Consider the following 144,179-nt stretch of genomic DNA (forward strand, 5'->3'; position numbering starts at 1 on the left):
TTCTTGAAGAGGTATTTTTCTTGAAAAATACTTATTTTCTTCCATTAACAATAGTTTTAGGGTTTCCTGTTGTTTTGTACATTTTGTAGTTTCTGTAAGTCCTTGTAAATATCCCTGTGCAGTTTAGTTGTTTGTTTTTGTGTGTTGTTTTGTGCTCTCTGAAGAAGTTGTCATTTTTGCACCAAGTATGTGGTCTGCTCTCCCATAGATTCTGAATTCTTGCATAGACTCAAGTAATTGATAAGTAGGAGATAATTTCCACAGCAAGTCAAATTGTGATGTGAATATCAGGATTTAACTGTGTGATTTTAAGTCAAACTCATTGACCCATGTTTCATGAGTAGTAATTCAACATGAATCCATCTCTCATGAAAATAAATGGAACACTTAGCACTCATTGGATCTAGGTGATGCTCGTAGGGGTGAAGCACCGGGACTTCCTGGGAGGTCACCCATCCCAGTACTACTCCAGCCTGAGCGCGCTTAAATATAGAGTTTCCTCCATAGTTAAACCCAAAGCTTGCAACCCCATTTGCAAAACCTTCACCAAGTGTTGTGCCTTATGAAACATTCATTAGAAAGCCCCTTAAGCTCATCAATTGATAAGTAGGAGATAATTTCCATAGCAAGTCAAATTGTGATGTGAATATCAGGATTTAACTGTGTGATTTTGAGTCAAACTCATTGACCCATGTTTTATGAGTAGTGATTCAACATGAATCCATCTCTCATGAGAATAAATGGAACACTTAGCACTCATTGGATCTAGGTGATGCTCACAGGGGTGAAGCATCAGGACTTCCTAGGAGGTCACCCATTCTAGTACTACTCCAGCCTGAGCGTGCTTAACTAAAAAGTTTCCTCCATAGTTAAAAGCTTGCAACCCCATTTGCAAAACCTTCACCAAGTGTTGTGCCTTATGAACCTTCACTCAAGTAGTCTATCATCCCTAGACAAAGCCACTATTGGTCTAACTTTTTGTGTGATAGAAGTCTTTTGTCCAATTGTAGAAAAGTCAAATTTTTCATTCTAAGTGAAACATAGGGTTTCTAGATAATCCATCTGTTTGCTAGCCTTTGAATGAAAAAAAATTGTGAAAACCCTACGTTCTTTCTATTCATAAGTTGTCAAGCATGAAACATTTTAATTTTCAAAGAAGGCGAATATTATGTCATCTTTTATCTTCTATGCCCCCAAGATACCTTTCCTCTCGTATTCCCCAGCTGTCCGATCTAAGTAGATGCACCATTGTCGTTACCTCGCTATGCAAACATGGACACTTTTTATGTATGGCGAGTAGCAAGTGCTGAATAGTTTATAAAATGGGATAGCAAAATGAAGATCGATGGTCGAAGCTTTGTTTTTTGGCTGATTTATTAAAGTACACATTGCAATTACTGTCAAAATAGGAAAGGGGACCCAGTAGAATCAGTTTGAAGTTAGAGTTAGAATGATGATTTTTTCGATGCTTCGCTACCTCACTGTCAAAAAAAATTGACATCTCGCCGTTAGCGAAGTAGTGAGGCTCGTGAAATTGAAGAGCCGGTGAGACCTTTGGTGATGTGGGATGATGATTAAGACTAAAGTAAGATCTTAAAGGGTGCCAACTGTGAAAAATTCCATACTTCATCAATGCCCTTCTTATCAAATGTGCAAAGAGATCCTGAGTGTCAGATTATAACAAAATCAATAGTCCTCGCTACCTCACTTTGAAAAGTTATATGTTTTTTAAGCTATGTGATGTAGCAAAAATGAATCAAAAGACTGCGTGCAGTTTCCTCACCTTTGATTAGACCTATGATCAACATCCATCATCTTCTCTCTATGAAGAGTTGCGAGGGAGATATGTATAGCGACATAGCGAATAGGGCCCACCACCTTCTTTTTGAGCAAGCCCAATAACATATCATCTGCCAATTTCAAATCAGATCAATGGTTGTTGCTGCTTCACTATGGTAAGGTGCTCATTCTTTATGCATAATGAAGTAGCGACTTGCTGACACATGTTCTCACTTGCCAGTGCATCTAGATATAAGCCCCATCAAGGAAAGAGTTATGTACGTGGTAAGTTTTCATTGGATGAATTGACCAACATGTCAAGTGCAACGCCTAGTTGTTCTCTCTGTATCACATGATCATAGGATTTTTGAAGATCAATGACGTAGCTTTAAACATAGAATGTGGTGCCACTCTCTGTATTAATTAGACATGAAAGCATCACGCATGAAAAAATAGAGTATAACATAGAAGATTTCATCAGTTCATCTTACGCGAGCTAAGATTTTGAGCCATTCTTGTGCAGAAGCAATTATTGAAGGAAAGTGTGCTAAAGTCTGGCAGAATTTGTAAAATTGTCTATTCGCAGAAAGATTGCAGAAATACAGAGGAAAACAAAGACAGAATTCAAGTAAGTAGTACTACCATAATCTTTGTAGGTTTTTCTAGTTCTAAAAAAATAGTCCAAGATGCCTCTGAAGAAGGGATTTTTAGGTCAAATAAACTATTTGGATAGAAATGTGCATGATGATTTGCTTGAGTTGCTCCCTGAGTCTATTGTAGAGACAGTGCAAGTTAAAAGGTTAACCTTTTTGAACCCTAGGCTAAGGATAGCTGATGGATTGTATGATAAGGGTAATTGGGTCCGGGATGCTCAAACTTATCAAACTGGTTTGAGTTTGTTCAAGAAATAGTTTGCAGAAAGGAAATTATATGCCCCTCATGCCAATATATGGAATTTTGATTTGGGAAAGCTAGTTGTTCCCAGTGTGTTTATGGATTATGACCTTCTTGAGGCCGTGGCAAAAAGTTATGATCAAGCCACTAAGGTAGTGAGAAGAATGGATGGTGAGGTTTTAATTACCTTCAGTCCAGAAGAAATTAGGGAAGTTTTCAGTCTAGGACCTCTCACTAGGTATCATGTGCCCATTGATTTGATAGAGTTAGAAAAAGAATATATGTCCAAAAGGGATGTAGTTAGACAAGGTGCACTAAAGGCCCACATAGGCAGAATTGGAAACCTACTAGCAATAACATCATCTTCTAAAGAACCTTTAAACAAATCATGCTTTAATGCCAAGGAAGTAGAGATATACAAGACCCTGTGCAGAGTCTTCAGAGAGGGTGAAGAAGATTTTATTCCTGTGAGCTTCATGTATATGATCACCCAAATCTCCTCTTTCAGTGTAGAAATAATTTTTGATTTTGCATCTTACTTGGCTAATGAGATTCACAGTGGATTGGTGGGGATTGAAAAGGGCAAGGTGGAAAAGGTTTGGGGTCAGTACTCCCTATTAATGCATACGATTCTATTTAAAGGGGTTACATATTTTGGTAAAGAAATGGTTTTAAATAGGGAACAAGAGTGGGAAGCACTACCAATTTAATTATGGAGTGAAGACATGATTGGGGAAGCAGAAAATGCTAGTTTTGTTAGATTTTATAGGCACTTTGCTTCTAAACTAAGATGCCTCATATTGAGTGACAATCCAAAAATTCCTAAGGCACTAATGCACCTTGTTAGGCCTATGGACAGACCTCATAGTCTAAAAGTTTCACATAATTGGGGAGATATCATCCCATATCCGGTCTCAACTATCATTAGGGTTTATGGATTCAAAGAAACACCCCATGTACTACCTTATTAGGTGCCTTTAAAGGTAGGAGTAGCCAAATTTTTATGGCAGTTGGGAGGAGTGGAGGAGACCTTTTTGCATAAAATGGGAACATGATCAATCTTTCCTACTTGCACTATAGCTCACTAGTTTATAATAACTAAAGAGGGGTGGATCTTCCTCTACAAATTTTTGGATCAGTATAAGATGGCAGTATCTCATTCTCATTTTTGTGACATAGAAGATTTCTTTAATTCTGCTCTTAGACATAGGATCAAGCTTCGTCCAAGTCAGCATGAATTCTATTTCCTTGAAGATATAATAAGGAATGCATATTCTCTCCAGGAGCAAGAAAAAAAGAAGAGAAATGGAGAGTCTATTCAAAAGTTTTGGAGTTATTACTTGTTTTGACAAGGATTACAGTCCTCTTAGTAATGTTGTAACTAATGCAGATAGAATAAATAAGCTCATGAATACATTCCCCAAAATAATGGAGGTAATGAATGAGAAGAAACAACATTTTATTGATTCTTTTCCAGATAAAGCCAGGGAAGTTATGAGAAAATTGGGTTTCACCCCTAACATAGGGGTAGGTCCACTGGTTGTGTGAAAGAGGACAGGATATACTATTATTCGGGATCAGATGCCCGTTGTAAACAAAGGAAAGCAAATAATTGAATCTACTAGTACTATTTTTTAAGAAAGACCCCCTGAACCTTCTCCCAAAAGAAGGAAAATAATAAGGGAAGAGGAATCCCATGATGAGGGTTACTCACCTTCCCAAACTCCAATGAGAATTGAGGAGTAGCTCACCAATGAGCAAATTGAACAAATAGGGTCACAAGGAGGAGGTTTTCTTACTCAAGCAGAAATTGATGAAGGGAACCCCCAAGAGCCTCCTATGCCAAGTATTGAATTAACTGTAGTAGATTTTAGGGGAAGGGAATTAGACCCTATTTTGGAACAAGCCAGTCACCAATTTTTGTCTGATAACAGTTTTGTAAAATCTAGGGCTTTCCATTAGTTTGCATGGAGGGTAAACATGCACATTTTTGAGAAAAGATGTAGGAGTATGAGAACAGAGCATCCAGAAATGGATGAAACCTCTATTAAGAATCAAATGAAGGAAAAAATGATACAAGAGTTCCAGAATATAACCCCTGAGGAGGGTAGACAGATGGTGAAAGATGCAAATATTTTATCATTACCCAATTGGGATATTGCTGATGCCTGCATTTTTAATTCTGTGTCAATTAATTCTTGGGAACAACATTCAGTACTGACCAAGCTACTATTGTTATGTGGTCATTAAGAAGAGGATCTAGGACTACTCCATTATAGCCTGAGGATTCAGGACTAACAGGGAGTATCATTGTGAGGAGGGTCACTGATACTTCACATATACAGGCAACCCACATGAATGTGGACTATTCTAAATTTGCCTTGGCCACTGCAGAAAAAGAAGAAAAGGAAATAACTGATCTATAGAGTAAGTATGAAATAGTGGTGGATGCCTACAATAAAGAAGTAAAAAAGAGAATTGAGCTTGAAAACAAGATGACTCAAACGGAGAAGATACTTGGGAAAAGAAAGGTGGGAGAATCCAATACACTTTGATTTGCATACCCTTCATAGTCATTTGTTGGATCAACCCCTATTATTGAAATACCTGACACCCCTTAAAGGACCCAATTCTATACTATAGAGGACTTTGAAGAAGAAAAAATCAAATTACATGAGTTGCAGATAGAATTAAGAAATCAATATGAAGAAAAATTAAAGTAGGGTGTGATATATTTGAGGGATAATATACAATGGTCAACCTTTTTTGATCAGTTGATAAGAATTGCAACCCTCATGGATGAGTTGAACAGAGATAAGGATAAACTAACTCCTCTTGCACATAAATGGAGGGACAGGAATAATGATGTTACAATCATATGTATATCTGCAGTTCAAATGCCTTATCATCAAGTTGAGAAAATATTTGATTTATTAAATAAGTTTGAAAATTTATATGATAAAAGGGATTCTTTATAGAAAAGATTAACACTCTATTTTTCCCGATATATTGCTGAAAAATTCACTTTATTTCCTTGTGCTTTAGAATCTGTTGATACAATAAAGGAAAAGGAAAAGTGGAAAAGGGAGTTGGATGAGTTATTTAATGAAAGAATAATAAACATCATGAGTGAAACTAGCCACTGGTTCTGGGCAAAGACAAATGAAGAGCTAGTAAAAATACAGTTATTTTATATTGCCATGAGAAAATAATTTGATGATTTAGAAGAAAGTGAAAATTCTTTAATAGTGATACAAAGAGAAGCTCTAAGTTTTGATTGGCTAGATGATGATGCTTATAATAAATGGAAAAACCAGTTTCTAGAACAAATGTCAGAAGATGATGAGGAGGAAAATGTAAAAGTAAAAGTTACCCTCATAGTTAGTAATGAGGACATGAAAAATCCCCAGGTTGAAATAAATTTGCAGGTTACTGAAGATGATACATCAATTTCAAAGCTCATGGCTATTTACTTTGAGGATGAAGAATAATTGAAGAATCAGATCTTATCTTCTTGTTTCAACAACTGAGAAGCATAACAGAAAGGGACCCACCAAGGAATGTTTGATGTAATAAGCCTTTCTGTTATTTGTTTTTGTCTTTTTGATAGAAGTGTATATAAGTGCCTTTTAAAGGATACCTATCATTTGTCTTTAGCCTGAAGCTTGTTGCATCTCATACTATTTAACTGAGATCCCAAGGCTAAAGAAGGGTCCGAATTCTATTGTTCTAAGTATTATGCTTAGTCTATTTTTTAGTCCAAATTTTGAAAGCAAGTTTGAGATGTATTTTCTCTGTCAATTCTCTGAGAGTACATGAATATAGAATGAGTTGTGCTTCTTTTTGAAGGTCATTCTGAGTCTATTGTAAATGATATACCATTTTCAAAGAAGATGAATACAAATTATGAACTGTCCCCATATTATTCTTTCTGAATCTTGTCTCCTTTCAATTATTTGGTTGTCTTGATATTGTATAAGTAAAGGCTTGTGCAATTGAATGCAATCTAGTTAGGTTGTATATCCATTTATCACTGCTGTTAATTCAATGGATTAAATAAAAGCTTTGATGAATGAGATAATGTTTCTTTAGTAGTGGAAAGGATTTTTGAATGATGAATTCTGATAAGAATTACTGATAGAATTTGTTGTAGGGAAACAAACTAGATCTGAGAATTTGTTGTACACTCTCAACTCTAATGGATTAGGCACTGATCAAATTGATTCAGCTGAAGGAGAGATATATCATAAATGGTTATCAAAATGCAACATTAAATCAAACTTTACTTTTGTTTCCTATAGATCTTCAAAGTTGGCCAACACTTGTCTGCATGGAATATTTTAGCTTCAGTTAGCCACTATTGTTAAAAACATCTACAGATCTATAGAAGAATTCTTGGCCATATATGTTTTATGGGATGTGTTTACCAAGTTAGTAAGAATTATGTACATGTTTGAGGATCTTGAAATGAGAATCAGAATGAAACTAAGAATAATCCTCATGCAATTGTTCTAGTTTTGAATCATCCCTGGGTATACCCACCCTGGTTTTGTAGAGGCAAAAGAGTAGAAAACCATCTGTGGTTTTGTTGAAGTTGGGTCCAAATAATTTACATATGCAATTGTTAATAAGAATTGGCTAGTGTTTAGATTTTGAATGTAGTGTCATTTTGGTATTAAGCATTTTGTCGCTTAGTAGTTTTAGTAAATTTTAAAACACCAACAGATCTTTGTAAGGTATATGACAAAGTTGACTAGGGTTTTTTGGACCAAATTGTTGATGCTTTTGGCTTCAATGTTAAGGTGACAAAGCTTTTCTATCAATTGGTTAGCACTCCATCCTTTGCTGTCCTAGTGAATGGTGCTCCCCCTAAATTTTTTAAACCATCCAAGGATCTCAAATAGGGAGATCCTTTATCCCCCATCCTATTTGTCATTCTGATAGAAGGCTTATCCATTCTAGTAGAAGGAGAGGGGATCTAGTGAGGCTAAAACCATCCTCTGGCCCCTTAGTGTTCACTCACCAGCAATTTTTTGATGACACGATTATGAGGGGTAAATCATCGATCAAGGAGGCTAAATCTAATAAAAATATTCTGAACACCTACTCCAAATCCTTTGGTCGACTGATCAACTAGGATAAAAGTTTTATTTTCTTCTTTAACACCCCAACCAAAAGGGAGAAGAAGATTGTTTATATTTTATGTCACAAAGTTGGCTTTCTCCCCTCTACATACTTAGGGCTCCCCTTGGGAGTTAGGCCTCCTGACTCTTTCTAGGATAATCTAGTGGATTGTTTCGATAGGAAACAACCTAGTTGGAAAGGGATTACTTTGAGTCAAGTAGGTAAGGTCATCCTAATCAAGTCTAGTCTTCAAAACCTCCCCATTTATGCCCTTAGCCTATTCTCCATCCCTTCCAAGGTGCTTGCCCACTTGGAAAGCATTCAAAGGAACTTTATGTGGTCTAGGCCTGATGATAGCAAGAAGTACCCTCTAGTGGCTTGGGACTCTATTTATAAACCCAAGAAGTGTGGAGGGCTAGGCATAAGAAAGTTGAAACATTTTAACTCTACCATCTAAGCTAAATAGATTTGGAGAATTGTCATTAATGTTGGTGAATGGAGAGACATTATGTTATCCAATTATGTTAACAACCTCAACCTTAAAAGAATTCATTAACAAAGAGGCTCTCCCTTGTGGCTCTTTCATGTAGAATGGGTTGGTGCTTTCCAAGGACTTGGCTTTTGGAAAAGCAAAATGGTCTATGGGCAATGGAGAAGATATCAATTTTTGGAGGGATGACTAGCTCAACTAGGGCCCTCTCTAGGAGATTGAGGATTTCAATGTTTGGGCTAATGTCTGCATTAAGAGATATGGCAATAGGTTGAGGAACTACAGAGTCAACAATAGGTGGATTGACCTTATTGAGGTTTTTGAGGATCTAAAACTACTCATGGACCTGTTAAGATTCATTCCTTTATCCAAAAATAAGGATGTTATTGTTTGGGGTGACATTTCTACTGGCCTCTATTCAGTGGCTTCTGGCTATGTGTATCTCCTACCTTGGGTTTAGGCCTTAGAGTGGGTGAAAGCCTAGCTCCCTAGTCTTACCCCAAAGATCAACTTTTTCTTCTGGACCCTTCTACAAAATCCCCAGACTATCAAGTTGGAAAAGAAGTGGGAGTTAAATGTCTCTTGCTGGAATGAGATTTCAAAAACATTATAGATTGCCTTAAGGGTAAAAATAAACCTACTTAGACCATAGTGAATATAATTGGGGAAAGCATTGAAGACCTCTAGTCTTTTAAAAAAAAAATTGGCACATGAGTACCACAAAGCCAATATGGTGGCAGACAAGTTAGTGAATTGAGGGATAAAACATGGTGAGGTGTCCAAGTGGATGAATGGATTTGACATTCTGTTAAAAGTTAATGAAGCCATTGAAAAGGATCGTATCCTAGGAAGATTAGGAATTATTAATGTTCATAATGAAAATTAGTTTTTTGCAAACTAGGTGCAGTACAAACATGTGTGTTCTTAATAAGGCAATTATTATTTTATTGGGAAGGCATAGAAATATGGAGTAGAAGTATTTTATCTCCAATACTTTCCATATCAACAATATCTTCCATTACAAGTTGAGAAACCAAATTCACAAGGATATTGCCAGTGACAAGAAAAATAGGGGAGCCAAAAACTTGAAGGCTTTGAAGGATTCAGGTTTCAGAGGGAAAGGTGAGGAGAATGTCATGGTGGGAGAATGACACAAATAGGAGCTAGAGGAAAAGGCACTAAAATGGAAGAGGAGAACCAAAATCTAGGAAATCCTGAAGAAAGGTGAGATTACCAGCTACATTGAGCACCTTCATGGTTGGAAACCCTTGGTTACTAAATTAATGGTCAAAATTTGGAATGAGGCACATTGGAGATTTATGGGGTGGAGTGCTCAGTCACAAAAGAAATTATTTCACATGTTACTAATATCCCCATCATTGGTCAAAATTCTACAGAGATCATAAAATCTCTAGGCAAGTGGTCATGAAGTTCACCAAAAACTAGGATGAGAAAAAATGGCTAGTGAAGAAGGGCACCCACTACCTCCCAAGGTCTATCAAGCTTCTTTGGAAATTTGTGCTAAGGGCTATCATCAAATTTATCATGCTTGGCACTAGGTTCGACCACATTTGCACTTACCATTTCATGCTGCTCAACCATTTTAGGTATGAGGTTAAAATCTCCATCCCCTTTTACCTCTATTCTTCTATGAATGAGAATATTAATGAGTTCCAAGATAAGAAAACTAAGAACCCTGCTCTCCACTAGGGACTGCTCCTATTGATTTATGAATATTTTAAGGCTAGAACTATTAGGAAGCACATCAAAGATAGGAAAGAGGGCAAGAAGGTGAAATGAGACTTTGAGGACTCTAATAAAATTTACTACCCTTTAGAAATGGAGGAAGGTATGGACTTGTATATAATCTCTGAAGACTCCAAAATCCCATAATGCAATTCGAGAAAAATATCCCATAATAGCAAGGAGTTGGTTGCACCCCCCGAGCTAGGGAAAGATACCTCTTCAGACAAGGGGTACAATGAGAAAGATGAGGGTATGGATACAAGAAGTGATGGCATCGAGGGTCATGAGAATATCAGGGCTGATGAAGGTAAAGAAAAAAGGAAGAGAAAAAGAAACATAATAATAAAAGTGCCTTCTACAAGAGATAAAAATGCCATGGGGTTTGTCAAGAGAAAGAGGATAACTTTGGAAGACAACAAGGATAAACAGGGGGAGGGAAGCAAGAAGATGGAGGCGAACCCTATGGACAAGCCAGAGTAGGATCTTGACCATGGGTATGAAGAGGTTGGTACTGGCACCTACAAGTGCTTGATCATTGGGAAGGATAGGAGGGTGGTTTGGAGAAACTTTGACAACTCCAAGGCCAATTCAGGGATCAAAAGAGAGATTATTCACACCTAGGTCAGAGAGAATGAAGAAGGTAGGATCTAGTTGGAAAAACTTATTGATCCTGCCTTGGTCATCCTCAGTGACATTTCCAAGGAGAATATGAAGATGAATATCCTAAATAATGCTAAGAATAGCATCATGGATAGCTATAAGACCACTAAATGGCTCTACCATGAAATTATTGAGGTCAAACATAGACTCAGTGTCCTCGAAAGGGAAACCGATAGCCTCAAGAATAGGATTAATGAAGATGAGCTTAGCATGAAGAAGAAAATGGATGCCTTCAATATTTGTTCCCTTCAGATCGTGAATACCTTGCAAGGTATTGCTAAGAAAAATATTAACATTCTCAAGGGAAATAAGAGCATCAAAAGGTTCATCCACTTTGGGAATGATCCAAATATTGGCAAGGAATAGGAACAAGACATCATCCCAAAAGACAAGCCTCTGGATGAAGGTGCAAGGAAAAGAACTAGGTCTAGCACTAGGAAGAAAGATACATTGGCCCCTGAGTAGGAGCCTTTGGAGATGAAGGAGGAGGTGGGAAAGCTATTTGAGCTCAAAATCAATGCTACTGAGATGCTTAGAGACATTATCTGATGTCCCATGGCCTTTGGTAGCCTGTCCTAGTTTTTTGGTGCTACTCCTTGGCTTTTTCTTGTTAGTTGTTTTAGGGAGTTGTTGTTTTGCTTTTAGGAACTCAGTTAACTTTTTTGTTTAAATTGTTGACTATTTTTTCTATGTATGTGGTTTTAGGGCCCTTTGAAAGCCTATTTTTCTTAATCAAAAACATTAAATTATTCAAATGCATAATGATCTTTTTTTTAATGAAGATTTATACTATTAAAATTTCATAATAAATACCTCCCTCATCGACCTCCTAAGCTAGTCAAGAGTCCTCTTGTATGCCCTCAACAATGCTTGTACCTCACTGATTGTGGCCTGTGTATGTTCAAATATGTTTGTCAGATGAATCTATAACTTAAACTATAACATTATAATCCATAGAATAATAAATTTATAACATATTTAATCATGAATTCAAACCACAACTTACTAGTGTGGGCTCCTCCTTAGGATATTGTGGCTACATCATCAAATCTACAAAACTGTACTATCAAACCTCATGTGCACTAGGAGTCTCCTATGAGATACAAAATAGTAGTTGTTAATATCATGGAAATTAGTTTTGAATTTATTTATGATGATAAGGAAAATAAAAAATAAATGATACTTATACATGCAATGGGGCTCTTGGTGCAAATGGAAATGCCTGAGCGTCTACGACATAGAATCTGTATGGGCTCATCACCAGTAGCCATGCCCTATATACAATAAAGCATATAATTGAATTTCATTATCAAAAATATTTTACAAGAATGCATTGATATTTAATCAAATATAAAGCACCTAATTACCTTTCCTTTGTCAATGGGTGCTGGCTCATCCCCCATACTTTGTCCCCCTTGGATAGGTGGTACCTGCAAGATAAAAGAAAGATTAGCAACCATATATGCTACAATATCAAATAGAAAAAACAATGAGAACAAAAAATAATATACCATAGATGTCTCAAGGCCAAATTAAATGACCGAGAGTGTGGCATCATCAACTTGTCTGAGCTCCTCCTTGGTCATCAACTCAACATAAATGAAGATCACATACATGTATAAGTTAGTATGGCTTAAAAATTAAAATTACTCTATTATAAAAATAACTTTAAATCACATATGTCATAACAAAAAAATGTATACATATACCAACACAGAAAGAGTCCATGCTCTGCATTCCTCTCCTCTCTCGCATCAGGGTCTATAGCCTCTACATGTGTCTTTGGTGTATCATCATCTAATAAAAAATGATACTCAAGAAGATCACCTATAGGACCTAGGAAAATATTCTTGCATGTAATGCAAGGGTAAGGAACATAAACGTGTGATGAGCTAGCTAATGATGAACTAGTGCTAGCATCATCAACATAGGGAGGTAGGACTGACCTAGTATAAGACATCAATAGGCTACTTAGTCTATGAATAGCTCTAATGGTTTGAGAGCTAGCCTTTGCCATAATATCACAATGCTACACTCAAGCAAGGGGGGCGACATCAATAGGGGGGAAAAAGTTCCATCTTTCTTCTATTGGGAAGAGGGTCTATCCTAAGTAGCTCCTAGTCCTACACTCATGTTGGGCTTCATGCTCCAATAGTTCACTTTGAGTTTTAACACAAATTTTGCATATAATTTTCTAAGGAAATAAAATGCAACCTCTAAATTGCTATGTGGAGGGATATCAAAAACCATCCATGAATGATCCCAAAATTTTTTACGTATGACATCATTTGTGCACCATTCAATCAATAGTTTGGGTTTTTTGTGGTCGACTGGTATATCAATTTTTGGGTTTACAAAAAGGCCAACCAAATCATCTTTGGTTATATTGAGGGCCACAACTTCATCATAGTCCAAGCCATCATCAAACATCTCATGTATTTTGTCACACCAATGAAGATCAACATTTTGTTGGTTGGTAAGGGTTTTAATGTTATCCACTATGGTGTTTAATATGGATAACATAGGAGCCAATGTGAGTGCATTATTATATGTTCTTCGCAAAGCCCTCGATTGGGTGAGATTTTCAATTATCAAATCCTTTATTCAAGGAGAGTTTTGAGGGGGTAAAGGATCATTTGGCAAATAGTTTTGTGAGGGAATTGGATCATTTGGTGGCGGGTTACCAAGAATAGTATTCCTTGCCTCATGGTCATCATTTTGATTAGCCATTCCTATTAATTTGCAAAACATAATTTATATTTTTAAAAAACCTAAATTTTAAAAATTCCTATCAAAAAAACCCTAAATTCTAACAAATTCAACTAAAACTAAAAAATTTATGATAACATTTATTAAATTTATATTAAAATTGATAGAATAGAAAAAACCACCTTATATCATGTATCTGATATAAAACTCGATATCTGAGCCATTGGGCACAAAATAAGCCTATGAAAATAACCCATGGGTTGTCTCTTTTTTTATTAACACTGACAAATATCTAGTACCTGCTATTATATAGGATATCTAATATTATATCAAATATCTGATATTATACAAGATATTTGATATCTACTGTTATTAAAAAAACAAAAAGACAACCCACAGGTTGTTCATGAAATAAGATTGTGAAAACAAACCACGGGTTGTCTTTTGTTTTTTTCATAATAACAGTGATAGATATCAAGTATCCAATATCAAATCAGATACTTGATAAGGGTTGGGCCTTACTTTCTAGGTTTGGTACCTAGATGGGTGAAACAAAGTTATAGCGGTTTTGAAATGCTTTTAGATGTTTTCAAACTCTATTTTTTTCACATCGCCACTTTTTGGCACACCATAATCTTGCATATACCCAGCTAGTCCTCTGTATACCTTGCTTACCAAAGAGGCTAAATTTACCTAGACAAAGGAATGTGATAACTCCTTTCAAAAGCTTAAATCATTTTTAACCACTACACCAATACATAGGGGTCTTGATTGGACTTTGCCTTTTCACATACATACAAATGCTTCTGACTATTCCATAGGTGCAGTTCTAGGACAAAAATCTCAACATCTTGAAAATGTAATCTACTATATTAGCAAGAGCCTTCATGGACCAAAGTTAAACTACATAGTGACTGAAAAAGAACTATTAGTAGTAGTTTATGCTCTAAACAAATACTAGCATTACATAACTAGCTATCGCATATTTGTTCATACTGATTATGCAACAATTAAATACTTCATGAACAAACCTTCTATTATAGGCATGTTAGCAAGATGGCTATTGTTGTTGTAGGAATTTGATATCACCATCATTGATAAGCCTGGGAGAACCAATGTGGTAGCTGATTATCTATCAAGTATCCACCATGATGAGAATCACACTACTCTGATAGATGAAGTGTTTCTAGATGAGCCTTTATTTCATATTGATGTCCAAACTCCATGGTATGTAGACATTGCTAAGTACATTTTAGCTAATAAAATGCGAACACATTTCTCTTACAAGGAAAAGAAGCTACTTGTAGAGAAGAGTTTCCAATTAATTCTCTTGGATTGATAATATCTTATTTTACACTAGACCTGATCAAGTTATGATGAGATGTGTGAGAGAGGATGAGACATATGACATTCTACATGCATGTCATAATGAACCATGTGGAGGACACTTTGCAACAAAAAGAATAAAATTGAAGATTATAACAACTGGTTACTATTGTCCTACGCTTCACAAAGATGCAACCAACTATACACGGAAGTGTGATAAATATCAAAGGATGGGTAGACCAACAAGAAAAAATGAAATTCCTCTCAATCCACAATTGGCATTAACACCATTTGATAAATGGAGCATAGACTTCATTGGTCCAATTGCTCCTACATCTAATGGGAAATCATATATCCTTGTGTGCACTAACTACTTGAAAAAATGGGTTAAAGTCAAAGCCATGAAGCATGCTCATGATCACAAAGTTACAAAATTTCTATATGAAGAAATCCTTACTTGCTATGATGTACCCAAAGAACTTGTCACTAACCAAGGTGCTCAATTCACTTCTAATATGATCATAGAACTTATGAAACAATATAATATTAGACATTGGAAATCAAGCCCCTATCACCCTCAAGATAATGTACATGCAGAAGTCACAAATTGGGAGATAGAGGCCATCTTAACAAAAATAGTTCATTTGCATCGAAGTTATTTGGGCCTACAAAACAACATGGAAGACTAATATAGAGTTCACACCATTTGAGCTACAGTATGGAAAAGTAGTAATGATCCCCATTGAATTTCAACATAAAACTTTAAGAACAACATTAGAGTTGAACATTGAACATCATGTAGCATAGAGAGAATGCCTTTTGCATCTTAATTCTTTGGATGAAATGCACAAGGCTGCTCTAGAATGCACTAAAATCATACAAAAGCAAAGGGAATAATGGCATGAATCCCACATTAAGAATAAACAATTTCAAATTGGTGACTAGGCATTGATGTATGATTCCATATTTAAAATATGCCAAGTAAGTTGCAGACATGATGGCTAGGTCCCTATGAAATAAACCATGTATTTGCAAATGGAGTCATCCAGTTAACTACCATTGATCCAGTGTATTTTAAGTTCTTAGTCAATGGCCATAGACTCAAGTTATATAAATGGCCCCAAAAAAAAGAGGACTTCTTGTAGAAATTTCAACGGCCAGCTTCAAATGAACAATAGGTAACCCTTCCTATAGCAAAAGGTGCTAACCTCCTGCCTGTAGCTCTTCAATACTAATTTCTTCAAGCATGCACATAATAAAAAATTTATGTCCACATAAAGTTAAAAAAATTCTCCATTCACTTTCTAATTTCTTTTTTTCCAACTCATCTCATTTCTTTACTTACCACCCACCCACCTTCCACATCATCATTTTACAATGCTCTCAATAAACATCACCAATTTGGTGACATATGCTATCACTGCTGATGTATTTTCTACCATCTTTTGGTACATGCAATGATTAACAGATAGGTATAATCTTTTCAATTCTTTATTCATTTATAGTACATAGATTTTTTTGCTTATATCTAGTACTACATTATTTATATTATTGTGGTGTTATGCTAGTTCCATACCCTATGTTAAGTATGAAAAGTGTAGACACCTGTCAATGTTTCATATGAGGTAGGGAAGGTCACTAATTCCCAATGACATTCCTATTTATTCATTAAGATTTTTCAAATCTTTATACTTCCTTTTATTGATTAAAACTCAACTGCTATAAGTGTGCAAGTGTTGTTGTACCCTTATTCTTGAATGATTCCTTACTGTCAAGCTATGATGTGACCCAAATTAAATTTTTAAGTGATCTGAATTCAATTCTCAGATGATTTTCACTCTTATTAAACTACATTATTACTACTCATGATGAATTATTATGACATTAATTAGTTGAAAAGAGTGTGAAATGTGAAAATGGGTTTGTAAAAAAAAAAAAAAAAAAAAAACTGAATTCATAGGAGGGAAGAGGGAAATATTGCAAGTAGAGCAGAGAGTGAAATTGTCAAGAAGAAATGGTTGGATAATTGCAGTGACAAGAACTAGTGGAGCATACTATTTTACTCTTAGATGTAGAGGTAGTGAGAAGATTTAATGCATGTGGCTGGTTAGGGTATTTCTTAAGTCTAACAACATTTGATGAAGAAGTAGCCATGGAGTTTATAAGAACATTTAATGAGGGAGAAGCTATTGTATGGGGACTAACAATTTTTTCTACAAAAGAGCAAATAATAGAACTAACTAGGTTGCCAGTAGTAGGATAACATTACCCTAATACACATGATGCAAGATCGGTAGGGCTCAGTTTATCACACCAACTAATCCTCAGCTAGATATAACCAAGCAGGGTTGAAAAAGGACATCTCTTTTACCTCCATACAATGAGCTAGTTATGCACATTATCAGGTACCTCACCTATCAAGGAAGATTTTCATATTTGCATGCACATCATTTTAAATTGCTTAGTTACATAAGGCACACTTATCCAATAAATGTTCCCAATTTCTTGTATAATATGTTATGCGTTAGTGTTGAAGAAACCCAAAAGGGGAAGGAAAACTCTGTCACCCATCATGCCCTAATTAAATTTCTCATAGGGAGATTAGTTAGGGATGTCTCTCCCATGTCATGGGTAGAATTGTCCAAGCTAAAACCCTACAACCCCAAGCTATCCTTAATAAATAGCTTACTGAAGAGAATGTAGCTCCCATTGATGAACATACTAAGAAAAACACTCAAGATGCTGAAGCTAGCAATGTGCAAGAAAATATGCCCTTACCTATTCAAGAGACTAAAACACCTACCTTTTCCCAAGCAAAGAGAAAACACAAATTACAAGAAGAGACATTGGCTCTAGTAGTAGAAAAACCAAACCCTATAGTCCCAAACCAAAAGAAAACTAAGCTGGGTCCTACAGTAGTTACTCCTATAGCAGAGACACTGAAAGGAAGTAGTAGGAAGAAGGCTATGATACCTAAGGAGACCCCTATGAGAAGAAGTCCTAGAATGACAAGACAAACTTCCAAAGTGTCAGTAGAAGCTCAGTATACTTCATCTAAACCATCCACTAAAGAATCCCTAGTGCAAATAGTTCTAGATAACTCTCCTCCTCACCCTAAAACTTTAAACATTCCTAAAAAGCCTAATGAGGAATGTAGGATTGAAGGAAATAAAAATCAAAATGATTCCCCAATAGGCCAACAAGGTACTCTAAGTTGTAAAGACACTAGCCTAGTTCCCTACAAGCCAACATGACTTATAAATTTCTTATAAAAGACATGGAGGGAATAGAGGAAAAGGAAAAATAACTATGAAGAGGAAAATGGTTCCATTACCCTGCAAAAACTTCTTTTCTAGTTGTATGGAAAATATATGCTTGTTGCAGCACTATGGGAAGAGGAGAGGAAGAAGATGAAGAAAGTAATAGTGTCCCAAGGTGAGAAAATTACAGATTTGAAAGAGCAATTGGCAAACCAAAAACAAATGATGAATCATGCACTTAAATTGGCTGATTAAGCACTTGATTGAAAACTACCACCTCAAATTTATGCTATGTTTTTTAAGGAAAAATTCCTTTTATTCCAACTCATGCTAACCCTCAAGAACATAAATGCAGAATTTAAATCAGCTCAAGAATTTTATGGTTTATACCAAACTCTACCATCTTGGCAGTAGAACTTACTTTGTGAGTTATATGTGCACAATTTTATCATCCTAGCAAAAACCCAATGGAATCATTTACTCTACATAGGGGATATACATATGAGGCTTTAATGTCCTAGATGTGTAATGAATCTAATTATGATAGATAATTGAATAATGATAGAGATAAGGAAAGAATAGAGCCCCTGTTATTGAGAGCTAAGAGTAGTAAACTAGAGGAAATTCTTAGGGAGTGGTTTAGATTGACTTATGGGGATAAGCACAAGGAGATAAGGGATAGAATCTTCACTGCTAGAACCAAGGTCTATGCAAAATATGATAACCTACCTTACTTTACCTTTCAAAGAGTCATGGTTGGTGTTAAAATTAGGTGGGGTACATTACCTGAGACACTCAAAAGATCAGAACCACACAATCCTATCAATTTAGAGGCTGCCCTCCACTGAGTTCTAAAGTATACATAGTTGGGGAAATAGGATAGGATAGAACTATGGTACCCACTCACAATGCAACCTCTATAGCTCATGTGGCTCCTATATGATATTAATGCTAATAGACTTGATAAGCTACAAGAGGAAAATAGAAGGGAAGTTTGGGAGAGAACATGAGAATTCTACTACACCTTCAAAAGTAGTAGGAGAGGAAGGACTAAAGTTGGAGAATTTAAATCACTGACCAGAAAATGCCATGCTTGAGGACAAGTATTAGTTTACAAAGGGGTAGATGATGAGGCTAATTATTGCCTCTATTTATGATAATTTTAATACTCTATTTTAATAACACTAGAGATTTGTGAACTTATGTTTACCTGAATTGATGATTAAAATCCAAAATAGAACCATTAACTTATGGGTAGATAGTATGTCATATTTTTCCAATATTATATATAATGCAATATTTCATATAGCCATCAGAATGTGTGTTCTAATATTTGGAATTAATTTGATTATTCTTATTTGCAAATATTTCTACATTATAACTAACTTGTTAACAAATGAAGTTGAAGATGGTTGGAAGTATTCAAGGGGAACATTGAAGATGGCCAATGGCATTCAAGGAAAAAATTTTAAGGTTTAGTTGCAATGGAGTGAAATAAATCATAATGGTACCAAGAGACATAGCCACTACCAAGGAGGAGCTATGAAGAATTGCTATATTTTCTTTGCATTTACTATAGTGTCAAATCAGTTGTCCAAACCTTATTACTCATATTGTGAACTATTATCTTTCCTTCTTTTTCTTTGATAGATTTGTAGTCAATTTGTTTGCTTTCCTATTTTAGAATTGGTGTTGATCCTCTATTTATAGGGATTAGATCAATAGTATTAGGAGGTTAGAAGAAAGTTTATGGAAAGAAATTGTTAGCTCTTGCAGTGAGTTTTTTTTACAATTTTATGTGTCATTCTCATGTTAGGAATTTTTGGAACATAATGAAATAGCTCTTGGTTTACACTATGTGTTAGTAGATTAGTAGAACCCTACCCACTTGGGAGGTGGATTCGATTAGAGTAGTATAGATTTGTTTTTAGTATTTCTAGTATTGCAGGTAGAAGTTATAAGTTCCTTCATGTAGCATCATACTTTGTGAGTGTTCCTGCAACATTTGTAAGAATAATAATACTAGATGAATTGAGTTGGAATATAAATTAATATTTAATTGTATTTCTAGCATTCATTTCAATGAAGATTTAAGTGTGATAGTATCTTGTAGAACTAGTGTAGGTTCTTTCCTTGCATTTTACTTTCTTGCAACATAAGCATAATGACTCATTAAGAAACCTAGTTCACATACCGTGTTAACCATTTCAAGTATACATCCCTAGGTTGACAAATTAAATGCACCTCATGGTGGAAAGAATAGTCCTTAGATTGAATATACTATTCCTAAGTATAGCCTTGGGCATGATTATTATACACCTATTGTGAGGCTAATCACATATAAAAATTATGACAATCGTTGAAATTGTTAATTAAATGCCTCAGTAAAAAATTGGTTCATAAAGGCATAGGCTTGGTGGGACCAAGCCTATGCCATGCCTTTCCCCAAGGTAAAACTCCATGCAAATTCATGCCCATGCCAAATTCTTGGCCATTCCTCTAGAATTACGCACCCAATATGCAATTCAAAAATTGGGTACCCGATTTAGATTTACCCATTAATCAAATTGAGCACTTGATATTTAAACAATTGGGTACCCGATTGTTTAAAAATTGGTGCCCAATTTATAATCTATATGTGATGCCACACATAGTAAAGAAATGTTGTAGGAATGTGATATAAAAAATACCACCTCAAACTATAAATGATTTCATATTAGGTTTTTTTTGTAATCCACCTAATGATCAATACTTTCTTTTCAATGCATGTCTTTCTAGTACATGTGATATGTGTGGCAATCTTTTTTGTTAAATAAATGTTTGCATGAGAATGCTTTGACTACTTTTGGACAACAATTAGTTGATGTAAAAAGATTCAAAACTATTGAATATCCATTGAAGGATGGGAAGATTGGAAGAAGGTGCGATCTAGTTATAGATAAAGTTAGTTGTCATGCATTTATGGATGAGTTTAAGAGTGTGATCATACCAAAATATGTTAAACATTCTCAATATGCTAGATGGCTTGATGGACAATTTTGCATATGTAAGAACACATTTCCAATTGGTACTATAATTTTAGTTGCTGACTTCGCGGAGAACTATACACTTGCACAATAAGATGAGGTACAACCACAATATTACAATTTAGTGCAAGTAACAATTTATGTCCATATAGTTTATAGGCATGCACCTAATAGTACAGAGGAGGATTGAAAAATATTGAGAGAATAACATTTTTATATGAGTGATAATAAACTTCTGTCATCTAAGTTTTTTCAATAATTTTTCAAGGTCATTTTTGATAATTTAAAAGAGAGACAAATTCAAATGACACAACATTGGATATGGCCAAATAATGAAGTACAAGACAATTCAAGAATTCTAGAATGTTCTATAGATTGAGTAGGACACATAAGAAAACTAATATCCAACATGTGTGGAGTTTTTTGAGGCTAGACATGGTAAAGGAGAACATGATAGTGCTGGTGCATGTGTGAAGATAGCCCTTAGTAAGAGCAATTAAAATTTGAGAAAAAAGACAAATTCAAATATGCACATGAGATTGTTGAATGGTGTAACAAATATTTATACATAGGATCAAGTCAAAACTCTACAATGAAATGTTTCTTCTATCTAGTTGAAGAGAGGAATATCCTTTCAAGATGTGATTGTGATACAATTAATGGGTCAGCTAAATGGCATTCATTTAGGAGTTCAGATTCTAACAGTTGGACTGTAAGGACTAGGGAGCTTGCTTGTTTTTGTCAATTTTGTCTTGTAGATGAATGAGAAGAATTTGAGAATAGAGAATGGGTTGAAGATTGGAAACAAAAATCATTAGCACCTACTGACACACATTTTAAAGATGATATAGTAAATGAAGGCCAGAATGTTACTTTTGCATAATTAAATTAAATTTTTTTGTGATCATGCTTCAATTTATATTATTTATTTATGTACATGTCATTAATATAATTCAAGTACATGTCTTTAATATATTATTTATATATGTACACATGTGATTAGATTTTTTATGTACTATATCTTATCTTGTAGGACATGATTATGTTATTATTGCACCTAATGATAATAATGAAAAGACTAAGTATTGGCTAGCTAGATGGTGGAACCTAAGAAAAAATTGATATGTCATTAGTAGATGATGATGGTTTTGAGTATCTAATTGAGTTTGTTGTTGTAGCTAGCACCTAGCTACGTACATACCTAACAAGAAGAAATGGTTTACCAGCATTTGAAGACTACCAATCCAAAAAGAAGATTTTACAAGTATTCTCATTTTGTTGTGGCAACAAAGATCTAATTAGAAAGATACAAAGGGAGACTTGCCAATAAGGTATTATGGACAATTTCAATGGACAAGCATGAGAAAATCATAGATACATTGCAAAAGAGAGAGGATGTAGATGGTACAGTGGGATGACTACATTCAAATCAAACACATGTATGTTTTTTCTTTATTGTGCTATTTTTATATATGTAATTATATAGTTTAATTACATGTATGTATGCATTGTCAATAGAAAAATAGAGAACTTATATATACCTCTTATTTGTGTCTCAATTACAATTTATACAAATTTAAATGTTAAGGTGGATTGAACACCAACATCTTGTGCAATTGCACATAGTGAGTACATATAAATTACACATATTTACATGGTTTAGATCTTAGCTAATATTAATTTATGTTTTTATTAACATGTGCTTTTGTTTTACAATTTTATTTTGCAGGACCTCATTTGAAGCAATGTGTTGAACCAATTTTATATTTTGAGTTCACTTCTATTTATGTCATTGACATTGTCTTACATATATGTGTAACATGTTGTAAACATTTGAAACTGGAAGTTTACTTCTATTTGAAAGTTAAAGGTGTGCACTTGATATTATAAATTAATTTTCAATTCAAGTAATGACCTCCTATGTTTTTCCATTACTTTTACATTCAAATATGTTTAAATTAATGTTTCTATATAAATAATTAAAATTATTATTCATGTACCATATTCTTACAAAATGTGTCATATCATGAGTGAAATATGTCGCAATAAAGAAAATAGTTCATACTTACAACATGATAACATAATAATCTATACTACATACACTAGCATGATAAGAAGTTGTAAAAAAATAGTACATGGTCTAACATGTCATAACATGATCTATGAAGTCGAAAAACACATATAATATAGTTAACTATCCTAATACAATGTGTATCAAAATAAACAATATGTATCATAAAAATGCAATATAAAGGTCCCAAAAAGAGCTAATCTGTCTAATCTGTAGTCTTCTTTAGTCCATATAAAGAGGACTCTAATGGATCATCCTACGACATGAGTTGTCTCATCATGTGGGACACCCCGTGAGGTAGATGGATCATCCTATGTAACATGAGGTGCCTCATCATGTACATTCTTAATTGAAATAGGTTTAAAAATATAGCTTGCAAATAAATTAATATTCACTAAATAATAAAAATAATACCACATGAGATGGGTGTCCCTATGTAATGGGAGGAGGTACACTATGAAAGCTACCAAATGCGGCAGTGGTGAGGTCTTGCAATTTACAATACATACATTTTAAAAATTCAATAACTTAGATCATAATGAACTATGTATGTACATAAATCACTTGATACTGACCTCAAAGGATGATATAGGTACCTCCATCTAGCTTAGTCCCATACTCTTAGCAACACTAATGGAAAAATAGTCCTAAAATTATGGATACATAAATGTTGAGTCAAAATTATTTGTACATGAATTACAAAGTACATAAACTAAAAAGTACATAATTTACACTACATTTTTTGTAAACTATAAAAATATGTATATATATCATACATGAGTAGTAGCTAAAGTCACAGATGTGTCTAAAGATATGCTACCATGATGATCATCAACATGTCTCACATGGTCAAAAGATGGAGTAAAAAATAAACTATACTGAGGCCTATATGGATAAGCATGATCCATCTCCTATTTGTAAAACCAAAACACATAAAATTATATATGAACCAAAGTTGAAGATTATAAGTTAATAACAATGCTTACATAAAAATAGTACAAATTATTTGTCTTGAGTCAAAAGTTCATACCATAGGTATTTCAAGATGTGCCTGAGTGGTCAATGGATTATGACCTATACAAAATTAAACTGTGTAGTAGACAAAAATCCCTACAAAATTAGATAAAAAGAACATATAAGAACATGTTAATGAATTCAAGTTTGAATGTACATTATTTATAGTGTAATTTGAAGTGCATACCATATGAGGGATGCCAATGTTTATAGGTCTCAAAAAAAGGCTATACTACCCCCAAGGAGGAACAATATCATCCATCCTCTATTATTTTAAAATCAACATACATTGATATGGTTAATACAATTACACATGTAGAAAGTAAATAATTATATACTTTATTTAAATTTTAATTAAAATTTTACCTATTGGTCCTGACTATCTCTAGGCTCTCCCTATAGAAGGTCAATAAATGATGACACATAAATATCATCACTACCATCACCATGGGCAGCATATGTGTCATCATCAAAATCAGCACCCTCAGCATAATGGTCATCATGTGTCACATCAACATTTCTTTGGGGGCGTCTGCATATATCTCCACAACTAGTACAAATGTGTCCAAGTGGACAAATATCTCTTTCCTACATCCATTGGTCTACTAAATTTCCCAAAAGGGCACTCAATGAGGTAAGAGAAGATGACACTGCTCGATGATGGTGTGGCACTTAGACAACTAGTGCATGAAGAGGTACAAGAGGCTGATACCATATGCGATTCCTCGTATTATCCCTCAGCTTTACCCCAAGCCTATCCTGAGGCATCCCTCCACCAAACCCCTAAAATGATCTAATATCAAAATAATTGGGTTTCAAATCCAATTCAAATTTATCCCATAGCTTCCTAAGGAAGTACATGGGAACCTCTTGATTTGCATGTGGTGGATGGTCAAATACCATCCACTACCACTCCCAAAAGTGTACTGATATATGTAGATGCATGCACCATCTAATAGAAATGTGAGGCTTCTTCTCACTAATCTTATTTGAGGGTTTATACAATATCTTGTAAAATTTCATTTATTTATTTTGAGCTTATGAACCTCTCTATAGGATAGGTCATTAGAATAAAAGGCACAAATGTTTTTCCTCCATAATCTAAAACTATCAATATCACAATCCAAATGCTCGATAGAGTGAATAACACCTTGCATACTATTTGCAATGCAGGGGGGGTGTTGTTAGGCCTAGCGCCTAATGGACTTAATATTGTGCATGAGGTTGCAAAGGTTACACCTCATGCTCTCCCTCAGATCCTCTGTAGAAACTACTAGAGGAGGACTAGATGGTAGTGGATGTGGGGATGGAGCTAGAGGTGGAGATGGGGGGGGCAGAGGCAAAGGCAAGGGTGGGGGAGGGGCAAGGGGTGGTGGTGGGTCTATCAAATATAATTTGCATATATGTTTAAACAACATAAAAAATCTCAAAATTACTATTTAATAAAATAAATCTAAAATATCAATTATATAAATGCACAAATCTTTAAAACCATATCAATTAAATAAATAAAGTTAAACACTTATATAAATTTTAATTTTAATGCTAATTGAACATTATACCAAATTTAAGGCTAATCATAAAATAATACTCCAAAAAAAATATTAATAAATCAACTTAAATGTGAATTCTAAAAGTATCTTATATAAATATGTTTATAATTATGTCTTACCAAATTTGTACAATTAAGGTTCAATATTAAAACAATTAGGATTGAATGTATATAAATAAGATTGTGGTTTGGGTTACGATTTAGGGTTATCCATTTACAATTAGGGTCTGAGTAATTACCATTATGAATGAGGCATAAAATATAAGATTTAGGATTAGGATTATGATTGGGGCAACTCTTTTGGGGTTAAAATGCAGGGTTTTCCTTAATGCTAAGTGTATGCATATTGAATGAGATTCCCTTATCACTACTAATTCTATGTAATTTATAAATCACACATAATTATTGTTTTAGAAAATGTTTAATACCAATCACATAGATAATAATAAAATGTAAAGATATTTGCATTTTCCATAAATATGATAATGGGGGTTGAAATGTCCTAGAAAAAGGGTTGCAAAAAGAGTCATAAGAAACAACATGGACTAAGAAAGCATGGCATACCATCTTAGAAATCTAGATGGTGATCAATATTGTGACTCAAAAGTGGAGTTAATATGGTGATACCTTAGTGGCCATATCCAAAAGTGGAAGGGCGGTATGCATTGGTAATGTAAAGATGGAAATGTCAATTTCATTTTGTTCATTGCTATGGAAAGCATGGCTCTATAAAAATTAAAATTAATTTTTTAAAAATATATATATATATATATATATATATATATATCCTTTCCATTCTAGTAGTGACACTCTAGACTTAAGATGCCATCATATGGAAATGTTGATTAGGATTACTCATATCAAACAAAAAAAAACTTTTCTCAGGGGTAATTTTGGAGAATAGTATATTAAAAAGGTTTCTTTTTAGACATGTTAGGCAGTAATACATACAATCCATGTGAACACTATCATTGCCACATTTTTTGTACTCCTATTGGATCTTAGTAAACCAAATGAAATGACATGTGCTCTATGAATTAAACTATTCAAAAAGGTTTCTCAAGAGTTTTAGATGTTAAAGAACTACCAAGTGATATGTAGAAAACAAAAGGAGGTGAAATTTTTTCCCCTTCTTTACCAAGTGATGTTTCAAGAATTGAATAGAGGTATCCATGGTGGTAAGATTTAGTGTTCATGAAAAACTTAATATGGGAGGAACATGCACATCAAAAACTCAACATGTAAAGCACACGTACAACCTACACTTTTAATAGAGCCTTTCTACATTTTACCACATCATTGAATTAATTCTTAATATCAACTAACGAGGTCCACAAAACACCATTAATCAAATGCACATAAATAATTGTACATAAGAAGATAAATAAACAATCATAACAAGAATAATCAAAGATTGAGATAGTTATTTCTAAGAATCTCTCACTCATTGAATATCTTTTAAGAGTCAACTAAAATAACAAGATATCAATTATTAGGGTCAATGAGGCCTATCAACTCTAAATGCCACCTAAACTTGTGTATGCTCAAAGGTTTTTTCAAGGTAGTTGTACAATATTCACCTAAGTGTCATCTTTCTCCAATTTTACATTTCTATCTCTACCATGTCTCATATGAGAAAATGGGATTGGATGTCCATGTATCTTTCTTTCTTATGGAAGATTGGATTCTTTGTCAAGTTTATGACACTCTAACTATTACAATGGATAGTTATATGTTTTCAAACCTAGGATTAAGATTACTTTCCATTATGGAACTAAGTAGGGTAAAAGCACAAAATTGTGTCACCCTCTAAGATATCGTAGAGGGTTTTAGCCATAACACTTTCAGTTGTAACAGCATCGACCGTATGTGTGTGACACCTTCCCATGCCTACATGGCTACCATGGTTATGGCCGAAACCCTTTTAGCTAAAAGTGTTATGGCCAAAATGTCTAGGATGTTATAAATAAGTGAAAATTACTTTTGGAGGTCATTTGCACTGTTGTAGATTATGAATTTTGAGGAGTGGATTAGGGTGTTTCAGCCGTAAGGGGTAGGGTTTTTTTTTTTGTGAAGTTGTTTAATAGTTATTACATGTTAGTATTAGTTAAATTAATTGTATTTTAAGTTTTTTAGTAGTTGATTATTTAGATTAGTCAATTTTTTTATATAGTTAGATCATATGTTAGTTGAAGAACTATATAGTATTTTGTAATTAAATATCTATTTAATCATAAATGTAGATTTTAGATCAAATAAAGATAATTCATGTTGAGACCTAGATAACTAAATTAATTACATTTGAGAAAACATTAGCATAGTAAAAACCTATATAGATAACTAACATGTAACTTGAAACATTAGGTAGAACTAAACTAAAATAAGTTCTAGTTGTTCAAACTTGATAACTTAAAATTTAACCAATTTCAAACTTAGAAAACTTGGAAACTATAATAACATGCATGTACATGAAACTTAGCAAACTTGTTTAGACCTCAATATAGTTAAAAATTAGTTACATTTTAGAAAATATTAACATAGTAAACCTATGTACTTTAACATGTGCATATTTTTTGTTCACATACATGAGCTAGATACATCAAGTTAATATATGGGTAAGTGCACCAAATTGTGGTGCCAAAAGGGGGGTATGAGTGGACAACTTTTTTTTGAAATCAACAATTTCTAAACTTTAACAAGAATTTGAAGATAGTTACGCTCAAAATTTTAAGAAATGACAAAAAAAAAAGTAGTAGTCCTTTAAATCTAGTTTCTAAACTACTAAATTTTTTTCAAAATGGTTTAGTTTTAGGTCCTCAACAATGGGGGCCACATAAAGTAGTACTATTTATTCCAAAAAAACATAATACAATAAAAAGTGTGGCCCCCCTAAAATTTTAACTATCTTTTTGAAATTCTTTAATCGCTCTAGTCAAAAGTTACTTAACACTATGTAGTTTATCCTAGATTTTTCAAGTAATTTTGTAAAGTGTATTTTATTTTTTATGAATTTTTTAACTAGACATATCCCAAAAAATATGAAATATCTATGTACTCCCCCTAAAAATGATTGAAAACTAGTCTAAAATCAAAACTTCTTTTTTTCAAAATGTGTAGAATGGAGTTTAGTTTCTATAAAACTAAGTTGTTACAAAATTTGATGAACAAGCTAACATCTACAACCCAGTTAGTACATGTTGATTTTTGACAAAAGATGGACATACATTCAAAAGAAATTATTGATGAAAGGCTTGAAATAGTTCAAATAAAATATATATATATATGGTTATATAGCTAACAAAGAGACCTAAAATTTCATGTAACCTAATCTTATCAATGCTCAACCACGAGAAATCTTGAAGGAGAGCACACTAGAAAAATCAATCATTTTTGGTATCTTTGCAGTAAAACATGCCTCAGACCAGTTTAAAGACTCCAAACCTTTGGGGTGGATCCCCAAGGCAAAACCAAGCCTTAGGTTTGGTAAAATGCAAAGGTTTGAATATCATGTACACCCTATAGCATGTGTGCACTATAGTGTGCATGTGTTATTTAAAGATTTTTAAATTTGGGTCTCAATAGCACGTGCACACTATAGGGCGCACACACTATTGAGACCCAAATAGTGCATAGAGAGGGAAGAAGAGAGGCAAAAGCAAGAGAGAGATAGAGAGGGGGGATGGGTGTGTGTGTGAGAGAGATAGAGAGAGAATGTAGGGGATGGGATAGGGGAGAGAGAGAGAAGGGGATGGGGGAGAGAGAGTAGAGAGGGAGAGAATGAGAGAGAGAGAGAGAAACAATAGGTAGTGAGAGAGGGAGATAGGGGGTATGGGAGTGTGTTTGATATATCTAGAGAGTAGGGGATGGGAGAGGAGAGAGAGGGGGGATGGGAGTGTGTGGGTGTATGAAAGAGAAAGAGTAGGGGATGGAAGAGGGGAGGGAGGGAGTAGGGGATGGGAGAGAGAAAGAGAGTAGGTGGGAGAGGGAGTGGAAGAGGGAGAGAGAGAGGGAAATGGGAATGTGTGTAAGAGAGAGAGAGAGAGTAGGGGATGGGAGAGAGGAGAATTGTAAGAGAGAGTAGGGGTGGCAGAGAAAGAGTACATGATAGAAGAGAGAGAGAGATTGAGAGTAGGGGATGGGGGGAGAGAGAGTAGGTAGTGGGAGATAGAGTGGGAGAGGGAGAGCGAGAGAGAGAGAGGAAGAAAAGATTGCATGTTTGTGAAAGAGAGAGAGTAGGAAATGGGAGAGGGAGGAGAGAGAGTATAGAATGGGAGAGAGAGTGTAGGTGTTGGGAGAGGGAGTGGGAGAGGGAAAGAGGGGGGATGGAAATGTGTGTAAGAGAGAGAGAGTAGGGGATGGGAGAGAGTGTGAAAATGTGACAGAGAGTAGGGGGTGCCAAAGAGAGAGTAGAGAGGGAGAGAGGGTGAGAGAGAGTGTGAGAGTGAGAGAGAGAGAGAGAGAGCATATGTGGTGGGAGAGCGAGTGGGAGAGGGAGAGCAATTGAGAGATAGAGTAGGGGATGGGAGAGGAGAGAGAGAGAGAGAGGGGTGAGATGGGTGTGTGTGTGTGTGAAAGAGAGAAAGGGATGGAGAGAGAGAGAGAGAGAGAGAGAGAGAGAGAGAGAGAGAGAGAGAAGGGGATGGGAGAGAGAGAGTAGGTGGTGGGAGAGAGAGTGGGAGAGGGAGAGAGAGAGGGCAGATGAGAGTGTGTGTAAGAGAGAGAGTACGGGATGACAGAGAGAGAAAGAGTAGGGGATGGGAGAGAGAGAGTATAGAGGGAGATAGTGAGAGAGAGATAGTAGGTGGTGGAAGAGGGAGTGGGAGAGGGGGAGAGGGGGGGATGGGAGCATGCATGAGAGACCTAGAGAGTAGAGGGTGGAAGAGGACCGAAAGGGGGGGTGAGATTGTGTGGGTGTGTGAAAGAGAGAGAGTAGGGGATGAGGAGAGAGAGTAGGTAGGAGAGGGAGTGGGAGAGGGAGAGAGAGAGGGAATGGGAATGTGTGTAAGAGAGAGAGTAGGGGATGGGAGAGAGTGTGAGAGTGTGAGAGAGAGTAGGGGTGGCAAAGAGAGTATGAGATGGAAGAGAGAGAGTGAGAGTAGGGGATGGGAGAGAGTGTGAGAGAGAGTAGGGGATGGGAGAGAGAGTGTGAGAGTAGGGGATGGGAGAGAGACTAGAGTAGAGAGGGAGAGTGAGAGAGTGAGAGAGATAGTAGGTGGTAGGAGAGGGAGTGGGAGAGGGAGAGAGAAAGAGGAGATGGGAGTATGTGTGAGAGATCTAGAGAGTAGGCTATGGGAGAGGAGAGAGAGGGGGGATTGGAGAGGGGAGAGAAAGAGAGTAGGGGATGGGGGAGAGAGAGTAGGTGGTGGGAGAGGGAGTGGGAGAGGGAGAGAGAGGGGTAATGAGAATGTGTATAAGATAGAGAGAGAGTGTAGGGGATGGGAGAGAGTGTGAGAGTGTGAGAGAGAGTAGGGGGTGGTAGAGAGAGAGTATGGGATGGGATATAGAGAGAGTGTGTGTGAGATTAGAGGATGGGAGAGAGTGTGAGAGACAGTAGGGGATGGGAGAGAGAGAGTGAGAGTAGGGGATGGGGGGGGAGAGAGAGAGAGGGAGAGAGGGAGAGAGAGAGAGAGAGAGAGAGAGAGAGAGAGAGAGAGAGAGAGAGGGAGAGGGGGGGGATGGGAGTGTGTGTGAGAGATCTAGAGATTAGGGGATGGGAGAGGAGAGATAGGGGGGATGGGAGTGTGTGTGAAAGATAGAGTAGGGGATGGGAGAGGAGAGAGAGTAGCAGATGGGAGAGAGAGTAGGTGGTGGGAGAGGGAGTGGGAGAGGGAGAGAAATGGGGGATGGGAGTGTGTGTAAGAGAGAGAGAGTAGGGGATGGGAGAGAGTGTGAAAGAGTAAGAAAGTAGGGGATGGCATAGAGAGAGAATGGGATGGGTGAGAGAGTGAGAGTAGAGGATGGGATAGAGTTTGAGAGAGTTTAGGGGTATGGGAGAGAGAGAGTGAGAGTAGGGGATGGGGGAGAGAGAGTAGAGAGGGAGAGAGAGAGAGAGAGAGAGAGAGAGAGAGAGAGAGAGAGAGAGGGGGGGGGGATGGGAGTGTGTGTGAGAGATCTAGAGAGTAGGGGATGGGAGAGGAGAGTGAGTGAGAGAGTAGGGGATGGGAGACCTAAGAGAGAGAGAGAGAGAAGGGGATGAGAGAGAGAGAGAGAGAGTAGGTGGTAGGAGAGGGAGTAGGAGAGGGAGAGAAAGAGAGATTAGGGAATGAGAGAGAGAGAGAGAGAGTAGGGGATGGGAGAGAGAGAGAGTAGGTGGTGGGAGAGGGAGAGAGGGGGGGGATGGGATTGAGAGAGAGAGAGAGTTGGGGATGGGAGAGGAGAGATGGTGAGAGAGAGTAGGGGATGGGAGGGAGAGTAGGTGGTGGGAGAGGGAGAGCAAGAGAGAGAGAGAGAGAGAAGGGGATGGGACTGTGTGAGATAGAGAGAGTAAGTACCCAAATGCAAAAAGCTTGACTCATGAGAAAGAAAAGAAAAAAATTGAAAATTGGTAGAGCTACTCTAAGGAGAGCCATGCTAAGGTGTGAGAGATTGGAAGATCCAACAAAAAAGGAGTTATGAACATTTAGTAGTAGACTACCATGAATGGATAAAGAAATTAATGAAGCTTTGAAATCATTGATGGAAGAGTTTTGGAAAAATAATACATGTGTTTCCCTTAATAAAAGACATGTTATAAGAAGGAGGATTGGTAGTTAAAATTGCAACCCACACATGAAACATTTTTTGGACTCAACTCAAACACAATTTTTTGCAAAATTTATTAGTATGTATCATCAATTTTGAATAAGTCAAAGATTTTTTAATATGGGTAAACCTTTTTATGTGAAGATAGATCACACATGCGCAACTTGTTTTTGTAGGATACATATTGAATTTTCTAACCATTTTGATTTTTTTAGGCATGCATGTGTGTTTTTGCATTCTAAGTTTGTTTTGCAAGATTGTGACATAAATGAGCCACCATGATCTTTAAGGGAATTCATATCCAACATATTATATGAAATAGGGGATGGCCAACAATTTTACAAGACATCATGCTTGGATGATACATGTCTATTTTGTGGTTCTTTGCAACTTTTATCAACTTGTGAACGTATGGATAGTACACATGTAATTGGAAATGAAATAATAGATTATGGAAAATTTAAGACAATTACATATGCTCTAAAAGATGAGAAATGAGGTAAAAGATGTGATTTAGTCATTGAAAAGATTCTAGTGTATGAGTTCATGAAGATTTTTTGTGAAAAGATTATTTACGAGTATGCAAGGCATACACATAAAGCTTGATGGCTTGATTTGCGATTCAAGTTGTGCAAGGATACATTTCCACTAGATACCATTGTTTCAATTGTAGACTTTGCAAAGAACTACGCATTACAACCACAAAATGAGGTGTAAGCAAAGTATTACACTTCTCAACAAGTTTCTATATTTGTTCAAATAACATTCATGCATTCACCTACAAGTACAGAGGATGACAGGAAGATTTTGAGGGAGTACAATTTTTACATCAATGATGATCAATCACATTTTATAAAGTTTGTACATGGTTGTTTTCAACTATTTTATGGAGATTTGGCTAACATGGGCATAACATATTGTCAGCACATTATTTGGTCAGATAATTGTGCATCTCCATTCAAGAATGCACAGATGTTCTATTGGTTAAGTAGGATGCATAGGTCATGTAGAATTTAATATATGTAGAATTACACAGAGGCTACTCATAGAAAGAGAGAGCACGATGGTGCATGCACATGCATCAAAAGAGCCTTAGCTCATGAAGAATTAAAGTACAAAGATGGAGCAATATTGATAGATGCTAAATCTATTGTCCAATGGTATAACACTACAATGGGTCCAGGTAAGGAAGGTGAGTCTATGGTTTAGAGATTTTTTTGGTTGATAGATAGTACTAACATTGCACCATATGAGGATTTTTGCACACTAATAGGATCTAGTGAATTGTACTCTTTTAGAAGCTTTGATGCAGGGTCATGGAGTATACACACATGAAAAAATGACATGTCATTGTCCATCATGTGCAAAGGAAAATTGGGATGACTATGAGTCAACTGAATGGGTGGATAATGGGATATATGGGTTTTAGACCCAATCGACACCTATTGTCCCCCACAAGCACTAGAAATGATAGAGATGGATTCGTCTATCGACTTTGACCACTTGTCTGATCTAGTGCAACCTAGATATATATATATATATATATATATATATATATATTTGTAATTTTAATATGTAACTTTATAACTTTTACCGAAGTATTTTATGAATTAATGACCACATTTTGTACATTTGTCACTGTAGGCCATGTTTTTGTTGTTATTGTACCTAAAGAAAATGATGAAGGGACAAATTATTATTTGTGTCATTGTGTCAAAGCCAATAAAAAATTGGATTACTCAGTTATAGATGGTGAAGGTTTAGAGTACCATATTAATGTGGTGGTTGTAACTAGCAAATGGCTTAGATGATATTCTATGAAGAACCCTAACTTGTTATTTGAGGATTGGCAAACACAGAGGAAGATTATTCATAGTTCAAACTTTATTGTCCCATCAAATGTCCACTTGATAAAATATGGTAGAAAACCACATAATAAGATTCTTTGGAAATTTTGTGAGTCAGACCACAAGGAAATACTTGAGACATTAAAATGTAGAGCAAATCTAGTTGGTTCATTAGATTGAATAGGGAGAGAGGGAGAGAAAGAGTGATCAACTAAATCCAAATACAATGTTGCAACCTCTCTCCTAAGAATTTCCACATGACAAGGTGGGTATTGTTATTATGTATAAGTGATGAGATAAGTTTAAATCACATATTTTATATTTTGATTTGTTTAGAATCTAGATACATTATTTGAATTTATATTATATTCTTTAATAGGACCCATTTTTAGATTGGTCATTTAAATAAGTGAAAGTTTCAAATTTTTTTTTTAGACCAAAATGTAATGAAAGAACATGCAAATTGTTAGAATGGAAATGCTTTGTGATGTAAAGTCATGATTGTGTGCATGTAACCAGAAACTTCAAACTAGCAAAAGCAAGGATACAATGGGAGAAGTTGCTAAGATTCATCAAGCCATTCAGTAAGCCTCTTGATCATTGCTAAAAGCTCAAACAAATAATTCTTTGCATTTGAAATATTGTTACCAATAATGATATTATGACTAACATTCTTTTATCTTTTATTTCTTTTCTCATCTGTAATTATTTTAGATAAACTCCAAAACAAATCTATATCCAAATCATAAACTTATAAAACCCATCTTATAATTTTTTTAGATGTTATCTATTTGGAAGCGTAAAGAACAAAGTGTATGATCTTTAGTTCACTCCTAGTCACAAGATTCAAGTTTTTAGCATATGTATGGGTTCAGGGGTCAAATCCTTTAAGGATGACCATAGGATGTTATGTTTTTTTGTTCTTAGCCTCAAGATTGCAAGGTTGTGATTGTGTGGAAGAATCCACACCGTTAAGGATAATCATAGGTGGTTGATCAATGTTTAGGTTTTAGGTATAGGACATGGTGGTTGTGCAATTTATGTTCATGTAAAATTCAATATTCACAATTCTAACCTCTTGAAAAAACTTATTTTTGTGGATGGAGCTATGTTATGTGCACAATTACCTAAAATGCTTATTTGTGATTATATCTTTGAGGATCTAGCTAGAGATGGGAAATTGATGCAAGGATGGTGGTGATCGTACTTGTTTCATAACACAAAAGCTCTAAAACTAGGCTAGGCTTCTTCCAAGCCCATCTAAGCATAACATATGCTATCCCTTTCAATTTTCTAAGGTTAGATACAATGTGAATGGCCTATTCCTTGCGCCACTTTCACCTATTCTAGTTCTCTCTATCTACACCTTCACAAAATCACACAACAACCCCCTTGCACCTCACCACACAACACCTCGATCACCTTGCACCTCTAGGATCTTTATCAACACCATCTCCCTATAAGCTTCCAAAGGAATTAAGTCACTACCAAATATAGTACCTTCACTATTCATACAATTCTAGACACCTTAGAATCTTTAAAACACCAATACAAACTACTCTATCTCATATCCTACCTTGGAATATAGGTAAAAAATCAAATCCCTTGAATCATCTACCAATACTAAAAGTAGATTCTAATACCTTTTACTGCACTTTTTTTTTCAATTCCAAAATTTGAGATTCTGACTTGCTTATTCAAGCATATAATTCAAAGACTTAGGCCTATGCTATTAGGAATACAATCCTCACTCAAACTATGACTCTTAACAACCTCAATCAACTCTACTAAATGAACTTATATACTTCATTACCACATTAAAGTCTTTCAAATTGTTGATGTTTGGCTCCCAATTATTGAGGAGATCTTTAAACTGTCAAGCCCTTGTATTGATGAGAATTTTATTGCTGATTACTATGGTTGGCTTCTAAGCTCCAATATCCTACCTTTCCTTCTCTTTCGAATGATTCTTTGGTGGCTTATGAACAAAATCAATCTCTCAATGAGAATGCAAACCACACACCAACTTCTACCACATTTTCTTTATTTTCAAATTGTTGATTCACTATTAATATATGTAGCAGCAAGTAACCTATGGATTTATCGACATCTCCCTTACAAGGAACAAGTTAAGGTGTAAACTTAGTAAGAGGACAAACTAGAACAACCATGGGAACCATTAACACCTTCTGCTATCTCCATGATTGAGAATATGCAATAATTATTACACCATATTCTAAAAAATTACAGAATTTATTGTCCAAATAGCAAGTAATGTATTCCTAATAATAATATTTAATGATAACATACAAATCTTATATCAACCATAGAAGTATTATGCTCTTCACCATAAATAGGAAACTGTAAAGATCATCATAACCACAAATTCCTAAGAGATGAAAGGACTGTAATCTAAATGCCAATATAGCAGCAATATTACACCAAAATACTGATTTTCATTTCACAACTATATACAAAACACTTCGTTTCTCTTCCCCAAAAATTCTCCCCTTCACTCTATATCTTTGTCGATATGAGATTACATTTATTTATAGCATAACATGACTCTTTACCTTCTTAAGAAGTTCTAACAATATGAATGACTATTCATCTTCTATACTTTCTCAATTTTACACAATTTGCAGATTGCACATTTTAGCAATTTTACACATTTTCCATAGTTTGCATTCTAAGTTCTAATATACTTTCCTAGGTACCTTAAAAGGTTTATCATCATCTTATAATATCTTAATACTATCATATATTCCATTTATGCCTTTGCATGGAATTTTTCCACTTTTTATTCACTATGACTCATAACACTTAAAACATGAAATTGGTCAACATGACCTTAATTTGAACACCTAATAACATGATATGAAACAACTAACTCATAATCTATCAAGACTCAAACCATAATAAATAAGATTCAAAATTCCATGGGAGATGGTTAGAGTGCCCTACACCAGAAGTTCTTGTTGAAGACATGGAATTTAAACAAAAATATTAGGTTGATGGATGTCTTCAATTACCAAGGTGTAGGATGGTGCAAAGTTGCCAAGGTGTAGGATGGTGCAAAGTTGCCAAGGTATAAGATGGTGGCATTTATTCATCAAACCTTGTATACAATAATTTTTAAAGATATCATTACAACCAACTAACTATAAAATAGTCAAAGGGAAGAGTAGACATGATTGTAGTCAGTGAATTTCACATTTGGCATTTGAATTTTTGAGGAGTTTGAAGGAATTTTTAGAATAACAATAAACAAAAATCAAATTTTGGACAAAACTCATAAATTCAAGCCTAAAGAGGTGTAAACTTGTAGATCTAGGAAATAAAATTAGAATATAAGGAAATATTAAAAAAGTATTAAAGTGGTTAACTAAAATTCTATTTCTACTCTTAGCATTTCATTTCATGCTGTAGAGAATTTTTAAGCACATACTTGATGATAAGAATAGATGACCATTAGTCCATCCTACTCTCCCACTACATGAATATTGAGTTGTGGAGAGAGATAGAACCAAACCTTTTAGTTAGACAAATAAGTTGTTCCAAGACATTATTTTTATTTAAGTTGTTTTATTGTTATGAAATCGGTAGATATTCACTATCATTTGTCAAGATTCAGATTTTGATCTTTAATTGCTAGTAATTTGGTGGATGAATTCTCTATTCAACTAGGTAGTATGTGAAGATGCTACTAAAATAATAAATTTTCTCACAAGTTGAAATCAACTTGAAAGAAGAGGGAAACCAAGATTGTGGATTCCAACAAGAGAGTTTCCTTGGTCTTGGTAGTCAAGATTTAGGAGCATGCAGATGGTCTAGATTCTAGTGAGAGGCATTTCAATGAGCTTGGCTAAAAGTAAGAGATTTTAAGAGAAATGAATTTGTTCAAGACTAAATCATGACCTTTGATTTCCATAGGAGTACATAAATACTAAATAATTACTAACTAGATAGTAGTATTTGGATGTTTTTGATTGAATTTTTCCATTATGCCTATAAAAACTTCAAACCACTGCCAAAACCCTTCAGACACTTATCATCAACTTTCAAATTAGAAAGGTCATCATCCACCCCTTATTCTTCTATACTGTACTTGCAAAATGTCAAGAAATTGCACTGAAATAGATATATTTTATTGATTTGAAAGTAAGTTTACTATTGGAACTTCCCTCTTTGTCCATTTTCAAATGTCTCAAGCCTAAATAGGCTATTTCCAACCATTCCACACAACCATAAAATGGTTTGTGTTGTTGGGACTCCTAAACCAAAAACTTGCTTAGCAAATTGTAAAAGTTGCTAACAACTTTTAAGCAACTTTTGCTACTATAGCAAGAAATGTTGCATCTAAACTTGATTAACACTTGGAAACCTTGTTAGGCTTCCAAAGCCCTAAGACACATCTAGAAAAACATGAAATGACTAACATATCATCCATTAGAACCAAATGATGCCTAAGGTTTATAAACACACCAAGGGGTCTTGTGTCCTTAACAAAATGGATGGGTGATAGGGAGATCATGAGATCTATCCCCTGACCTTATTACAAACATATTGATGAATGAAGGTTAGGTGCTCTACACCATAATTCCTAGTCTAGTGACCCTTATTCCTATCATAGATGCAATAGTGATTGTCATTCCAAAATTTAGGCTTAACCTTGGGTTCATAAGGTTTATAGTTGTATGGTAGTGTAATGATCTTATTAAATATCAAAATATTCAACACCAGTTCAAGTGAGTCTCCTAGAGGTGTATAGGTGTGCTTAGATTTGGAAACCCATGATGGTTTACATCTACGAGAGTCATTAGATTTGTTTGAGTCAATATTCAAGTGGAGAAGCATATTGTTTTGTAGTTTGAATGTCATTGGTCATTGGTCAAGTTGATGTCATTGCTCAAGTTGATCACATTAGGATCCTTCCTCATTTCTTCCATTTGTTTCATAACAACTTATAAAGGTGAAGGTTCCTCCTTTTGAATCAACATTAAGGTTGGGTGGAAATTTTACTCCTTGAGAGAATAATTGCATAAAGCATTTATCTTTTTCTTGGTCCAAGTTTAATTTCATGAGCTTTTGTTAATATTTATCTTGTTGAAATTGTAAGATCTCTTCCTTAATGATTTCTAGATCTAGATTATTATCTTGTGAACCATGTCTAGTGTGTTTTGTCCTTTAGGGTGAAAGTAAACAATGTCTAGAAATTTAATTGATAAATCCTTAAGAAAATTATCATGCTTCTTCCATATAGCCTTAGGTCACTTTTCTTAGTGAATCTTATATCTAGTTGTAATTGGCATGAAAGAAGATGCAATAATTCAATAGAATAACTAGAATAGACTTGATTTTTAAACTAGGTTAGTAATATTCTCACTTTTCCAAAGTGATGATTTAAAAAAGAAAAAATGCATAAAATGTTGTCCTCTTGCATTTTTCTCCACATTTTTCTATAACATCAAGGAAATAAATTCAATATTAGGATACCTATTTCACTTCTCTATAACATATCAAAAGATGAGGTATAGTTGTTTTAGACCAAGTCTCTACTGTTACACTATGGGCCACTTTTTAGGCATAAAAACCCTTCCATTTATAAAGGAACTATATGGAATAGTTATCCCCCAACCATACAACTTGGTAAGGTATCTTAATATGATCCTAAAGTGAGGATTATTCAATTTTATTGAACCCATCAACTCTCTATATGTGTTTTTTATGAAAACCTAACCAAACAAGGTAAAAACCTAAAGCCTCTTCAACTTTAACCAAGAAATCACTTCCAAGACCTGTTAGTTAATCCTACACCATGTTTATGATGATTAATTTGATTGTTTTACATAAAAACATGGCCTCCTTGAGGTAGATATCCTACTGCTATACTTATGGCATCAAATTTGATACAAAGTCTATAACCACAATCTACCACCACTTCCTGCAGTGCCTAGCAACACCCAACCCATTGCAAGATGCCAAGAAAAGTTACCAACCTCTTCCCAATGCTGACTTCTATCTTTCCAAGTGGAATCCACTTCTCCAAGTTCTTACCCTCTCCCTAGGGTTCACAGTAAACTTGGGTCTCAATTAGGCTTTAGGGACACTAGCCCTCAACTAGGCCAAATAGGGAAAATTAGAGAAAATGTTTTCAAGGGTTCAAAAAAAGACTTATTTAATCATACTTAGACATATACAACTAGGATTCATCCACTTTCAAGGTTCAAACACCACCAATACACCTAGTTTCCAAATCTAGGCCTAGGAATCCTAGTAGGTCTATTTCTAGTTTTCAAGGGTTAACTCCCAAACTCCCCCAAACAAAGTGACAATAAAATATACATTTCTAGATACCATTTTCCAAAATCTTAAAGATTCCAGAGTCTTATGGGCTGATCCTCCTCTATCATACCCAAAAACCAACTAGGTTTGCAGTCCTAATAGGCCTAATTAGGTTGGCTTTCTAAAGAAAGTGCCAAGATATGGGGTCATAGAATCAACACAACCAATTGGGACTCTTCTTCACCATGCCAAAAATTAATTCCACCCTTCCCCTAGGTCACAATGATAAGCTTGGGAGTTCTAGACCACTTCTTCTTTAAAATAGGGTTGAATACATGGTGATATTCAGCCTAGGGCCTCCAAGAAAAAATAGAAAACTAAATTATCTACACTTGAAACTCTTCCATATGTAAAAATACTCCCCTGACTTGCTTCCCACTAAAAATCAGCCTAGTCCCACCATTGGGTTGCAAGTTAGAGGTCCATGAATGCAAACTAGTCATGTTATAACACTAACCAGGCAGCCCTTAGTAAAATAGCAATAACTTGGACAAATGAATAGATAAAAACCTAAAACAAAATGTAGAAAAAAAGTGATTCAAATACCTATCCAACTATATCACTCTTTCACATGTTACAGTCTTTACACATCCATACAATAGGAAAAAATGGCAAAGAATCAAGTTTTATTGCTCCAAAACACTTCAAATCTATACAACCAACACCACTTCAGGTCTGTACAATCATTTCATATATATATATATATATCCCAATAGTTATAATGACATTTCAAATGATGGTTGCAACTTTTACATGTTTAAGCAACAAAATTGCAAAGTTATCAGCATTTTTGAAATTTTCCTTGACAATTTTTTCAATTTTTTGTAGTTTTTCACATTTGACTTCTTAAACACTTAAAACTTGACCAAATGATTCTAAGGACCTCTAAAATCATCTAGGAAACATGAAAATCCCTTTTTCCTTCACAAATCAACTATTTTTCACATTTTGATCCCTTGGTTCAATTTGGCACTTAGGTTTATAATTGACACCTAAAGTCCAATTGACCTTACATCTTGGATCTTATTACAAAATTTTGAAATCTTCTACTTAATTTCCAACTAGGGTCTCTACCAATTTTCTTTGGTGCCTTGTGCCAAAATTTAATTCATTTTCATGCACCCAAGCACTCCAAACTTATCCAATTGGATGATCATTGGTGCAAGGCACTGAGGCAAATAGATAGGTGTTATCCTAGTTTTGAATTAGGAACAAGGTTGAAAAATGATGTAATAAGACCCAAGATGTAAGGTTAATTGGACTCTAGGTGCCATTATAAGGCAAAGTGCCAAATTGAACCAAAGGGTAAAAAATGAGTAATATAGATGATTTTTCAAGGAAAAAAGGATTTTTATGTTTGTTAGAAGGTTATAAAGGTCTTTAGGGTCATTATGTTAAGTTTTAGGCATTTAAGAGTTAAGATATCACAAATTGCAAAAAATTGCAAAAGTTGTTAAAGCAAAATTGCAAAAATACTAACAACTTTACAGGAGTTTGGGAATTGGTGAAGTGATGAGCATTTGGAAATAATTTATTTTAGTGTTGTAAAACCTTTTTCAAGTTGAAGAAGTGGAATCAAGTGAAAAATGTAAAAATTGCACTTCTTATGCAAAGTTGCATTGTTGAAGTTGTAAAAGTTGCTCAAATTTGCAACTTATTAGAAAAAGGATCATGAGATCAAACTATCTATTTTGTTAGCTTTGAGTAGCTAGGTAAACTCTAGCCCCAAGCTTTTCCCATCCCATTGAGTAGTTAAACATTCTTGGGCACACCAAACTAAAACGTCCCTAAGGGTCTCTAAATGCTAGAGGGCAGTAATCTTTGATGGGGCATATCTTAGAGCTTGTATGAGGTATGGATGCAATTCTAGTTTCTATAGGACCATGTTGTAGAGAAATACAATAACCTCTCTCACTTTTTGGAGATATTGCTCCATTTTGATTTTGCAATTCCATCTTGAGTGATGTTGAAACTTGTAGTGTTAGCCAGTACAAAGTTGCTAACTACCAAATCTCTCTCACCTTTCATCATGGGATCAAACTCTCTATTCTATTAGCTCCCGATGGCTAGGTAAACCCTATCCCCAAGCTCATCCCATCCCATTGAGCACTCAAACATTCTCAGGCAAGCCAGACCGAAACATCCATAAAGGTCACTAAATGCCATAGGACAACGATCTTTGATCGGGCATATCTCGGAGCTCATGTGTGGTATGGATGCAATTCCAATTCTTATAAGACCATGTTATAGAGACGTACAATAACCTCTCTCACTTTTTGGAGATCTTACTTCATTTTGATTTTGCAACACCATCTTGGGTGATGTTGAAACTTGCAGTGTTGGCTAGTACAAAGTTGCCAACTGCCAAATCTCTCTCACCTTTCATCGTGGGATCAAACTATCTATTCTGTTAGCTTCAGGCGGCTAGGTAAACCCTATCCCTAACTTTTTCCTATCCTATTGAGTGCTCAAATATTCTCAGACATGCTGAATCAAAATGTCCCTAAGGGTCACCAAATACCATAAGGCAACAATCTTTGGTGGGGAATATCTCGGAGCTCATACAAGATATGGATGTGATTCTAGTTCCTATAGGACCATGTTGTGGAGACTTACAATAACCTCTCTCAATTTTTGGAGATATTACCCTATTTTAATTTTGTGATGCCATCTCAAGTGATGCTAAAACTTATAGTGTTGGCCAATACAAAGTTGCCAACTGCCAAATCTCTCTCACCATTCATCATGAGATTTAACTGTCTATTTTATTAGCTCTAGCTGGCCAAGTAAACGCTATCCCCAACCTTGTCCTATCTCATTGAGCACTGAAATTTTCTCGAACATGCTGAACCAAAATGTCCCTAAGGGTCACTAAATTTCATAGGGTAGTAATCTTTGATGAGACATATCTTAGAGCTCATGCGAGGTATGGATGCTATTCCAATTCCTATAGGACCATGTTACAAAGACCTACAATAAATTCTCCCACTTTTTTGAGATCTTACTCCATTTTGATTTTGCAATGCCATCTCAAGTGATGCTAAAACTTGTAGTGTTAGCTAGTACAAAATTTCCCACTACCAAATCTCTGTAAGATTTCATTGTGGGATCGAACTATTTATTCCATTAGCTCTAGGTGGTCGGGTAAACCATATTCCCAACCTTGTCCCATCCCATTGAGCACTTGAATGTTCTTGTGCATGCCAAACCAAAATGTCTCTAAGGGTCACTAAATGCCATAGGGTAGTGATATTTGACAGGGCATATCTCAGAGCTCGTGCAAGGTATGGATGCGATTCTAGTTCCTATAGGACCATGTTGCAGAGACCTACAATAAAATCTCTCACTTTTTGGAGATCTTACTCTATTTTGATTTTGTGATGCCATCTCAAGTGATGCTAAAACTTGTAGTGTTGGCTAGTACAAAGTTTCAACTACCAAATCTCTCTCACCTTTCATCATGGGATTGATATGTCTATTCTATTAGCTCTACGTGGCTAGGTAAACATTAGCCCCAACCTTGTCTCATCCCGTTGAGTGCTCAAATGTTCTCAAGTATGCTGAACTGAAACATCCCTAAGAAAGACTATGGAAAGTGTTACATTACAAGTTATAATTGGTTGGGATGTACGCCATAAACTAAGGAGATGATATTCATGAAGGGTTTCAGATTAAAGGCTACTATAATTGTTAAAACAATGTTAATGATAATCAATGCATAAGATAAAGGCATTATGAAGGAATGAGATCAAAGGAAAATATTTAAGGCAACAATAGTTAGTGTGATGAACAAATTTTTAAACCTTTTTAGTATTGTAACTATCAATATCTCTAAAAAAGTCTTAAAACTTTATCAAAATGCTAATTTCTATGAAAAAAATGACATGGTATTAAACTTGATACACATGTTCATTTCTAGGGCTTTGTGGTAGGGTTTAAGAAAGTAGAATAAGTAAAAGAATGTCAAGTGGAAAAGTATGATCATGAAAATCTTTAAAATCATTCTAACTTTTCTTTCAACTAAGCACAACAATAATGCCTGGTCCAAACAAGTGAAAGAGTACATGTGAGAAGCCTATGTAGTAGTTATGTGCAAATGGAATAGAGGTGTCCAATTGAGATCATTGATTGATTAAAGTATAATGAAAAACTTCTTAAAAGATAGTTTACTACTATATCACATAGATTATAGTCATATGGTAAAAAGTATGGAGAACCTTTATGGTAGAGGTACATAAGAACTAATTTAATGGATCATATGACAGTGAATTTAAAAAATAATAAGACATAGTGAGACAACAATCTTAATAAATCTAGTAATCTTGTGTAATAGAATAGAAGACATTTAGTACTATTTATAGTAAGAGTAATAAATTAAAATGTTTCAAGGATCTTTCAACAAAATACCTAGCTCTATGCATGCAAGATGACTCACAATCAAATAATACAATGAGTTGTAAAGTTGAGAGTTAGTCCATAAAGGGATAACCACAAAGGAACAATAACAGTTCTAAAGCTATTAAGAGGAGATCCAAATGCCATTTAGGTGGTGGTAGGTTGGTAGTTTGAGGAAACTTATTATCTACTCCTATTTTTTCAATGTTGAACCCTATTAGAATAAATTTACAAGTTTAACATAGCATGAACTAAGAATTCAACAAAGGCTTTCAAATATTTTTGCACACATGTTAGCGCATTAGTGAAATATGGTGATTTTGAGGCTACACTATATCAATATATTATTATATTTTTATGATGAATGGTGATCTAATGAATAAGACCCTAACAAATCTAGAGGTTCAAAGTTGTGCATTTGTCATAGCATTAAGGATAAGACATCGAAATAGTGAGGTTTTCCCTTTGGAGAATGTGATAGTTATAGCATTATGACTATAGTAGTGTTAAAGAAGATGACAATAGGCACTCCAAAATTTATGGCCTAAATGAGCATATGGATTCCAAAAGATGTCAAAATAATGAAGTTTATGGTTGTCTTGTTGGTGATGTGAAAGATGATTTGTATAGTAGACAAAGCATCAAATTTAAGAAGTTAAAGAACAATTTTTTTTAGGAGAGTAGTTTGTCATAGATGAACATGGAACATGCATCCCATTATCTTAAAGCATTGGCATAATACACTTTTAAGGATATTAATACCATGAAAGTAGAGCCTTAAGCCAGGAGACATGGATTGAATGAGGTCAAGTAATAGATATATGAAAGTTCTCTATAATAGCTTAAAATCATTAGATACTTGTAGCCTCAATATTCACCATACATTAGTTATAGTTTATGACCAATTTTGAAAGGTTTTGTAAATTTCTTCAAAGATACCTGTCTACTGCTAGTTTTGGAGTTGCTTATCATGAGAGGGTTGTAAGTCTTGTCTCCATCGTGGAAATTATATGGTCTTCTAGATTTCAAGGCTATAGACCCTAATGTATTATATTATTCAAGAAAAGGCCCAAAAAGTGAGTGCAAAGAATTCTTTGACCAAGCCCTAGGCAAGCTACACAATGCCTGGCTAGGGACTGTCAACAAAGAAGGAGCTCTTAAGAGAATAGATTAAAGAATGAAGACTTTCCCTTCTGATGGATTGAAGAGGGATATGAGGAGATTCTAAATTGTGGAGGAGGAGTCTTGATAAAGTGTGGAAGGTGTCTTGAAAATGGGTACAATAGGAAGCCAAGAAAACTATAAAAAACCCTCAATTTTGCTACTTTTGTTGTATGTCCTGTACTCACCCTGAGACCATCCTATGTATCAATTTTTCTTAAGGCTAGAGGTGTTGAAACTCTAAGACAAAGGAGCTATTGGCCCTAGAAATCTAGGTGGAGGCCTAATTAGGGGCTCTCCTCATAGCCCTTTTGTGAAGAAATGTTGAAATCTAGCACAAACCCATTGTTGTTATCCATTCAAGCATAGTACAATAGTTCCAATAACACCTTAGGACATCATGGAAAACTTGATTGGAATAAAAAGTGCTATGGTACCCTAGTAGACCTATAAAACCTTTAGAGGGATATTGTTCCTAAGAGAGTGAGGGAGTGGTGCTGCAAATTTGAATAAGTTAACTTGGTAAGGATGTTGGGCAAGGTTAGGGGATGTTCTAAGTAGCAAGAGATCCTATAGACTACATAGGTGTATAGAAAACACCAAGATCCACATATAATATACAAGGTTGTACGAAGATGGGGGTACTTGGGGTACTTAGGGTACAGGTATGGGTACGGGTATGGGTATAGCTATTTTTTATAATAGGGGATGAGGGTACTTGGGTATGTCAAACTTTATTTTTAATTATAATTTTACATTTATAGAAAACCTAAATTTATGAGTCATGACAATGAATTTTCAAATCAAGAACAGTGATAAAGTTTGCAAATGTAATGTATTGTTTTTAGTTTTAGATTTGTTATATGTTTGTAATAATAATTTATTATAAATGTTTAGATGCATAAGATAGAAGGCAAGTTTAAACATGAACAAGAAGATCATAAATCATATGACAATGACCTATTGCAAATGATAAATTTATAGCTTTAACATTGATAAAGTTTATTGTTGATCAATATTGTATCAAAGTTTCAAATTGATTAGGTATTCAATTGAGCTTGATAAACAAATAATAGAGAAGGAATACTTTAAACATGAAAAAGATCATAAGTCATATGATGATGACATATTGGAAATGATAAAATTATTCTTAAACAATGATAAAGTTTATTGTTAATCAATATTCTATCAAAGTTTCGAAATGATTAGGTATTGAATCAAGCTTGATAAACAATGAGCTGATACACAAACAAAAATCCAAAAAAGAAAAATCTAAAATCTCAATCAAGGTCCTTGCTATGATGTTCTCCATCGAGTACCCGGTACTTGGGATATGTGTACCCGATACTTGGGTACGTGGGTACAAGTACCAAGGGTGTCATACATGAAGTAACATATAATATATTATGATAACCAATAATTTCATACACGAACAAACATATAATATAAAATGATAACCAATAATGTCATACATGAAGTAACATATAATATATTATGATAACCAATAATGTCGTACATGAACAAACATATCATATATTAACCAATAATTTCATAAGTCTAATAATGTCATGCATCAAATATATATACACACAAAATTAATTATTTTCTTACTATCATCATATAGTCACTCTGCAAGTCCACCTCGAAGGCTCTTGGATGATTAGGTGTAACAAGACCCTACAACAATTAAATCAATATAATCACTTATAAATAACATTAGAAATTTTGATACTATCTATTATGAACAACAACTAAAACCAAGAAAATTTCTTCATACCTTAGTCAATGGTTTTGAACTAGCCATAGCTGCAGCCACTCCATGGTTGATGAACTGTTGAAGATGAGGAGTCTCAGATGTCAAGAGTTGCATGTCATACAATAAATGTTACATGTAACATGAAACATGAAACAAATATAATCAAATGAATTAAATTAACATGAAACAAATTTACCTCTATGAAGCTCGTATCACATCTAGGCTCAGAATTCATAGTGAATGTCAATAGTACTATAGAGAAATGATGCACATGCATAATTTTTTTTTTCAATCCTTCATATGATTACTTAATAAATATATGTAGTAATTTAAATGATTAAATTGATACATACCTCTAGACTCATCAATGGGATAAAAAATGGGGCTAGGGGATCGCTACTAGGGCTACCAACACTTTGACCCGAAATTTAGAACAATGTCAATACATGCTAATTAATTAGTCATTCACTATACATATGAAATGTGATCAAACTAATTTATTATAATTTTAATTTACCTATGTGTTAATGCTAAATGTCTCATTCAAGAACTAATCAGTCACTAGTCCATCATCTACACCATCTCCAACATGAGTACCAAATGTGCATAAGGATTTGCATGATGTGCTCATGTCACCATGATGTGTAGAAGGCTCCTCCTCAACTAATGGACTCATGAGATGATTGAGGGTTTGTGTCAAAGCACTAATAGTCCCTAGAGTGTTGGCCTCTACATGTTCCTTTACAACTAAAGGAATTTTCACATGCTCACCCTATAGGTCATGACGTGCCCCTAACCTCTCAAATGATGACCCCCCACCTCTAACCTAAGAGTCTAATATATAAAAATAATTGGGAATCTCCCCAAGGACAAACTCACAATACAATTTCTTTAAGAAATACATTGAGACCTTGTGATTATTGCAAGGAGGGGTATCAAAAACCATCCACCATCTATCCTAAAAATTATTTCTAATACCATCATGTATGCACCAATGGATGAGGAATCATTTAGTTATCTCTCTAACAATATCTTGTTCACTAGAATTTCTAAATAATGCACAAATCCTCCCTTTTGGTATATATTTTTTCTTAACATCTTGATATGATAATTTATTTGCATAATATCTTTTTTGTTCATCCCTCTTAACCTACTAAATATCTAATTGACCACTAATAGAAGCTATGTGGGTGTTAATGGACTCAAGGGAGGATGCCAATTGAACTCTCATTGGATTGGTTTGTCTACAAGCTTTCAACCTACCAATGAGTGCTTCTAATTCAGTTTTGTCTCTTTCTATTTTATTTATTATGTTTTCTTGTGTGTCAGGAGAAGGTTTTCCAATTGGTGCAGGTTGCAAAATTTATTGTTGAGGGTTTTGGTTTTGATCTTCTTGGGGATTTTTCAGTTCATTAGTCACATTTCCTGATAATAAATCAATTCAAATCTAAATAATAAATAAATTTAAGGAAAAACTAAAAAACTTACAAAACAATTAAAAAAAAAACATATAAAATATTGCAAAAAGAAGGTCAGACAACATACAACATGCTTGTGAACTCAAACTTCAACATCGAGGAGGCATATTGACAAGGCGGGTGGTGAAAACCTTCAATTTGTTAAAATTGTGTATGCACTATGAGGAAGGGAAGTTGAAAAATGATGATAAAATGAATGGGCTGCAAGTTTGTATCCAGTTTATAATAATTAGGGTTTTTTATAAGCACATATGCTCTATAGTGCATATGCACTATAACGTGTATTTGTTATGGCTTGGAATACCCAAGCCATAGTGCGTGCATGCTATAACACGTATATACTATTGAAAGTTAGATTAAAAAATGGTGTCATCTTTTTGGCACCGCAGATTGGTGCACTTACCCATATATTTAACATGTGTGTTAAATAAAATGATCTATATTTTTTAGTTAAATTCAAATTTGTACATATACATACATACATGTTTTAAATTAAATTTAACTTTTAGTTTTATATGTACTTACATATATCTTAACTCTACATTTATAGACATAGATCTTCTTTGCATATCAGTAAGGCATCTGGTACTGGTGGTGTACCTATGTCCTCAAGGGAGGCTAGTGTTTAGGGAAGGAGTTATATTGTTGAGTCAAGCACAACACATAGATTGATATCATCCTCTAAGGAGAGACAACATTTATTTAGAGATATAGTTGCTAGGTAATCTCATGCTATAGAGTTTCTTGATTCCACACTTTTAGTTTCTACCACTCTCCCTAATAGGGAGAAGATTGTTTCTATGAGAGATGAGTTTTTCCATATGATTTAGATGATAGAGACATTCAACCCATATGATGATATTAGTATTGAGACTTTTTACTCTTCTCTTTATTGTAGTGTCACTGGCACTATGAACTATACATAGATTGATAGACAGGTCTCGACCACTATGGTGAAGAGTATGTTTCCCTTTTATATAGATAGTTCTAGGGTTAAAGGTTACTTGGTTATGAAGTGTACAGATCATCTTGTTGCACCATTTATATATCCTCGTTAGTTAGTCAAGCATCACACCACAGAAGGATGAGTTTCCTCTTTATTTTTGCAAACCATTGTTTGTAGAATTTCATTTACAAAATGATGTAGATTATACAAATTTTGTAGGTAATGTTGGACAGGGCCTCAGTAGATTATCAAAGTGATTTAGACCTATAGACACCCTTGCACCCATAAATAAATGGGAAATGATGGGTCCAAACCTTTTGGTCATGCTAAGCGCTCCATAGATGGCTATTTCAGGTATGACTATTCCAAATGATACAAATAGGACTTAGATCTATTCTAGCATTGCCATAGTTGCTACATAGTTATAGGAGATGTCTTTAGATCTATGTGGTAGATATATGTTACAATCTCATGCTACCATTTCGATAGCTACATCCTCTAGCATAGGAGTTGATGATGTGTATGGTATAGTAGATATACCATCTCCACTAGAGGTTTTTGCTACATCAGATGTGGATGCATTGCATCATATGGCATCCTATTTAGCATCTAATCTTCTTGGTTCATATAAGGCATTATTGATAGTCGTGAGGATTCCTCTTAGTGACATTGGTGAAAACATTAGCCATATTCTCTCATGCATAGTAGGATAACAGGGTTCATAAAGACAAGAGGATATCCCTGCACCTTCTACAACACCTGCTCCTACACATGGCCCTACAACACCCACCCCCACACCTACTAAGAATATTATAGCACTTGCTCCTACATAGTGCCCTACAACACCTACCCCCACACCTACTAAGGATCTTATATGACCTCCTATAGTACCCCCCCATACTCAAGACCCCATAGTATGAAAGCATCTATTTACCACTATGCTTTCAAATGAGATGATCAACTTAGACTAGGCTACTTTATCACTACATAATTCAAATATCAGTGAGATCGATAGAGCATTACATGATGCTATGATAAATATAAATTTATATGTTTAAATTTATTTGTTACTATAATTTACACAAGTATGATTTTAGCATACTTGAGCTTTTATATGTGTACTTAGAGACATACATATATTCAAGTGATTCGATCTAACTTGTATATATGCATGTTTTCTATAGGGTCTTAGTGATAGTATGTTACATTTTGGAGATTTTAAGACCCCAACAGATCCTACACAACATGAGTCATGGGTATGTTACATTTTTAATAGATATATAATATATGCATGTACATAATTTTATAATAACAAATTTCTTTCATTTGACACAAGGTTCAGACCTAGATCGTAGAGCCTTTTGGGGTCATAGATCAAGAGGGGGATGTGGTTGATCTTATTTTACATGTTTGTTTCATTGATATTGGGACATTTTATATATATACATGTTATTTTAGATATGTTGATATGAAGATGTGTTATTTTAGATACAATTTGTTTCAAATACTTTTAAATGGATACTATATTACCTAATCTAATAGTGTATATTGAATACTAACTATTAATGAAAGCATGTACAAAACTAAAGTAGTTAACACTTATGATAGGATGAGGTTATCACCAAAAGGAAGGTAAAATAAGAATAGTAAGTTCCTTGGGTGTAACCAATGATGAGATAGATATGTCAATGATGGATAGGGGATGTATGCTCATAGTGTACTCAAGCTTCCAATGGGTAGTTGTTTTTACCAAGTGTGTATATGGGTGAGGGTTTCACCAGTGGAGGTGTGGATGTATTTCAACATGGTGATAGTATAAAGTGGTTGTGATCTAGTGTTTAGTAGGGCATTATAAGTTTGCATGAAAGTTGATGATGGATTGTAAGAGGGAAGGGCTTTATTTATAGGCTAAGGGGTAGTGAAATGGAGGCTTAGGATGCAAGGATGGAAGAATGGTGAGGAAGGGATAAGATGCTTTGAAAGGAGAGCACATGGATTATGCTTTTTTAGGGTTCTAGCCTTGTGAAAAGTATCACAAGGGGACTGGGTGGTCAAAATAGAGGGTCAAGGGGGGTAATGAAGAAGGATGAGTGTGTAAGAGGGATGCATGAGGCATTAAGAGGGATGTAAGAGGCATTAATGACATGTAAGAGTCATTAAAGCTCTTAGATAGGAATGGAAGAGGATAAGGGAGACATGTTGTCTTTCGCTTGGGTTAGCAACTCTTAACCCTTGCTTAAACTTGTGCACATGTTTAGAAGGGGGATTAGCCTTAGCTTAGAAAGGGGTTAGGAGGCAAGTGGCTTAGTTTTGATGGGATGAGTTTATTAGGTGGCTAAGTGAGGTTAGTATAGGTGAATGGGTTGGATTAGGGGTAAATATAGGGTTTAGGGAACATTTTAGGGGTTTGAATAATTTATTAAATGATTTCTTTAATAAATAAGGGATGTGGGATTAAATTAAATAGATTTGAGGATTTATTGAATTTAATAGAGGAATAGGGATTTAATTGATAAATTGATATTGGGTTATCGTTTGATTTTATAAATTGGACTATAGTTAATTAAATTAATTAATTAAATAGGGGATAATGATTAATTAATTGAATAATACATATTTAATCAGTAATGTCCTAGGAGATGACTAAATATGATTACCTATTGGTGTAATTAGATTTAGAATACATGCTATTTCAGATACATTTGATGTGGTGTTTTAGACACATTTGATGTGATATTTTGGAGAAATTTTATATGGTATTTTGGATACATTTTACATAGGTACATTATTTCATAGATGTGTTATTTTGTAGATGTACATATTATATTCATGTTGAATGTATGTATGTTTTCAATATTCATATTTTTATTTCATAGGTCATGTGTTATTTTGTACATGTGTTACAACATTTAATCAATAAATTTAATAGAAATTTAAGAACATAAAGAGTACTAGTAAAGAATACATGTGTTACAACATTTAATCTATAAATTTAATACATATTTAAGAACATAAAGAGTGCTAGTAAAAAATACATCTATTACAATATTTAATCACTAAATTTAATACATATAAGAACACAGAGTACATATGAACATAAAGAATGTAATACATGGTATAGAATCTAGTAAGAGTGTATTTAATTAGTAAAGGGGTTGTCCTAATAGGATTTCTTAAGGGGTTTTCTTAAGGGTAGGTCCTAAGGGGAAGTCTTAAGGGAAGGTTGTAAGGGGAAATCCTAGAATGGGATGTCTTAAGGGGTTGTCTTAAGGGGAGGTCATAAGGGGAAGTCTTAATGGGAGGTCATAAGTGGAACTCCTAGAATGGTATGTCTTAAGGGGAAATCTTATGGGGAGGTCACAAGGGGGAGTCCTAATGGGATGCCTTAAGGGGTTGTCTTAAGGGGAGGTCCTAAGGGGAAGTCCTAATGGGATGTCTTAAGGGGAGGTCCTAAGAGGAAGTCCTAATGGGATGTCTTAAGGGATTGTCTTAAAGGGAGGTTCTAAGTATTGAAAATCTGATTGAAAAGATTAGTGTGAAGAAGATTGATTGAAAGAGGGAGATTGTTGTTAAAATAATGTTTTCAATGATTATTTTATCATTGATGTCAAACTTGCTATTTGTAGGAATGAAAATTGCTTATAAGATCCAAGTACTACCACTTAGTTAATTGATGAAGAGGATTTAATCAACAAGATGTAACAAGAGCACCTAAGGGAAAGGTTGAGTTATCGTTTTGCAATGAAGTGCAAGGATTAGCTAAGAAAATGGTTAAATGATGTGCTGATAACATATTTGAAGATACAGAGGTTGGGCATGTTGGTGTTTAAAAACGTTACCCATTTCCAATTATCCCAATGAGAAACTAATGCATCTAGGGGTAGCTAACTCTCATTATCAACACATCCATTTCGACGCTAGGCCAACTATAAGGCATGACCCTTCTTCTTATTCAGGCTCTGCAAAACCTAGGCAGGTGGACCTATAGATTCTTTATATGGTACTAGTTATCAAAGCATACACTGAATCTATTCAAAGCAGATAAAAACCCTTATTTCTCCTAAGAACTCATGAAATAACATAGACCTACGATAGCTAGGTGTAGATCTATGAACCTCATAAGCTGAGTGAGGGTATTCTATGATAGCTCTTCAACATAAAAAGTAATGATAGTTTGATTAATGATGTTGATTCAACAAAACCCCTAAAATGTAGCAACATGAACAAGTGATCCTATAAACAACCAGTGTCTTATCTATTGGGCAAATCCATGAATCAAATGCATACAAATGAATATCTGAGACATATGTGTATCTTAAAATATCTTATCTATCCATCTAACTTGTAAATGGACATCTATGCTCAATCTAAAACTCATTCTTCCATGATATCCCCATCAGCAAACCTGTAATCCTGTTGATTCTCTGAAGCATTTACATAACCTCTTGGGTTATAAGCAACAATGAACTAACATGCAACCTTAAGGAGCTGCAATTACAACCTAAACTCTTTGTTCAGAGATTGTAAAAAATTGAAGATCACTAATAAGGGAGACGAGAATAAAAAAGAAACTAATGAAATTCCTATTTCTCTGTATTAATTTCCTTGAAACAATACATTTAAAAGCATGCAATAAAAATATGAAAACACCTAACATGTCTGAACCATCTATATTATCTGCACTACTGCTGTTCATACAAGAAGAATTTGCTGAAGAATATGGTGTCTTAGTATTGGAAATGCATCAAGAACTGGATCCAAAATCTGGTATCACAGTCATGAGCAGATTTTTTCCAAGGAACTGGAACCCTTACAATGTATCAGAGAAAGAAAGATATAGACAAGAAAGAAATCCCGGATCTATTCTAAAAATGACAAGTGTCCACTTGAAATTCAATCCTGTGCAACTAAAAAATTCTTCCTTCCTTCTCCCATTGTGATCTGATTTGATTTCATCATTTTTTGTAACTAATTTGCAAATGCCTGCTTTTGAATGATGAAAACTTGCCGAGTCACCAAAATATCTAATTTTCCTCATGAAAAATTGGTGAACTCCCCCAATAATTGACTTAAACGTGACCCCAACTACATTCTCACTATATGCTACTGATATTCAAGTCATTACCATGTCAGAAAACAATTCTGGACTTCGATATTTGAAAATGGTTGAAATTCAAGAATTTTGAAAGAAAACCTCTTGTAGCTTGAACTGACTAATACATGTGTAAAAACTAATCTCAGAATCAAAAAATTCAGACTTTCATGATTTCGACGGTATATGATAAAGCATACTTTGCCTTCCAGAAATGCCCAGAATCTTGATTTGAAAAACACTCCTCTGGTTAAGAGTGTTCAGGTCTGTATTTAAAATAATTTCAAAAAGTTTAAAGTTTAAAGTTTAGGAAATAAAAATTTCAATTTAAAAGACCCTGCTTGTCACGTCAGTTTGTTGGCAAAATAATTTTAAAATGAAAATTTTAAAATCATTTTATTTTTCCTAGCCCTTCTAAATTTGAGTCAACTCTAGGTTTGACCAATGCCACATGGCACACTCTAATTGGACACCTGATATGCATCATTCACCACATGTCATCTCCTTGCTATCTAGCTATGCTTAACTGATGAGCAACTTCAGTTAGCAAGGTAATGTAAACCGTTAGATCTGTCACGTGGCACAATCTGGTGTGCTCCTGACAGTTGCTCGCCACATCATAATCCAATCACTCTGTCGCCACCACTTGTCACCATCCGATTAGTTGTTGTCTCTAGGCGAGACACACTTGGTATTCTAACTCTTGCCAAATTTTGAAGATTTTCCGGTGACCTCGCTATCTCGCTAGCCGGAGTTGCCAAGATTTTTCGGCTGGTGAAGTAGCGAGGTGCCAGATTCTTGGATTTTTTGATTGTGTTGATGTCATCGATTTTAATTGTGTTTGCCTTCAAAATTGTGCTTTTTTTGAATCTATCTGACATCAGCACCCTTTGGGTTAGATTGGGGGTCAACGACATGTGGTTGCCTTCACAAAAGGCCTTTTGTCTCAAGACAAGTTAAAAAGGAGGTGTCGAAGTATTTGAACAACTGAACACTCCCCACCATAGTACATGTGGGACAAAATTTTTATAACCCTTTCTCTGCTCAATACAACTTCTGCCCCTTGTCTCTGATTTCATGGCATAAAGCTGGGACTGCTATGAAGGCATGTTTGATCTTCTTTTTACTCGTTGACCCCTCTATAGACTGTAGACGTCCTTTATACTTTGACTTTTGGTTTCATCTCAATACGTGAGGTACACGTTTTCCTTCGCTGGTTCTTCCTTTCTTTAATCAGCGTGGTTAATGAAACTGCCATCTTCACCTTAGCATGATCTCAACTGATGTGTGGGTGATCTCTTTTATTGGAGTAGATTTCTCTGGACTGTCACAAGGTTCTTCTTGCTATTTGAGTATGTGGTCATTTGATACGTTGACTACAATTTTTTTATGTGTGAGTACTTTGTGCCATGGATGGCTCTCCATTTTTGTGTTAGCCGCTCCCTTGCTCTTCAAACGTAGAGTACTAAACCTCTTATGTGCAGCCAACGGGAGAAGCAGTTCTACTTTGTTTTGTTTCAAAGCTTGCAACTTCTTTGCCTTACGTGGTCAGATCTGCTAAAACGACATCCCTTCATTTCCTTGCGTGAGGTGTCTCTTAAAAACATGATTCCTACTGAATGCTGCGTGAGATTTGGTTTTTAATGTGGGTGGTTTTATTTGTCTTTGTCTGATGGCATCCTCTTTGGCACATTGCCTGCCTCCTCTACAAAGTCAATGCCCTACCTCCTGTGGCTTTAAAACAAAATGTGAGGATCTCGGCGAAAAGTGTGCTCCCTCTTATGTGCTGTGCCTAGTTGATTCTTCATATGTGGATACCTGTTCAACATGAGCTCCTCTATTATTAAAAAATGTTGCCTCTCCTAACGTGATGATTCTCCCTTTTCATCCTTGATTGGTGTTTCCTTTAAACATGGGCATGCTTTGCTTCATTTACATGGTCGCTGTCTCTGATATTGGCGTGGGGGCTTCAATACTAGCATGTTCTGTTGATTTGGCATTGGTTCTTCAGTGATGGCATGGAGCTTTTTCAAAGTCCCCTACTTCCTTCATTATAGCTGCCTCCTTTGTGAAAAATGTGGCTCGCTGTTTTAGAGTGAAGTGCCTTTATAAAGCCAACATTCTTTGCATGCAGCTTCTAATTAATGCATTGATTTGTTGTCTCTTAGACCTGCGCAAGGTTTGCTCATTGTACATGAGTTTACTTTTGGAAATGTGTGACTGCTCCTTCAATGCGTGGGCCTCCTTTTTTTGACTCAGAGGCTTTCTTTGTCTGACGCCTTTGACTAGCTTTTTAATTGGTGTGGTCCTTCCTTCTATCTATCATGTCTTGGACATGGGTGCTCGGGTGTCGTGAACCACTCAAGCCATTTCATTCTTGTAGACACTTCCCAGCTCTTGAAAGCTGTGGGTATCCATGTATACTTAGTAACTTCATGTATAGAAATTGCCTTGGACCTGAATGTCCCCTCATTTGACATCTCAATAACTCAAGAAAATGCTCTCCTTTACAAATTTTTATGCACATGACAATGGAAATTAACAATATAAAGTCCTTTCTATGTCACTATGGCCTGATTAACTTATGGCATTTCCTCAAGCAATCTCTATTTCTTCAAAGTCCACCTTGCTTGGAGTATCCATACTACTGATCTTTGCATCCTTGTACATTATTTTTTGCATATTCGTTGAATCCTTAATTTAATGACAAGATCATAGCATGTTGTTATTCCGATGGAATCAGTCAGGCCCCAAAGTGGGTCCAACTAAAAAAAATTTGTTTCCAAACAACTAATGGGAAAAATGATCAACTAAACATCTCAAACTAATTAGAATAAAATTTCAGCACTGAAACATCAACTCAAAACACATTTTAATCATTTTTGCATCACTGTGAAAATCATGTCAGGAGGCATGTTGCCTGGCTTTAAAAATTGTCATAAACACTTGGTCGGGCTCTGAAACTTAGAATTTTTGTTCTCTCCGACATGCTTAATAGGCCTACCAAATCTTCTCACATGATGACATCAGAGTCAAAAGATATCGACCTTTGAAGTTGCCCACTTCAAACTGCCCATAGAATAACATGTCAAAAAACCACAAAATGCATTTGGTTTGATCTCTGAAAACTGGGCAAAATGATGTTTAAGGATCTGGAAATAGTTGCATTGGTACTCTGTCATGAGGAGAATGTGATTATACAATTTGTCTCATGACGAATCACGGGACACATTTGGCGAAGGCACAAAGTTGGCTACTTGGAATTGCAGGACAGGGGACAATAGTAGAAAGATGGTTTTGGCAAATGGAATGACCCTGGTAAAGTATGCAGACGGATTCTTCAGGGTTTATAAACTGGCACACTTGGAGTATTTTAGAGTACAATGTAGGGGAACAAACCATTTGGTCCTACCAATCCTCGATCAAAAGATATAGCATCACAAACAGGGCACCTGAACAATCTACATCTCTGATTACTAGTGAAACGCTATAAATTGCAATCGGAATCACATTTGAAAATTAATTAATCGGATTCATCATGACTTCAAATCTGGAGCGTAGCTAGTCTTTGACCCTTGGAATATGATACAATAGGAATTTTCTCATTTGGGTCAACTGGTCAAAAGTTATGATATGTCAAACAGGGCTACCCGAAAATATGCACAATTTGTAGATTTACAATAAAGGCAACTGACCAACTTTGAGAGGTTCAAAACCTAGTCAAACAGACTCAAAACAGCTTGAAATCTAAAACATAGGTTCATTGGTATGGATACTAGACACTCCCAAGTGGTGAGTCCTAACACATTTCTAGGTGCAAGTTATTCGATGACAAACACAGCTTCCTGTCACTGTTTAACACTTAGGGTAAAATTGCAGATTTGACACAAGCTTAAAATGAGACTTCACCAAATGACTCAGAATGATGATTTGACATCATGGAATAGGTAGACAGGCTGAATGGAAGGTTTTAGAAACATTAAACACCATTTATGCATTAACTCAACAATGAGGTATATAGGCTTCACAAAGCATCTGTAGGCCTGAATTTCTCAATGGTGCTCAAAATTGACCATGCAATTTTGAGCGCCAACAGTGGCTCTGTCTCAAGATGCATGTCCCTTGTGGGTGTGGCAAGATTTTAGATCTTTGGGAGAAGCAGACCACACACTTGATAGCAAGAACTTCTCAAACAGCTTTATTGAAAACAGGGAAACTACTCTTATCTATGTACAAGAGATGGCCCCAGGCTACTGAAAAGTTTCAGAACTTTTAACCTCTATCATATACCTTATTTTCATTCACATTCTCCTGAGTCAAAATGAAACTCTCATTCTTCCTTATCTTACCCAACACATCATTATTCACAATTAGCTCAATAGGTAAAACAAAACTATCATCATCTTCATAGTGCGGATAAAAATCAGACATACTTTCTTCATCTTACCCACTATGAAAAAATAGATAAACATGACCATAACAACTGATATCAAGCTGAAACTGAACACTTCTAACTGAATCATGGATTCTTTCAACTGGAAACACAAAGTTCTCATATTAAACTTCATTCAATAAGTTACATGGAGCAGATTGTAACTCACCTTGTTCTTCCATAAATGAAGAGTATGTGAAATCTGATCGTTGCCTACTTGCAACCATGTTACTCTTTGAATCAGATTTATCCTTTGTTGAAACCTCTTCACACTCAAAACATTGATTAGTCACCATACATGAAAACTCATTCTAAAAATGCTGATCCAAACTATGTTGATCACTATCATCTTCTTCATCAAACTGAAACTCAGAATACACCTTGAGCTTATCTTTACATGACTTATCAACATATGAAGAAAATTTACAATCGGATTGACAATACTCACTGTTTTCCACTTTACTACATGAAACATCAAAACAATGTTCAGCAAGTTCAACATAAAAAGAATCTAAAATAGCATTAAGCTTCCCTTCATTAACATTCCCTATATCCAACAAATCGTCATATGCAAAGACATTTGAGGAATTGTCACCTACACCTCCAAAGTCTAACAAAGATTGTTCGGATTCTACCTCTTTTTCCACATCAAACTTTGGGGAATTGATTTGACTGAATGAGAAAGTATTATGAGAGAACATATGAAGATCCTTAGAGGTACTTACGTGCTTCTTAAACTCATGAGCCAACAATTCAAAGATTTCATCAGAACTCAAGAAGACTACCTCACAAATCTTCTCATGGTTGTGATTGTCATCTCGACAACATGAAGAATTAACAACAAGAAGATCATTAGTGTAACAATCTGAAAAATCAGAATTATTACAACATTCTTTCTTATCATGGCAATCATTAGATCTACTGTTGTTACAACTTTCTTCAACTTCATATGTAGTGTAACTTAATTTATCTTTTCTTTTATATCCATCTTTTCCATGTTGATTGCTATCACCTGACTTAGTAACATTTGAATCCACCTCTTCACAATCGGAAGAGATATTATCTTGCTCTACGGACTTATTGTATTCATTACTACCTTGGCTTTCAGCACACTCATTATCATTAGGAGATATTTCATGAAATCTATAATCACCACTTTCCATCTCCTCAATGAATTTTTCAGTCTGCAAAATTATTTGTAACCTTATAGGTGCTGGCCAATTGACTGAATCGGGTAATAGAACATCAAGGAAAATATTTGGTAGGGAAGATTCCTCAGGTCTACAATGAAAAGGAATCTTACTAATTACTGACTTAAGCCTCAAATAACATTGTTTGACACTTAGACCTTGAGTACTTCCTACTTGAATTCTTATAAGATTCATAATCCTTTTGTAAACCATTGTATTCAACATAGCAATGTTATTATTCACAGTTTCTAGACTCTCATAATTTGTCAAACTAATCTCAGATCTGAGATCTGACTCCATTATAGAACAAAATTTCTACCTCTTCTTTCTTGTGCTGAAAACCACTGAATAGAGGAAACTTTTTTTTAAACACTTGACTTCCATGAAAAGCAAACATGAAAACCAAAATACCTTCAGTGCTGATGCTGAACTTCGATTTGCTGATTTGACACATGTGCAAAATTGAAAAACCTTTACACCACTGGTCAAAACTTTGTAGAGCCACCACCTCTTTGCAAGAGGAATATAACAATCACTGCTGTGATCTACTTTTATATTTCAATTCTTCATAACAGCAGATTGCAACCAGCACTTAAAAAATTATCAAGAATTTGAAACTCCTTTTCAAGAAACTACCAAAAGCTTCAAATCTTCCCATTCAACTAAAACTCCTTCAAAATTTTGCAATGAAATCAACTAGGAACAAACTAGTACAGAGATTTGAGAGTCGCCACTCACACTTGGTGAGAAATAAAACATAATTTGTCACTTGACAAATCTGAACCAGACCTTCAATGTAGGAGAAACTTGTAGATCACTAACATCCTGAAAAGAGTTTACACTTTATAAATAATTCTTGACTTTGAAACTTTCTCAACAGTATTTGCAAACTTGACTGATTGAAGATAGACCTATGACAGTCATAGAACACAATTTTCATCTAGTTTCAACATACTGCTGATAATGAATAAAGCTTAACTAGGGAACATGAAACTTCAGCAAGGAAAAGGAACACATCTTACTACATATTTTCTATATCCAATCTATTTCACATTAGAGGCTCTTGTTCTTTCAACAAAATGGATTGCCATCTTATCTCCCCAGCAGAGTCGTCATTTTGTTGGTGTTTAAAAACGTTACCCATTTTCAATTATCCCAATGAGAAACTGATGCATCTAGGGGCAACTAAGTCCCATTATCAACACATCCATTCCAACACTAGGCCAACTATAAGGCATGACCCTTCTTCTTCTTTAGGCTCTGCAAAACCTAGGCGGGTGGACCTATAGATTCTTTATATGGTACCAGTTATGAAAGCATACATTGAATCTATTCAAAGTAGATAAAAACCCTTATTTCTCCTAAGAACTCATGAAATAACACAGACCTATGATAGCTAGGTGCAGATCTATGAACCTCATAAGCTGAGTGAGGGCATTCTATGATAGCTCTTCAACATAAAAAGTAAAGATAGTTTGATTAATGATGTTGATTCAACAAAACCCCTAAAATGTAGCAACATGAACAAGTGATCCTGTAAATGACCAGTGTCTTATCTATTGGGAAAATCCATGAATCAAATGCATACAAATGAATATCTGAGACATATGTGTATCTTTAGATATCTGATCTATCCATCTAACTTGTAAATGGACATCTATGCTCAATCTGAAACTCATTCTTGCATGATATCCCCATCAGCAAACCTGCAATCCTGTTGATTCTCTGAAGCATTTACATAACCTCTTGGGTTATAAGCAACAATGAACTAACATGCAACCTTAAGGAGCTACAATTACAACCTAAACTCTTTGTTCAGAGATTGTAAAACATTGAAGATCACTAATAAGGGAGACGAGAATAAAAAAGAAACTAATGAAATTCCTATTTCTCTGTATTAATTTCCTTGAAACAATACATTTAAAAGCGTGCAATCAAAATATGAAAACACCTGACATGTCTGAACAATCTTTATTATCTGCACTACTATTGTTCATACAAGAAGAATTTGCTAAAGAATATGGTGTCTCAGTATTGGAAATGCATCAAGAACTTGATCCAAAATCTGGTATCACAGTCATGAGTAGATTTTTCCAAGGAACTGGAACCCTTACAATGTATCAGAGAAAGAAAGCTATAGAAAAGAAAGAAATCTTGGATCTGTTCTGAAAATGACAAGTGTCCACTTGAAATTCAATCCTCTGCAACTGAAAACCTCTTCCTTCCTTCTCCCATTGTGATCTGATTTGATTTCATCATTTTTTGTAATTGATTTGCAAATGCTTGCTTCTGAATGATGAAAACTTGCTGAGTCACCAGAATATCTAATTTTCCTCATGAAAAACTGGTGAACTCCCCCAATAACTAACTTAAACATGACCCCAACTGCATTCTCACTATATGCTACTAATATTCAAGTCATTACCATGTTGGAAAACAATTCTGGACTTCGATATCTAAAAATGGTTGCAATTCAGGAATTCTGAAAGAAAACCTCTTGTAGCTTGAACTGACTGATACCAGTGTAAAAAATAATCTTAGAATCGGAAAATTCAAACTTTCACGATTCTAACAGTATATGATAAAGCATACTTTGCCTTCCAGAAATGCCTAGAATCTTGATTTGAAAAACACTCCTCTGGTTAAGAGTGTTCAGGTCTGTATTTAAAATAATTTCAAAAAGTTTAAAGTTCAAACTTTAGGAAATAAAAATTTCAATTTAAAAGATCTTGCATGTCACATCAGTTTGTAGGAAAAATAATTTTAAAATGAAAATTTTAAAATCATTTTATTTTTCCTAGCCCTTCCAAATTTGAGTCAACTCTAGGTTTGACCAATGCCACGTGGCACACTCTGATTGGACACTTGATCTGCATCATCTGCCACATATCATCTCCTCACTATCTCACTATGCTTAACCGATGAGCAACTTCGGTTAGCGAGGTAATGCGAACCGTCAAATCTGCCACATGGCACAATTTGGTGCGCTCCTGACAGTTGCTCGCCACATCATAATCTAGTCACTCTGTCGCCACCACTTGTCACCATCTAATTAGCTGTTGTCTCCAGGCAAGAGCCACTTGACATTCTAACTCTTGCCCAATTTTGGAGATTTTTTGGCAACCTCTCTATCTCGCTAGTTAGAGTTGCCAAGATTTTCTGACTGGTGAAGTAGTGAGGTGCCAGATTCTTGGATTTTTTGATTGTACTGACATCATCAATTCTAATTGCATTTGCCTTCAAAATTGTGCTTTTTTTGAATCTAGCTAACATCAGCACCCTTTGGGTCAGATTTGGGGTCAATGGCATGCGGTTGCCTTCATAAAAGGCCTTTTGTCTCAAGACAAGTTAAAAAGGAGGCGTCAGAGTATTTGAACAACAGAACACTCCCCACCATAGTACATGTGGGAAAAATTTTTTATAACCCTTTCTCTACTCAATACAACTTCTCCCCCCCATCTCTGATTTCATGGCATAAAGCTGGGACTACTATGAAGACATGTTTGATCTTCTTTATTACTCGCTGACCCCTCTGCAAACTGTAGACGTCCTTTATACTTTGACTTGTGGTTTCATCTCAATACGTGAGGTTCACATTTTTCTTCACTAGTTCTTCCTTTCTTTAATTAGAGTGGTTAATGACACTGATGTCTTCACCTTAGCATGATCTCAATTGATGTGTGGGTGATCTCTTTTATTGGAGTGGATTTCTCTGGACTGTCACAAGGTTCTTCTTGCTATTTGAGTACGTGGTCATTTGATACGTTGACTGTAATTTTTTTGTGTGAGTACTTTGTGCCATGGACGGCTCTCCATTTTTGCGTTAGCCTCTCCCTTGCTCTTCAAACGTAGAGGACTGAACCTCTTATGTGCAACCAATGGGAGAAACGGTTTTTCTTTATTTTGTTTCAAAGCTTGCAACTTCTTTGCCTTGCGTGGTCAGATCTGCTAAAATGACATCCCTTCATTTCCTTGCGTGAGGTGTCTCTTAAAAACCTGATTCCTGCTGAATGCTGCATGAGATTTGGTTTTTAATGTGGGCAATTTTCTTTGTCTTTATCTAATGGCATCCTCTTTGGCACGTTGCCTGCCTCCTCTGCAAAGTCAATGCCCTGCCTCCTATGGCTTTAAAACAAAATGTGAGGACCCCGGTGAAAAGATGGACTTCCATAAAATGTCTGCTCCCTCTTATGTGATATGGCTGGGCGGTTCTTCATATGTGGATACCTGTTCAACATGAGCTCCTCTGTTATTAAAAACTATTGCCTCTCCTAACATGATTATTCTCCCTTTTCACACACCCTTTTCATCCTTGACTGCATTTCCTTTAAACATGGGCATGCTTTGCTTCATTTGCATGGTCGCTGTCTCTGATATTGGCATGGGAGCTTCAATACTAGCGTGTTTTGTTGATTTGGTCTTGGTTCTTCAGTGATGGCATGGAGCTTTTTCAAAGTCCCCTACTTCCTTCATTATAGCCACCTTCTTTATGAAAAACGTGGCTCGCTGTTTTAGTGTGAAGTGCCTTTATAAAGCCAGCTTTCTTTGCATGCGTCTTCTAATTGATGCATTGATCTCCTGTCTCTTAGACCTACGCAAGGTTTGCTCATTGTACATGAGTTTCCTTTTGGAAATGTGTGACTGCTCCTTCAATGCGCGGGCCCCCTTTTTTAACTCATAGGCTTTCTTTGTCTGATGCCCTTGACTAGCTTTTTAATTGGTGTGGTCTTTCCTTCTATCTATCATGTCTTGGACATGGGTGCTCGGCTGCCGTGAACCACTCAAGCCATTTCATTCTTGTAGACGCTTCACAGCTCTTGAATGCCGTGGGTATCCATGTATACTTAGCAACTTCATGTATAGAAATTTCCTTGGATCTGAATGCCCCCTCATTTGACATCTCAATAACTCAAGCAAATGCTCTCCTTTACAAATTTTTATGCACATGATAATGGAAATTAACAATATAAAGTCATTTCTATGTCACTGCGGCCTGATTAACTTATGGCATTTCGTCAAGCAATCTCTATTTCTTCAAAGTCCACCAGGCTTGGAGTATCCATACTACTAATCTTTGCATCCTTGTACATTATTTTTTGCATATTCATTGAATCCTTAATTTAATGAAAAGATCATAGCATGTTGTTATTCTGATGGAATCATTCGGGCCCCAAAGTGGGTCCGGCTAAAAATTTTTTGTTTCCAAACAACTGATGGGAAAAATGATCAACTAAACATCTCAAACTGATTAGAATAAAATTTGAGCACCGAAACATCAACTGAAAACACATTTTAATCATTTTCGCATCACTGTGAAAATCATGTCAGGAGGCCTGTTGCCTAGCTTTAAAAATTGTCATAAACACCTGGTTGGGCTCTAAAAATTAGAAATTTTGTTCTCTCTGACATGCTTAATAGGCCTGCCAAATCTCGTCACATGACGACATCAGAGTCAAAAGATATCGACCTCCAAAGTTTCCCACTTCAAACTGCCTGCAGAATAACATGTCAAAAAACCACAAAATCCGTTTGGTTTGATCTCTGAAAATTGGGCAAAATGATGTTTAAGGATCTGGAAATAGGGGCATTGGTACTTTGTCATGAGGAGAATATGATTATATGATTTAGGCTCATGACGAATCATGGGGCACGTTTGGCGAAGGCACAAAGTTGGCTACTTAGAATTGCAAGACAGGGGACAATAGCAGAAAGATGTTTTTGGCAGATGGAATGACCCTAGTAAATTATGCAAACGGATTCATCAGGGTTTATAAACTGGCATACTTGGAGTATTTTGGGAGTACAATGCAGGGGAACAAACCATTTGGTCCTACCAATCTTGGATCAAAAGATATAGCATCACGAATAGGGCACTTGAACAATCTGCATCTCTGATTACTAGTGAAACGCTATAAATTGCAATCGGAATCACATTTGAAAATTGATCAAACGAATTCCTCATGACTTAAAATTTAGAGCGTAGGTGGTCTATGACCCCTGGAATATGATGCAATAGGAATTTACTCATTTGGGTCAACTGGTCAAAAGTTATGATATGTCAAACAGGGCTACCCGAAAATATGCACAATTTGCAGATTTACAATAAAGGCAACTGCCCATCTTTGAGAGGTTCAAAACCTGGTCAAATGGACTCGAAACAACTCAAAATCTGAAAAATAGGTTCATTGGTATGGATACTACACACTTCCAAAGTGGTAAGTCCTAACACATATTTGGGTGCAAGTTATTCGATGACAAACATAGCTTCCTGTCATTGTTTGACACTTAGGGTAATATTGCAGATTTGACACAAGCTTAAAATGGGACTTTGCCAAATGACTCAGAATAATGATTTGACCTCATGGAACAGGTAGACAGGCTGAATGGAAGGTGTTAGAAACATTAAACACCATTTATGCATTAACTCAACAACGAGGTATATAGGCTTCACAAAGCATCTTTAGGCTTGAATTTCTCAATGGTGCTCAAAATTGACCATGCAATTTTGAGTGTCAATAGGGCACACTTAGAAACATTGGAAGTATAAGTTGGAACAAGGTTGAATACAAAACTTAAACTAAGTTCATTAGTGAGTGTTGTGAAAATTAGTTCAAGTTGAGCAAATTTTCAGTTGGAGCCGAGCAAATGAAAAATCTAGTGTATGCTGAGTAAACTTCAGGTGCTGAGTGATATTGAAGGAGCCAAGTGTCAGAAAATCTTAGTGGATGTTGAGTGAATTCACAACAGGTGTCGAGCATCAGTAAAATGTAGTTGAAGTTGAGTAATACATTATGTGCTAAACATCAAAATTACAATAGTGTCGAGCTACTACATTATTGAAAAAGTCAAAGATTTTTCTGATCTAAGCCAACAAAGTTGTTACCTTGAATTTTGTGAGCTATTTGGAGGATAAGGATGATGAGTTGATGGCACAATATTCTATCCAAAATCATTTTTGAGTGATATCAAGAGGATTCTTCATGATGTTTCTAGAAGGGATGAAATGTGGGTTTCCATGTAAATCATTATGTTATGTGTTGATCTTTTCATCAGTTATGTTTGCATGCTGATTTACAGTAACTAGCTAAATAGAAAAGTTAAAGCTTGGATGAATAAATAGTTGGATGGGCACACTTTATTTGATGAAAATTTTGAATAGGACATTTGGACCTTGAATAATTGATTCACCTCCCCCCACTCAATTATTCTAAAGCATTTCTAACAATTGGTATCAGAGATGTCTACTGATTTAGTTTCAAGGTACTAGAAGTAGGAAGATCAAGATGTCCAAGAGAAAAGTACCCAAGTTCAACAAAGACAACTTTGTTTCATGGTAGAGTCTAATGAAATTGTACCTTGGATCAATAGGTGATAATGAAAAAACCTCAATTGGAGTGGAACATGTAGATCTAGCTAGGTCCCTCTCTATAGATGATTTGAACAAAAGGAAGCAACACAATCAGGCAATGCTGGAGATTGCCTCTACACTCAATTATATTGAATTTGATGACATCAAAGGATTTGAAACTACATTCAAAATGTAGAAAGCCCTGTCAAATATCTATGGAGGAGATCAAAATGTTCAAAGAGAAAAAAGGAAAGTCTCAGAGGAAAGTTTGATGACATGAAAATGGAGGAAGGTGAGAATGCTGCTCAATATGGCTCCAAAATGAAAGAAGTGGTAAGTGCAATAAGAATTCTGGGTGGTCAATTGGAGGAAGAAAATATCAATAGAAAATACTTGAGAACTATGCTCCTTATCTATGCTATAAGAGTTTCAACCATCCAAGAGCTAAGGTGTTTACAAGGAAACACACTAACCTTTGAAGAAATAGTGGGAAGACTTACTGCATTTAAACTATCCAACTTTGATAACTATAGATCGGAAAACTATGAATTTTCTTTTAAGGCCAAGCTAACATTGAAAGATACTGAGGAGGTGAAATCAAAGAAGAAGAATCAAAAAGGAAAACATGCATCCAGTGAAAATGGCACAAATGACGAAGATGTGGAATAGTTGGAAGCACTACTAGCTAGAAGATTCCATAGAGGAAAAGGTAAGTTCAAAGGTAAGCTGCCTAGAATTTGTTTTAATTACAATGAAGTAGGTCATATTGCTACAAGGTGTACATAGAATAATAATTACAAAGAAGGAAACAAGTAGAAGAACACAAGAGAAGATGATAGCAAAGATTACAAGGACAAAGGAAAAAGATGTTGCATTGTTGAAGAAGATTTTGATAAGAATGATGATGAAGTAGTCTATGTGGCTATGAAGGATGAATCAGATGAAGATGAGACAACAACATTGGTAACCTATGTGAAAAAGAATGATAAGTGGATCATAGATAGTGGATGCTCACATCACATGATAGGAGATAAAAGTAATTTTATTACCTTTAATGAATATGATGGAAATAGTGTTAGATTTGAAAATTATGTTCCATGTCAAATCAAAGGAAAAGGTTCCATTAAAATTATAGAGAAAATGTTACGTGATAAGGCATACTATGTTGAACAATTGAACTACAATTTTTTGAGTGTATCATACTTAGGAAATGTAGGTTGCACAATAGAATTTGGAAACAAAACTACCAAAATCTATAACACTGATGGAAATCTAATAGGAAAAGGTGAACAAACTAGGAGTAATTTGTTTTATCTAGATATAGAAGATGAAAACTGTCTTGTTTTTAGACTTGATGATGTGTGGTTATGGCATAAAAGGTTGTGTCATGTCAACTTTTATAATCTAATTAGCATCAGCAAAAAGAAGAAAGTCAAAGGTTTTCCTAAACTAAAGAAGCTCGAAAATACAATGTGCAAACAATGTCAACTAGGAAAGATAACTAAGTCAAGCTTTAAAAGAAAAACCTACACTTCCAAAGAAGTACTAGAACTAGTCCATACTGATTTATGTGGACCAATAGAACTGCAAAGCTACCTAGGAGACAAATACATAAAGTTATTTGTAGATGACTATTCCAAGATGATGATTGCCATGTTTTTGAAGAAAAAATTTGATGCATTTCAAATGTTTAAGTGGTATTTGGCTAGAATTGAGAAGGAAATAGGTAAAATTATGAAGTGCCTAAGATCAGATAGAGGAGGAGAGTTTACATCAAAAAAATTTGAGTTTTTCTGTAATGACAAAGGTATCAAAAGGAAAACATCAGCACCAAGAACTTCCCCATAGAATGGAATTGTAGAAAGAAGGAACAAATCAGTGATAGACTATACCAAAACCTTGATGATGGAGAAAAATGTTGCTCTAAAGTATTGGAGAGAAGCTGTAAGTATTGTGATATTCACCCTGAATAGAGTCCAAGTCAAGAAAGTGACAAATGCAACACCTTTTGAACTATGGTATTGTCACTCACCTAATGTAAAATATTTCAAAATATTTGGTTGTAAATGCTATATTCTTAAAGATACTAGAAATGATAGGTTTGATGCAAAAAGTGATGAAGGCATATTCTTTGGATACTCCACTAGAAGTAAGGCATATAAGTGTTTAAATACTAACACTAACAAGATTGTGGAGAGTGCAAATGTAACATTTTATGAGCATGTTGAAGTCCAAGTTGATGAAACTTTAGAATAGTATAGATCTTTTGTATACTTCTATGAAGGAATGATTGTTGAAGATGATGCTACCAATCAAGTTGGGAATCAACAACAAATATCAGTACTAGTTGAGTCACAACTAGCAAATGTCGAGCTACATTCAGAAGCTAAGTTGCAAAAATGAAGAAAATACACATTTTGATTCTAAAATAGTATACATGAAAGAAATGATGAAGTAACAAATAGAGAAGAGAAAAATGACTCTAAAGTTGAAGGATCAAACATGGAAAGAAGGATAGAACCAAGATTAGCCAAGTATGCGAGAAGAACTCACCTTACAGATCAAATCATTAGTGACAAGGATGCAAGACCAATGACAAGGAATAGACTAAGGGATGAATCATGTTTGCTGAGTACGGTTGAACCTAAAATAGTGAAATATGCTCTACAAGATGATGACTAGGATAAAGCTATAGAATAAGAGATAGACCAGATTGAGAAGAACAAAACCTGGACCCTAGTTCCTAGACCTGTTGATAAGAATGTAATTGGTACCAAATGGGTCTTTAGGAATAAACTTGATGAAAATGGTGAGATAACAATAAATAAGGCTATACTAGTTTGCAAAGGCTATGCACAAGAAGAAGGACTTGATTATGGGGAAACATTTGCCCCTATTGCAAGAATAGAAGAAGTAATAACACTACTTGCATATGTTTCTTATAAAGGTTTCAAAGTCTACCAAATGGATGTAAAGTCTATGTTTCTCAATGATATACTAGAAGAGGAAGTCTACATAGAAAAACTAGAGGGATTTGTTGATGACAACAACATGGATATGGTTTGCAAATTGCATAAGGCACTCTATGGTCTAAAGCAAGCACCTAGAGCATGGTATGAGAGACTGCACAAGTATCTTATGAACATAAGATTTGAGAGAACGGATGAAAACAACAACCTATACATCTAGGTAGAAAAAGGTAAAGACATTTCAATATCTAAAATCTTTGTACATGATATAATATTTGGAGGAAAAGATATTCTATGCAAAGATTTTGCTAATCAAATGAAATATGAGTTTGAAATGTCAATGTTTGGAGAAATCAAATTCTTTGTTGGTTTGCAAGTACATAAATTGAAGCATGGCATATTTGTGACCCAATAAAAATACATCAAGGAGATACATAAGACATTTGGGTTAGAAGATTCAAAACTAGTTAGCACACCAATGATAACAAGACATAAATTATCCAATAATGATGAGTTAGTTGAAGTGAATCAGACATTGTATAGATCAATGATTGGAAAGTTGTAGTATGTTGTACATAGTAGACCAGACATTGCATTAGCAATTCGAATAGTGGTAAGGTTTTCTAAAAATCTAAGAGAAAATCATCTAATGGTAGTAAAGAGAATACTGAGGTACCTAAAAGGAACTGATGACTTTGGTCTTTACTAAAAGAGAAGTGAAAAGTTTGAACTAAGAGCCTACACTGATGCAAATTGGGGAGGTAATATTGATGATAGAAAAAGAACTATTGGAGGATCACTTTTCTTGGGAAAAAGACTGATTACTTGGATTAGAAAAAAGTAAAGTCATACCTCAATGTCAATAGCAAAAGCTAAATATGTTGCAACTACTATCAATTGCACTAATATTGTATGGATCAAACATCTGCTACAAGGTATCAAGGAAGAGGTAAATGAGCCTATGATATTTTATTGTGGTAATACAAGTGCTATCAGTATATCAAAAAATCTTGTAATGCATGCCAAAACAAAGCATATTGCAATTAAGTATCACTATGTAAGAGAATTGGGGGAAGACAAGCAAGTGAGAATGGAATATGTTAGTTCAAAGAAATAGATTGCTGATATTTTCACAAAAGCACCACCTAAAGATGTTTTTGAGTATCTTAGAGGGAAGTTTGGGGTGATACCCCTAGCCAAGGCTACTTAAGTAATAGAAAAGACTACCCTACATCAAATGAATTTATTACACATTGATGTAGAAGATATTTACTTTAAGATTTTTCCTAAAGTAATTGGAGTGATGAAGTTCCAAATCAGTCACAAGCAAGGTGATAGAGGGAGAAATTGAAAGAACCTACAAATGCTACACTTACATGTTAAGATGTTGAGATAATATGTCTTTGGCATTGTCGTCAAAGAGGGAGATTGTAACTGATCAACAACATTACATTGGATAGAGGAAGAAATAGCGAAAACTGATCAACAGTTGAGGGAGAAGATGATGAAGAATGAAGGAAGTGATCAAATTTATGGACAAAGAAAGAATGTAAGAAGGGAAGAAAGGAAGGAAAAAGGATATAGCAGCTAAGAGGGAGAAGTAGAAGTAAAACAATCAGGATAGTAGATCAAGGAAGGGAGATGAGACATTCTTTTTGGCATTTGACTTACTATTCTAACCTAGTTAGTTGATAACATGGTTGAATTGTTTGGTTTGATGGTTGATCAATTTAGTTTTCCATCAATGCCAAAGAGGGAGATTGTTGGAAATCTAATTAAAAATATAATTGTGAAGAAGATTGATTGAAAAAGGGAGATTGTTGTTAAAAGAATGTTTTTAATAATTGGTTTTTCATTGATGTCAAACCTGCTATTTGTAGGAATGACAATTGCATATAACATCCAAGTACTATCACTTGGTTGATTGATGAAGATGATTTAATCAACAAGATGTAACAAGAGCACCTAAGGGAAAGGTTGAGTTATGGTTTTGCAATGAAGTGAAAGGATCAGCTAAGACAATGGTTAAATGATGTATTGATAACATATTTGAAGATATAGAGGTTGGGCACACTTAGAAACACTGGAAGTATAAGTTGGAACAAGGTTGACTACAAAGCTTAAACTAAGTTCATTAGTGAGTGTCAACCTAGTTAGTTCAAGTTGAGCTAATTTTTAGTTGGAGCCGAGAAAATGCAAAATCTAGTGTATGCTGAGTAAACTTTAGGTGTCAAGTTAAGTTCAAGTGCCGAGTGATATCGAAGAAGCCAAGTGTTAGAAAATATTAGTGGATGCCAAATAAATTCACAATAGGTGTTGAGCATTAGTAAAATGTAGTTGATGCCAAGTAACATAGTATGTGCCCAACATTAGAATTACAACAGTGTCGAGCTACTACATTATTGGAGAAGTCAAAGATTCACCAGATTTGAGTTGACAAAGTTGTTACAAACTAGTTGGAGGATAAGGATGATGAGCTGGTGGGACATAATTCTATGTAAAATCATTTTTGAGTGAATTCAAGAGGATTCTTCATGATGTATCTAGAAGGGAAAAAATGTGGGTTTCCATGTAAATCACTATGTTATGTGTTGATCTTTTCATGAGTTATGTTAGCATACTGATTTACAGTAACTAGCTAAATAAGAAAGTCAAAGCTTTGATGAATAAATAGTTAGATGGGCACAGTTTACTTGATAAAAAGTTTGAATAAGACATTTGGACCTTGAATAACTAATTCACCCCTCCCCCCCCCCTCTCAGTTATTCTAAAGCATTCCTAACACTAAGGGGTTGCCTTAAGGGGAAGTCTTAAGGGAAGGTCCTAAGGGGAAGTCCTAATGAGATATATGTACACACACACATATATATATATATATACATCAAGCCATACACAAAATATAAATAAAAAAATATGTTCATAATTTGTACCATATATCCAAGATCATTGATCAAATGTATATAAATTTATAAAACATATATCCAAAATGATGTGTATGTAGTAAATATGAAAGTATGAGAGATATATATAGAAAATAAGTACAAATAGCTCTAAACTAGAGCTCCACAAACATTGTATCATTAGGATCCTCTCAATTTTTAATTATCTCTAGAATATTTTCATGTTCTTCAATAGATAGTTTCCACTTTTTATTTCTATGACATCCTCTTCTTAGTATTGCATTGAATTGCAATTTTGTTACTACGACATGGTTACTGTATTATAAAACCTTTTCTCCATGCATGCATTCAATAAATTCAATACCACTATCAGTTATCCTATTTTGTTGATAATAAGTTCCTTCAATAACAATTGATCCAATTGGATATGACTATCCATCAACATCTATAGTTCCTTCTAGCAACTTGTGTTTTTCTTTTGTGCATCTTACAAGATAATAGTCTACATTTTCTACATTATCTGCTAAGGTTTGGACAGAAAAAGTATCTCTATAAAGTGAAAAATTACACACACACACACACACACACACACACACACACACACACGTTTATTTTAATGAAAATACATATGTGTCATATATATGTACATATGCCACAAACCTGCCATAACTAAATAAAAAACACACTCATAATCAACTAAATATATAGGATCATGAATGTCAATGCCAATTTCAACATCTTCAAAAGGGAGGATTTCTGACTATATCCTTTAAATCCCAATGTGAAGCATATCCACTTGCAATATTTTCACATACACTCATTAGATTGTCCTTCATGTAGTCATAAAAAAAATATGATTTCTCTTGTACTTTAATCACTGAGGGTTTGTGGTGTCTGTAGTCACCACTTGATGTAAACTTCTAATACTAGAAATTATTTGGTGATTGTAAGGATTAGATTGATCTATATCTATTACGAATATAGATAATTTAATTAAAAACATGAATTATAAGAATATGTACACATGTGTTAAAGTTATATCAAATAAATAAATATATAATATTTACCTTTCACTTCCCAAAAATAATGCTTATTGTATTCAGTATTTTGAGAAGCAAAATGATCTTTGCACTATTCAATAATTTCACTCACACTCTCTATCCTATTACCTTAAATAACATGCATGTATATATAATTTAAAATATATTAAATCTGTGTGTGTGTGTAAGAATTTTTCTATAGGCAAAATTCACCCAGGAACTAAGAACTCAAACACGAGCACACAGTAGACCAAAAATGGATATGATCAATTAATCAGAGTATGTCTAAATACATTGCTCTATTCAAAATGTGATGATCAAACACAGTAGGAGTGCCTTTATATAAAGGCCTCTTAGGAAGCACCTAGAATGTCTCTAGAACCAACCAAAAGATAAGACAACTAAGCACCTTATCCAACATTCTAGATGAATGGATAAGAATGACTATCATATGTGTGTAGAAGATTCCTGTGTTGTAGACAACATGTGCTTAAAAGAGGTGCGGACCCCTATGATGTCATCATGACAACTCACAAGAGTGCACATACTCCTAGATGACTAATAAATAAAAGAATGCAAAATAATTAAATAATGCATTAACCTAAGTAAACTTAAGTAAGTGTAATAAGTAAATACTTATTTACACAAACTATATATATATATATATATATATATATATATATATATATATATATATATATATATATATATATATATATATATATATATATATATATATATATATATATATATATATATATAGAGAGAGAGAGAGAGAGAGAGAGAGAGAGAGAGAGAGAGAGAGAGAGAGAGAGAATCTATACATGTACATATGTTATAACTAGATCAAGAACACACTAAATGTATGTACATATGTACCTACAAGTTCATTTTGTGAAAGTGCTCACTTTATACATGCTCTTGCTCCATCGTGCTTTCCTTTTCCATGTCCACTTTCAAAGAAGTTCTACAAAAACCTAACATTGCTTCTAACATGTTGCATGGATAACCAATTAAATGCTTTTGCACATTTAAATTCTCCTATGAGTTCATGAAATGAGATTATAAATAATTATGTAAATTAAAATGAAATACATGTACAAATCAATATAAGTTTTAAATTTAAAGTTAAATAAAAATGTAGACATACATACACTATCCTACACACATCACACTAGATCCATTACCTGGAAAAATTTATTGCATAATTTCTAAGATCTTCAGAGAACATTACAAAAAAATGAGTGACATAGCTCCTATAATGAACTCTATCATCACTAATATAGAAATGAACCTCCTTGATGATAATACATTCATTTTCCTTTGAACTTTCTATCTCATCCACCTCAAATTGTACATGTTTATAAGTCACTTGCACAAATATTGCAACTTGTTTAGAATGAAAATATTTCCCTTGAAGCTCTATTTGAGGTGAAAATGTATAGTTCTCAGAGAAATCTACAACTAAAAGAATACAACTAGGTGGAAAACTATTTTTTGAATCACAAATTTTTTTAGCTTACCATCATGCACCATGACAATGTTGGATATATAGATATATCAATGGACAAAATTTGTTCATAAACTCATCATACTGCAATTCCCTCTCCATCAATACAATTTTTTTGGACTCAACTCCTGTCTTATTTTGGTATGCCACCTATTCATATCTAATCCATGAAACTAGTGTGGATTCATCAATATTGTCAATCTGCAAGTATAGATAAATATCCATAATCTAGACATTGATTTATGATGCATTATACTTTGAACTCATCTGCTTCTTCTAATTTATCACATTATATAGACTTCACAAATTGTGATGTACTACTAGGGATGACCAAATTTGGATCAAATTTTTAATATGATTGCAAGTGTAGACCAAATTCAACATGGTTTCAACAACAACAAGTTTCATGTATCTTATTTATGTGTACAAAGGAAGGACACAGACTCTCAAACATTCTCTGACATATTTTCACATTTGAAAATCCTTGCTTGAATGTTCGAAATAATTCACTTTGTGTTATATCTATAAAATGTTTTGGATTTTCAATTTTAGTCCCTGTCTCTTGATCTTTAATTTGTATAGTATCACATCTACTGAAAGAAATGTGAGATGGTGTGGTCCAAAATTCAATAACCTATTTTTTTACATCTTTTAAAATTTGGTCTTTTCAAGGAACTCTAAAAATATTCACCCAATTATTCTCAATGTTTTCATCTAAGATATTTCTCCTCCTAATGTATCTTTGAATAACCCTTCTAGATATATGTCGTAAATTAAAAATTGCATTTATTTTTTTATATGTATTAACTTTCTACTAGATATAATAGTCATCAATGCTCTATGTGTAGTGCTCAAATCACCTTCTCGAGCTATGTTGTCAATTTTTTTTTAAGTAGTTTGAGAATTGTCAACTATTATTTTATTAAAATTATGCACATGGTTTTTCCTATTATCAACACCCAACAACTCCAAAATAAGCCTCATATCTTTTCTCCTGAATAACTTGACAAAAATTGTGCCTTTCCAAATATACTTTTATTTTTGAAATGTTCACCCCACATATTTCAGCAATGCTTTTTAATAGTGTTCTCTTTTACCATTTTTGTAGATGGAATTTGACTAAGAAGTAGGTCCTCATCCAAATCCATCAAATTTCCTACACCTAATAATAAGTTTCTACCATTAGAACTACCAAATTGTTCATTTTCATGAATCTTATCCTCTTCATTAATCTCACCCTCCTCATTAACTTCGGTAGGTTGGTTTTGATTATGTTTTGTATTACCTTTCATTTTGTCATCTCTTATTCTATCATATTTCCTTGCTCTAGCGTTTGTATTTCCCATTCAATAATTTGACCTACGGGAAAATATTTTAATTTATATTCCACTCTCTTATTCTATCATATTTCCTTGATCTAGCGTTTGTATTACCCATTCAATGATTTGACCTACGAGAAAATATTTTAATTTATATTCCACTAAAAATATATTTCAATACTTCAAGATAAAGAAGTAAATAAAAATTACTAGGTGAAAAAATACCTTATTGATGATCCTTTGAAAATGTAATTAAACTCTAGGAAACAATTGTTATACACGGCTTCAAAAAAATATTTATTTTTGAAAGTTCTCCTTTAAATTTTGCAATTTACTATGGAGTTATCATAAATTGAAATTAAAACCAAATTATTTTATATAAAACCACCAATGTAATCACTAGTGGTTTTTTTGGGCCAATAGGGGTTACAATCAAACTTGTTATGGCCAAAAGGGTTATGACCATAAGGGTTTCAGCCATAACTGCCTATGTGTCATCGTAAGTGGCAGCCACACAAGTAAAAGATGCAATTTCTTGAAAAAATCACTTTGAATGCTAATTTCTCCATACGAAATGAAGTTTTTCCAAAAACTAAAAACACCCTTTTGTAGATCTTGGAGTCAAGATTATGATCATCTAAATTTTTTAATACTTTGATTATTTAAAATATCTTATATTTATAAAATATTACAAGTAGGTCTTTTAAGATTTAACAAGATGTCTGTTCAAAAAACGAAAAAAATAGTAAATCATGTTCAAAAAATAAAAAATTTATGTGAACCTCTAGAGGAGAGAGTCATCTTCAAGAATATGTAATTTGTTTTAAAAAACATGAAGATTTGATAGAAAAAGTTTCGTGAGAAAAAAAAGCCTATCAATTTCTAATAAGTTTGACTTTGAACACTTATAACTTGAAACATATAAGTCAAAAATCAAATATATTTTTTTGTCCAATAGGTATACATGTCAACTATAACATAATTCAAAATTGGACCAAAATATGATAATTTGAATATATTTGTTTGTTGGAATACTTTAAAAATAATTAAGAGGGGGTGTGAATTAGTTATCCAAGGTCTAGATGTAAAACTAAAACTTTTTATAGCTCAGTGAACCCATAAAACATTCATACTCATGCATGCATCCCTAAGATTATGCAATCACCTGAAACTTGTAGGTTACTATCGAATCAACTTGCATAAATGTAAATATGATACATAACAAATTCATCAACACACTTGACACTAATTTAAATGGAAACCCAATTTGGGAAAAACCATTAGTAACATGCTACACCTTTTTCACTCTTTTGAAGTGATGCCCTGTGAAAGGCCAACCCTATTAAAGGTTACAATACACGGGTAAAAGTACAAAGTTGCATCACCTTTTAGGTTGACTTATTAGGACAACTAAATTTGAGTATTTCTATCTAAAAATTAATTTTCTTGAAACATATGATTTAGATAAATTCATTATATCTAAGTTATATATGGTCTCATATATTTCCAATTGGAAATATCTATTAAATACATGTTTTATACTAATTTGTATCCAATTACTAAAGAAATAAAATTAATTCAAAAAATTGACGTTTCAATAACTATTACTATTTTTTATGATTTTTTTTCAATTACATATAAACACCATTTTATAGAGCTCAAAGTCAAGAATATTATCATATAGAGTTTATAGTGTTTTAATTAGATATAATATATTCTAATTAAAAATTTCTACAAGCACTTATTTTAATACTTGAAACAATGTTGATTTTGAGAAGGTGAAAAATATTAAATAATATCAATTTTTTTTAAAAATTATATGACGTTCTAGAGGAGAGAGTCCTCTTACATAATGTATAATTTTTCTTCTGATTATAATAGATTTGTTTTGAAAAATGTGGTGGGAGATGAAAACTATTGATTTCAATTGAGTTGAAATTTGAGTCATTATAAAAGAGAAAATATAGGCGTTAAGCCTATTTTTATTTGTGATTGTTCTAGCTATATATGTTACCTATAACATAGTTTGAAATCAAAGGGAAATAAGTTTATTTTCATATAGATTTGTGGTGGGAACTAGACCCCTAATTTTTAGTGTTTTCTAGCAACTAAAAAATTGTCTATAAAAATAAGGAAAATATATCAATTCTTATTCCAAATAATTATCAAAAATTGTAATCCTAAACTTCATCCATTATTACACATTTCATTAGTTTACTTCATTTTCAAATTCTAAAAAATAGTACCAATTTTATGTTAATGAAGGTGAATAGTTATACTTTTGTTAGCATTTTCCTTTACAAAAGGGTGATACAGGTTTGTGCTTTTACCCACACACTATTAAATGTGGCCCTATTAAAGGATTTCAATCACCTTGTTAGAAGTGAGCCTTGTAAAAAAAAATTAGACCATTCACTTGGAATGTCACCCAATTAAAGGATTTACAAATGACTGTTAGGTCAACCTTAATCCAAAGGATTTACCCTAGATTGATAAAATTGTTAGAGAGTAACAACTTAAGGTTTGATCTAATGCAACTTACAACTTCATTTGTAGATTATAGATCATTTTTTAGTCCTCCATTCTACTTGATCTTTGTACTTTGCAGCTCTGATAGCTTTTTCACCCTTCAAGCATTCATATCCTTAAGCCTTCTTGCTTAGCATGAAAATGCAATCTCTTGGTAGGTCACTTCATGAAGCAAAACCCTTTCTCGCACTTAACCTTATTTGCTTTTGACCAACCATTCTTATAAATAGGAAATTAAAATATTTTGCTACTCTTTTTCCATCATCCAATTTAGGGTTAAAATGGATTAGGTAGGATACAACATATCTACCTCACATTCCATCTTTCTTCTAGAAACTTCTCCTAGAATCCTCTTTGAACTTTCCTAAAAATAGTTTACCTTAGATTTTGTGCCACTAGCTCATCATCCTTATCCACCACCTAGTTCACACAATGCAAGAAAATAAACTTTTCAGCTCAGATTCATCAAATTTATGATCTTTTAAATAATGCAACAGTTCAACATTATCTTATTTCTAATGCTCAGCACATAATATGGTGCTTGACATCCGTCATAAAATCTCTTGGCACTAACTAAAGTTTATTGGTGCTTGGCATCAACTAAACTTAACTTGGCATTCACTATTCTACTCAGCATACACTAGAAAGAACTTTTTCTTGGCTTCAACTAACTTTTTTCTTGACTTGTATTGCCTTTTTTGAGCACCTACTATCCACTCGGTCAAGCTTGGTAGACAATCTTTCTATAACTTGTTCTACTTTTTGAGTGTAACCAGCCTTTGTAACCTTAAGTATATTATCCATGCATCATGTCATCATTGTCTTAATTGATCCTTGTACTTCATTACATAATTATAACTCAACCTTTCCTCTAGGTGCTATTGTTACATATTTTGATCAAATCCTCTTCATTAATCAAATAAATGATAGTACTTAAATCTTATAAGCAACTGTCTTATTGAAAAATAGTAGTTTTTACATCAGTGACAAAAAAATGATTGAAACACGTAGTCTTCTTCAATAATGATCTTTTCAATCAGATCTCAACAATCTCCCTCTTTGGCATTGATGGCAAACCAGATTGATCAACCAAGTCATCCAAATGGTAAACACCATGTTCAACCAAACTAACTAGGTTAAAATAGTAAGACAATACCAAAATGAGAACTTGTATTGATATATCTCCCTTTATCAGCAACTTCGATCTTTTGATTAGGTCACAAAAAATATTTTGTATATCTCCCTCTAATTATGATGTATCTCCCTCTTACCAAGTAGATTGGGATTTCTCCCTCTTTCATGTATTTATCTCTATCTCTTTCATCATACTTGTGTCCTCCTCTAATAAGTAATATCAATAATTATCTCCCTCTAAGATCAATAACACTTTCCATCTCATTGACATCAATCTCTTGATATCTTCCTCTGATTAGTAAATCTCTCCCTCTTTGACAACAATGCCAAAGACATATGCCAAAAACTTGTCATCTTAAACATGCAAATATAGTCTTTTTTAGTTTCTTTAGTTTCTCCCTCTATCACCTTGCTTGTGACTGATTTGAAATTTTGGCTTTGTGATTACTTTAGGCAACTCTAAAGTAAGATCCTCTGCATGAATTTGTAGCATATGACAATCAGCTTGGTTGATGTAGGGCACTCCTTCTATTACTTAGTTAGCCTTTGATAAGTGTATCACCCCTAGTTTACCTCTTATATATTCATGAGCATCCTTAGGTAATTATTTTTTAAAGATATCATCAATTTTCTCTTTTGTGTTGACACATTCCATCTTCACCTCTTTATCTTGAACTAACTCTCTCACGTAATGATAGTTGATTACAATGTGCTTAGTCTTTGTGTGCATCACTAGATTATTTGATATATTGATAGCACTTGTATTATCACAATAAAGTATCATTGGTTCTATGATTTCTTCCTTCATTCCTTTGAGTAGTTGTTTGATCCATACAATGTTTGTGCAATTTATAGCAACAAAAAATATTTAGCTTTAGTAGTAGATTGTGAGGTACAATTTTGTTTCTTGCTAGTACATGTAACTAGTCTTTTGCCTAAGAAAAATGCTTCTCCATTGGTGTTTTTTTTTTCCACCAATATTTCCAACCCAATCAGCATTACTGTAGGCTCTCAATTCAAATTTCTCATTCCTTTTAGATATCTCATTATTCTCTTCACAACCATTAAATGGTTCTCCCTAGGATTTGTAGAGAATCTTGCAACTATCCCTACAGATAATGCAATATCAAGTCTACTATGTATTACATATTGTAACTTGCCAATCATAAACCTGTACAATATTTGGTTCACCTCAGCTAAATCATTATTCTTTGACAACTTAAGTCGTGTCACCATTGGTGTACTTACTGGTTTAAAATCCTCCAATCCAAAAAATTTCAATATTTCCTTGACATATTTTGACTGAGTGATGTATATATAATATTTCATCTAATATACTTGCAAACCCACAAAGAACTTGATCTCTCCAAACATAGACATTTCAAATTCTAATTTTATTTGGTTTGAAAAATCTTTACATAAAACATCTTGTCCTCCAAATATGATTTCATCAACAAAAATTTTAGATAACAAAATAACTTTTCCTTGTTTTGTCTTTATGTACAAATAGTTGTTATTATTACTCCTTCCAATCTAGCAATAAGGAAAATGTCTCTCCATACTCAATTCCTTCTTCTTGTGCATATCCCTTGCAAACTAGTATTGCTTTATTCCTTGTGACTTCACCATTTTTATCTAGTTTATTTCTAAATACCCACTTTGTGCCAATCACATTTTTGTCTTTTGGTCTAGGAACTAGACTTCATGTTTTGTTTTTCTTAATTCGTTCAATCTCTTCTTCCATGGCTTTATTCCAGTCATCATCTTCTAATTCATCTCTCACTAATTTAAGTTCATTCATGCTCAGCAAACATGTAACATTTCTCAATTTGTTTCTTGTCATTGGTCTAGCATCTTTATCTCCAGTCATTTGAGCTATAGGATGATGTCTTTTGACATATTTAGACAATCTTAGCTCAGCTCTTATTTATTCATTTTGTCTTTTAGAATCATAATCATTGTGTTCATCTATTTCAAGTAGTTCAACATCTCTTTCATGTATACTAATCTCATAATCAAAATGTGCATTGACTTTATTTTGTAACTTTGCATCTGAATGTGGCTTGGTTCTTGAATGCAATTTATCATTCATGGGGTGTGACTCGATAGTCACTAAAACTTTCTTTTAGTTTATAGCTTGATTTGCAGCATCTTCTTTAGTAGGTATACCTTCATAAAATCATAAAAATGATTTGTATTCTTTTAGTACTTGTATAGGTTTAGCCTCACACACTTCTATATATCCATCAAAATTTACATTTGCACTTTCCACAACTTTGTTAGTGTTAGTATTCAAACACAATATACCTTCTTCACTTTTTACATCAAGTTTGTCATTCCTAATATCTTTAAGAATGTAATAATTGCTTCCAAATACCTGAAAATATTTCACATTGGTGAGTATCTATACCATAATTAAAAGATGTTGAATGAGTACCTTTCTTGACTTGTACATAGTTCAAGGTATAGACAGTTGTACTTACAACTTCTCTCTAATATTTTAAAGCAACATTCTTCTCCATCATGGGTGTTCTAGCATAGTCCATTATAGACCTATTTCTTCTTTTAGCAATTCCATTTTGTGGAGGAGTTCTAGGTGCAGATGTTTGTCTTTTTATTCCTTTGTCATTACAAAATATTTTAAATTCATTTGATGTGAATTTTCCTCCTCTATTAGATCTCAAACACTTCAGACTTTTACCTATTTCCTTTTCAACTCTTGCCAAGTACCACTTAAACATTTGAAAATCATTAGATTTCTATTTTAGAAATATAACTGTCATCATCCTAGAATACTCATCAAAAAACAACATAATATACTTATCTCTTTTGTAGCCTTGCACATTGATTGATCCACACAAGTCAGTATGAACAATTTCTAGCATTTCTTTAGAGGTTTAAGTTTTACTTTTGAAACTCAACTTTGTCAATTTGCCTAACTGACATTGTTTGCACATTGTATTGTCAAGTTTCTTTAACTTAGGCAAACCCTTAACTTTCTTCATGTTATTTATACTAACCAAGTTATCAAGGTTAATATGACATAATCTCTTGTGCCATAGTTACACCTCATAAAATTTTACACCAAGACAAGTGGCATCCTCTATATCAAGATAGAATAAATTACTTCTAGTTTGATCACCCTTTCCAATAAATTTCTCATTAGTGTCATATATCTTAGCAATCTTGTTTTCAAACTCAACCTTACATCCCAAATTATTCAGTTGTGGCACACTCAGTAAGTTATAGTTAAGTCCTTCAACATAGTAAGCACTGTCACTTAAAATCTTATTGGTGATTTTGATAGAACATTTTCCTTTTATCAAGAATGGTGCATCATTACCCAATATTACACTATTTCCATCATAACATTTTAAGATAATGAACTTACTTTTGTCTCTAGTCATATGATACGAACATCCACTATCAATGATCCATCTATAATTCTTGTTCACACAAGTTACAAATTTAGTTGCCTTATCTTCATTAGATTCATCCTTCATTGCAACATATACTAATTCATCATCATGTTCATCAAATGTTTCCTCTTTAGCAATGTTGTATGACTTTTTTCCTTTGTAATTCTTGTTGCCTTCATCTCTTCTATTCTTGTATCTATCATTTCCTCTATAATTTTTCCTTTCTAGACATCTAGCAACAATATGACCAACCTCATTGCAATTGAAACAAATGATAGGTAACTTACCTTTGAATTTTTGTTTTCCTTTGTAGAATCTTCTTGTAAGTAGTGCTTCAAGTTATTCAACATCTTCCTCATCTATATCACTATATACATACTTCTTCTTTTTCTTTTTCTTCTTTTCCTTTTTCTTCTTCTCATCAAGTTCTTACAATGACACTTTGACTTTGAAAACAAATTCAATACTCTTAGGTTTGTAATTATGAAAGTTAGATAGCTCAAAAGCAGTGAGTCTACCTACTACTCCTTCAAGTGAACTATCATTCCTTGGTATACATCTTAGTTCTTGAATTGCAAAGACTCTAATAGCTTAAATAGGTAGCAGTGTTCTTAAAACTTTACTTAACATAGTATCATCATCTAATTTTCCATTAGCTCCTCTTTTTGCATTAACTACTTCTTTTATCCTCGCAACATATTGAGCAATATTTTTACCTTCCTCCATTCTTATTTCATCAAACTTACCTCTAAGACTTTTAGATTTGGCTCTTAGAACATTTGGATCACCTCCATGGATAGTAGCTAAGGCATCCCACATTTTATTTGCATTTTCAAGGCCTTTAATATCATCAAACTCAACATAACTTAGACTAGAGGCAATCTCCAACATTGCCTAGTTGTGTTCCTTTTTCTTTCTCATATCCTGAGTAGTTGGAGCTCTACCAGGGTCAACAGGCTCAATGGTAATGGTAGATTGTGCATGATCTCCAAGTCCTCCCAAGTGTAACTTCATCAAAATTTTCCTTATAAGAAAGTTATCTCTCTTGAGCTTTGGTACTTCTCTTTCTGACATCTTGATCTTTGTGCTTTTAGTACCTTCAAACTAGTCCTCTTAAGAAAATGGCTCTGATATCAATTGTTGGAATAGTTTTAGAATAACTAAGAGGCGGGGTGAATCAGTTATCCAAAGTCTAGATGCAAAGTTAAAACTTTTCATAGCTTAGTGAACCCATAAAACATTCATACTCATGCATGCATCCATAAGATTATGCAGTTACCTAAAACTTTTAGGTTACTGTCAAATCAACTTGCAAAAATGTAAACATGAAACATAACATATTTATCAATACACTTGACACAATGATTTATGTGAAAACCCAATTCAAGAAAAACCACTAATAACATGCTACTCCTTTTTCACTCTTCTATAGTGATGCCCTATGAAAGGCCAACCCTATTAAAAGATTTCAATCACCCTATTAGAAGTGAGCCTTGTTAGAGAACTTTAGACAATTCACTTGGAATGTTGCCTAGTTAAAGGATTTACAAATGACTATTAGGTCAACCCTAATCCAAATAATTTACCCTAGACTAATATATTTGTTAGAGTAAAATAGTAAGGCTTGATTTGATACAACTTAGAACTTTATTTGTGGATTATAGATCACTGTTTAATTCTCCATTCTTCTTGGCCTTTGTACTTTGCAACTCTAATAGCTTGTTCACCTTTCAAGCATTTGTATCCTTAAGTCTTCTTTCTTAGCATGCCAATACAATCTTCTCTTAGGTCACTTGATGAAGTAAAACCCTTTCTCGCACTTGATGTTATTTTCTTCTGACTAGCCATTCTTATAAATAGGAAATTAAGATATTTTTCCACTAATTTTCTATCATTCAATTTACGATTATGATTGATTAGGTAGGATACAATTTATCTACCCCACATTCCATCTTTCTTCTAGAAACTTCTCATAAAATCCTCTTTGAATTCACCTAAAAATGGTTTACCTTTAATATTGTACCACCAGCTGATCATCCTTATCCTCCACCTAGTTCACACAGTCCAACAAAATAAGCTTGTCAACTTAGATTCATCAAATTCATGATATTTTAAATAATGTAGTAGCTCAGCATTATCTTATTTCTGATGCTCGACACATACTGTGTTGCTTAGCATTCACTATGAAACTACTCAGAACTAACTAAAGTTCATTAGTGTTGGCATCAACTAAACTTTACTCGGCATCAACTAAACTTTTCCTAGCATTCACTATTTTGCTTGGCATACACTAGAATAAACTTTTTCTTACCTTCAATTGACATTCTACTTGGCTTGTATTGACTTTTCTCAACACCTACTATCCACTTAGTCAAGCTTGGAAAACAATCTTTGTGTAACTTGTTCTTCTAAACATTCTTAGTGTAACCAACCTTTGTAACCTTAAGTATATTATTAATGCATCATGTCATCACTATATTAACTGATCCTTGTACTTCATTACATAATCATAACTTAACCTTTCCTCTAGGTGTTATTATTACATTTTTTGATCAAATCATCTTTATCAATCAAATAAGTCATAGTACTTACTGTATATGAGCAATGTTAGTATGCTAATAGAAACCAAATTTAAATAAAGCTTCTACAAACTAAACAAAATTCATAAACTTCAAGATAGAATAAGATGAGCTCTCAATTGAAAATATGAGCCATTAATGGGCTCTCTCAATGAGAAGCTCTCTTGTTGAGTGGCTTTATCTAAATGGATAGGATGTATGCTCAATATGCTTCCAAAGGCTTCAATGGATGATTGTGGATTTTTGGTGTTGATAGATGGCTTTAGTATGGATTTGGCTCTCAAAATAGCATTATAACTTTAATTCATGGATTGTGTTATTTTTCAAAGGGGAAGGATCCAATTTATAGGCAAGAGGCTTGAGGGATTGAGGGCTAAGATGCAAGGATGGGAAAAAGCTCATGGAGGGCTCAGATTGCATGAGAGGAGAGCACATGGATTGTGCTTCCTTATAGCCAATCAAGGAGTGACACATGTCACATGGTGAGAAGATGGAGGAAAGGGGAAGGATGAGTCAACAAAGGAGGCTCAAGGGATAAAATCTTCATAAAGACCCTCATAATGACTTGTAAGAGCAATAAAAGGGCTTGGAAGAGTCATTTATGGCCTAGTGGGCTTCATAAAGTTTTATGGTTGAGATATTTTGAGAGTGATGAGAGCAATTTCGACTTGGACTTGATTAGGAGGGTTTTAAGCTTGCTTAGGCTTGTGCAAATGATTAGAGGATGGATTAGGATGGTTTAGGATTAGCTTAGGGATAGGCAAGTGGATGGCATTTAATGAGGGTGGGTGAAGGAGGAGATATTTGTTAACTTTGGCTTGGGTTAGTAATTCTTAACCCATGTTTAGGGAATGTGACAAGGTTAGGAGGGGATTAGGATTAGGTTTAAAGACATCTTCTAGAAGAGTCTAGACTTTGGATGAGGATAAAGACTTTCTAGAATAGTCTAGAATTTCCTAGGATGAGGATGAAGACTTTCTAGAAGAGTCTAGAACTTCTTAGGATGAGGATAAATTAGATTTTTAGGAAATAAATAAAGTTTTATTTATTTCAAGGGTTTGGGTTGAGGAGATATTTATTAAAACTTTTTTAATAAACATGAGGATTAATATTTAATCTTAATTAAATATTTTGAGTTGGGATTAGGGGTAGGAAATGATGGGATTAGCCTTTAATTAAAATTAAAGAAGGATTAGAAGATTTTGGAAGAGGTTAGTGGTTTTAAGGAAATTGGCCAAGTTTTGGGCAAATAATAAAATTTTTATTTATTTTGGGTTCTTTGGTCAATTTATTAATTAAATAATTAATAAATAAGGAAATAATGTTTAAATAAAATTTAAACATTTTTTGGAGGGAGTCCTTAATTAAATATTTTTAATTAAGATAAAAAGATTTAATGGCATAAAAATTAATTAATTAATTAATTAAATAATTAATTAATAAATGATGATTTTATCAGGACTTTTTCAGAAAATAAAAATACTTTATTTTCTAAAGGTTTTTAGGTGTCTACACTTACATCTTATATAAGCAGTTATCTTACCATCAAATATTAGGTTTGACATTAATGACAAAACAATGATTGAAGCACATGGTCTTCTTCAAAAATCTCCTCCAACAATGATCTTTTCAATCAGATCTCAATATTGTTTGGTGGGAATGAAACTCTATATTTTCAACATTTAAAAAATAAATAAAAAATAAACTTTAAAAATTAAAAAAATGATAAAATTGTGACTCAATTAAAAAATAAATAAATTACAAGCATAAACTTCATCCAATTTTACACATTTCATTGTTAAAATCTGAAAAGATTAATAACCCAGAAAACTAGTGCAAAGAGTAAATATCTAAACTATGAATACAAATGATACAAAATCAAAATAGCATCATAGAGTTAGTCTCCAAGAGAGTAATGCAAATGCTGGAAGCAAAATAGCATTAAGAGGATGCAAAAGCAAGAGATTCAAATAGAGGCCAGCTAGCATGCTTATATAGGCTAGGAAGATGGTGGAGGTGGCAACACCAACCAATGAGGAGCAACCATCTATCAGACTAAAGATAGGAAAGTATCTTCCCATGATAGCTAATGGATGCTCACATGTAGGAAGGTGACACCTCACAACCATTCACCTAATAAGACATGCTTTATTAACCTAAGCGAGATTATTAAAAGTGTAGGAAAAACCTAGCAAAATAGGAAAAATAAAAAACTACACTAACACCCCCCAATAAGTGAAGCTAAGGTGGATGTAGAAATGGGTCCCGGCAAGTCAAGCCTGATGAGGTACCCATGTACATAAAATTCCCCCAAAAGAGAGAGAAAAGAGATTCCCCAAAGAAAATTAGGACTCCAAGTGAGAGGAAGAAGCCCCCCTAAAAGATGAAGCATCCCATACCCCCATCAAAGCTTGCAAATTTTGTCCGGTAAATCCACTTACATCGAACAATTTTTCTTCCCTTAGAAAAAGGGACAAGATCCCAACTGTGGTTCCTCATCAAGGAACTATACTTTTCCTGCATAGCTGTATCCCACTCAAAAATACCAAAAGCCTCATGAAAGGACTGTGGATTTGAGGTAGTAGCGATGAAGATATGTAGAGCATCTTGGAATTGTGAATGAGTTTTCTTGGTGTCTGATGGATCCCCAACCCAATCACCTGCAAACTGCAAGGTCTGTCTAGCCCAAAGTGGACCAGAAGATGGAGAATCTAGAGGAGAATCATCAACCTATGAATGATGACTAGGAGAGGAAGGAGGTAAGTCCTCTGAATCACTCTCTGCATCAAAAGTGGAGGTAGAAGACTGCTCAAGTGAATCTAACCCATTAGAAGATCTATCATGTATTCTAAGTGACTCCAATGTCAAAGTAGAAGGCAACCCTGTGACCATGCTCTAATGGTTAAGCTGATGCAAGTAGTGGAAGTTAAGATGGCCAAACTGCTCATGCCATAATAAGTTTGATAGGCTCATAGGGCTGGATTTATTTGTAGGTGCCAATCACGGCCGAAATCATTGACAACTTTCTTTAGGATTTTGAGGAGGGTTTTGTTAGTTGCCTCTGCCTGACCGTTACCTTGTGAGAAATATTGGCTAGAAAAGTGGTGATGGATGCAGAGGGAAGTGCATAATTCTTCCATGTTGTGATTTTCAAAGTTACCTCTGTGGTCGGTGAAGATGGTGGATGGGATGCCGAAGCGGCAAACAATGTGATACAAGGTGAACTTGGAGACCTGAGCTCCTGTAGCTGAGACTAGGGGGACTGCTTCCACCCATTTAGTGAAATAATTTGTAGCTGTTATTATCCATTTATGTCCATCAGATGAGAGGGGTGTGATAGTTCCAACTAGATCAAGGCCCCAACAAGCAAAAGGCCAAGGTGGTGCAATAGGTTGTAGATCCTGTGCTGGAGTGTGCACAAGATTTGCATGCTGCTGACATGGGAGACACTTTCTGACAAATTCACAAGAATCTTCTTCAATGGTAGGCCAATAGTAGCCTGCTCTAAGGATTTTTTGTGCTAGGACAATACCACTCATGTGGGCACCGCAAAGTTCAGAGTGTACTTCCTTTAACACCATCGCGGCCTCATTTTGGTCTAAACATCGAGAGAGAGTATCGTGATAACCCCGACGATATAGGGTATTGGCTATGATAACATAGCGGGATGATTTTTGGATGAGGTTCTGGCATTGGGTACGTGTGAGGTGAGGGGATATGATACCATCATGAAGGTAAGCTTGAATCTCATGGTACCAAGGGGATTGTGGACCAACCAAGATACAAACATGGTTTGAATCCTCATTCACATAGGCGGGTGTGAGGAGCTGCTCCACTAAAAACTCATACTGTGTAGCTGCTTGGGGAATTTCCAAGAGCGAGCCTATAGTAGCCATAGCATCTGCTGCTTTGTTCTGTATTCGAGGCACTTGTGTAAATTGAAGCTTTGTAAAATGTTGGGTTAGTTGATCAACTAGCTCTTTGTAGGGTAATAGCTTTTCATCTTTGGTTTGATATTCATTTAGGGCTTTCTTGATGATGAGCTGAGAATCACCAAAGATTTGTAGATCAGCAATGTTCCATTCTGCAACTATCTTTAATCCTGCTATGAGGGCCTCATATTCAGCTATATTGTTGGTGCTAGGGAATTTTAGCTTGAAGGCTTTTGGAATGTAATCTCCTTGAGGTGTGACCAACAATATTCCTGCCCCTGATCCATGAGATGTGTATGAGCCATCAAAATAAAGTTTCCATGGGGTTTGTTCTTCAATTAGATAGATATGCTCATCTGGAAATTCTGTGATCAATGGATAAGCATCTATTAGAGGTGCATCAGCTAGGTGATCTGCTATAGCTTTCCATTTGATTGCCTTTCTATCCACATACTGGATGTCAAATTCACTAAGGAGCATAACCCATTTGGCCAAATGGCCTGTAAGTGTTGTTCTAGAGAGCATATACTTGAGAGGGTCAATCTTGGAGACTAGTTGGATGGTATGACTTAACATGTAATGGCGAAGCTTTTGAGTTGAGAAAACAACTGCCAAACAAGCTTTTTCCATAGGAGTGTAATTGAGTTCATAACCAACTAGGGTTCTACTGATGTAGTAGATGGCTCTTTCTCTATTGTAGTCATCAAGTTGTGCTAGAAGTGCCCCTAGAGTAGTAGGTGTTGCTGATATGTACAAAATCAGGGGACAACCAGGAACTGGTGGAACCAAGATAGGGGGATTGATGAGATACTACTTGAGATGGTCGAAGTTGCACTGACATAAAGGATCCCACTTGAAGTTCTCATCCTTCTTCAGTAAATGTGAAAATGGTGTACACTTATCTGCAAGCTAGGAGATGAAGCGCCAAATAGATTGGAGCTTTCCTTGAAGAGAGTGAAGCTGTCATAGTGTCTGGGGAGGAGGCATGTCTAAGATAGCCTTGACCTTCTTGGGGTCGATCTCTATACCTCGTTTAGAAACTATGAAGCCTAGAAGCTTGCCAGATGTGACCCCAAAGACACATTTCTTGGGATTCAACATGAGATGATATTTGGCTAACCTATCAAAGACTTTCTCCAAGTCAGCAAGATGATCCATGAAGGTATGAGACTTGACCAAGATATCATCCACATAATCCTCCAAAATGCTATGGATGAGATCATGAAAAATGGCTGTCATAGCTCTTTGATAGGTAGCCCCAGCATTCTTTAGGCCAAAAGGCATCATGTTGTAGCAAAAGGTTCCCCAAGGGGTAGTGAATGCTATCTTATGTTGATCCCCTTTTGCAATCTTGATTTGATTATACCCAGAAAATCCATCCATGAGGGACAAAATTTCATGTCCAGCTGTAAGATCTACAATCATATCTATGTTGGGCAAGGGAAAATCATCTTTTGGACAAGCTTTGTTAAGATCTCTGAAATCAGTGTAGATTCTAATGTCACTAGAAGGCTTAGTGACGGGGACCATGTTGGAGATCCACTCTGAATAGTCGATAGGTTAGATAACCTTAGTAGCTAACATTCTTTCTAATTCAGCTTTGACCAATAATGCCACCTTGGGGTGTATTTTTCGAAGCTTTTGTCTAACGGGCTTGATCTTTGGATCGATTGCAAGATGATGAACTACAAGCTTTGGATCAAGCCCTGGCATGTCCTGATATGACCATGCAGATCGACCAATGTTTTCCCTTAAGACTTCAAAGAGGAGATCAGCTTGGTCTTGTGATAGGGATGCAACAATGTGAACAAGTCTGGGGATCTCTGAAGAACCAATGTTGACTTCTCGAGTATCCTCAATTAGAATAGAAGACACCTCTGGTCGATTATCTTGAGGAGGCAATGCTAAATCCTCATGTTCTTCTTATGGCTCTGGATTTTCTTGCTGAGGGGTTCTCTTCATTGCCTTAGCTAGTCTCAGATTCACCTTAGTTCCAATTTTGGGTGTATCGAAACTAGGTTGGGGATTTTCTCCAAAATACCCCTTGGGATCTAGCTTGCAGATATAGGCAGAATCTAGCTTTGTTTTCTTGTGAGGAGTTTCAGCTCCCATAAATCTTATAAGTACCTCCTTTGATGTGAACTCATCGATGTGTATGACACTTGGTTGGTCCCAATCTATGAGTTGTGGATGGGCGAGTGGTAGGTCAATGAGGTGGATGGATAGTTCTTGGAGAACAGAGTCTCCGAGGGAGATTTGGTCTAGGATATTGTCGTAGGATTTCTTTTCAACTTCCTCAGGAATGTCTTCGATTTTGACAAGGTTGCAGTGAATGTTCGAAAAAATGTGACCATTCTCATTGGTGCCCCCAGTTGTGGGTATGCCAAAGCCAAGACCTGACTTCAATTCCCACTTGTGTGCATCAATGGGGCACTGCATGCCTCTTTCTTCTAGTCCTAGACCACCACCTTGATAGTTCCATTTGTCAGTGATGAGCTTATGTTCTTGGGGATACTTTTGGATGAAGTGATCAAGGCGTGCTTGATTTCTTTAAGGTGCATCCTTATGTAACCATTTGTTGATATCTGGAGTGAGCTCCTCATGAAGAGGGATTTTTGAGGATACAAAGGTTGTTGGGCCAAACTGTTTGTATCGAGGAGGTGGAATCTCCTTAGCTTTGTGATATGTCGATCGTCCATGGGCATGTGGATCAAGTGGGAGTGCCTCAATAGCAAATGCATCCGACAGACTATACTCTCCACAACCTTTGTTATTGATCTTCAAGGTAGACAGGGTAGAGGCAAGGATGGTTTGTGGGTCATTATAAGTGTGGGATGAGTTGGCGATGGATGTGCCGATATCAATTCTAGGGCAATGGTTTGTATATGAAGCTTCAACCACATTGCAGTAAGCAAAGGGTTCTGGATCGGCATGGATGGTTACCTCAATGCCTTGATGCAAAAATTTGACGCACTGATGGTAAGTGGATGGAACGGCTTTCATGGCATGAATCCATGAGCAACCAAGGAGGATGTTAAATGGTAGGTTTAGATCAATAACATGGAAGAGTGTCTCTTGGATGACTGGACCAACCTTGATTGGTAGAAAAATATTTCCTTCTGTGGTTCTTTCCAAGTTGTCATAAGCTTTGATGGTGATAACCTCACTGATGATATCTGCCTCAGTATACCCAGCTTGTTTTATGAATTTTAGGGTGCAAATATTCAAGGATGATCCATTATCTATCATTACTCTTTTCATAGCAAAGGTGGATACCATGATGGCTATGCGAAGTGAAAGGGTGTGATCTGGCTCGACCACGGGTATGTCGGTGGGCTTGAAAGATAGGGCACATGAGGAGGATAGGTGTCCAACAAGATTACGAAAATTAGTAGCATTGATATCTGAAGGGACACGAGATTCTATGAGAGCACTATCAAGGATGTTCTTGTACACAGGACTAGTGCGAAGAAGGTCTAAAATTGAGATTTGGGCTAGCATGTTCCCAAGGTGTTCCAAGATATTGTACTGGCTTTTTGATGGAGCTAATGTTGTTGGTGGAATGGGTGGGCCTGCGATGTTAAATCGTGCTCTTCGAGTGGTGACTGCACACTCATTGTTTGGTCCTTGGATATTGATAACATTGACAGAAGGCTCTTTCTCGAATATACAACCTATAAGGCTACCATAGTCTATATAGGATGAAGTGTGGTCATTGTTCTTCCCATGCTGTTGGTTTGGCTGACGGTTGTTGGTTTGGATAGGTGCTTTTCTAGGATTTTGGTTGTGGTGTGGAGGAAAAGCATTTTGATAGATCTGTAAGCCTACATTGGGAGAGGTTTGGGCACCTCCAGTGATTTCCTTCCGATCAATGAGGTCCTGCACATAGTCTTTCAGTTTCATGCATCTAAGGGTAGTGTGACCTTTTACCCTATAAAATTTGCAGTTATCATTATCTTTGTACCATGCAGCTTTGGATTGGCTTGGGTCAATTTGCTGGGTAGGAGGAAATTTGATGAGGTTTTCCTTGACTAATTTCTCAAAAATGACATCCAATGGCTCACCAAGGGGTGTATAGTTTCTAGGTGTAGGTTGGAATCTAGGCTTTTGTCCTGCAGCTACATTGATGGCAATAGCTTGATTGCTAGACCCTTGAAAGTTGGGTCTTGGATTGTGGTTTTGATAGGTTTGGTGATTATGTTGTTGGTAATTGATAGCTTGTTGATTGTTTGGTTGATATGGTGGGTTGGACAGGTTTTGAGAAGGACCAACAATATTCACATGTTTGGTGTCAGTGATGCCATCTATTGCAACGTGCTTGTTTTTGTTTCAATACCTAGACTTGTCATTGGAATGTGATTGATTTTGGTTGGCTTCCTTGTAAATCTTGACCACACCATCTTTAATGAGTCCTTGCTCAAGGATCATTCCTTTCTCTTTGATATCTTTGTAGGTCTGCAAATAGTTCATGGTCATGTGGTGAGCCAAGCTAGGATGGGTATTATCAATAAACATTTTCACCACATGGCACTCTGGCAAGGTGCAAGATATGCGGGTGGTAAGGGTTTGCCATCTTTGCAGGTATTTAGCAAGGCTTTCTCCAACTTTTTGCTTAGTGTGGACAAGGTCAACTATTGATAGCTCTGTTTCAACAAGATGGGCATATTGGGCTACGAACGCCTCAGATAATTTAGCAAAGTTTTTAATTGTGCCATAGGGGATTCTATAAAACCATTCAAGAGCTGGTCCAGCCAAGCTTTTGGGAAAAAGGCGCAAGAGGAAGACATCATTGTATGCTACGTCTTGGCAATGCATGTAAAATTCTTTGATATGTGTGACAGGGTCTCCTTTTCCTCTGAATTTGTCAAATTTGGGTACCTCAAAGTGTTTGGGAAATGGTGTCATGATAATGGCTTTGTCAAATGGGTAAGGACACACATTCTCAAACTTGAATGTCTTCGGATCATTCCCTTCTTGGATGGCTTTCAGAGCTATCTTCATTTGCTCCCATTCTGAATTGATAGGTGATGGCTGGGGTGCCCCCAATCTAGGAGTGCCTTGAGGTAGGTATGTGTTAGATGGGGTCACTGAATATGGATAGCTGTGAGGGATTTGCTAATAGGTATTGTACATTGTTTGGGTAGCTGCATGGTGGATGACAGGTTGCTGAGGGGGAGGTGGCGCATATTGCTGCATGTGCTGTGAGGCTTGCTATTCATATGGGATTTGAGGTTGGCATTGAGGAACATAAGCTGGCTGTAGGATAAATGGATTGCTTTGTGGAGGTAAGGTATAAGATGGTTGTGAGGCTTAGGGAAAGGATCGGGGGGCTTGTGGGGTTTGACCAATATATGTGGGTTGTGCCCCCATTTGGGATGGTATCTGCAAATAATTGGTGGTTGGCTGGGGTGGTCTATTACCTCCTAGAAGTGGCATTGAAAAGTAGTTGGTAATTGGAGGTAATGGATTAGTTGGTGGTGGAGGTGGTGGGAATTGAAAGCTTGGGAATGGAACTGATAGGGTTTGATAGCTTTGTGGTTGGATTTGGAAGCTTGGTAGAGTGGTGGAAGGGGCTGGGGTCACTTGGGAGCTTGGTAGAAAATTGGTAGTAGCTTGTGGGATTTGATAGCTTTGTGGAGTGAGGGTAGTAGCTTGTAGATTTGTGGCTAATGGTATTGAGCTCCCAAGACCTAATGGAAATGATGGGATTGTGCTTTGGGTTGTGGTGAACAAGCTGGGGGTAATGAAAGGTTGATTACTTGGCCCCATGGGTGGCATCCCTATTGTATATTGCTGAGGTTGGCCAAAGATGCTAGCACTGATTTGGCAGATGGGTGGATTTGGAAGGCTGGGTTGGGGAACAGTAGTAGCAATAGTGAAGGGGGTGAATGGTGAGGTGTTTTGGGTAAAGGGGGTTTGGAGCGGAGAGGTATGAACCAAGGATGGAGTGGTGGTGGCTGGGTTGGCTTGCAGCATGGAGATTTCAACTTGGGTGGATGATGGTATGTTTGGGTCTATTGGATCATATTGATTGGCTGGAGGCTCTTCTTTTGGCATATATTGAGGATAATTTGGATCATAAGAGCCTATGGGTGGTGGTAGCTGCCCAAACAATGGGTGAGATGGATCTGATAATGGAGGGGTCTTCCAAACTCAAAGGTTCCTACATTGTCCCTTCAAAAAATAGCCATGATTGTCTCTTTGTCCTTGTCTATAATGGCATTTACCAATACTGCATTTCCTGGTTGGTTCATGAAAGCTTCAATGTCAGTAGATGATGGCATAGCTTTCTCTGGCTAAAGGATGGCTGAGTGCTCAAGGGGTGTGAGGTTGTTCGATCCAAATGATAGGGCTCCATTGTTTCTTTCTTCTTGGCTAAGTGAGTGATGGGTGGCATGAAAAATGCTCCTAGGGATGAGATGCAATAATGCTAATGGATGCAAAAGGGGGAAGGCTTCTCTATGCAAATGATTTCCTAGGTTAAGGAAAAGCTATATGACAAAACCTAAGGAGGATTGGGTTGGAGATTCTAACTTCAAAGATATGTTGCCAAAGCACGAAAGGTCCACTTTCCTATGTGCAAGCTTGGTGGTCATTGTGTCCACTTAAGGATAGACTGGTGATCCTTTAGGAAGAACACGAGATTGACCACTTGTGGATCCCAACCTTTAGCTCAAGGTGATGAGGGATAACAAGTGACAAAGCTGGATTACCCTAGACAAAGCTTTGTCAAAGGGATAACCTTGGTGAGATTGATGGATTTGGAAGATTTTAGGAGTGGCAAACTTTTGGCTAAAGTGACAACAATTTTGAAGGCTTGGATGTGAGGTTTTGATTGCTGGCTAGATGGTTTGATTCTAAATGAAATGGATGAGCTAATAATGCTTAAGGGGATAACCTAAGATGGCTAGCTTTTCTACAAAGATGACTCTAAAGTGAAGCTTATCCAAGAAGATGTGGAGAAACAAGGGTGTCTAATCATAGAAATCATGCCTAGTTGGTAAGGCATAAGCAGGATTAACTCCTGGATGTTGGCTAAATTTGATGTTGCGCTCTAACCAGGCCTCTTGAAGTGCTTCGTCGGTAGCTTTGTCCTCTACTTTATGGAGTTTGGCAATTCGTGGGTTTGGTGTTATTTCTTTTCTCTTGGCTAAAAGTTCTTGGTCTGCTAGAGATGGTTTGAGTTTAACTTTGTGGAACTTCTGTTTGGGTTTGGGTTGCTCTGACATCAATTCCTAAATTTTCTTGGCCTTGAGAGATCTTGGTTGTTTTTCTTCAACTCGTTCAACTTTTGGAATAGGCAGTGACTATGCTAAGTATGCCCTAAGCTAGGATTGACCAAGTTTGGCAAACATTCATTCAACAAATAAAAGATCAAGCAATAGATAGGAACAACCAAATAGAAGTTTTTGATTCTCAGAAAGTGATACTTGCGCCAAGGAGTATGTATGTTCTACAAATGTTTTGATCAGTCACCTCAAACACACTAACATCCTAGATGGTTGTCTACAAGGCTGACAGTTGGTTTAGCTAAGGAGTCTTCGATATAACCAAGGTACGTGAGGCCCAAATCCGTAGATGAGACCAAAAAGATTTCACACAGCCGAGAGGAGCGGTAACCCACTTCTCCTCTTTCACTTCTCAAAGGTATAAATTTCCTTAAGGCTTAGCTCGAGTGACAAAATCTTGATCCCAAGAGAGGTGTCTTTCGATTCACCTCCCGATTCTTATACTCTGCCAGAACGTTGGAGTTGAGGTCATCCAAGGGGTGATGAAATCCCCAAGTAGGCCTCCTAAAAAGAAACAAGGTTTTGGATCCTAATCTTATGCACCCAAGATGGCCTCGAAAGAGGACAAGGGGAGAGAAGACTTGGATGACCTTGGGCTAAAAAACACGCTTTTTCTTTTACCAAATGACTCTTATGTGTGCTAATCTAGACTTTGCAAGCACTCATGTTTAAGAGACAATGTTCAATTCCAACTTGAAGCGCCAACAAAAGTAAATCGATCGAAGAATGCAAACAATAAGAAGAGTTAGGGTCAACAAAAGCAAACTCGCGTGCCCAAAGGCCCTCCATGTCAAGTATCAATTAATTTTCTTTAAGGCATTCAAGATTAGTGTGAGTTTGTTTTAAGCCCAAAACAAAAGTGTGTTAGATTCAATTTCAAGCACGCACCCGGAGGCTCTCCACGTCAGTTGTTGTTCAATTTTAGTGCCCAAACTTGAATTGTGATCGATTTAATCTAGAGTTTTGATCATTTAAGAATTTTGATAAAGTTAAAGCAAACATTCAAAGACCAAGTGAGTGAGTTAGATTGTGGAACATTTAATACCTTTTTCAAGTAGACCCATCCCCATAAATGGCGCTGAGATTGCAACCAATGGTTAATATTTGAAGGGTGATTAGAAAAGAGGTGAGTCCAAAGAACTAATCAAATTGATTTTTGCAAATTTGTATTTTAACTTAACAAAGTTTCTTAAATGTCCAAAAATCAAACTTTACCTAGATTGCATGTGGAAAAGAGATTTGTTTTGTTCAATTTTTAGAAGCTCCAAATGAAGTGTTTGATATTGCAATGGTTAATTGATCCTTGGAATTCAAGATTGGATTTTTTGTTTTAATCATGCATTCAAAGAAAATTTGATTTTAATCCATGGCATTCAAGAGTGATTTTAGCAACGTGCATTCAAAGACAAGTGGTTAAACATTCAAGTTTTTTCCTTTGAGCATTCAAGATTGAGATTTTGTGTGTTGTTTTAAGAACTTTGAAGTGCTTTGTTTTAACCTTAGATCATTCAAGATTGTTTTGGATTCAAAAGTGAAAATGACTCTTTGGACTTTGGTTTTCATTCAAGATTTTGTGTTATAGTTTCCATATTTTAAGCCCCAAAAATGATATTCCTAGATTTTTTTGATGCATGAAAAACCTAAGAAACATTCAAGATTTTGCAACAAGACATTTGTTTGGAACAAATAACAAAGCTTTTTAGGACAATTTTGGCAACCATTTAGGACTCTTAGTTTTCATGAGATTTTTAAAAGAACTTTAAAATATTTGCAAATGAGGTTCATTTTATCCTTGATTGATGCTTTGAGTTTGATTTAGATTTTAGTGTGCACTTAGTGTTGATTTTGAACCTTTTGAAATGGAAACTTGAAGTTATTTTTAAATTTCCAAAAATGAAGTGTTCCTAACTTTGCATGAATGCATCTAAAACCTTGATGTTGCAAGAATGCAAATGATTGGATTGGTTTAGTTTCACTTGTTAAAAGATTTTTTTTTTTGGCAAATTTTTAGTTTTTAATGGATTTAAGTATGATTTGGAGGTTCATTTTAAGCACTAAAAAGAAGTGTGTATGATTTTGCTTCCTTAAAAAAAATGGCCAAGATCTTCCACAAGAAGAAGAAAAAGAAGTAGATGGAATAAGAAGAATATAGACAAGAAGAGGAAGAAGAATATAGACAAGAAGAGGAAGAAAAATTCCAAGTTCTTTGTCCACCTATAAGCTTGAAAAATCTGCAAACACTATGAGATATACTATGAGTTCCTTTGTCTTCTTCATGCTCATGTGGACCTACAAAACAAATTTATAAAATCCTACCAATCACAAAAACAAGAAAAATTAGCCAAAATCAGCAAATGACATACAAAACTTGACTAAAAAAGCTAATGAAGATGACCCATGCGGGGTCCCACCGGGCGTGCCAAAATGTATATGAGAAATGTTAGTATGCTAATAGAAACCAAATTTAAATAAAACTTCTACAAACTAAACAAAATTCATAAAATTCAAGATAGACTAAGATGAGCTCTCAATTGAAAATATGAGCCATTAATGGGCTCTCTCAATGAGAAGCTCTCTTGTTGAGTGGCTTTATCTAAATGGATAGGATGTATGCTCAATATGCTTTCAAAGGCTTCAATGGATGATTGTGGATAGATGGCTTTAGTATGGATTTGGCTCTCAAAATAGCATTATAACTTTACTTCATGGATTGTGTTATTTTTCAAAGGGGAAGGATCCAATTTATAGGCAAGAGGCTTGAGGGATTGAGGGCTAAGATGCAAGGATGGGAAAAAGCTCATGGAGGGCTCAGATTGCATGAGAGGAGAGCACATGGATTGTGCTTCCTTACAGCCAATCAAGGAGTGACACATGTCACATGGTGAGAGGATGGAGGAAAGGGGAAGGATGAGTCAACAAAGGAGGTTCAAGGGATAAAATCTTCATAAAGACCCTCATAATGACTTGTAAGAGCAATAAAAGGGCTTGGAAGAGTCATTTATGGCCTAGTGGGCTTCATAAAGTTTTATGGTTGAGATATTTTGAGAGTGATGAGAAAATTTTTGACTTGTACTTGATTAGGAGGGTTTTAATCTTGCTTAGGCTTGTGCAAATGATTAGAAGATGGATTAGGATGGTTTAGGATTAGCTTAGGGATAGGCAAGTGGATGTCATTTAATGAGGGTGGGTGAAGGAGGAGATATTTGTTAACTTTGGCTTGGGTTAGTAATTCTTAACCCATGTTTAGGGAATGTGACAAGGTTAGGAGGGGATTAGGATTAGGTTTAAAGACATCTTCTAGAAGAGTCTAGACTTTGGATGAGGATAAAGACTTTCTAGAATAGTCTAGAATTTTCTAGGATGAGGATGAAGACTTTCTAGAAGAGTCTAGAACTTCTTAGGATGAGGATAAATTAGATTTTTAGGAAATAAATAAAGTTTTATTTATTTCAAGGGTTTGGGTTGAGGAGATATTTATTAAAACTTTTTTAATAAACATGAGGATTAATATTTAATCTTAATTAAATATTTTGAGTTGGGATTAGGGGTAGGAAATGATGGGATTAGAATTTAATTAAAATTAAAGAAGGATTAGAAGATGTTGGAAGAGGTTAGTGGTCTTAAGGAAATTGGCCAAGTTTTGGGTAAAAAATAAATTTTTTATTTATTTTGGGTTTTTTGGTCAATTTATTAATTAAATAATTAATAAATAAGGAAATAATGTTTAAATAAGATTTAAACATTTTTGGGAGGGATTCCTTAATTAAATATTTTTAATTAAGATAAAAGGATTTAATGACATAAAAATTATTTAATTAATTAAATAAATAATTAATTAGTAAATGATGATGTTATCAGGACTTTTTCAGAAAATAAAAATACTTTATTTTCTAAAGATTTTTCGGTGTCTACACTTACATCTTATATAAGCAGTTATCTTACCATCAAATATTAGGTTTGACATTAATGACAAAACAATGATTGAAACACATGGTCTTCTTCAAAAATCTCCTCCAACAATGATCTTTTCAATCAGATCTCAATATTGTTTGCTGGGAATGAAACTCTATATTTTCAACATTTAAAAAATAAATAAAAAATAAACTTTAAAAATTAAAAATATGATAAAATTGTGACTCAATTAAAAAATAAATAAATTACAAGCATAAACTTCATCCAGTTTTACACATTTCATTGTTAGAATCTGAAAAGATTAATAACCCAGAAAACTAGTGCAAAGAGTAAATATCTAAACTATGAATGCAAATGATACAAAATCAAAATAGCATCATAGAGTTAGTCTCCAAGAGAGTAATGAAAATGCTGGAAGCAAAATAGCATTAAGAGGATGCAAAAACAAGAGATGCAAATAGAAGCTAGGTAGCATGCTTATATAAGCTAGGAATAGGGAGGAGGTGGCAACACCAACCAATGAGGAGCAACCATCTATCAGACTAAAGATAGGAAAGTATCTTCCCATGATAGCTAATGGATGCTCACATGTAGGAAGGTGACACCTCACAACCATTCACCTAATAAGACATGCTTTATTAACCTAAGCGAGATTATTAAAAGTGTAGGAAAAACCTAGCAAAATAGAAAAAATAAAAAACTACACTAACACCCCCCCATAAGTGAAGCTTAGGTGGATGTAGAAATGGGTCCTGGCAAGTCAAGCTTGATGAGGTACCCATGTACATAAAATTCCCCCAAAAAAGAGAGCAAAGAGACTCCCCAAAGAAAATTAGGACTCCAAGTGAGAGGAAGCAGCCCCCCCAAAAGATGAAGCATCGCATACCCCCAACAAAGCTTGCAAATTTTGTCCGGTAGATCCACTTACATTGAACAATTTTTCTTCCCTTAGAAAAAGGGACAAGATCCCAAGTGTGGTTCCTCATCAAGGAACTATACTCTTCCTGCATAGCTGTATCCCACTCAAAAATACCAAAAGCCTCATGAAAGGACTGTGGATTTGAGGCAGTAGCGATGAAGTTATGTAGAGCATCTTGGAATTGTGAATGAGTTTTCTTGGTGTCTGATGGATCCCCAACCCAATCACCTACAAACTGCAAGGTCTGTCTAGCCCAAAGTGGACCAGAAGATGGAGAATCTAGAGGAGAATCATCAACCTGTGAATGATGACTAGGAGATGAAGGAGGCAAGTCCTTTGAATCACTCTCTGCATCAAAAGTGGAGGTAGAAGACTGCTCAAGTGAATCTGACCCATTAGAAGATCTATCATGTATTCCAAGTGACTCCAATGTCAAAGTAGAAGGCAACCCTGTGACCATGCTTTGATGGTTAAGCTGATGCAAGTAGTGGACGTTAAGATGGCCAAACTGCTCATGCCATAATCTGCTCACATCATTAGAGTGAGTGAGAGAAATAGTCAAAGGAGGATTAGGAACAAAGTGAGAAAACATATAGAGTCATGACTGATGATCTGTTCTCCCAACTGCAACTGTAGAATCATTGTGCAACTCATGTATCTCCACTGAACTAGGAGTGAACTCAACCTGCTTGCCTAAACTTGTGTGAGTGATCTGGTATACTGATAGGAGATTAGTTGACAATGAGGGTACACAAGAAACATCATGGAATGTGTCATCCCCCACATCAATAGACCCTCTCCCACACACCTCAATAGGAGTGTTATCACCCATCAACATAGAAGGCATAGTACATGGCTCCAAGGATGTCATTTCTTCCTTAGATGAAGCCATGTGGTGTGAAGTACCTGAATCAAGAACCCAAGTGGATGGTGAGGAAGCAACTACAAAAAGAGCCTTGCCAGAACACTGATATTATTCTTCTCAAGAATGTATGTCAAGTGATCAAGTTGTTTCTGCAAACATTTATGTTCATCATGACCAGGTCTTTTACAATAGCCACATTTGACCTTTTCTTTCTTAGGCTTATCACCCTTGTAAGATGGTGTATCAATAGTTGCTTTTGAAGAAACCAACATCTGATCCTTCTTCTCCTTGCTATTCTTTTGTTTCTTGTCCATACTATTGTTGTTACTACTTTGTCCTTGTTGTTCTTTTGTGCCTTGGTTGGCAGCCAAGGCATGTGACTTAGAGGACTTAAGAATGCCCATCTGGATTAGCTTGTCTTGTTCTCGAGTGAGATTGACAGCAAAATCATCTAAAGATGGCATGGTGAATTGAGTACCAAGTGCACCCTTAGTAGCATAGAAGGTAGAGACAAACACAAAATATTCTAAACTTAGCTTAGAGAGAATACTGAGAATCAGTTGTTCATCTTTCTTTTCAATTCCACATTGTTTTAACTACAACCTTAGTGATTTTAATTTGGTGAAGAAATCTTGGATTGTGTTGAAATTTCCTGGACTCAAACTAATTAATTAATTTTTCAACATATGACCCCTCATTGAATCTTGTGTGCCAAATAGTGTTTCTAGCTTTGTCCATACTTCATTTGGTGTATCCAAAGACTCAATGTGAAATAGCAAGTCAGGAGAAACAGACAAACACAATGTTCCAAATGCCTTATCACATTTGTTAAACCACTTAGGCTTATCTTCATCTTTAGATGGTTCAGTTTCAAGTCTCATAGTTATCCTATTTAATCCAGCTTTCCTTAAGTGAATTGTCATGCGTGATTTCCACTCAAAGTAATTGTATGGAGTTAGGATGGGCATATTTGTTTGATCCATGATGAAGAAATGCAAAGAAGAAATGCTAAAAAGAAGAGAACCCAGCCACTACAATGCCCCCCCCCCCCCCCCCCCCCCCTCTTTACTCAGTCAAAGAACCCCCCCCCCCAAAGAAATATGATTTGGCACTTTATTTTAGCACATTTACAACTACCACTAAAAAGAGATACTTAGTGGTCTTGATTTCAATGCATTACAAACCCTCATGAAGAGCATATGTTAAAAGTGAAACTTGGGAAAAATAATCAAGTAAACAAATAGCACCACTGTGATCTACTCAAAAAACTATGCACTTTCAAAAAAAGCATCGCCTCGATACGAGGTCATATGAGAAAGTTATGATCCTCTTAAGTTTCCAAAATGAGAACTATGCACAGTCATGGCTGAGAATCTATAATTTTTGAAGAATTCATGCATGAAAATGAAAAAATAACTCCACTAGTGGATAGAGCACAAAAAAATAGCCAAGTTCATAACAAGAATCATCAAAATCGGAGTCCGTATGAGCAAGAACGAGACATTTGAAAATTGCATTCAAATCTGTGACTGCCAACAGAGAGGGGTATGGCTGTAGCTTTGCATGCTCGATTTTGAAAAATATACAGCTTGCATGCAAAATCTAAAAGATACCCAGATGGTTTTTCGAGGCTGCGAACAAAACTCAGAAAAGCATTTTTCTTGCTGATGTACAAAAGATGTTGCTGTAGTGTAAATCAAATGCCTTTAACAATAAAAATGGCTCCAAAAATTAGAAAATGACCCCAGCAACCAAAATATGACATGCAAATGCTGGATCAGCTTCTTAAGTCCATTAATGGCATGCTGGAACCTACAAAACTGATTGAAAACTCCAAATATGCAAGTTGGTTGTCAGATTTGAGATTGAAACCCCAGAGAAAAACTATTTTTGTCAAAACTTTTCTGATTCTTAGGATCATCCAAGGATGCAAGAGAAGAGCATACTTCATTTTTCAAAAAACTACAATAAAGTTTATTTTCCCCCCCTGAATCTCTCAAATAAGGAAACTAAAATCTACTCTTGCACATAGAAAAGCTCTGATACCATGTTAGAATCTGAAAAGATTAATAACCCAGAAAACTAGTGCAAAGAGTAAATATCTAAACTATGAATGCAAATGATACAAAATCAAAATAGCATCATAGAGTTAGTCTCCAAGAGAGTAATGCAAATGCTGGAAGCAAAATAGCATTAAGAGGATGCAAAAACAAGAGATGCAAATACAAGCCAGGTAGCATGCTTATATAGGCTAGGAAGAGGGAGGAGGTGGCAACACCAACCAATGAGGAGCAACCATCTATCGGACTAAAGATAGGAAAGTATCTTCCTAAGATAGCTAATGGATGCTCACATGTAGGAAGGTGACACCTCACAACCATTCACCTAATAAGACATGCTTTATTAACCTAAGCGAGATTATTAAAAGTGTAGGAAAAACCTAGCAAAATAGGAAAAATAAAAAACTACACTAACATTCATTAGTTTACATCATCTTCAAATTCTAAATACAAATGTCCCTTTTTTCTATCATTAAAGTTGAACACTTTAAGTTCTAATATCCTTTTCCTTTATAAAAGGGTGACACAGGTTTGTGCTTTTACCCAATATTGTTATGGTTACCTGGCTAGGGATCAAGTGTTAGGTTTAAAATTTGAAGTTACAATTAGAATTAGGGTTGAACATTTAGGATTAATTTTATTAATGATTAGGCTTAGGTTTCTCAATTTTAATTATATAATTTGGTTAAAATTTAATCAATGTTAGGGTCAGGCTTAGAATTATGGTGAGAGTGAGATTTTACATCAAGGTTAATACTATATTTACAGTTAGTGTGTAGTTTTATTTGTAAAGATATGATCATCAAATTATTGAAAATTTTGTTGTAAAATTTATCTAACTAAATAATAGAATGATAAATGGATATAAAATTATATTTGATTTAGACCCTAAAATATTAAGTTTATTGAAAATCACAAATAGAATATAAGAGTGCATCTACATTTAAATGCCATAATTAGGGCTAAGGTTGCGTTAAGGATAAATGGATATGTATGATTGTCTAGGATTAGAGATTTAGTTAATGGTAGGATTAAAGAGTTGAGATTATGATTAGAGTTACATGAATGTAGGGTTTAGAGTTAAAATTATAATTTTAAGGTAAGGGAGCACATTAAATACTTAGTTTTATGTTAGGGTTTAGCTTAAATTATTGTACAGTTATGTCTAGGTTGAGGTTAGACTTAGGAATATAGTTAGTTTTACTTTCTTTGTTATATGGTTTACAAAATAATTTATAATTAATTACTATTTAGTTGAAATAAATATAAAATATCAATGTAATTAAATGTTTAAAAATCTAATTTAAATCTATCTAATCATTCAAGATTGTATTTTTTATTAAATACATCAAAACATCTAAAGATAGAACTATTAACAATGAAAATTTGCAATTTTACATATTAAAAGTGAAAAAAAATACAATAAATTGATGGAATTATAAAGTGTAAAACTAAAAACAATGAAATAAAATAGTAGAAAACAAAGTAAAATACCTAGTACATCGAAAAAGAGCAAAATGGGGTCATTAAAAATCTGAAAATAGGCTCTTGTTTCTATGCTAACATTGGGCTCCTATTTTGCACTTAGTAAAAATGGCCAAAAAAACTCCAAAAAAATGGGTTTTGTAGGTTTCTTAGAATTGGGTACCTGATTTCCAAAATTGGGTGCTCGATTCTAAACAAATTGGGTACCCAATTTCTTTAAATTTGGGTACCCAATTTTTAAAAAGTGCTTCAAGCACCCAATCCTATTCAAAAATTAGTTACCTAATTGTTTGAATATGAATTGGGTGCTTGAACCATAATAGGTACTCGATTTGTTAAAATCAGGGAACCATTTCTAGAAACATCTTGTTCCACATAATTGACTTCCATGGAATTGTGACCCAAGTTTGTGCTCTTAACCTTCTATAAAAAAATTGAGAGAAAATATTCTCTAGGAAATTGAATTTAATTTCTAAACTACTAGACCTTATCTAAAAAAATGATCGAACAAAAATTTGAATTTTAATGCAATAGTACAAAATTTTCAAGAGAAAAAAAATAAGTAGACATATGTCTGACCACCTAAATCAAAATCAAATGATAATTTTTTTTAATAATACTCTATAGATAAGAAGAAGACTCATGCCCAAATGTGATGCATATTTTTGTGTATTTTTATTCTAAATAAATAATTAATTATGAATTTTCTACTATAGTATTTTCGAAATAAAAAACTCTCGTGTCTATTTTCCTTAACTAATTCAAAACTTTGCAAAAATATTTTTTCCTTTTTTCTCTTATAGTAAAAGAAGCATTGAATGTGATGCATCTTTTAGATTTCAAAAATGTTGTACCATTTAAAACTTATAGTTGTTTTTCAATTAGTGTGTCAATCAACACTTTATATATAACTCCATTAGAAAATAAGTAATAATTACTTATTGAACTCGTAGTTTGACAAACATTACTTTTATGGAAAGTTGAACTCATAGTTTCACAAACATTACTTTTATGGAAAGCTAAAAACATTCTTAAGAAACCCTTTTCATTTCATCAAATTTGGGTTTAAAAAATTATGAGATACATGTTTGAAGTAAAAACACACAAGAACATGTCAAAAACACATTTTTAGGATGTCTTTTTTGACATTAAGTCAAGTTTGTTATTAGTGACAACACTTACTCAAATTTTGTATGGCTACCAAGCTCATTTAATAGTCTATAGTGTTTGCGATGCAATTCAGTAGCCATTGAGCTTTACAGTTCCTACCAAACATCCTAGTGGTTACCAAGCTTTGTAGTTTCAACCGAGTCAACAATTCATGAGAAGTGAAGATAATATTAACTAAGCTATGTGATGATTAGTGTTTGTATAGTTCAAATATGGTAAATGTGTAATTCAGTTTCTACCAAGTTACATAGTATCTATTGAGTCACTAGTGTAGACCGAGTTTGAGTCTACTCTGAGATTATTAGTATGGACTAAGCCTCTACTTCTACTGAATGCATGATGATGCTGAGTAATGACAGTGGACATCATGTATTAGAACTTCACCAAGTCAGTCTTCAAAACCTAAGTGTCTCCATTTGAGCTGACTTTGTTATATTGGTGTTAACTTGTATATTGGCCGATTTTTGTAGTTTTTTAAAATTGGATTGATATATGTGTGTGTGTGTCTGTGTGTGTGTGTGTGTAATGTATTGTATCATATCAAGAGTGTGTGTGTGAAGGAATGAATAGATGAATAAATGTACGCAAATGTGAATTAATAGCAAAGTATATTACAAGGTCATATTAAAAAAGGAGCTACAAAGTCATATCTATCACATGAGGGTGATTAGTACCTCAAAAAATCTCTATCAGCAAATCAATTGTAAGTTAGAGATCAATTGTTTCATTCTAACAAGTGAACCAGTTCAAATCCTCTAACAAGGTAGACTTAACCATCTTTTTTCAAATCTCTTTACTGAGTGTATACTTTGTTGTATGTTTGCAAATCCTCTAACAAGTTGGACCTATCAGTTGTAATTTCTCCTAATAAGGAAAATCATCAAAAATGATCATTGTAAGCCTTAATAGGAAAACTTTATGTTATAGTATTGAAGTTTTGTGGGTATCATCCCCACCCCATTTTTACTTTCTATTTGGAAGATTTCTGGGTCACCAAATTATTCTGTTCATGTGACATAAATATTTTTAGTTTCATATGCATGTTGTTAGATCTAATTTATTGAACTAAATGGTTATTAGATTATTACAATTAAGATTATAATTTAATAAAAGTTTCAAAGTTACTAATTCACCCCTCCCCTCTTAGTAACCTAGTGTATTCTTGAATATTTCCAACAATTGGTATCAGAGCATTTGTGGTTCTCAGGATAAACCTTAACAGCTTGAGCAAAGATCAAGGACAATGGAGATATTTAGACTTGATAAGGCAATTGATAATGAAAAGCTAAATCTAGAAATGACCATTGTACAACTCAAGAAAGCCAAGGAGCAACTTTCCCAATCTCTAAAAGGAATGAAGGAACTTGCAAATTAGATGAATGATCACTAGTACATTGAAGAAAAGATTGAAGACCCTTTCCCTTCAAGCAGTTCAAATGAAGAAAATGATGCAATCAAAGAAATCTTAGAGAAAAATGGTTCCCTACAAGAAGAAATAAGAAAGCTCAAAAAAGAACAAGAAATTCAATCAATAAGGCTATGTGAAATCTTGGAACAAAGGAATAAGATGAAAGAAGAAATGGATAGAAGAAACAATGAGATCAAAAACCAATCCATTCAGCATGAAGATCTTATAGATCAAATCTCCAATGCAAATGAAGAAATCATGAGTCAAAGACATATCAATGAAAGATTAAGGAAATTTCTAAATTCAGAAAGACAAATTGATGAGAGAATTAGAAGTGAGCTGAGATCTAAAAGAAAATCAGTGAAAGATTGAAGAATGACCTAAACACTAAAAAGCAAATCAATGAAGCAACGATGAAATCCCAAGCAGACATGAATCAATTGAATCAACTATATGAGCAGAATCTTTTTAGAGAAAAAGGTAAAGTAGAAATTGGATACAAAAAAGAAGGTGAATCCTCCCAACAAGGTGCTCAAAGGAATCAAAGACCTACTTGCAATCACTGTGGTAAGATGGGTCATACATCAAACAAATGTTGGAATAATGGTAAAGAAAAATTCAATGAAAAATGTTAAAATTGCAATCAGCATGGTCACAAGGCTAATGAATGTAAAGAGAAACCAAAATTTGAAGGCAAGTGTCACAAATGCAAGAAAAAAGGTCATAAGGCATCAAACTATGGAACCAAGACATTCAATCCAGCAGAGAAAATTATGGAAGCAATATTTGGTTGGGACTATAACACCTAGTGTAGATGTCATTACTGTTGAGAGTATGGGTACATTGACATGAACTATGTTAAACATCACACAAGGAAAAGAGATACCACCATAAGATGTTTCACTTGTACAAAACTTAGTCATCTAGCCAAGAATTGCATGACACTAGGTAGAATTGAAGATGAAAAGAAAGCTAAGGCAACTAATACATTAGGGGTCAATTTGCAATGTTAATTTGCGATGACAAGAAAAGGTAATGTGTTTTTGGCTTCCTTTTTTTTTTTTTTTCAATTTTAGCCCGATGCCATCGCAATTGCGATGCCAGTGAGATATAAGAGAACAAAAAAAGTCAAAACCCCTCATTTGAAAGAAATCACGCGACACAGGGTTCTTCTGAAAGGAAAGGCACACGCATGGGAGATCACTTCAGCAGCATTGAGAGGGGCATTGAGGCAAACTCGAGGCATTCAGAGGGTCGAGCAGAGACCCACATCAACAAGGTGTAAGACAAATAAACCCATTACTCCTTTGTTCTGCAATCATTATTGTTATTATATATATGACCATAGACACAGATGTACATTTGACCATTGCCGGCCATTTTGTGTTTTCGAAAACCATTTGCATTGAACAACACAATTGTAGTAGTCTGATGTACATGTGACACCAACACAGGCAACCACAAGAATGGACTTCATCAAATTGCTCATCCGTTGTTCTTTGACTCTAACTGGAAGTAATTCATCGACATGTTTTTCAGGATCAAAAGCATGCCCATTCATTTTAGTGTCCAAATGTTTGAGCTCCTTCAAGTCTTTTAACGACTGTAGAGCAAAAGAGGCAAACAAGAGGCCTTTCAGTAGACATTTAGGGTAAATAATTGTTCTATTAAGATATGGCATATATCTATGAATATAGATTATAGTAACATCAGGTTCCAGTTTAAACATCATAAGACATTATGGTCTTGACAACAATATGGCAATCTACATTTGACCAAAGTAAATTGCAAAATATCAACCTTTATGAGATAAATTCATTTTGGTAATTGTATTCTGGTTCACTAGGCTCAAGCTATTTGCAATTTATCTTCCCATGTCCCGCAGATGGTCATGCATTCTCATTATAACTGTTAATGTTTCTCATGAATGCCCTTTCATTTCTTGAACAAGACACTTGTTTTTAAGTGTTTCCATTGCATGCCGAGAGCTCCATGCTGATGCCTCCTGTACTTCCATGGCAGTGTGCTTGGATTTGTCAACAAAAAGATATGCAAAATCCATGAAAATTTGTTGTTCCTCATAGTCCAATGCATCAAAGCTTATTTTATTTTGCATAGCCTTGGGTGGTAAGATCTCACTCCCGAAGCCCATTATGGTAGGATAGTAGCAATAGATTTATGACTATATATTAAAAATTTGGGATAGAAGTTGGAAAATTGTTACAAGTATCCCATTACATGAGATCAAGATTCAAGTTTAAGTGTTCATATAATGAATAAAATTCAAAAATCCTTGCTCAATATTCATTAATTCAAGTATAAAAGTAATAATAGAACATTATTTTCATTGGAAATGAAAGGCCCTAAGCCCACAAAATGGCCAGTAATAAAAAGTACATTTGGTTGCATGTATCTTACACAGAAATGTAGTAGTATTATATATCTGGCATAGTTATGAAAGTATGGCCCTCATTGCCAAGGTCTATAGTATCTACCATAGTAGTAAAAATCTTCTTAGTAAAAAAAAAGGCAAACCAAAAGATTCAGAAATTATCGAACTATCACGAATCAATCAAGAAAAAATCATATTTTCAACACACGTAAAATAAAGATGAAAAAATTAACAAAACATGGTTTTATAGAATAGAGATACAAAAATAAAATAAAATGAAATCTTATTCCATAAACTATGAGATACATTTTTTCTTATTTATGTTCATATTGTATTTGTTTAAATTGTATTGCACAATACATACTACACACTGCATAAATGATAACTAATTGTTGATAGTTTTCAATTACAATTTCCTTTGTATGAAGTCAACCTAAAAACTAAGTACAAAGTTGCAAAAAATTCTATGTTCATTTAGAGTCTTGGGAAGGGTGGGACCTAGGATCTTGATTTGGGGATGGTGGTTAGCGAGGGTTGATTTGGGGACAATTGTTGGCACAAATTTAGGGATGAAGCACCTAAAAGGGTCAAGAGGCAATGTCCCTTATAGGGATTTGGGGTTAGTACCCTCAGCAAGATTGACAAGCAACATCCCTTTTGTAATACAAGCAACATCACACTACCATTTTTCATAGTGATAGGATGAAAATTGATTGTAAATTAGAGTAGATACAATTCAGACATGTCCTTCACAATTACATAATCATGAATGTTGGTAATTAGTGATTAATCAATTTTTTGATTTCATCAACACATTCCTCGCAGCATCATATGAAGTTCCTTACACAGTTGGCAAATGTGGGCTTAGCAAAAAATTTGGTAAATTAAAAATTGCTTAAGTTTATTTAAAAATAACTTTCTGTTATACATAACAATTTTTTTGCTATCCAAGATTTTACTTGATGTTTTTTCTAGAAGAGATTGCATATGTTTTTTGAATCACAATGTTTCAAATCTCACTCTATGATCTATCATCTAGATGTTAGAGAGCAGAAGGGATCTAGAAAAATATATTTTTTACAAAATTAAGTGATAAAATATATCCAATGAGTCCAAAAATGAGTACAAAAGTGTTTTCTATCAAGGTTGACTCATTTGAATTTAATTGAGAAGACTAAATCCAAAAATGCATAAATGCATTCCTTGCAGCATCATACAAAGTTCCTTGCATGGTTGGCATACTTAGGACTCAACCAAAATTAGGATTGTCTTTACAGTGATTATCTTTAAAAATCATCATCATGATTCATAAACTACACTACAACATTTTAAATCTTCATCTTCCCTAGTCTACTAAAAACTTGGGGAGAGATTCTAATCCTTGCACTCTATTGCAGCTCCTCACTTCACATTTAAGGTTGTATTTTTGGCACTGAGTTGGCAAAATAATATGTGACAACTAATCATGCTCTTTTCTCTTTCTCGTTTAACTCAGTACCAAAAACATAATATAGAGCACTTGTGCTAATTTAGAAGCATTAGCAGTGATGGCAGTGAGTTGATTGGCATCCTTGTATTGAGTTGATATTGTCATTATTAAACTAAGTATGAAAATATGAACAATCACATTATATCTATCTCTTGGATCGAGTACTATATCCCTAATTAAGATGGATTGAATGACAATCATATGGGATCTAGTTATGATCCTCTATATTCATATTAGACGCTTTAATGTTGAAATTGGCTTAGCAAATAATCATGATGATAACCATAGGGTCTCTTTATAATTTGTTTGGTGACTAATCATAATTGATAACCTTTGGATTTGTTGGCTAATTAAGTTTATGCCTATGTGTCTCCTCAAGGAGACATGTAGTTGAACAGTTACAACCGCCCCTCATATGCCTCTTGATTGCACTAAATAAGATGACTAATCACAAGAGATGGATTATCGAGATTCATAAATGATTCTATCTCTTCAGATTGGGAATTCTAATAAGTGATCTAATTATATATTCAGACCTAGAAAACATTTTTCAATATTGAATTAATTCATATCCATTCTATATTGATTATCACCTAGAGAGATCCATTACATTTACAAAGATCCTTCATTATTTAACATGGTATCAGAGCTAGGTTAATAAAGGTATCACTTTAAGAGAGGAAGGCTGCCAGCTATGAAATAAATACCATATGCCTTTGCAATTTTGTGCCCAAGATAGTGAGAGATTTCAAGTCACCTCATTTTTGTCCTCTCTCTTGAAACAAAAGAGTATCTATAAATTTGTATGATGTTCTACATAGATTTAGTTTTGATAACACTCATTGAGTAGCATTTGGCCATGAAAGAGAAGAGGCAAAAATCAAAAAATCAGTGTTTAGGTTGCTGTGCTTGCTGGCACGTTTTGGTATGAGGGAGCAAGTACAAAAGTGTTGAGCCTATCATTCTCATAGAGGGTTCTCTTGAGCTTCCCATTTCTACAAATGGTGTAACATTTGTTTAATTGCATGTTTAGTTTGGCATGCAGATGAGCATGTGTAATATTTTTCTTGTAGATCTATTTATTTTTCTTGCAGGGAGACATAGCATAATAAAAGGAAATATGGTAAAAAGTATTTGTTCAGAGCTCATTTTCAAATTGTTTGAAAGATCACTCAAGTCATTCTTTAAATGTATGGACTTGTGGTTTTTTCTATCAATGCAAATCATGCTATTGTTAGTAGGCTTAATTCCTTTTGATTACTATCTATGGAATTTTTTCATCTTCTTCACAAGGGCAGGAAAAGCCATACAAAAAGTTTCAAGTAGTCAACGTAGCTTCTATTATTGCTCAACTAGTTAACAATATACAAACAAATGCATCATTTATCCATCTATATATTTTTACTATTTTTCTTAAGTTGACAATGCTTCCTTTTGAATCTATTTATGTTAAAGTAGGATGTATCAGCATTGACTATAGTAGAAAAACAAGTTACACAGATGAAAACTTGCATTGTTGCACTTACAGCTGACATTTGACACTTGGAGTTGATATGCACATTTCTTTGAGGTGGGTGATAACAAAGAGCTCATCAATTTTCACCATGTTATCTTTTGGCTACAAGTCTACACCATTCTTTCGTATTTTTTATTTATACCTAATACAATTTTATTTTTTAAAATGTTTATAATTGCCATAGTTTTTTACAGTTGGCTTCTTTGTATTAATGCCTATAAGGAGCCAATGGATATTGGAAGATAAAGGTTATAAATCTCAGGTAGTTTGTCTACGAGATTTCTTTTGGATTTGGCTGTGTTACATGAAATGTTGAAGTAAGATGCACTGATTTCAACCCATTCTGATTGATTTGTATAGATTCTTATAACCAGTTCCATATATTTAATTACATTTAGGCAATATCTTTTAATGCTTTATTTCAGTGTGCTACATATTCTATTTCATATTTGTGATATATGATGAAAGTATTATAACATATGGAGGAATAGTCCATGAGTGGCGTGGCCAATTGAAATGGTTTTAGTTTCAATTTTACACCATTTGATACAAATAATCAGTTTACGAATCGACCCCTAGGTTCATTCCATTTGCAGTAAAATCTTCATTACATAGAAAATGTTCACAAAATCTATGTCAATGCTCACACATCTTCTTGGACTTACGCAAATCTATGTCAATCCTCACACATTTTCTTGGACTTATGCAGGAACTATGCTGCCCTACAGCTCTTGTTAAATATGTTATCAACTTGAATTTTCTATTAAAGGCTCTCATGCTAAATTGAAATCTAGGTAAAAAAAAAGATATTATACACTATTTTGTTGGTACCCTGTGCAGCACAACAAACTTGTTCTTACTATAAGAAAATTTTATTTTCTTTTGTTTCATTGCAGATCTTCTACTTGCACGGAGGTCTCTCCCCATCATTGGACACACTTGATAACATTCAAGCTTTGGATCGCATACAGGAAGTGCGTCTATACACATAAGTATAAGCTTCTTCTTTTCCTGCAACACATATAACAACAATTTTAAGTGCTTACAAGGTATATACTTATGAATAAATATTACATCCTGATTTAAATGTATGAAAAAAAATTTCAGTCCTTTTAAGCTTCATTCATCTCAAGGTGCAATTCACAAACTCGAGAATAGTGGCTTTTGTTCTTTAGGATACCTTTAGGGGAAGAGTATGTGAATGCCCCTATGTGTCTGGAGTCCAGTTTAGAGGAGATGGCTATTTAAACTGCTAAGGTTTGTTGAATCTAATTCTGAATAACATTGCTTGCTATTGTTGAATCTAATCTAATGTATATTTTAACTAGACTTGTAGCTTATATGTTTTGAAATTTTTGTTAGGCCTTGTAGTTTGTATAATTTGATTGTTGGAGAGCTTCTGTAGCTAAGAAAGAAGGCCGTTGCACGAGTTATAGCCATACACACGAGTATGAAAATTGTTTTTTTTTATTCTAATGTATATTTTAACTAGACTTTTAGCTTATATGTTTTGAAATTGCTTTTAGTGGCTTAATGTTGTAAGGTCTCTTAAAATAAGACCTTCAGGCGGTTGGTCAAAGTTTTACAAATAATCTTAGGAATAAAGTCAAAGAAAGTATTTTTAAAATATTAAAGTATTTAGCTAGGTCTAAGAAGATTTGTGTACTTTTGACAGTTTTTCTTAGTTTGTGAAAGTTGTAGACCGAAGTTTTCATAGCCCAATTTTTTCTTCTTGCAAAGAACGATCATGTCAGATAATATAAGTGAAGAACAAAACAGGGAGACGATTGCTAGATTGTGGTCTAACTTGAAAAGAAAAGGTGATGGAAAATGTTATTGTCCTTGCAATATTTGTAAGGGCTTAAACCGTAGAAGACTACTAATCAAAATAGTTAAGAGACATTGTAGGGAGAATGGTCACATTGAAGGGGGGCATGACTATTATCCATTGGTAAGTCCTTCATTATATCATTTTAACAATTTATATACATATGAAATTACTTGATGATGAGTTTATGATCATGGTTTATTTATGTTAATCAATTTTATATAGGTTGATCTTCTCAGGGAAGTACATGATATGAACCACAACAATCCGAAGAATATGGTTTTTGAAGTGGAGGAACATGGAGGTGCAAATATCCAAGGTGAAGATAATGATCCCATGGAAGATGATGATGATCTGCCAGAAAACACAATTGAAGAGGATGGTATAAATACATTGATCCATGACACATCTAGTCCAAGCATATTTGATCATGATGATGATGATAGCCTCAATGTACCTCTACTTCAGAAGGAATACGAGCCCCTATACAAAGACTCCCAAACAACTCTTCTCTTTGTTGTATTGTTGTTGTTGAACTTGAAGGTTATGAATGGTTTATCCAACATAACAATGTCATGTATGTTAAGGTATGTCATATATGTCTTTATAGTTAACAAAGGGTGAATAATATACCACTAATATTGTTTATATTAACAACTTATATTTTTTGTTGTAGATTGATAGGAAAGTTTTTGTTACCATCATCAAATATTCTACCTCGCTCATATCGAGAATTAACTGTTGTTATGAAAGATATTGGAATGGAGTATGAAGGAATACATGCTTGTCCCAATGATCATATTATATATTATAAAGAACATGAATTTACAACACAATGCCCTGTATGTCATATGAGTAGATATCGAACAGATTGACTAACAAAAAAGGTGCCTCAAAAGGTTCTTCATTACATCCCCATTATTCCACGGATGCGACAATTATTCAGGTGTAGTATCTTGGCTCAATTTATGGAGTATCATGCACACAATAGAAGTCGAGATGACATTATTTGAATCCCTGTGGATGGTTCGACATTTATGCACATAGAGGAAAAGTGGCAACACTTCAAAGAAGAACCTCGTAATCTCAGGCTTTCATTGGTAGCAGACGGTGTCAATCCATTTGGAGAGATGAGATCTGTTTACTCAGTGTGGCCTATTTTTGTTATCAACAATAACATTCCTCCGTGGATGTCAATAAAGAGGGAGAAAATTATGTTGGAAATGATTGTTCCAGGTATCTTATCATTTGATAGTTATTAATTTACATGTACTTACAAATCTTGCAGTAAAATGCTCACAATAATTATGTAATGTTATTGTTCATTCAAGTAGGTAAATATCAAGTAAAAGATATGAATGTATATATTGAGCCTCTTATCGACAAGTTGGTGGAGTTATGGAATGGTGTCACTATGTATGACATGTCTAGACCAATAGGACAAAGACAATTTCAATTCCATGCAATACTTGCATGGACAATACATGATGCCCCAGGGCTAACACATTTTTGTGGTATGTTATAGTGAATTCAAGTTGTGCACAATAATTCTAATTATAAAAATCAACATATTTAATAATTCAATTATATCATTATCTTGTAGGTCTTCAAACAAAGGGAAAATTTGCATGTCCAGTTTGTGGTCCAAAGATGAAATCTCATCATTCAAAAAGTTTAGGAAAGTAGGTGTTTGAGGAAATCTCGAGCCTTTTAAAAAATTAGCAGGGGAGTACTTGATGGGGAAAGGTACATTGAGGAAACTAAGAGGTAATAAATTATAAGATGTTATTGTAATAGATTATTTCTTAATCTTCAAAATAAATTGGTTGTAAGTTGTTTATTTTTTCTTTGTACAGGTGCTCAAGAGTGGGATGCACTACATTTGTATATTGCAAACAATCTTGATTGGATGATGGTATGGATTGAATGATGTCAACATTCTTGTCGCACATTAACATGGGAAGGTGTATCTTCATTGGTTAAAGAAGCTCATCATAATGGAGATTCCAATGTTACGCAAAGGGAAATAGATTTAGCACGTAGTTTAAGAGATTTTTAGGTACGTACAAATTTATTAATCACCTTTATGTTTATCAACTCATGATGCAATAATTTTGATATGTTTCACATATTATTGCAAGTTAAACACCACAAGGCTATGTTCTGTAATGGTAAAAAATTTCGCGTCAAAGTGTTGGATGACATGAAGAAAACTTGTGATTTAGGAATAACTACAGTCTTTCAAGTGACTAATATTTCATCTAGAAATGACTTACATCCTCAAGAGTCTAAAAATTGATACTATGGCATTTTGGATGAGATACTTGAGTGTGACTTTAGTTCCTTCAAATTAGTACTCTTCGTTGTCAAATGGTACAAGCTACGACTTAATCCAAATGATCTTGATAGAACTGTTATTGAACATGATAATGGATTTACAATGGTTAATACAAGGTTGTTTGAGCCAGTTGGGGATGAGCCTTATGTTCTTCCAAGCCAATGTGAGCAGGTATTTTACTCAGAGGTTCCACATAAATCAGGTTGGTCATTTGTTGTTAGACATGAACCGAGAGGAAGGCCAATAAAGTATAATGCGATGGAAGAAGAAGATGTCGAAGAAGTAGAAGATGATGTAGATGGTGATCACGATCGACAGTTATTGGATGATGTTCCTGACACAAATTTTCATGAAGAAGAAGAAGAAGAAGATTATGATGATGATGAAGATGATGTTGATGATGACAACAATGACGATGACAAAAATGATGATGATGATGATGGCGAGGATGATGATGATGACGATGATGATGATGATGATGATGATGAGAATGGTGATGATGATGATGATGATGATGATGATGATGATGATGATGATGATGATGACAAGGATGATGATGATGGAATTTAGAGGTATGCCATCAATCCTTAATCTATTTAATATTCATTTCTTGATAGAAATATATTTGTCTTATATATATGGTTACATAGTTTATTCATTATCTATTTAAAAGCTACAAGTTTCAACTACAAATAGAATACTGCTAATCTAAATTAGCTATTAATCTAAATTAATTAAATAAAACTATTTAAAACACATATTGATGCATGAATGTATTGAGCCTTATTTTCTTTCAGGTCAAAAGCATTTGTAAGTGTTTAGTTTGGAAAAGGGAATTCATTAAATATCTATAAAAGGGATTTGTACCTAGAATAAAATTCATAGGGAAACATAATATAACTACTTACCCAATTTTTTGGTTAATAATTCTACCTCTGTAGGTGATGCAAAGACCCTAGGTGGACTTGCAATCATTCATAACAAGAGGGACTTCCATAGTATTCTCACAACACCAACCAAGCATCTTCATAAGATCCCTCCAACTCCATAACCTATCAGAGTGCACACCAAATCATTTTTCCACCTTAGGTTCTACATCTTTGGAATAATCCCATGAATGTCCCTCAATCCATCCAATAGATTAATCCAAGCAATCTAATCAACAAACTATCAAATGCTCACAATGCCTCAATAGGTGCCAAACTTGGCTTCACCTTAACTAGGTGTTCCCCCACCTCCACACACATCAAAAAACTTCAAATAGCATGTCCCCAAGGTGACTAAGCCCTCAACTCATCATTTGATAGAAAAACCCAGTTTTAGCCCTTCACTAGGCCTACTTCCCTAGTAGGCTTATAATGTGAGCCTGATTTAAGTGTTTTATTGTGTACCTTTTAATGCTTTTAATTTTTTATGTGATGCTAATGATGGATGTCATTATGATTGTGATGTGATTATGCTCATGATAATTGAAGTACATTTGTACGAAACTGAACCCCTTTCACGAGCATCCTGCATAGTCTCATGGATCGACAAGTATAAGTCAATACTCCTTATAGATAGTCTATTTAATACACTTATCAATAGTAAGATTGATGTCTTCTAAGATATCTCCCATTTGCAGGTACCAGCAAATAGGCATTTTTCAGGAGTGTCTTCCTCGAGTGAGGGAAATATACGAATAGAAGAGGAAAGTGAGACATGCAATTTATCTAGAACAAGGAGATTGACTAGAGATCAAAGGACTAGAAGGAAATTCAATAAATGCATGAAATTCCTCCTTGCTCAAGGGGGGTCATGTTCTTATGATGATGAGACAGAAGGTGACATCAAGGTGCCCTTGAGGTACCAACATCTACAGAAACATTAGGTATCCAAGGAACTTCCTCCAATAAACACTAATTTTTGTGTTAACGAGAGAATATATCGCATAGCACCATCATCACTACATGGTTTGGACCTATTTTCTATGGACAACATAAAGGTCTCTTACAATAAAGTTTCTGAATTGATGGAGTATGTTGGACCATGTTACGATTACAAAAGTTGGATGCATATTGTTCAATATAAAAAAAGTATGCGTAGGTATGCCCTCTCAGAAAATTATATACAATAGCAAGACAATAATCAAAGTAAAAGTGTGGCTATATACATTGATGGAAGGCCAAGAGCAATAGGGAATATTGCGGGTTTTATAAATAGTACACAACCTAGGTCAACTATAAAGCAACCCAATTGCATATTTGAGGCATGCAAGGGAAATTGTGTATTCATCTATGCGATAAAATCAATACGTGCAGGGGAAGAGCTTCTTATTGATTACAATTTGAACTATATAGATACAAACGAGGCTGCTATCATGGGGGTGGTACATAATATTAAACCAACTTCTAATCAATGACTCCAACATACCATTTAGTCAATAAATTTTTGGCTAACATTTTTATACTTGATCTTTGACACAGGGGCACAATATGAAGCAACCACCCGAAGGGGATGCCGGTGATGTTCTCGACTCATCTACACATGAGTAGGTAAAACTCATTGTAATTGTGAAAACTAGATAGAAACAAAATGTTATTTTTTTAATGTTGTTTTCTTCATTGTTTTGGAGTAATTTTGATAATACTAATACTATTGTTGTCATAGAGGGCTAGTGGTCAGAGGGAGGGAAAGGAACCTACAGTCCCTGATCAGCAACCCCCCCCCTGAGGAGGACCCTTTTTATATTGATTTAGCAGACATCAATGACCCGATTGGTTCAACTAAAAAGTTGCTAAAGAAAATTGGTAGAGAAATTTTACATTTGGCAACCATAAAGCCTACTAGTCAGGAAATAAGAGAAAGGGGAGCTGAATTGATGCACACCTTTGAAACCTTAAAAGTAAGTATTAATGAAATTTTTAATTATAACAAGAGTTCAATAATGGTTTTTATGTTATGCTCTTTTATGGCATTAATTAAAATATGGATGCGTTGTCTTTATAGAGTTTTTTGCGTGATTTCGAGCCTCGTTCCCATGATGAGGGTGCTGCAGGTGGTTCAAGTAGATCGCATGTTCCATTTACCACTTCTATTTTCCACTGAATATATATAGGAATGTTCATAATCATTGACAATACATGCTCGAACAATCCTTTTTTTAATGCTCTAACAATCTTGTCCATGCTGGTCCATGTGTTCTATATTTATGCATGCTCTAACAATTTTATTCTTCAGCTTCACATCAATTGAATCCCATGATGACGCCACCTCCATCTAGGACAACCACAAATCTCTTTCTAACTACTAATTTAGCAACACGCAGCTTACAAGCATCGACTATTGCACCATCTACTGGTACACAAATCCCTCTTTTTCTCTCTTATGACAACAACAAATAGTTTTTTTTTTACAACTTTTTAACATCAATTATCATTTGTTTTTTTATACTTCGTGACAAAGACTTATGAAACTTATGAAACTTTTTGCAATAGGAGTTGTAGCATCATTTCTTAGATGTTCCTATGTTCCTAGTACGGGAATAGTGAAGGATGTCATATTGATCATCAGCGACGATGAATGCATTCCATTAAAAGTAGCCAAAGTTCTAGGTACTTTAAAGTTATTATTATTCTATAGTGATATAATAGTAATTTAGTTTTTGATCACTCTTCATCAACTAATGATCCCATGATTGTTTTGTAGGGAATGATCTTTTTTTGAGAAAACTTGGTGATGAGTGTTTGCGAATATTCGGGCCCACCACACATACTTGGTGGAACATCATATCCTAACTAAAACCCCAAACCACTATTTTGATTTCATATCATTGCTATAATAGTTTTCCTTTTCATCCATTTCTTGAACTATATTAAAGGTAGCTTCACTTCATTTATGAGTCTAACATAATTTTTTTTACTTAAAAGGTGGAATAACCAACGCAAACCGTTGAAGGATGATCTTATAGAGAGCATGACCCAACTCTTTGGACCTCATGCATTCGAGAGAAACAAGCTCCTTGAAAAAGCTAGTTTATGTTTGAAGTATATTAGGGACCAGTACAGAAAAAATTTATGGGATAACCCTAGGTACGAGCGTTCGCCCTATGTTCCTGAGGCTGAGTGGAAGGCTCTGATTTTGGATGGAAAGTATAAAGCTGACAAGAAAAATAATATTACACCAGTGGAGAGTACAACAAGGTATGTGATACTATTGAGAATCTAATTATGTACTAATTAAGCTCTATATTTATACTATCTAACATATTTCAAACTTTTCATAGATTGCCTGACACATCAAAGGCAACAAAGGCAAGACTAGAAAGCACGAGACACACAAGCTTGGCTTTGGTGGTTTTTTGAAACTTCAAGCAAGAGTTGTAAGTATTAGTATATGAAAAATTGTATCAAATTTTTTATATAATGTGATGGGAAATGCTAGGACTCCCTTATTTAGCTCATCAATTATAAATAGGTCAATAGAATATAATAACAGTAGTGGATTTTCATATTCAAAATAAACAATTCAACAATTGAAGTCATACTCTGCAATCTAGATTAGTAAAGATTCCTTTATTTACTAATATGACATTATTTAAAATCTCACCCTTGATGTTTCCATCTCTATAGATTTCAAACTGATCTTGGGGAGGAGCAACCTCAGAGGGATGGGTATGATAAAAGTAAGGCCACCCAACAATAGAATTGCAACATATGCAAGTGTATGGAATGTTGGATGCCTCAATTGCCCTCCTAACAACTCTCTTTTCTTTGTAAAAGCTTAGCCCTAGTTCTACTAGATTGGCTCTATCTATATCATGCCCAAACTCTGAAGGAAGAAACATTTGCATCAAAGTTCAACAATTCTTAAGTCTATTACAGTTAACAAGCATTCATGGTAATAATGTTAGGGTCCTGTGTTCTGACCTTAATAGTGCCAATTTCTTTAAAGGTGTCTACAATCTTAAGCTAATCTGTAAGTTGACCACCGCCCACAATTTAAATAACAATATCAATGCCTTGCATGGCCTTCACCATTGAATTATGATCACTTAAATCTCCCTGTAGAACACCCATTATAATATACATGCACATTAATAAGACCCATTATAGAACATGTAGACATTAATAAAACCCATTACAATTTTTTTTTTTAAAACTATAATATAGCTCATGATCCCAACCAAATTAGACTTATTGATAAGGAGATCACTCACCGAACACCCCTTCTTAACATAATTTCTAAATACCCAACTTCACAACAAGACAGTCAAACATGATTATTTGTGAGATGATTGCTATCTAACAATTTAGCAAATAGTTGCAATAGTAGTTACCATGAACAAACAAGCAAAGCTTAATCATATATTCTAAACCTATATGACCAATCAAAACAATCTACAGTTTGTAAAATCAATTATTTAAACAAGTACACACACTTTACAAATGTGCCATACATATCTACCAAAAAATCTTAGTTATGAATAGAGCTATAGACATACATAGACAATGTTAACACCAGAATCTTTCAATTCATGGAGGCACTTTTCTTTGGCAAAATCATGGGCAGTGATGGGTCTAATGAGAGCATAGGTAGAATGGCCTGCATTTATAGTTGCAAGAGCAACAAAGCGACCAATATAACCAGTGGTTCCAATCACTAATATTTTACTTTTCTCTTCGTTCACAAAATCCTCATATGAAGAAATCTCACAAATGGAGGCCATGGTTGAGACTGAATTTTCCTCCAATAGTTGAGAATAAAGGCAGTGATTGAAAGAATGAGGGAATGCAACAGCACTTGCAGCCATTTTTATTTCCAAAGAGCTGAACTAACTCTTACCCAACTTAAGAATTTGGAGAAAATATGTTGGTACAAGCAAAGCATACAAACATGCAACATTTATATAGTAGATTGCTCTATCAAAACTGCTCGATTTTTCTCCTACTATATTGTGATGGATATAGATGATTTTTTGTTGATTCTCAAGTATACTTCATGTTGTAACAAAAGCAAAATATAAGTTGAGTATTAAACGTTTTCAGCACTGCCCATTACATTAGACTTTAAAGTTTTAATTTTTTTAAGAATAGAAATAATTGTGGTCATGATGGAGTGAAATTGGATCCTCTAGGACTCCCAAAGACCAAAGATAGTTTAGAACAACTCCAACATTACCAAAATAAGGTGTAACAAGGGTTGGAAACCCTGCTAACTATTTACCATTTCCTTTTGATATGTTAACTACCCTCTATTGGTTGATGAAACAATGCAAGTAAAATTCACCATACCATGCAAAAATGTAGGGCTCAGAGTTCAAAAGATGCCTCACAGAAGAGGATAAGAGAATTGGCTTCCAAAAAGGCTATAGAGCCATGGCTGAATGACTACGAGCTGAAATTAGTGTGGAAGGTTCTAATAATGATGCATCTGAGCCACAGGTAAATAAGCTAAATGAAATTTATTTCAAATTGAATACTTTAGCAATTAGTCTATTTGATGTTAAGTTCCAATATAAAGTGAGTATATATGTTTTAAGCAAGCAATGATAACAATGCATAGGATGTTGGAATGCAGCCTAACAATCCTTCTACACAATTTGTGGATGCCGAAGGTTCGCATGATGTGCATCCCAGTGGTGCAGGTATACATTTGCTATTAAATTTTTTATATGTAATTATAATTGGTGTTTGGATTAACGTAACATTTTTTATAGCAGCTATAGAGGATTGAGGGGTCAATTTTCATGACCGTGTTGACGTTGAGTCCAAACAAAATGATGTGGTCAGATTAGGTAAAGAGCGCCACAGTTATGTTATTTAATATAATTAAATACTTGTAACAATTATAATAAATTATTTTTAATTTAACTCTTTTATTTGTTCTTTCAGAGGACCCCCATTTGCAACAGCATAGGAATTTGAGATCATCAAGAACAGAGAACAGAACAACTAATGAGGGGGGAATTGGTGATGACACTGATACTCCTCTTAGAGCTTACATAGAAAAAAGAAATAGAAAGAAAAAAAAGAAATGATTGTCATCTGCATACCTTAATTGATAATGACTAAATTTTATGTCTCAATGAATTTAATTATGTGCTAATGAATGTTCATGAATTATGTGTTAATGCAGAATATTAATGAATGTTGCATGTTAATGAATCTAATGTGTTATTGAATGTTATCATGTGATATTGATTGAATGTTACATTTTATTAATGGTTGAAAGAATGAATGAATGTTAGATGTTAACGTGGAATGTAGAGTGATGTTAGGGTAAGGGGGGTGGGGCCAAATGAGCTTCCACCTTCACGTGGTTGGCCCTATTTAGTAGAGAATATTAAACTATTCTCGAAACAAAGTGAAGCTCAATAAGATACTAACAATAGGTAGAAACAAGAAGCAATAACAAGCTCCTTCTAGAACATAACTATTACCAATTATTACCATCTTCCCCACACTAGGAATCTCCATCATATTCTCATATGCTTGCAACAAAATTAGAATAACAAACCAAAATAACTCATATTTTCATGCTTCTCCATGCTTGGAATATAATCACCTTGTTTAGCCTTCCCTTGGCTCTTCATATCCATTGTCTTCTCATCCTTAGTCTCTTTGCACCTTGAGACCTCTATTACTATCTGCAACATGTCTTCACACCCTTGCCATTTGCCTTGGTATACCAACTCTTGGTTGGTAGCTATTCTACTCAATTCAATCATCATTGTCTTTGTGAATTTTCTTTGTCCAACTTTCAATGGACACCATATAGAACCAATCAATATCATATCTGCTTCTCCAAGCCTTGTTTCTTTGCTATTTACATCAACATTTGTACTTTTCATCTTTGTTCCAATCATCTCCTTTCCCTCAAGCCCTTCAAGACCTAATCTTTTTCTGTCTTCATCAGCATCCTTTCTCTTTACCTCTTCTACAACCTTTTGAACCTTTTTGGTGTTAGGTTCTCCTTGCTCTTCAACACTTGATTGCTGCTCATTTTTTATTTGTCCTTCAAATGGACAACTTGTCTTCATATCATCCTTTTCTAGGTTCTTTTCGTCAACTGTATTCTCATTAGCTGTTTGCTTCAAAGCATCATCCTTTTTTATCAAAACATCTTCCATTGCTTCACCATGTTCCTCTTTTCTTAGGAACCTTTCCCTCTCAAAGATGCCAATGCTTGCTTACACCTTCCAAGTTGTCTTGTGCTCCTCCAATGGTGTTAATACCATCTTCTCTCCATTATTTGTGAAAGTGTTGGTGTTTTTTCTGCCATCATGTAGGGATCTCTTCTCAACCTGCCAAGCCCTTCCTAAAATTATATGACAACCACTCAAAGGTACAATTTCACACAGTACAACATCATTATATAATCCAATGGTGAAAGGAACATAAGCTTGCTCCTTCACATCAACACAGCATCCAACATCCAATCCTTGTGCTTTGTAAGGCCTAACATGTGTTATTCTTGGTAGATTCAATTTGTTAACCATCTCAAATGAAACAAGATTTGTAAATGAACTAGTTGAAACAATAACCTTTTAAAATTTCATAGATCCAATCTCTAATCTCTAAACTTTTAAAATTTAATAAAATTCATATTCTGACTTGTTTATTATTTGACAGGTTGTTCCTGGAATCATGATTGTAACTTAGTTTCATCACAATGATCCTTATGAACTTACATGTACATTCACTAACAAGTAACTCTAGATGAAACTTTAAGTTTATTTATCACATTTCAACATTCTCACCAAAATTTGAACTACATTATCTCATGATTGTTGCAGAGTACCACTGCTCACATGTGAAATATGCATCTAGATTACTGAACCCTTCTTAAGATTAGTTTCATTGAATTAATATATGTTATGCTATCACTGGGTGTGTAATTTGAGCATGAGAATAATGTCATATGCTCTAAAGAGCCAATTTGAGACAAGCATCTACCTTCAGGTGAGTAATTCGTAGTGATCTACTGATATCCTAGAGATCATTACTATTCTGATACAGGTTTGTCACTCGAGCATGCTTAGTAGAAATGAGGATTTTCTATTGCTCATAAAACCTAGTAAGCATATGATAGTATTTTCTATGATATTTATATTGAGTAGAAATTGTGTCCTTACTATTTGTGAAGTGCTAAAATGCTTTTCAACAAACATGATTGGTTTCACCCTGAAAGCTTTAGTTTCCCCCAATAGGTTGGCTATCTGACACTTGAGGCATTTGTTCAATTCTTGGACGAGTTTCAGGAGGAGAAACTTGGGGATTCAGTCCTAGAAAAAAATGAACATGAGATTGGATGGCTTGAAGTTGGGAAGCCTTTCTATCCAACAATGTTTGATCCTGTACTTCAAATTTTTAGTCATGACCAACCACTTAGTTGTCTAGGAAGACCCATGTATGTAATTGCATTGTATTAGATATGGTTTACATTTTTATCGAGATTCTATTACTACAAAAATGTTGTGCAGTCTGTAACTTCTAATTGTATGGTGTTTTAACATAATTTTTGTTTTAATTTGATTTAGTTAGATTGAAAAATGTCTACACAGTTACTGCTAGAAGCTCTTTCAATTTCACCTAATGGAATGTAGAAATCTCATGTCTTCAAACATTTAATAGAATATGTATATGAATTTTTCTCACTTTCTTTTATTGCAAGTCAATTATTCAACTAATTTTTTGGGATCGACATTTGTACTTCCATTTTCAAAGGTTAGAAAGTTAGGCTTAGAAACTCAAGTTATGCTGAACCATGCCTGGACATCAATGTCTGGTTCAAATAATAGTAAATCTACACAGGAATCTCAATCTAAGAGAATCTCTAAGGTATTCTTGTGGTCAATAAATAAGTATTTTTCTTGAATTGTGTTCATCGTTGAGGTTGTACTAAGATTTGAAACGATCTATTGTTTTAAGTTCTTTCTATCAAGCTTTTGAGTTTTCTCTACAATTCACGCCTTTTTGGATTTTGGATGTTTTGGACTTTGGTTATGGTAGTTTTTATAACCTTGTGAGTAAAGGAAAAAATAATTGGTTCTAGTTTTTAGGATTGTAACAAGTCCAAGCAGGTCTACATTCCTCATTAATAGACTAATAGTTTATGTTAAATCTATTTATGCTAAAAACAAAAGGCTTCTAGGCACATCAATGTTACCTACACTACATAGTATACTGATTGTTCCTACTTCAAAATATTTTATTATGATCTTTGAAGAAATCTAACAAGCTTAGATTATTTTTGTCAGTGAAGAAACACAACCCACTGAAATTCTTTCCACCAAAGCTTAAGACATTGATAGCTTGATCCAATTTATCTTTATTGCAAGATGGTAGTCCATCAGCATGATCATCAATTTATTTTGGCCTTGCAGGAATAATATAGTTTATCAATATTTATATATATGTTTATATTCCTAATTTATTTTCAATTGTTGGTGATATCATTCATAGGGCATATAGGGCATATTGTAGGGTTCTTTGGAGCCATACCTAAAAAAATATTATGATAGCTTTATTTCTTTTTAGTCTTCTTGCTTCATTCTGTCAGTGATTCCCGCAAACAGGTTATTCATGAGTTGCTCACGGTACAGGGTTCTAAAATTATAAAATTTTAATCATTTCATTGATTATATGGTTATATGTGGAATTTGTGTATCTTTTTTCTGTATGACAGGCAACTGGCTTCATGGAAGAGCGAAATTGAGAAAAATAATTAATACTTACGTGCATATACTTAGTTTTGTGTCATTTATTGCTGGTTGTTGATACTAGTTTAAGAGCATAGGATGGTTTAATGTAACCTTGATCTTATATTTAATATGGCTCATTAGATCTACTTCCTATTTCCTTTTTATTTTCTCTATCCTTTGATTTTAACATTGTGTCAATAGAAATTAATGGATTAATCTGAGTTGTGGTTCTGATGTCATTTTCAATTTATCAATTCTCTTTTAGGTCATATGTATAAATTATTAATGTTATATTTGTGTAGGTATTATTGTATGGTGGACAAGTGACCTCATGGAAGAGTGAAAATGGAGAAGAGTTACTTTTCATGAGCAGTAGGGTGACTGTGACATCACTAATGAATTCATTATTTATTCCTTAGTTACTAATTAAGAAACTTGTAACTTTATAAAACTAAGTGGTTTGTCATTCATTCACAAACAATAAAGAAGCTTAATACAATCACGGTGGTATATGATAAAAAATTGCAATTACAATTAATATTTTACAAATTTCTTCTATGAGTAGAACTTCTTAGTGGTTGTGTGGGTGCTCTTGAAGTTGATGATATTGATTCAACTTGGGAAAAATGACCTAATGTCATAGATCCTGATGATCTAATGTTGATTGCTGATCTGCAATAAGTATCATTAGAATTTCTGTAGAGCAATTTGCAAGACCAAGTAATCACTGTTACAGATACATCATAATGTAAAAGTGATATGTACCATACTGGTCTGAAGTTATTCACTGTATTTGATATCTACCTTATTGAAATGTGATATGATTGATTCTGTTTGGTTTGTAAAGACGTTGGATATTTATTTGATCTCTGTCTGATATAATATTGCACCCTTTTGGATAACCAATCTGTGATTAGTATTTTTGATCAGCATGATATAATTTAAAGAGAAAACACTTACATTTTAGTATCAAGCTTGTTTTATGAATGAATGGAGAAAAACTAGTGACATATCCATTTCAGCTTTGTGTTTTTTACTGTTAGTATTTGATTATTAGAACATAACTATACATCCTTGTGAATTGGAGTTTCAGCAAAGATTTAATATTATTTGGATTTCTTTCTTATTGTAGCAAAGGTTATGGAGGCCCTGAACATTCCAAGAGGTGTCCAGCGTGTGCTTTTTTGAACACCTAATACTGACAAGTATTTTAAGTTTTAATAATATGGATATGTATAATTCTAGTTTTAATACAATCTTATTGCAGGTTCATAGATTTTCTTAACAAGTTTTCAAAGTGTTTTCTATAAAGTTATTGTTCACTCTAGTTCGATCATCCTGACTTTTAGTTGCAGGTGCCTTGCCTTTGGTCAAGCATAAAGATTTCCTTAGGCCCATGTAATATGGTGGGTAATTTGTTGGGTTTCTCCTTACTAATGAAAACTTTGATGTGACCCTTATTGTATGCTTTTTCCATGCATAACATGAACAAAAAACTAGCAATACTACATTGATGTGCAATGGGTACACAATGGGTAAAAAGATGTTAGAAAATGATTGATTATGGTGTTCTTGTTCATGATGGTGGGAGCACACATTCTGGTCATTATTTTTGCTTTTTTGAGTCACTTAAACCTTTCAAAAAAAAATTTATGCTGGGAACTCTAGGTTATAGTCTTAGAAAAGTATTTTATTTATTAACAATTGCTTTAATCTGGCTTGTAGGTGAAGTGCACACAATGTTCTTATTGCTCAAATAAATTTGATCCTTTCTTAGATTTGAGCCTAGAGATCATTCGAGCAGATTCCTTGTTGAAAGCATTATCCCATTACATGGTAGTGGAGCAGTTAGATGGGGGTGTGAAAAGAGATCAATGTGAATAATGCAAAGTAAAAGTGAAGGCTCTAGAACAACTCAAAATTGATAAAGCACCACATGTTCTTGCAATTCATCTCAAGCACTTCAGTGTAGTTGGATCTGGAGGAAAATTTGACAAAAAATTAGACTTTGGTTGTATGTTAGATCTCAAACCATTTGTTAGTAGTTCACATGTAAGTAGCCCTTACAATATTATTTGCTAGTGGATCACATTTTCAGTGGAATCTAATAATATAGTTTTTGTAATATCTACTAGTTTTTTAATAAATATTGTACATTTCAATGATATTCTAGTTTCTCTGTCTATTGATCAATCACAGGAGGGCAATTTTAAGAACACTCTTTATGGTGTTCTTGTTCATGATGGTTGGAGCACACATTCTGGTCATTATTTCTACTTTATTCGTTCCTCCACAGGCATTTGGCATGCTTTAGATGATAATCGGGTATACATTTGCTACAGTTGTAAAGACATGTTTAATTTTGTGGAGCAAGCTCGTTATAATTTGTGTATAATAGGATACACAAAAGAACTACAATTTTATGTAGAACTTGTGTTCTTTTCTAGACTTTTTGAAATGAAATTGACATTTGACAAATTTTCTACCTATTGGGATATCTTGTTTACACCTACAACACTAAAAGAGATTGTTGTCATTTGGAAAGAATGCATGTTTTCTATCACCTAGGGGGCATATGAATTCATATGCCCCATGATGCATCATGCTTGTGGCGGGGCCGCTGTGGCGGCGACGGTAGTTGGTGTCACTACCACAGTGGCTTCACCATATTGCTAGCCATGGACATCAGAATTACAATGTCCGCACACACATTGCGATGAAATGTACGTCTCATGCATAGAGACACCGTCACAATTCTTGACCTTGCATCACAATTGCGACACATTTGGAAACATTGTGATGATCAACGGTGCCAATGCCAATGCTACCGCAATGCTAGCACTGTCACATCCCCATCGTAATTTCCCAAGGACGTCACAATTGCGACAACCATGGAAGAACTGGAAAGGCTATCACCATAGCGAACCCGTGGGCAGATGCCGATGCCACCCCGTCGCAATGCGTGGGGTGGATGTCAAAATTGTGACAGAAATTGCATGCATTGCGATGGGAGTCATGCTAGGTTAGAATGGTGAAATTGTGATGGATAGGCATCGAAATTGTGATGGCTGAGGATAGACATTGTAATTTGTGACTAAAAAACAATGACATCTATTACCATCGTAGTGCCGACACTTTTCCATCACAATTGCGACACTTAGCCATCACAAATCGATGCCAAATGTATTAGTGGGAAGACAAAATTAGAAAGAAAATGAGGCAATAATGGATTACTAAATCCACCAAAGAAGCAATTCCAAGCAATGATGGTCATGTCACTCAAGAAGTGGGTGACTCCAACATTTCCAACTAAGTTCTTAAGTGAGAACTGGAACTACATTATCATGATCACATCCAAATAGTTTCAAAATTGAAAGGAGGAAAATATCCAAATCATTATTTGAGATGCGAAGGGATCATAGAAGATCAGCATTAGTTATCACTAAGCTAATTTTTCTACCAAGGTTGGGTCATGGAATCTATTGAGCAAGGTCAAGATTAATTAGTCACACATGTTTGGTTACCGAGTTATGAAGCATTCACCAAGTGATTTGAATAGATAGTGGATGATAGGCTATTGTAAACTGACACATACTACCATACATAATGATACTTTCGTACCAATCATTAATGGGAAAGTGTTATCAAAAGGTAGGAAATTGAATTCATTTTTCACCAAAAATTTTAATGTATTTTTGCGATCAAGAAAATTGCAGAGCAATCAAGTGATTTTAAGTGATTTGCAATAATTCTTTTTGAAGTTTTCAATAACCTACCAAGTAGCCATGGAAACATCAAGTAGTACCAAGAAGGAAAAGAAAGGGTCAGAAATGTTAGTTCAAGGAGTTGAATGGAAACTACCAGATTTTAGACTTGTACCAACAATTACAGAAACTCTCAATCCAAATGGAGTGCAATTACAAATCCCTCCTAAGGTACTACTCATTAACAATATTTGAACTCATTTTAAGCGTAAAATTTAAGAAATTGGAACCATATAGATGGATGAGGCTCTAGGTGAATTGTGTGTGAATGGAGTTCTTAAACCCGAGCATAAGGATTTGGAAGATAAAGGTTTAACCCACATTCCCCACCTACCTTGGATTTTCCAAATCAAATGGATTTGATACATCCTAATCCGAGTTCACAATGGTTAGTTATGGCTTGAGTAATGACTCTTGATCACTAAGAAGATGATTCAACGTATCATTGGCCTTCTCATGATTTCCAAAGCCAAAACTACTAAAACCCTAGGTTAAGCAGAGTTGCAGAAGAAAACCCTAGCCAAGTGGGATGGTAGACGCATGAAGATTAGTTGTGTATCAGATGTAGAACTAAAATTTGGTATACATGCAATAGCTCACAAGATCTATAATTCTAGTCATCTAAATAGTGTGTCGTATGAAGTAGTAGACTTGGCATTCAAAGTCATGAAGAACAATCTATCATTTGATCTTGCAGACTTGTTGTTGAAATAATTTAATAAAAACATGGAAAGTATAAAGACATCCAAGAAGAATCCTTGTAAATTTAGTTCATTGTTGACATGCTTATTCTTCTATGTTGAAATTTTTTTCCCTTTTAAAGGTATAGTTGTATGGAGAAAGGATTTACCAAGTTTGTATCAGATTAATGAATATATTGTAGAAATGGGTGAGAATTTTGTCAACATAATGGATAACTACTTGATGTCTTCAAGGAGAAAATGAATAACAAATTTAAGATTCCTAAGAAATTGATTGAAGATTACAAAGATGATGTTTGTTTCATGGTAAATAGTGACAAAGTCTACATTTACGCAGTGAAACCAAGAGTTCTCTTCCCTGTGAGGTAAACATTGATAAAGCAAAAGAAATAATTGAGGCCCTAATAAACAAACCTGTTGATCCAAAGGTACCATACTTTGGAACATATGATGAGGCTAAGGCAAGGATAGAGCTTGAAATTAAGCTTCCTTAGGCAATTAACAAAGGTAAGAGGAGAATAGAAAAACTCATATCTAGTGCACCTCTTTTGTTGACCGAGGGTAAGGGAGAAGATGATGATAATGTAGAGGATGAAGATGAGTCACAAAAGGAAGATCCAGTAAAGAAGAAAGGCAAGGTGATCATCACCAAGCCACCTAAGCCATCCACAATAGTGTTAACTAGGAGATCTAGGTGTATCACCTATTATCTAGTAGAGAAAATTGAATACTAATCTATTAAATGCATTCTCAATACTAAAAATGGTAAACACCTATGATAGGACGAATATGGTTATCACCAACAAAGGAGGAAAACCAAGAATGGTAGGCTCCTTATGACACAACCCATTGTGAATTAGATTTTTCCCTAATAAGTAGATATGTGTGCTCATGATTGTGCTCAAGCTTCAAGTGGATGGATGGTTTGCACAAAGAATGGTTTCAACAATGGAGTCATGCAGGTATTTCAGCATTATAATGGTATTTTGGTAGTTTTCAAGCTCTCAAAATAGCATTATAACATTTCAAGAAAGGTGGATGATTTTTTTGAAGGGAGAGGGTTCCATTTATAGGCCAAGGGGTAGAGAGATGGATGGTCAAGATGCAAGGATCGTAAGATGGTGAGGGAGGGTCAAGATGCACTCAAAAGGGAGCACATGGATTGTGCTTGTTTAAGACCAATAGGGACGTGATACTTATCACAAGGAGGATGAGTGTTAGAGGATAGGATATGGGTTGTTCAAAGGAGTAATGAGGGAGGTTGAGTATGTAAGAGGGATGTAAGAGTCATTAAGGGAGGTGTAAGAGTCATTGATGAGGATGTAAGAGGAGTGGTTAAGTTTGTTGACTTTGGCTTGGGTTAGCAAGTCTTAACCCTTGCTTAAATTTGTGCACATATTTAAGAGGGGGATTAGGATTAGCTTAGAAAGGGGGTTAGGGGGGTAAGTGGTTTAGCTTTGATGGGATGGGTTAGTTAGGTGGCTAAGTGAGGTTAGTGCGATTGAATGGGTTGGATTACAGGTTAGGATAGGGTTTAGGCAGGCTTTTAGGATTTTAGATATTTTATTAAATGATTTATTTAATAAAATTGGGTTATGGAACTAAGTTGAATATATTTGAGGATTTATTCAATTTAATAAAGGAATAGGGATTTAATTCATAAATTGATTTTGGGTGATCATTTGATTTTATCAATTGAACTATAGTTAATTAAATTAATTAATTAACTAGGGGATGACAACTGATTAATTAAATAGTAAATATTCAATCAATAATGTCCTAGGAGATGACTAAATCCAATTACCTATTGATGTAATCAGATTTAGTTGTCTACATTTTGCCCCTCTTTGACATAGTGTTGAAACAACACTATTTCAAAGAAGTTTAAATATAACTGACATGAAGAATGCTTTTTGAAGAAACATGGTTGCCCCAATCTTGAGTAGAAGAGGAGAGAATGGAATAGGTGATTTCCCTTAAAGAAGGTGGCAGAGAAAGAATATGAGCCATGACAGCTTCTTGAAAAATTTGTAGTAAACGTGTGGGAGACAAGAGGACATGGAAGAGGGAAAAATAAGTAAAAAAGAAAAAAAAGGAGGAAAAGGATAGGTGGTGGGAAATAAGGGATTGTTGGAGGACCTATAGAGGCAACTAGGGCACCAAAGGGGGCCTATAATTGGCTGGAAGAGGGCTAGAAGGGGTCATTTTCTTTTAGATGGATAAGATGATATAGTTGCCAGAAGTTCTAAGTTGGATTCTATGATGGTGGCTATTGGATGATCAGAGCATCGATCTGATGTGCTACACTAAGTGTGATTACAGTGGACACCTGATCACTTAGTAGGGTTGAAAACCTCCTTATCATTTTTATTTTTTCATTAGTTATAGCATTCCTACAAAAGCAAAAATATAATCGCACAAACTTGGGTCTAGTAGGAATGTACGCGGGATCAAAAATATCATGATCTCATAAAAGTAGCTAGGGTGAGGGGTAAAATTAGTCTGGGAAACAATTATTATAGGATCACAGATTTGGGGAACTTAATGTGAGAATGAATGTAGATAGGTGGGGTTGCATCTCCGACAAGATAAATGTGATTAACTATTTGAGGAAGCATTCCCACAAAAAGGATGAGGTTAATTTAGGAATAGGGTAAGGGTTTACAAGGGAGAGAAAAGGGAAGACAGTCTCACAAGAGCAAGGGTCCATAGGATCGCAAGTGTAAACTTGTGTGGGTATGCATTTGTGGGGATGTTGGTCAAATAGGCAAAGGGTAGGCAAGGGTCAAAGGGTAATCCCATGGGAACATATATTCATGGGTTCACTAGGTTTAGTGTTTGTAGGAACGCATTCGCTAGAATGCAAATTAAACCAGCTAAGGAAGGGAAAGTCAAAGATGCAATCTTACGAGAACATATATCTATGGGACCGCTAGGTTTAGTTTTTGTGGGAATGAATTTGGGTAAAAAATGTAGAAAAAGATAATGGTGGGGTAAGATAAGGGGTCAAAATCTAGGGTAAATAAAATATGGAAAATAATACTAATATGTGAGTGGGTTTTTGGTGTGCAGTAGTCCCGAGATGCCTTGGTATCACACGAGCAGTAAGTAGCAATGCTACGCAAAAGAGATGTGATGACGGCCGTAGGTTGGGTAAGGATTGAGGGTATTAGACTTGGCTACTTAGCAAGGTTGCCACATACATAGACCTACATGGCTATGGTGATAGTTTTATGTAAGTGGTGGCATAGCAAGACTGTTACCTTTCACCTATCAACTAGAGAGATGACAATTATGCTAGAGGATGTGTTTAGGATATTTAGATTACCAGTACGGGGGATATCGATGATGGCAACTAGAGAGATGATAGCAGAGGTTGCAATGTAAAGATTGGTTGGGCCTAGGGTGGCATATCAGATCTGAAGGGGACAGTTTGCATTAGATGAGCATCTGGATCAAGTGGCCCCTAAGAGATGCATTTATTTCTACAAGTGTGGGCTTGTCTCTAGCTATATTTCCCTAGATACATGAGGGATAAGAGTGACACTGGCACTGATCCTAGTGATTATGTGCATAGTAGATGCAGGAGTCCCAATTGCCTGGGGATCATTGATGTTGGCTAAGTTGTACAAAGATTTGCACCAGATAGTGTACTAGGGCACCAGCTAATAGGGGAGGAGCATAGGGTTCCCTACTTTACTAAAGGTATGGGCATGGGAGCATATTGTCATATTTAGGCCCATTGGTCAGTGAGATAAGCAAGCAGAGGAGCCAATGGCCTATAGCTAGGTAGAGCCACTTATGTACAACCATATAGAGGAGGTGGACTACTGGAGAGTCTAGATTGATGAGATGATGATAGTAGTGTGGAGACTGTACATGGGCCTCAGGCCATGGGTAGAGGAGGGGCAGTAGCTACCATGTACCATATCCCCTTGCTTCATTTTTGGATGGTGGGAGTACATTACTACTTAGTAGTACTAGCCAGACAGGGTCCTATGATAGCTTGGATGGTGGTAGATGGCTCCAAGGGACCTAAATTGGTATCAATGGGTGACTCACGAGCCAATATCTATGTATGGGCTAGCATTGCAGAGAGAGGCTTTGTTATGGGTTTGGCTAGTGTTAATGCTGTAGTAGTGGGATTGGTTCGATAGGGTGGTAGATGAGGGCTCCACTCAGGAGTATCAAGATGGGTTTCAGCAATCAAGACCAGTAGGATGGGCACAGGTGACAAGGGAAAAAATGGTGGTAGGGGAATTAGCCTAGGCAACAAGGTAGGGGAGGTATTTAGGCAGAGGGCTATGATAGTGGGCAGATGTTTTTTCCCAAGAGGAGGGGCTAGCTTAGCAAAGGCAGAGGGTAGGGAGGTAGGAGAGAGGAGGAGAGGAGACAATGGAGGAAAGGAGGGCAGAGCTAGTGAGAGGTGGAGAGGAGAGAGCAAAGGAGAGGAGGCTAGAGGGGGAGGGGGAGTAGGGGCCACAGAGGCCAACAAGGGGTGATGGAGGAGGGTTAGCTACAAAGGGAGAGGATGATGGATGAGCAGCCCATTATGCCTCACTACAAAAAGAAAATGATATGACTAGCTAGCTACTCTATGACACATAGAAGGAGTGAGATCAGCTACAATAGGAGTGACATGTGGCACACGTCTAGGTAGATAGGGTAGGGATTGAGGTGAGGAGGCTATAGATGGAGTTGGGGAAAATGAAGGGGAGGCTAGATATGGTGAGCCTAGAGAGGTAGGCTACACAAGCAAGGATAGATGTCATATTGTAGGAGCGAGATAGATTGGTGGTGGAGGTGGTGACCCTGAGAGGACAAGTTGTGGTGGGTGGAGGGATGGATGAACTAAGGAGACTATGGGCTGAGGTGGAGGATCTAAGGGAGAGGACAAGATTCTATCAGGGTAGGTACCATGCAGTGGTCCCAATAGATTAGATAGAGCACTATAGATGGTTGACACAATCAAGGATATTTGGGACCCATATAGGTATGTAGGGAGGGGGGTTGAGTGGATGGAGCACTGGAGGTTTTTTGAGGATGGGCAGGTCTCAGTGCATAGGGCGCAGCCATAGGATAGGGTAGAGCTAGAGGCAAGACATGGGGGTTAGTGGGAGGAAGGATGAGGCATAGAGTTGGGCACAGGAGGGGGATGGATGAGGCTACCACCTCCACCACTAGAAATGCTAGGGGCAGAGAGGGCTACCTATGAGTCTCATGATGAGGAGTGGCAAAGGAGGAGGATCAAAGATATGCAGGTTTCTAATATTTTATGATTTTGATCTATCAGGTGATGGATTATTTGTGCGTGCAGACCCAATGTATTGATATGATTTATTTGTATGATATGGACACTGTATATTTGGACTGTGATGGATTGTTTTCTTTTCTTCTTTCATTGATTCATTGTGGAGGATATATATATATATATATATATATATATATATATATATATATAGACTTAATCACTATTTGGGGTGGGATATGTGTTAATGGAATTATGAAGGCATGAGTATTGTAATGATGTATGTTTAGATGTAGCTAAAAGACTGATTTTTTGATATGTACGATGTATTTTTGATGATATTGCTGACAATTTGTGATGCAGGATATGGTATGTGATAAGAGATGATTTTGTTGATAGTTTATGATGTAGGATGTGATTTTATGTGATAGTGTAAATATGATGTGATATGTTGATGATGTGATTTTTTGTGATAGTGTGGATGTGATGTGATATGATTTCCTTTATGATATTGCAGATGTGACATGATACATTTTGATGTGATCATTGATGATGTGATTTTCCTTATGATATTTTAGATGTGATGTGATATGTTTTGATGTGATCCTTGATGATGTGATTTCCTTTGATAGATTTTGATATGCTATTTTATGATGATGAGAACATTTATATAGTACTCAAATGAACACAAACTAAAAGATAAGTGACAAATTTAAAATTAATCACCAACTAAAGGCTAAACAAGAGATTTACAATATTTAAAATGAATACAATGTAAAGGATAAACATGAAACTTTTGATATGTGAATATAGATTTAAAAAAATGAAAGATGAAATATAATGTTTTGAGATGAATCACAAATGAATGATGAATTATAGGTCTAAAATGAATCACAAACTAAAGGATAAACTACCACACTAACATGAATCACAAAATAATGATGAACTACCACACTAACATGAATTACAAACTAATGATGAACTATTGTAATAAAATGAATCACAAACTAATGATGAACTATCACACTAAAATGAATCACAATGTAATGATGAACTATCATACTAAAATGAATTACAATCTAATGATGAACTACTATACTAAAATGAATTACAATCTAATGATGAACTACCACACTAAAATGAATTACAATCTAATGATGAACTCCCATACTAAAATGAATTACAAACTAATGATGAACTATCATACTACAACAAAAATGGGAAATTTATGATATGCTAAAAATGGACACAAACTAAAAGATACATCCAAGACTTATGATAATCGTATGAGGATAACATATGTGAAGTGAAAGATCAAATGCTAGGATATAAGAGAGATCCAAGGTATGATAAGAGGATACAAGCTATGATAATACAACATGCTAGATTCTAGGAGATATAGGACAAACTATGATGGTGGAATAGGATAACCAATACTTTAACTAGGATAGTAATTTATGATATAAAAAGTGATCGTAAAATATAGGAGATACTGACTCTAAGGAAAATGATGTTGGAACATGAGTGACAAAAAAACTCACAGTTAGGAGGATAGTAGAGTTTAGAGCTAGGATAGTGACTTATGATAGGGATCACATCATGATGGTTGTGAACTTGTAGCCTAAGAGATGAGAATCTGTGAGCATAGGATAATGAAAACAAACATCAATGTTTGATTATTTGAATCAAAAGATTCTAATAGTGGAAAAAGTTGAAGTTTAAGAGAGCTAGGTGATGTAAAGGATATCATGGGTTATGATGGGAAATGGGAGGAAAGTAACAAGAAAATAAATGCAAGGTGCATGGGAAGCTTGAGCATGGGGTACTTCATGAGGAAGTACCACTATGTAGTGTGAGCACTTTATTTGATATAGGAATATTAGAGATCTATGAAGGTTGCTGAGAACATCAAGGCCTTTTCCCTAATATTACATAGGAATGACTTCAACAAGCACATAAGGATTGCCCCAGCATCACACATGAGTCTTGGAGAGATTAGTGTGGGAATGATGTTGGGTGATCCACAAGAAAACAATATCACCCAAGTGCATCATGTTATCAAAAATGAAAACATGGTTGAAATATGCAAGGGTGATATCTGACTGACTCACAAGCAGAAAAAGACTATGATCAAAACCATGCCTTTAAGTTACCCAAGTAAAAACACACCATGATATGAAATGATCATGGTGACCTTGAGGAGGGAACAACTAAAATCATGTAGAAGTGATCAATCATAATATACAAAACCAAATATTTGCAAGGAAAGAACAAAGGTGCAAAAAAGTAACCACTTGCTAAAGAGATCAAATTGATGGGCTACTGATAGGCTAGAAAACAAGGAAGAGATACTTGGAAAGGACTTTAAGATAAGGATGTGTAGGATACTGACACAAGGGGACAATGGCATCTTTCTACAGAAGGTGTCACATTAAGACATTAATAAGATATACAAGGAGGACTATACAATGACTGGGAACTCAAGAACATATGATAAAACATGGTAGTATGTATGTATATGATGGGGAAAAGCTTAGGATGAGGAGATAGCATTGTTATAATATAAGTATTGTTACAAGGGTGTGATATGTAAAGAGCAATTGTTACAAGAATTATGATACATAGGATACACGTGTTGGTACAAGGATATGATACACAAAATAATACTTGTCAAGTAGGATGCATATGGCTAAAGTACAAGGATGAAAAACACCTGATAAGATACATGTGGTAGACTACAATGGTAGAGTACATTGGGTATGATACGCAAGATGCTACAATTTAGGGGTTAGGTAGGATGTTACAAAGTGTGAAGTGCTAGAGGGTGATGTGGTGATGTGTGGTGGGAGTGTGAATAGTAAAACTATGAGGAACACCTTGGAAAAATGGGGAGATGGGTGATGTGATATGGAGTGGTGATGTGGGAGACAAGCATCAGTGATAGATAATAAAAAGGCTAAGAACACCTAGTGCCTATTTGCTAGGTTTTCATTAGGGACCTATCCAAGGCACTTGAATTGCCAAGTTTTCACCATTAGATTCTTATTTTTCTTTACCTATTTTTGATTTGAGAAATTTTTTTTCAGGCATAGAATTTATTAAGGTGAATGATTTTGGTAGGATCATTCAGGACCTCACCTTCAAGTGTAGATAGCTGATAGGCTCCTAAGCCAAAAGATGTCATGACCACATAAGGACCAAACCATGTGGACTTGAACATGCCTTTCTTTTCTTGGTCAATCTAAACCTTCATGTTCTCTTTAAGGACCATGTCACCTTCTTGAAAACTGCATGGATGGAATTTCCTATTGAAATTATGCTTAAGGAAATTCTAGTAGACCATGACGTGGTCATAGGCCTGTTGTCTTCTCTCATCAAGTAAGTAAAGTTGAGTAATT

The sequence above is a fragment of the Cupressus sempervirens genome, chromosome 11 (genome assembly GCF_028749045.1).
Source record: "Cupressus sempervirens isolate cs-2001-9-10 chromosome 11, ASM2874904v1, whole genome shotgun sequence".
Classification (NCBI taxonomy): Eukaryota; Viridiplantae; Streptophyta; class Pinopsida; order Cupressales; family Cupressaceae; genus Cupressus; species Cupressus sempervirens.